General features: G+C 53.6%; 9 protein-coding genes across 21 annotated transcripts; 5 read left to right on the top strand and 4 right to left on the bottom strand.

The window, feature by feature from the left end:
• Positions 1-354: 354 nt before the first annotated feature.
• Positions 355-21,914, top strand: TEX264 (testis expressed 264, ER-phagy receptor). 3 transcript variants are annotated; one of them, XM_072347679.1, is made up of 6 exons: positions 355-486; positions 1,105-1,175; positions 2,086-2,376; positions 5,245-5,466; positions 17,238-17,406; positions 21,196-21,914. In XM_072347679.1, exons 3-6 carry the CDS (start codon positions 2,098-2,100, stop codon positions 21,507-21,509), a joined length of 984 nt encoding a protein of 327 aa, XP_072203780.1. In that variant the 5' UTR covers positions 355-486; positions 1,105-1,175; positions 2,086-2,097; the 3' UTR covers positions 21,510-21,914. The 3 variants fall into 3 exon arrangements, with proteins under 3 accessions (XP_072203780.1, XP_072203781.1, XP_072203782.1); XM_072347680.1 differs by lacking the exon at positions 355-486 and adding an exon at positions 509-575; XM_072347681.1 differs by lacking the exon at positions 355-486 and adding an exon at positions 710-757.
• Positions 21,915-23,276: 1,362 nt separating this feature from the next.
• On the top strand, positions 23,277-31,772 carry GRM2 (glutamate metabotropic receptor 2). The gene is made up of 6 exons (XM_072347459.1): positions 23,277-23,396; positions 25,571-26,186; positions 28,078-28,915; positions 29,429-30,492; positions 30,664-30,838; positions 31,050-31,772. Exons 2-6 carry the CDS (start codon positions 25,686-25,688, stop codon positions 31,121-31,123), a joined length of 2,652 nt encoding a protein of 883 aa, XP_072203560.1. The 5' UTR covers positions 23,277-23,396; positions 25,571-25,685; the 3' UTR covers positions 31,124-31,772.
• Positions 26,485-27,005, bottom strand: IQCF6 (IQ motif containing F6). The gene has a single exon (XM_072347460.1). It carries the CDS (start codon positions 26,967-26,969, stop codon positions 26,583-26,585), a length of 387 nt encoding a protein of 128 aa, XP_072203561.1. The 5' UTR covers positions 26,970-27,005; the 3' UTR covers positions 26,485-26,582.
• A 923-nt stretch (positions 31,773-32,695) lies between the features above and the next one.
• On the bottom strand, positions 32,696-33,435 carry LOC140257565 (maestro heat-like repeat-containing protein family member 6). Of its 3 annotated transcripts, XM_072346911.1 has the most exons (4): positions 33,357-33,435; positions 33,079-33,180; positions 32,901-33,006; positions 32,696-32,820 (listed from the first exon to the last, which is right to left on the bottom strand). In XM_072346911.1, exons 1-4 carry the CDS (start codon positions 33,429-33,431, stop codon positions 32,762-32,764), a joined length of 342 nt encoding a protein of 113 aa, XP_072203012.1. In that variant the 5' UTR covers positions 33,432-33,435; the 3' UTR covers positions 32,696-32,761. The 3 variants fall into 3 exon arrangements, with proteins under 3 accessions (XP_072203012.1, XP_072203011.1, XP_072203010.1); XM_072346910.1 differs by having other exon boundaries at positions 32,789-33,006; XM_072346909.1 differs by having other exon boundaries at positions 32,789-33,180.
• A 20,378-nt stretch (positions 33,436-53,813) lies between these two features.
• Positions 53,814-60,551, top strand: ALAS1 (5'-aminolevulinate synthase 1). The gene is made up of 10 exons (XM_072347139.1): positions 53,814-54,104; positions 54,585-54,794; positions 55,582-55,737; positions 55,826-56,048; positions 56,550-56,734; positions 57,329-57,508; positions 57,661-57,825; positions 58,820-59,088; positions 59,559-59,721; positions 60,154-60,551. The coding sequence occupies exons 1-10, from the start codon at positions 53,906-53,908 to the stop codon at positions 60,312-60,314; spliced, it is 1,911 nt and encodes a 636-aa protein (XP_072203240.1). The 5' UTR covers positions 53,814-53,905; the 3' UTR covers positions 60,315-60,551.
• Positions 60,552-62,187: 1,636 nt separating this feature from the next.
• On the bottom strand, positions 62,188-80,243 carry TWF2 (twinfilin actin binding protein 2). The gene is made up of 9 exons (XM_072347087.1): positions 80,121-80,243; positions 73,989-74,066; positions 71,822-72,000; positions 70,901-70,996; positions 70,409-70,513; positions 65,459-65,584; positions 65,222-65,372; positions 64,750-64,871; positions 62,188-64,143 (listed from the first exon to the last, which is right to left on the bottom strand). Exons 1-9 carry the CDS (start codon positions 80,143-80,145, stop codon positions 63,976-63,978), a joined length of 1,050 nt encoding a protein of 349 aa, XP_072203188.1. The 5' UTR covers positions 80,146-80,243; the 3' UTR covers positions 62,188-63,975.
• Positions 80,244-80,247: 4 nt separating this feature from the next.
• On the top strand, positions 80,248-86,090 carry PPM1M (protein phosphatase, Mg2+/Mn2+ dependent 1M). The gene is made up of 10 exons (XM_072347086.1): positions 80,248-80,522; positions 81,210-81,333; positions 81,499-81,753; positions 82,356-82,468; positions 82,669-82,753; positions 83,020-83,138; positions 83,583-83,646; positions 84,161-84,268; positions 84,703-84,851; positions 85,130-86,090. Exons 1-10 carry the CDS (start codon positions 80,308-80,310, stop codon positions 85,275-85,277), a joined length of 1,380 nt encoding a protein of 459 aa, XP_072203187.1. The 5' UTR covers positions 80,248-80,307; the 3' UTR covers positions 85,278-86,090.
• A 631-nt stretch (positions 86,091-86,721) lies between these two features.
• On the bottom strand, positions 86,722-102,447 carry WDR82 (WD repeat domain 82). The gene is made up of 9 exons (XM_072346964.1): positions 101,992-102,447; positions 97,809-97,906; positions 94,780-94,846; positions 94,533-94,632; positions 92,588-92,704; positions 91,730-91,885; positions 91,452-91,521; positions 90,629-90,771; positions 86,722-90,139 (listed from the first exon to the last, which is right to left on the bottom strand). The coding sequence occupies exons 1-9, from the start codon at positions 102,150-102,152 to the stop codon at positions 90,110-90,112; spliced, it is 942 nt and encodes a 313-aa protein (XP_072203065.1). The 5' UTR covers positions 102,153-102,447; the 3' UTR covers positions 86,722-90,109.
• GLYCTK (glycerate kinase) lies at positions 102,228-116,815 on the top strand. 9 transcript variants are annotated; one of them, XR_011905062.1, is made up of 9 exons: positions 102,560-102,998; positions 103,455-103,620; positions 105,349-105,401; positions 109,281-109,470; positions 110,447-110,833; positions 111,056-111,207; positions 112,884-113,059; positions 113,373-115,259; positions 116,152-116,815. XR_011905062.1 is itself a non-coding variant. In XM_072346959.1 (8 exons), exons 5-8 carry the CDS (start codon positions 110,547-110,549, stop codon positions 114,273-114,275), a joined length of 1,518 nt encoding a protein of 505 aa, XP_072203060.1. In that variant the 5' UTR covers positions 102,228-102,340; positions 103,455-103,620; positions 105,349-105,401; positions 109,281-109,470; positions 110,447-110,546; the 3' UTR covers positions 114,276-116,815. The 9 variants fall into 9 exon arrangements, 8 of the variants coding, with proteins under 8 accessions (XP_072203060.1, XP_072203056.1, XP_072203057.1 ...); XM_072346959.1 differs by lacking the exon at positions 102,560-102,998 and adding an exon at positions 102,228-102,340 and having other exon boundaries at positions 113,373-116,815; XM_072346955.1 differs by having other exon boundaries at positions 102,522-102,998; positions 113,373-116,815.
• The last annotated feature ends 10,003 nt before the right edge of the window (positions 116,816-126,818 follow it).

The following is a 126,818-nucleotide window of genomic DNA, read 5'->3' on the forward strand; positions in this document are numbered from 1 at the left end:
GCAAGGGTTTGTCATGTTATCTTCTGTTCCACAGGAGAAAAGAAGTAACATAGAGACAAGAATACTGCAGCACATGACTGTGACCGTCTCTTCCGCCTCCTTCCCAGTGCAGGGCTGTACACTCCGAATTCAGATACGCATCACTGTGGGTATTATGGCTGATAAACATCAGAACTAGCAGTTTCCCTGGTTCTTCCTGTAGTTGGTTTTTCTCTCCCGTTGTATCACAGTCGGCATCACTCGGGCTGAGACTCGCTCTGCCGCCCGCCCTCCAGGGGGCGCTGTTGCACGCGGGGCGCTCCAGCTTCCCCCAATCAGAGCGACCCCCGCCCCTTTCCGGAAGCCCCGCCCCCTGCCGGAAGCCCCGCCCCATGGCGCGCTCCCGAGGCGCTCCGTGCCGGATTGGGGCGGGGGCGGAGCCACGTGGGGCGGGCCGGGGCGGGGCCGGGGCTCGGAGCGGTGCGGCGGGGTCTTCGCCCGGCCCAGGTGGGTGCCGGCTGCCCGCGGGGCTGGCCGTGCTTTACCGGGGCTCCTCGGCCCGGCCTTGCTGTCTGTTGTCGCTGCGGCGCTCTCCGGTGCGCGGCGGGGCCGGGCCGGGCCGGGCCGAGCTGACGGCGCGGAGGTGGCCCCATTCCGGCCCTTCCGAGACGGCGGGCGGCGGCTCGGGGCTGCACAGCGGGCGGCGGAGGCCCGGCGGGGCGGGAGGCCTCACAGCCCGGGTCCCGTTACGGCCCGGAACAGCCCCGGCCTCACCGGGGTCAGAGCCCGGCAGGGCACGGCGGGGGAGACGCGGTGAATCCCACGCGTGCGCGGAGCGGGGCGGCCCCGGGCCGAGGAAATCACGCGTGGATCCGGCGCTCGGCGCTGCCCCGAGGCGGTGGCCGCTGGGGAACCGCACCCGCAGCTCCACCGCGTCCGTGCCTGGAGAGCGGCCTCGCTGTCACGCGTGGGTCCCCGTGCGGGGCCGCAGGAAGAGAGGCTCGGAGGGCACCCATCCTGCTCACGCGTGGGGCAGCGCCGAGCCTCGGTTGGACACGGCTGGGTTTTGCTTTTGCTCCGCTGTGCTGGGCAGGAAGCAGTGACATGTATTTTTTCCTGTTGCAGAGGTGTGGGGCCCGAGGCTGTGCAGGGGAAAGATCATGTGCAGCTCGTAGCCGAGCGTGGCTGGCTGGCAGGTGAGTGGGGCTGCTGAGCCCCTCTACCAGGATGTGGTTCCTCTTCAGCTGCGCAAACAGTGGTGGAGGTGGAAAGGTCCTCTTGGACAAAGCGTGTTTGTCACAGCGAGCTTGAGGCAGGTTGTTTGTTTGCAGTGTGGGATTCAAGCATTGCTCCAGCCTGGAATCCCGAAGGGCTGTGGCAAGCATCCCTCGTCGTCAGTGCTGTGGTTTGAGGGAGGGCATGGCACAAACAGCTCTGTTGTGCTGGGGTTGGCTGTGCTCCCCAGGGCTGTTGTGCTGGGGAGAAGGTGAGCCGTGTCCCGGCTGCTGCACTGCATGGGGAGGAGGGCTGTGGGGCAGAACAGGAAGGCCTGGGTTGTAGGAACTTGGAGATGAATAAAAGCCAACTGGACTGAAGGGCAGCAATGCACTGCAGCGCAGTGTGGTAGGGATGCTCTTCCAGCTGGGCCTCCTGCTCTGATCCCAATGCATGGGGATCAGCCCCATAACAGCTCCATCCTTGCTCAGCTCTGCAAATCCTGTGCTGCAGCCCAAGGCCTTTCTAACCTTTATTTGGTTATGGAGCCATAATCTCCAGCCCAGCACTGTGTAGATGATCTCTTTGCAATGATGCAGCCTTGCTGTTTGTTGATTCCCCCTGGGAACAAGCTGTAGGCAGGCTGTTTTGTATGCCCCTGGTACTAGAGATGGTTCCTGGTGCTGGGGATGGTTCCTGGTGCTGAGGACAGTGCCTTTCTGTCCCCACCCCCACAACCACTTAATTGCTGGGCGGCACCACAACAACATAATTGGTGTCTGGTGACCAGGCTGGAACAGGGGAGCTTGGCTCAGGGTTTATATACTGAGCGCTTTGTGCAAGCGCTGCCTTAGTTCTCTCCTTCTCTTTTCTCTCTGCTCTCTGCGTCAGCACGCAGGACTGATGTGGCACCACCCATCCATCATGTCCGACTGGATGCTCCTCGGGCTGATCGCCGTGCTGGTCGTGCTGCTGCTGCTCACCGTCTTTGCCTTTGCTGTCTACTCAGGACTCTTCACAGAGGTGGTGGTCAGCGCCGGCTCGCCGCCCGTCGGCAGCATCACATTGGCCTACAAGTTCCGGGTGGGCCCTTATGGAGAGTCAGGGCAGCTCTTCACTGATGGCTGCAGCATCTCCTCCAAGCTCTGCTCCATTGGTGTTTACTATGACAACCCGCACACGGTAAGGCTGGAACAGGGCAGCCCCCTGATGGTGCCAGGCAGCACCTGTGGCTTGTCCTGCTTTGGTGAGCACTGGGGCTCGTGAGGTCTCTTGACCTGCAAAGGGTGATCTGTGTGCCAAGGCACCTGAAAGCTGAGGGTTGCTTGGATAATCCTTGTGGGGATGTGTCGGGTGAGCAAAGCTTGCTGTCACTGGCATCTTCTATCGGACAGACCTTACTCTGCTCTGGTTACAGAGCAGAACCTGGTGCCTGTCATCCCACGGCAAGGCATTCCCCAGCTCCGTGCCTCATAAAATCAGAGAGTCATAGAATCGTTATGGTTGGAAAAGACCTTTAAAGATCACCAAGTCCAACCATGAACCTGTTACCACCCTGCCCAATAAACCATGTCGCTACACGTGACACATTGCTGTATTGTTTCAGCACCTCCAGGGATGATCTCAAAGTGAGTGGTCTCTTTGGTTTGCTGGATCCATATCCATACTCCTCCTCTTGTTTCTCTTGCTCTCCCTGAGCTTCCTTGTAGTTGTTTTGTCCCCTGAGTCTTCTCACTGAACCCTCAGCGGGTGCGTGCTGAGGTCTCTTGGCTGATGAAACAGCGCTGTAACTGCAAAGCAAAGCAAGTTGGAACTTGCTGTAGGATGAAAGGCCTCCGGGTGGGCTTCTGCTGGAAGGGTGCAGGGCTGCGCTGGGTGCTGTGCTGGGTGCTGCCCTGCAGGCTGTGCCTGCCTGTGCATCAGAAGTGTCAGCAGTGACTGCAGAGGGATGGGTGGCAGAGAAGAAGCAGGCTGGGATGGTGGGAGGTGCCATCTCAATGTTGTATGGACTTGAGCTTTGATGGTTCTGCATGCATCTGCCAGGGCAGCTTGGGGGGTGCGTTGCAGGCTCAGGGAGAGCCTCCTGTATTCCAGGCTGTGCCTGTTACCTCCTCCTGCCCCTGGGCACCACTGACGGAGCCTGGCACTGTCCTTTCTTCCCCTTCCCTGTGGGACTTTTGGACACAGATGAGACCTTGGGCCTCCCCTTCTCCATGCTGAGCAGTCCCAGCTCCCTCAGCTTCACCTCCCAGGAGAGATGCTCTGGTGCCTTCACCCCCTTGGTGGCTCTTCCCTGGGCTCCTCTGCACTTTCCATGTTTCCCTGGCACTGGGGAGCTCAGAACTGGGCCCAGTGCTCCCAGTGTGGCTCCCAGTGTGGCAGTCTGCTGGTCCTGGTGCTGTGGCAGGAATGGGAAGGTGACTGCTGGGCCCCTGCTGGGTGTCTGCAGCTCTGGCCACCCTGCTCGTGGAGGAGGAGGGAAGGCAGGGCTGCAAGAGCAGTGGAGCAGCAGGAAAAACACTGCTGGTATCTTTGAGTGCTGCAGAACCCCTGCCAGCAGTGCTTTAAGCGTCTTAATGGACAGGATTAATATTAATACTCTCTTTTTCTTTTTTTCTTTTTTTTTCCTTTTTAATTCAATATTTAGCAACCCAAAGGGCTTCTCCCACCTCTGGCAGGGACAAAAATAGCTGCTCAGCAGGGGCTGGATGTGGCTGGCAGGCTGCTGCTCAGCTCCAGCCCAGCGCTTCTGCCCAAGTTCAGTTTGGGGCATGCACTGGCATCCCTTGCAAGCTGGTGCTCTGCACCCAGCCCTGCCCCAGCGCTTGGTGGATGAGGCCAAAATGCTCCCTGGTTCATTCCCACCCTTAATAGTGCCAGTGAGGCTGGGGGGACATAGTCACTGCTCTGTGCATAAGGAAGCTGTTCCTTTCACATCTTCCTGGGTGTGTCTCTAACAAGGTGCCCTGTTGTCTCTGCATTGTGATGGGGATGTGGCCCAGGAGGAGGTTCACTTCCTGGCTTTGTGTGCACTGAAGATGCTGTACGTGGCACTGGGCTGGCTATAGCACTTCCAGTGAGCAGAGACACTCACCTTCCTGGTTCCTTGGGTCTCTGCCCAGTGTCTGCTTTGCCTTTCGTTGCTCTGACCCCATAGCTGGGGCTGCTGGGTGTCTGCTGAACCTTTCTTCTTGCCATTGATCTGTTCTTGTGCGAGGATTTGGGAAGGCTGGGTCCTTCCTGCACCCACAACAGGGATCCTGTGATGCACTGGAGACCAAGAGCAGATTGTATCGCTATATTACAGATGCCACTCGTCCATTGTCTGATGCAGCAAACCAGGAGCTGTTGCTCTGTGGAGGAGAATCTCCTTGTTCCAGCCTTTCCCTGAGTGCTGCACAGAGCTCATCTGCAGCTCCTTCTTGCAGCACATGAGGGCAAGAGTGAGCCATCTTGCCTGCAGATGGATGCTGCTGCTTCTGACTCTCTGCTCTTGTTTTTCCTCTTATCCTCTGTGCTCATTTCCTCTCTGGGATGTCCCATCGCTCATGCAGTGCTGGAGGATGCTTGAGGGGCAGGGGAGGCATGAGAGCCCTGTGATGCTGGTTGCTGCAGGGTGTCTGTCTGTCCATCTCACTGCTGCTATCAGACATCCTGGCGGGGCCTGTGGAGTTGTGCTGCCTTGTTCAGGGTGAGTTTGGAGGCTGTTAAGCTGTGAGCCTGAGTGCTGGGACTTTTATGAAACATAAAAGGAACCTCGATCTGGGTTGTGCTTTGCCATGGAGGTGACAGCAGCTCTTTGCCTCAGTTTCCCCCCTCCTTAAAGCAGGCCGTTGTGATGGAGGCCATGAGATGTGTTTTCTGCATGGCTGCCAAGTGTCGAGCAGCCAGCGTGTGCCTGCACTGCACTCTTGTCCTGGAGAGCACGGCTGGTTTGAGGCTGGGTCAGGCACTGTGAGGAGCAGGTACCAGCTTCATGTGGGTTGATCTCCTGAGTCTTGGATGAAGTTCAGCTGCCCTCCTGACGCCGTCCCTCTGTCCCCACACCAGGTGTCTCCTGAGAAGTGCCGCTTTGCCATCGGCCGAATCCTGAGCGAGGGGGATGCAAAGCCATCAGAAGAGCAGATCAGGAGGTTCCAGAAGTACGGCTTCAAGATCTTCACCTTCCCCACACCCAGCCACGTGGTCATGGCGAGCTTCCCGTTCACCACACCGCTGTCCATCCATCTCGCAGTCAACCGTGTGCACCCAGCCCTGGACATCTACATCAAGGTAAGCAGCAGTGGTGCAAGGATTGCGCTCCCTGTCTTTGTCCTCCTCCAGAGCAGCCATGGCAGGCGTGTTCCTGAGCAGCTCATGGGACGTGGTACCTGCAGGTTGGGGCTTTGTAGAAGGTCCTGGTTGCTGGGCAGAGGAAGGAAGGGGAACATCTTCCCTCCATGGGGAGGATGCTGGGGTGGAGATGGTGCTCAGCCTGCGGCTTATCTGCCTGTCGAGTTCCGTCGCTTTCGTTTGTTCGTGTTGAAGCTCCCTATTTATAAACTTGCTTTTCCTGGCGAAACTCCCAGCCCTGCGGGAGAACCGTGTGAATCTCCCAGCCTGCGCCACGCCGTGGGACCGCTGCATGGGTGCCAGCCCTTGGCTGTGGTCCTGGGGATGGTGTCTGCTCAGGGATGCCCAAACCCCAGCTGCCACCGCTTGTGCCGTGCCCTGTGATGTGTGTACTCTTTCCTGTCCCCCTCTTCATGCTCTGTCCTTTCTGTCCTCTCCTGGAGATCTCCTGGCTGCTTCAGTGTGGGGGTGTAGAGAGCGCTGCCAGCCCTGTGAGGGACGTGTGGTTGGGGTGGGGATGTGTGGGGAGGGGGCAGCAGGCTGGTGACGTGGGGAGGGGGCAGCCCGTTGCTTTGGGGACAGGTGCTGGTGAACGCATCTGCGCCTGGAATTGAGACTGGAAAGGGATCCATGGGTGGTGCTGGGAGCACCCTGCAGCTTCTAAGGAGAGCAGCCACTTCTGAAATAAAAATAATCAGCTGAAATCCCACGCTGCATGCTGAGCAGTGTTCAGAAAGGAGGGGACACGTCTCGATCCCTGCCATCTGGACCAGACCAAGCGCTCTGGCCTCAGGCACACCTCCAACGTGAGCACCACCGCCACTGTGCTGGGTTCATGGGGAAGAGAGCATTGCTCAGCCTCAGTGAGTCACGGGGTGCAATGGGAGGAGCCCCAAGCCTGGCTTGGGATGCTGGTACCATTCTGTGCTGCCTGCCCAGGACCCGTAAGTAATTGTGCTCCCAGCTGCAGGTGGTGTTGGCTCTGGCTGGGGAAAGGGAAGGAAAGAGGGGGAAACTTTCATGGAAACAAGCGACCTGTGCCCAATTTGTGTTGGGAATGGGGGTTGCCGTGGAGACAGCATCTCCAAATAGCATCCTTCATCCCACCCCCGGAGCCCAGCTCCCTTGAGCAACCCCAGACGGCAGTGAGACAGCTCTGCTTTATTTATTTATTTCACACTGCGCCCACTTCAAGCAGCATGGCTGTTATTAATGAGAGCTGGGGTCAGGAGTGAGGGGCAGGATCCTCTGCTCCTGGCAGCATCTGGGGGATGCAGAGGGGCAGCGACAGAGCAGAGTGGGCAAGGGAACTGGTTCATGTTTTGTCATGAGAAGGGGAAGTAGAGAGAAGAGGTGTGGGAGGGAGGGGGGGGAAAGGGCTCTGGGGTTGCTGAGGAATGGAGAAGTGATTTAGGGAGGTGCACTGGGGAAGGTGCCAGGGCTGGGGGAGCAGGATGGTGGGAGCAGCCCTTGAGTATCAGGTGGGTGAGCCCTTCCCTGACTGTGGGACAGGGCGCTGTGCTGCAGGGCACTCCTCACCTTGGCATCAGCCCTGACTTCTCTGCCTACAAGACAGTAAAATCTGAAGGAGACATCTCTCTTCATTAGAGACTGAAGGCAGTTGGGCTGGCACAATGCGGGACACGGGGTGGCTGAAGAGTCCCAGGGCCGGGACTTTGTGCCTAGGGTAGGTGACAGCTGGGGTCGGTCCTGCTGGGGTCTGAGCCCACTCCTGGCTCTGTGCTTGGCCCTGAGTGTGGTGACGGCTGCTCTTTGGTGCCCTCAGCCACTCTGAGATGGTGATGGAGAGCCCCCACAGAGCCCATCCCTGGGGTGACCATCCTTAGCAGCTCAGGGAGCTGGTTATTAAACGGCGGCCTCCTGCCATTTCAAGCAGTGTTTATTCTGGCTCAGGTTTAATTAGCTCTCTGCAGAGGGCTGCATGCACCGCTTTGGCAAGCCCTGCGCAGTGGGCAGCCTGGCATTGCCTGTCCCCAGGGCTCCGTGGGCAGCCAGACAGGCACTAATTGCAGCCCCAGGTGCCTGCTGGAGACAGCAGCCCTGTTTCCCTGGGATTTTGGATAGGAGGATTGGGCTGGTAGAGGTGTGTACTCTAACCAAGGCTGGTGTGCAGGTGGAGCAGGGAAGGAGGAGAGGTGCTTTCACTGTCCCTGTGGCTCCTGAGTACCAGCAGCGTGCAGCAAGCTAGCAAACACTCTGCAGTACCACAGAGCTCCTGCTCCATCCTCAGGGCACCCCAGGGTGCTCCCAAGTCCATGTACCAGGTGTTGCTCTTGCTGCTAGGAAGGCTGCACTCATGCCTTGTTTCTGCTGCTAGCCAGGGAACCTCATTATTCCTTTACCCACTGGCTTGAAGAGCCTGTAGGCTGAGCTCTGTTCCCCTTGTCGGCTGAGATAGTTTAGGATGCAGTCATCTCTTCTCTTTGATAATCAAATGTACAGAGCTTGTAAAACCTCACTGACGTACCTTCCAGTCTTTTCTGGGTGCCTGTTTTTGGCCCATTTTGAGCTCAGGAACCCCTCTGAAGTGCCACCTGCAGGAGAGGAAACTTGATTTCAGCCATGGTCTCATTGCTGTGGGGTGCTGATGGCTCTCAGGGCGCATCCTCCCTCGTGTGACCGGCTCTGTCTGCAGAGGGAACCCACAGCTGGGTCTCAGTGCCAGCACCTTACATGGGTGTGTGTGCGTCTCTTACTTCTCCCTTTGTTTCCTTTACCCCTGTTGCTACAGCTTTTGGCTTTGTTCAGCTTTGCCAAGGTCAAACTTCTGCTTGTTATTATAAATGACTGTCTTCGGAGCTGTGTTCCCATCCCAGACTGTCTGCATTCTAAAGGCAGAACCGCAGAGCATCCTTTCTACGGGGCTGTGCAAGAGGAGCTGGGGTCAGAGGGCTGGCAGCTGCACGGAGCGCTCAATTATTGTGACATTTTCCTGCTTAAATTCCTTCTCCCAGCTGATTTTGTTTGTTTATTTCAGGCTCTGCAAATGAAGCCCTGTAAAATACCAACTTGTTTTGTGCAAGCGCCGGGGGCTGCAGGCTGTGTGGGTTGGCTGCTGCCGGTCATACTGCAGCTGGGAACCAGTGCATGTCCCCTTGTCCCCTCCTGCTTGTCCTGCAGGGATGAGCAGTGCCTGGGGTGCCAGAAGTGACCCCAGTCCTGAGCCTTGGCAGTTTTCTTCCCAGCGCTTCCCATGAAGCCACGTGTGCTGGGAGGCAGCCCCAGGGATGCAGGGGATGGTTGGATGGTTCTAGTAAAGTGGTCCCCGTGCATCAAATCAAAATGGGAAGAAAGTCCTGGGGAGTCACAGAAGATTCAGCATGTCCAGTACATCTTGATGGTAGAGATGAGACCAGTACTGACACTGACAGGCTGTGGGCCTGGGGCTTGGCAGGGACATGGGGCAGGGGTCTGTACAATGGGGGAGGTGTTTTGAAGGTGTGCTTGGCCCTATGAGAATGTAGGATGGAAGTTTTTCTCCCCTCCACCTCCCCTCCAACAGTGACACTGTGACAGCGTGCTGGTGCTGTGTGCCCAGCACTGCTGGACCCCGGTTGAGTGCAGGTGGCACAGCATAGTCCCAGCCCTCCTGTGCCCCATGTCCTGCCCTATGATCTCCATGTCAGTGTGGGTGCATCCATCCCCCACTGATAGCTGGTTGCAGTGAGGCTTGGAGATAGCTGGCACCCCCCAGCTGTGTGTCACATCACATCACTTCACACGTTCCCAGCAATTTCTATTTATTGCATGTTTTTTAGCAATTGTTCTGTGAGCACGAGTGCCCCAAGCCCTCAGTACCGAAGGAGGCCCAAGCTGCAGCATGCATGAGGCCAAGGTGAAAGGGCTTTTTTGGGGGAATAGTTCACCGTGCCACATCCTTAACCCTCTGTATCCTCCCCTGACATCCAAGGGCTCTATGCTGCCATGCAAGCAGCCCCCCACACCACGATGCCCACTCCACAGGAGCTAAAGGCGCTGCTTCTCCTGCAAGTAGAGAGCTTGGAGGGCTTGTGTGGTGCCGTGGGCACCTCCTGACCCGTGTTGGGGTCAGTGCTGTGCAGCGAGCTTCTGCCTCTAACCTGATTCTGCAGAGCAGCGCGCTCCTCCTGTGTGGCTAATGGAACATATGGGGAGCTGGGGCTCTGCGTCACGTCTCCTGCCATTCACAGCAGGCTTCCCAACTTTCCCACTTCTCTGGGGGAAATTTGGCAGCCCCGGGCCACTGCTCATCTGCTGTCACTTTGCTGAGCGTCCTGGCGGGCGGATGGCTGACCCACGGCCGAGTGCTGAGCACTCTTAGCATCGGAGTTTGTTCAGGCACCTCCACCTCACTCGCCCTTCACTTGCTTTGCTTCTGCTGCATGGGGGCAGGTGTAAAACTGCAGCTCTGAGGCATCGCTGCTTTGAGCAGGAAAGAGGTTTTCTGGCCAGCTTTGCGCTCCAGTAGTTGCAGAGGCTCCCTGCCTCCGCGCTTTGTCTGTCTCATGTGTGAAATCACCTTTTTTTCCCCCACTTCTCGTTGACTCAGTGTGAGCATCGGCCACAGAGCTCCCAAGGTGCAGCTGCAGCCATGTCTCAGCTGGGGCAGCAGCTTGTGTGGGATGCGGGCTGCCAGTGGACAAGGCTGCCCTGCCCTTATCCTGTGCTGTGGAACCACCATTGCCTCCTCCTGGGGCTGGGGGCAGCTGGACCCTGCACTGGGGTGCTCTCATGGGGCCTTCGTGGTGTGAAATGCCCTGTCCCAAGCTGGGAGGTGTCTGGCTGCTCCTTGCTGTGACCATGGGACATCCTGGCAGTGTGAGGGACGTATGGGGTGTGCACAGCTGCAGCACCCAGGAGCAGCTGAGCCAGCTCATCCCCAGCTCCAGCCCTGGAGAGGCTGCGACCTGGGAGATGGAGCTTTGTGGCTGGTCTGTCACCCCCTAGAAGGGAGCAGAGCGGAAGCTGCTGTGCTTTCCTAGCTGCTGCTTTGCAAACTTTCCAACTTTGCAGCCTTGTGAAGACGTAGCTTTGTGAAACTGTCACAGAGATGGATCCGCTCGGGCACAAAGATCCGCTCCCCCATCGCCTTTGCAGTGAGGATTAATGATCATGGAGAAAGGCAGGGATATTTCACGTGGCTGTCCAAGGGAGAGAGCACTGAAATGCTCGCCTTGGGCAAGGAGGGAGAGTAAAATACTACAGTGCTTTTCTGTCAGATCTCTTTATCGACTCAATCTGTACGTGCGCTCTCCCCAGAATGTATTTATAGAGCATCCCGGAGGATGCAGTCAGCTCCTCATCAGGCATTTGAGGTGGCTCCAGCTCTCTCAGGCAGTGACACCATCCACAACCTTTGGGCCTTCCCTCCTCACCAGCCCGTCAATTAATCCACGGCTCTGTCCCTCCACAATTATTTTAGCAGAGGCCTAATGAGTTTCTCCCGGGCTGCTCCTCTCCATACCCCTCTGAGCCTTTGCCAGCCGTGCTGGCCTCGTGAAACAGCAAAATGAACCTGAACAAATGGGAAGCTGCTGCTTAGAAATCCTGCTTCTTCTCAACCAACGCCGGCTGCCCCACTTTCCATTGCTGTGAAGCTCCTGCTTTGAAACCCGCAGAGCAGCGAGATAATAGACTTGAAAGTAATGGCATTTTGATGTCCAGAAAAGGTACAGTTGCACTGTGACTAACTTGCGATTTTTCAGTTCTGGTTAGATATAAAATGTTGGGGGAAAGAAGGCATTGCATCGTGCTTTCCTGTTGCACTGAGATGCAGGTCTTGTGGCCGCAGGCATGGCCGGGGGCTGGCTGCATGGGGCCAAACCCAGTCCTGCTGTCACGACTGCTGCAGGCTTTGGGGTGCACTGGGCAGCCCCCAGCACCAGGACTCCTTTGGTCCTCTTGCTGTCCAAGCACACAGCAGCTCATTGCAGCCTCTGCTCCAGCCAGAGATCAGAGGAACCTGTTAGCCCCAGTGTGCAAGCCATCACCTTAGGAACAGTGACAAGGCAGAAGGAGGCTTCTGCAGTTACATGGAGCAGACCCTAGGTACAGCTTTGGGGATGGGAAAGACCATGTGTGGGGCTGCTATGGGTTCACTCCCATAGTGGGCACTGACGTTTTCTCCCTGTCCAGGCACTCTTGGCTGGGATTTATGTCTGGCAGGAGCTGACAGCAGCTCCTTCACATGCTGAAAGGTGGATATCCATCATCTGCTGAGGCCAGCTGCTCTGCTGTTCATTCCGTGTGGATTCACAGTTTGGGGTGAGATCTGATAACCAGGCTGTGAGTTGGCAGGAGTTTATCAAGAGGTCAGTGTGGGAGACAGGTTTGCTCTGGTATCTCTCTGCTGACTGGCTCAGAAGATGGGCCTGTGTGGCTACAGGACCTGCCCACTTTGTCCCCGTGCTCATGGGGGTGCTGGGCAAGTGCAGGAGGGGAGCAGGCTCTTGGAAGGGCAAAGTCTGGCTGGGCTCCATCCTTTTTCCTAATCTCTCTGTTTTCCTCTGATTGATCTGCACAGTCAAAGCTGCGATTCTGGGCTGGCAGAAGAGAAGCTTCCAGACATCAAGGGCTACCAAAGCAGCTGCCATCCTCCTTCCCTGCTGCCTGTGGCTGCTGGAAAGCTGGGCTTTGGGGCTTCAGGGTGTGTAAGCCTGCTCCCTCCTGCCTGCCTGCCCACATGCCCCGGTACCACAGTGCTTGGTGGTGCTCACCCCTTCCAGACCACGCTATGGCCCTGGTGAGACATGGCTGAGGAGGAGGAGGAGGCATCCACACACCACCCCTCCAGCCCCCTGCAGCAGGCAGTGTGGTGGGAGGGCTGTCAGCATGCCCAGCTGCCAAAATAGCGCTGTATCTATGGTTATTTATTTCATTATTATATCTGGGCATGGAAGAGACAAGGGACTGGGGTCACTGTCCCTGCTGAGTTTTGCTCCCTGGGTTCTGCACCCACCTTGGGCTGTGCAAAGCCAGCCTTACTCACTGGCACGACTCTCACTGCCCAGTGCTGTGTGTTGGCTGCCCTTGGCTCCACTCCTCTCTACCTCTGCCTGAGTTTCCTGGCCCTGTCTCTGTGCCTTTTCCTGTTGGCTGGCAGTGCTGCCTGCCTTGAGGATGCCCTGGGGCAGGTTGTGAATGTGGCCAGTGACTGGGGCTCTGCTAGCTGAGCTCATCTGCTCGTTGCACTGGAGCTTGCTGGGATCACCAGCTCTCTCCTGTTGGCCTCCAGATTGTCAGCTTTTTGGGACGAGGTATAAGCTCTTGGACGGGTCTCCTGGAGCCCTGCAGGGAAATGTCTCTCTTGTTTGCTTATTCAGGCTGATAAAAATGCAGAAAGGACCCGTTCCTGGGGCTTTGGCTTGCTTTAAAACACCAGTTCTAAAACAGGAGGCATCTGTTGCCGGGGTGAGCATCCTGCCACCTCGAGCTGTGGGTGAGCCCTGTCAGCCACGTCCAGCTCAAGCACGGAGCAGGAGCTCGGGCAGCCTTCTGCTGCTGCTGGCTGCACCTGCCTGGCAGCAGGAAGAGCCTCCTGCCTCAGGGATGAGCTTCACACCGATGGGTCTGCAGACATGCTGTGCTGGGGATGGGCTGGTGGACATCAGCATCATCGTACCTTGGGGTCTCGCTGGGAGCTCGTGCTCCCAAAGCATTGCTGGGCTTTAGTTTTAAGCTAAAAGGGTTTTGTGAGGGACGTGAGAGGACTGAAAATGGCAGAACTGGAGCGTTGTTTGTAATGTAGAAGGGCAAACACTCAAATGTCAGATCTGGTTGGTAGCAGTATCCACCTGGGCTAGGAGCTCTCAGCTGTGAGTTGGCCATGAAAGGTCTTTTGCCACAAGAAACAAGGATCTGCTGGGCATCCCGTGGCTGATGTGTTGCTGTAGGTTTATCTCAGCCTAATGGAGAATGCTTGGTTCAGAATGGCTTCTTTTCATCGTGTAATGCCCCATGTAGGGTGGGAGTCTCCAGCAATGAATCCTTCCCCAACCAGGTGCCGGAAGGCTTTGCCTTGACACGAGGCAGAGAAATTGCCACAGCTGCTGCTCCTGGCAGCCTTGCCAAGGCAACAGAGCAAAGCAATTTAGCACCGCTCCAGTCATCCGTGATGGCAGAGATCATCGCGTCGACCTCTTCTTCGGCTTTGTGATTAATGCTGAAAAAGCAACCTCTGAGGGCTGAAAGGCGAGCGCTGCTCCCTGGAGAGCCGCGCTGCCGAGTGGAGGCAGCACCTCCAGCTGTGGTCCTGGCCTCCTGTGGGCTCCTCTGAGCCTCGGGGCTGTGTGCTCCTGCAGCAATGAAGGTAATGGGGATGGGAGCAGAAATGCAGAGCTCGTTCCTTGAGTGAGAAGTGGTTATGTGGCTTTATGCAGATTCCTTGTCATATAATGAAAACCTGGTGTTTGAGCTTTCCAGTGGTTACACCTGAAGTCCCCTTCAGAAAGCTGCTATGTGGAAGTGATGGGGAGAAGGACAGATAGGAAGGGTTGTGGTCCAGGCACCTGGGCTGGAGCGCAGTGTGAAGCACAAAGCTGAGTTCCAGGAAGCCATAGAGAAATGGCTCCCATTGCTGGGACAAGGCAGAGTGGGGTGGCAATGAGTTTTAGGGAGCTGGGGAAGAAAACTTATTTCAAATGCAATGCTTGCTTTGTTTCTGAAGCTCTCTGCTCCAGGACTAGTTGCTACCAATACCCATGATGCTGGGAGGACTCCCTCACTTTGAATTATGTGCTCTGTCTTCTCTTCCTTCTGTGAGTAAAGGCCCCATGGTGGAGGGCATGATTTATGTCCCTAGCAACACAGGGATGTGTGCACCAGCTCTTTCTTGGTCTCTTCTCTGCAGGTGGAGGTACTGCTGGCCATGCTGTAGGTGCTGTGTGAGTATTGGGAAGAGGCTCTGAGTGTGTCCGTGCAGCAAGGCTGGAGGAAGGCAGGGTTGGGATTTCTGTGTCCATCCTGGAGAGGAACATCCATGGTTCCATGCTACTCCCAGCAGCTCCCAGTCCCCCTTGGGGGGCTGTTTCCTGCATCTCAAGAGCTGTGAACCCCCCAATCCACGTAGGATTGGTCCCATGGCTCAGCCACACCGATACCAGCCTCTTCCCAGCTCCTCGGCCCCCAGAGGCACCAGGAGGGTGAGGTGTAAATTGCATGGCGGGCTGCCTCTGCAGAGGTGAAAATGAAAAACTTTCCCCCTGCTCGAGCCAGGCGTTTCGCAGCTCCCACAGCCCTCGTTTTTCTTGGTCACAGTATCTTCTTCTGTTTGTGCAATGCCTTGCAGCTCCAAGGGCTTTGAAGGGGAGAGGAAAGCAAAGACAGAGCCCACTCTTGTCCCACTGAGGAGTGCTGCCCTGCAGTGCCAAAAGCGGTGCAGGTCTGGTGGCAGAGTGTGCTCCTGGTGTGAGCTAAGGCAGGATGACACACAGAGCGTGGGGCGTGCAAGGAGAGGAGGAGGATGTGGCACACAGCACCATCCCTGCGGGGCTGGCTGGTGGCTCACTTTCAGCTTGCTGAGCTCCAGCTCTAATTTTAGTGCCTGATTTTGGGGCCCTTCAGTTCCGTGCAGTTGGGGCTCTTTCTGTCTGGGTTTGTACTGTAGGTACAGAGATGGGACAGCAGGTTGGCTCCGTGTGGAACAGAAGGTTGGTGTGCCTGGAGTAGGTGTATGTGTCAGCATCAAACCCATGGACTCTGGAAGCGTTGGTCTTTGCTGTATGTGTGGCTTGTACGGATCATATGCAGTAAGTCACAGAATCACAGCATGGTTGGGTTGGAAGGGATCTCCCAGTGCCACTCCTGCCATGGGCTGCCTGCCCCTCAGCTCAGCCTGCCCAGGGCCCCTCCATGGTCTGGGGCACCCCCAGGTCTGAGCAGCACTGCCAGCACCTCAGTGTCCTCTGAGCAAAGAATTTCTTTGTAAATCTGATGCCTTCCAACCAAAGGTGAAGCGTCAGATCCCCGTGAAGGGCAGAAAGGAGCTGTGAGTAGTGCAGGAAGGGTGAGCTCACAGTCAGTGCCACACGACCTTGGGAAGAGGCGAGTCCCCGCTCTGCCCCACTTACTGTGCTCCTGCTGCCCTGCCAGAAGCCTGCCCGCTGCCTCCCACTGGTGGCACCTTGCCGAGCTCCTCCACCCATGCAAGCCTGCATTTCATCTGCCTTGAGGGCTCTGTGTCCACCTTGCTGCTCCATCTGTTGGCCTCACACCAGCCAGGGGGCTTCCTTCTCAGCCACAAAGTCCTCTATTGCACGTTGAGCTCCTCTGTTGTTTTGCCATCAGTTCACTTCCCACTCACGCCTTTGCCACTGGACTCAGGGTGCCCCCTGCTTTTTTGGGACCTTTGTTTTCAGGATGGCCACACACATTGGCTGCTTGTTCAGGGACCTCAGCAGCAGCAGTGGGGGCTGGCACCGCTGCTCTGGATTGCAACTTGATTTGCAAAGGCATAAATTAGGCAGTTTGGAAAGGGGTGAGCTCATCCCACCTGCTCAGAGCAGCAGGGGTGGTGTGCCCTGCCCCAGATCCCTTTGGAGCTGGCTGGGCATCCCAGTGTCCATCCCACGAGATACAGCATCCTGCAGCCCACGTGCCAGCTCTGCCATCCCTCTGAGGCACAGCACCAGTATCCCCAGTGCCTGTTTCACTTCCACCCAGCATGGGCAGAGATCTCCCTCCAGCTGCATTAGGAGAAACTGGGCGAACTGGGAAGAAATCAAGTATTGAGCATCCTTGGTGTCCTGGAGGCCTGCGTGCAACCCTGGGGCTTCAGGCTGCTTGTCCAATGGACTCAGTGGAGTTCTCTTTGCTCTGAGATCCTTTGTGCCGTCCCCGACTGCGTTAAGTGGTGGGGGGGGCAGCTGGATGCATCCAAGAAACCTGTGAATCTTGGAAATCTCCATCCCGGGTATGTGTCGGAGTTACCGAAAATAGCAAAACGAGCTGAAGTTGGGCTTGTGGTTGGTGGAGCAAGGGGCAGAGTGGTGGGGAGGATGCTTGCCTGGCTTGTTGCTTAAAAAGCAGGAGTGAGATGAGCCGCCCCTGCTCTGTTGCTAAAAACAGCCCGGTTTGCTTTTATTTAACACGGTGCTGATCTGCGTGTGTTGGAGTTTCACCTGCCTGCGAGTGGGAGCTCCGGGCTGTGAGCACCGGGATGCCGTCCCGTGCTGCTGGTGCCAGAGCTCCTGAAATAAGGAAAGGTCCTCAGGGACCCGAGAAGGGGAAAAGCAGAGAAAAAGAGCAAGCACTGCAGGGTGCTCGCCCTGCTCACGCAGCAGGAAGCAGCCTGTGCTGTGCCAGGTGGAGCGGGGCAGGCGTGGGGAGGAGTGGGGGAAGAGGCGGAGGGGAGGCTGTCTGAAATGCCACGGCTTCATCTCCAACCCCCTGCCCTTGTGCTTCTGAAAGGAGCTGCTGGAGCTGTTGCTCCTGGATTATATTAATTAGCAGAGAAGCGTTACGCCTGCCGTGGGTCCTTGCTGAGAGGCAGGCATGGGGACGTGGCAAGCAGCTGCAGGTGGCCCCAAAACCCCCAAAAATGGCTTTCCTCTGGGGACTGCACCCTGCTGTGCTGGGGGGCTGCCATAGGAGCACCTTGGATGGGGCCGTGGGGTGGTGGGCACTGGGGCTCCTGCCCGAGGTGCCAGATGGGTCCAAACCAAGTGGGGTGGTGTGGAATGCATGGAAGCTGATAACCTGCTGCTCTCTTCCAGGAGAGGAAGCTGTGTGCCCACCCCAGGATTGAGATCTACAAGGAGGACCGCATCTATTTTGTGTGCCCCCTCGCCCGCCAAGGGGACTTCTACGTGCCTGAGATGAAGGAGCTGGAGAGGAAGAGCAGGGCAGCAGCCGAGGCTGAAGATGCCCAGACAGACATCACAGGTAGCACGGCTGGTGCATGGGCTCCTCTGTTCCTCCGTGTGTCACCAGCCCTGCTGGGGTGGGCTCCTGGTGTCCTGGCTGTTCTGTGCAGGAGGTGAGAGGGCCTGTGCTGTGTCTGGATTCCTGCCCAGGGCTCAGCTCACCTCATCCCAATGTGGCACAGCTTGACCCCATCCTGGGGGCACGCTGTGGCCTGAGCAGCACACGGTCCTGTTGGTGGCAGGGGATAAAGCTGCTCTTGGTGCAACTGCAGCACCACCGGCCTGTGGCTGTGAAAGCAGAGCTGGGTGCCGACGCGTTTGCTTGCAGCTGGGCTTGTTTTTCTCCTTGTCACATACATCTTTCTTGATCTCATCTTCATCTGTTACATGTTGGGATTGTGAAGAACTTAAATACCAGGTTTCTCGAGCTGGTGGTGGAGTTGCCCGAGAGCATCTGCTCGCAAGGATCTGTTGGAGCCTGGGTGTATTTATACAGGAAGGGACCACAATCGCTGTGGGCGCGGAACAGCAGTGCTATAGTAACCCAAAGTGCTGGCTGCCGTGCCAGCCCACGTGCTCACATGGCTGTAGGATGCAGTGTGATGGAGGCTGTGGGCTGTGGGCTGCAGGCAGGGCTCCGGCCACGGCCCCTCCGGGCACCCACGCGTGCTTAACAGGCATGAAAGAAACATGAGAGCGTGCGGCGGCTGGAGAACGCCTCGCCGCCTCGTTCCTGGTCTGGTAATCTTTTTACACATCTTTGGTTTTGGATCGTTTTAATTCTTAATTGCGTTGGTCGTAAAAGCAAGCCTGGGAATTGCTTTCCGAGAGCTCTGTCCATTTAGCACCGGAATGAAGAGCCTAATTGGAGCGGCTTCCCAGCGCCTGCAGTCGTGGTGTTTTCAGGGCGCTCTTCCTTGTGCTGTGTCTGTGCCACGGCCCCAAACGTGCCCCACCACCCACCTGTGCCAGTGCCAGCCTGGTAACACAGCAGGGTCACACTGCATGTGTGATCATACATGTGATGATACAGACAGGCTTCAGGATATTGGCCTGAAGAAACTGCTCACTGATAGGAGACACAGGGGAAACCCCACGAGTTTGGGGTTCATCCTGCAAGGTGCTGGCTGCCTCTGGCTTTGAGCAAGGCAACGGCTGGTTGTGCTGCTGGGTCTGAGCTGGAGCATTCCGACCTTGCACACATGGAGCTGATGCTGGCTGCTGCTCTGAGCACGGCTGCACTCAGCACGTGTGCAATGAGTGGTGCGGCTGCCTCTGCCTCAGCTCTGTCCCTCCTGGGCCATCACTGAGGTCGTGGCAACGACTGATGGCTCTCCAGGGTCCAGTGTCAATCATGATTAGTTATTTTCTACTTAATTGTTTTCAAAGGCTTTAGTGCCAGGGTTGTGCACTCCAGCATTGCCCCACCGTAGCGCATGGAGGAAGAGCAAGCAGAAGCGGCCCTCCTGACATGGACACTGATGGTTTGGGTGCATGTGGCCCTGCCCAGAGACTCGAGGCTGCTTCCCAAAGGGCTGAGCCAGCTCTGCATCCTCCCTCCAGCTATAGAAGGGGAAGCTGCAGGAGGGAAGCACCAGCTGTGAGTGTGGATGCTCCTGGAAGCAAGGGCTGCCAGCAGCAGTGATGCCCACGGGAGAAGAGCCAGGGCTGTGCTCACCCCAGGGCTCCACCCAAGGATGCCCACCTTCCCCAGGAGCGACGGCTCCTTCCCTCACCCCGCACACTGAGGCCAGCCCTGTCCTGTGCAGAGGAGGACACGGCTGCCGCATCGGGCAGATGTGCCAGCTGGGGCTGCTCAAACATGATCTGAAGTGACAGAACAGGGAAAAAGTGCCTGGCTGAAGGGATGTGTGGCTATTTATTGTCACCCTCGGAGCGGGGCAGGGACGAGGCAGCTGGGGGTGAGGACAGCCATCTTCTCAGAGCAGAGTGCCAGCAGCCGTAGGTTGCCTTCACCCATCTGCAGCATCCCGAGCCGGTGCTTGTCTTCTCTTGTATGTTGCAGTGCATGGGTACAAGACAGCTTGGAGCCAGAACAGCCCCCTTGGTGCAGAACAGATGCAGGGAAGGGCCTGGCAGGATCGTTACCCTCAGCTCTCCGAGGAACCTGTGGTGGGGACAACTGATGCAGCTTCAGCCCTGACACCGCGCTCTGTGCCTTGCGATGGGCTGTGTCTGAGCTGCCTCAGGGCACTGGCACCATGCTGGGCCCTTGACCAAATCTGACTGTTTTTTGAGGTAGAGACCTGGAGAAGCCTTGCCTGACACCCAGAGCTCTCAGGCTTCACACAGAGGGAGAGAGGAGTCACTGCTGTGCCATGTCCTGGACAATGGGTGCCCAGCCATAGGCTCAGCAGGGATGCATTGGGCTGTGCATCCCAACCGTTCCCTTCACATCCCATCTCCAACCCCAAAAGCCTGCAGTGGTCCTCACAAAGTGCCCTCCCTTTGGCTGACCCCAGTGAGCCCCAGCTATGGTGACATCCCCAGCTGCTCCTCCCGGCCTGCTGTGCAGTGGGACCTAGCACTGCTGAGCCTGCCTGTGCCATGGATGGGACTCATCCCACTGGCCCCAGGGCCCTGCTGCCCTTCAGTCCCTTCCTGGAGGCTCTCCTCTGACCTGTGAGCATCTCCCCGGGACCTGCTGAACACCTCTTGGAATGTAGATTCAACATGGAAATGCATTTTCCATGTTGAGATGCTCCCTATCTATCAGCACTGGCTGTGCTCCTTCTGCCTTCCACATGGTGTCACCATGCTGGGCTGGGGCACGGACACTAGGGATGCTGCAGGGTGGGCTGGGCAGCACTCACATCATCCCTATTGCTCCCTGCTCTGGTCCAGACACCCTGGCCATTTGGGGTGGTTGGAGATGTGTCTTGCATCAATGCCATGAGCAGAATCAGGCAGCCGGGGTGCTCAACACCCAGATCCCCTGCACCTTTGGTTGGGCTATTGCTATCCCTGCTGTGCTCTATTCCTAAGTGGAGAGATGGGAGGATGAAGATGGAGATGGGAGGAAGGAGGTGGCGAAGGCAGCGCCAGCCATCAGGGGTCAGAGCGCAGCTGCTGCAGGGAGGTCGGCTGATGTTTGATGCTGTTGTCATCATTAACGACATGAATCTGTGATGTCATAATTAAAAATTATTAATGTTTTACAGGAGGGCTTTGTCTCCCAGCTGGTTGCTCCGGCAACAGCATTCAGCTGCCGGTCTCAATCTGACACTCTTGTCTCGTTGTCGACTCCCTAATTGCGTTGTCGACTGAGCTAATGAGATTATGACACAGGGAGGGGCGGTGGGCTTGGCCTGGAGGGGCTCACAGTCCCTGGGCACCCTCCTCCTGCTCATGGCCACCCTATGTTACTCCATGGCAGCACCTGTGCCAATGACTGCAGGCAGATCAAGGATCACCTTCATTTCTCCGTCCCCACGGGCACAAGGGGCAGCTTGGGGTCACCACAAGGAGCCAGAGGACAGGGAGCTGGGGCAAGAAGGAGGGACACACACACACTGCAGTGCCCGTGGCAGGAAGCAGGGAGGGATGCGGTCATCTCCACCCAGCCCCGTCTGCCTGCACGCTGTCAGCCTCTGGGAAGCTGGGGGGTCAAGCCCTGGTGCATGGCACAAGCGAGGTCACCAGCATCCCACTGCTTGCCTGGTCAGTTCACAAGGGTTACAGGTGGTCCCTAAATGATGCTTTGCTCTGCTCTCCAGGCTCTGGGGGCTTCAGAGGCACGCTGATTTGGCACCCAGCCTCACGCCCTCCCTTTCTCTCTCCATCCCAGGGGCTGACACCATGAGTGAGGCCAGCTCCATCAGCATCGAGGCCACGACTGACAGCAGAGACACCTCGGTGGCCACCTCAGTCCTGCTGCCCTTCCCCACCAGCCGTGGCCGGGAGGAGGCCGACAACCGCAGCGAGCACAGCTACAGCGAGTCTGGAGCCAGCGGCTCCTCCTTCGAAGAGCTGGACCTGGAAGCTGCTGCTGAAGGGGAGGGCAGCCCGGGGTTGCTGCTCACCTCGGGCTACACAGAATCCCAGGAGCTCACAGAGAAGTGGACCAAGGAACCCATCGCTGCTGAGCGAGGAGAAGAGTAGAGCCAGACCTGGGCCCCGGCCTCGTGCATCTCTCCTGTCTCCTTTGGCACCACGACATTCCAGGCACTGATCCCTCCTGGGGCCACTGCCCTCGCAGGAAGGGGGTGTGGATGGGGCTGCTGGGTGCAGGCTGGGGTGACATACCTGCACCCCCTGGCTGCATTTGCAGGGGGCAGCGTGGTTCCCCCTTTCTCTGCTGGTGCCCCTCTCACCCACAGCATCTCTCTGCCAACATGGACGTGTGTTCTCTAGCACCAAAGAGCCATGAGTAGGGTTGGTTCGGTTGGTTCGTTTTGTTCCCCTCTTCTCTTTCCCTTTGCTGAAAATGAAAACATCCGGTGTCAAACTGTCCTGGACCTGCCTCAAGCGCTTCCAGGGTCTGTAATAAAGTGGATGCTTTTCCTCTGTGCTGCCTGCTGCCTTTCCTGATCGCCAACCTGCTGTCCTTGCTGGGCAGGGGGCTGCCCCCAGCTATCCTATACCGCAGCAGCCCTGCTCATCACACACAGTCCCCATCCCAGCAGTCGTGGGGACTATTCCCTGCTGCTACCAGCTGTACCCCAAGCTCCACTGCAGGGAGGAAGGACTGATGCTCTGCCTCTCCTCCTGATCCCATTGCCACCTCACCCTTTAACATTCAGTGCTGGAGCACTTTGCCCAGCAGAGCACAGCCCCTTCCCTGCCCCAATGTCTCCAGTACCCCTGGCAGTCCAAGGTTGCTGGTCCAGCATCAAGGGGCAGAGGGCCTGGCTGTCCCTTGTGGGGAGATTTACCCTCTCTGGCTCGGAAAGGTCTCGGTTAGTCCTCACCCAGTGATTGACAGGAGATTATTTATAAATATTTTGTGCTCTGAGTGATAAAATATTAAACTCCTCCAGCCCACATGGTAAAATATCGCTCTTCCTGGTGTTTATCTTTATTGCTGCTTATTACAAAACAGCCAAGCCCCCTGAAATATTCATGCTGAGTCTCTGTGGGGATTGGAGGCAGACGGCAGCTCCTAACCCTGCTTGTCCCCTTAACCCCATGGAAAACGGGGGGTGGGGGATCTTCGCTCTTGTCCCCCTGCTGCCAGCAATGCTGAAGCAGCAGCAGCCTGGATGCTTCCTGGTGGGATTTGGTTGCTGCTGGGTGCCAGGACTGTGTGAGCCTCATGTGCTGGGCTGGAACCTCGGGTTTTGGCCGTGCTGGTCCCACTTTGCTCTCCCCCAAGCAAAGGCACTGCCAGAGTGCTGCCCCATCCAGTGCTGGGAGCAGCAGAGTCCTGGTGCTGCAGGAGAGCCGAGGGGGAGCTTTGTTGTGGATGTCCTGGGTTATGTCCCCAGTTCAGAACTGCTGGGAGTTGGGGCCAGTCAAACTGCCGGCTCAACACTGCGGGGGGGAGGGCCGGGGTGCAGCAAAGTGGGGTGCTGGGCAGCCGAAGGGCTGCGGGAAGAATTGGGGTAAACGGTGGAGTCCGTCAAGGTCTCGAAACCCAACTACAGCCCGAGCTGCCCCCTTGCAGGTTCTGCGCTACGAGCTGGAGGGGGGGGGCACCCGGGGAACATCACCCAGGGTTTGGCGCTTGGGTGCCGGCCGTGAGCAGCGGGGCTGCAGCCGAGGTGGGACCCCCGTGCTCGGCGGGGGCTGCTCGGGGCGCGGGGGCCGAGCTGCGCCCCAGGAGTCTCTCGGTACCTCCGCGGTGCCGCCCGTTCTGCCCGTGTCCCGACCGCTGCCCAGCGGGGTGCCGCTGCCCGGGGCCGGGCCGGGGCGGGGGCCGGGGGCGGAGCGGCTCCGCCGGGCTGGGGCTGGCGGAGTGTCAGAGGCGGCGGCGGCGGGAGGCGGGCGGCAGCAGCAGCTCCGAAACGGCAGCGGTACCGGCTCTCTGCGCAGCCCCGCCGGGCCCAGGTAAGAGCTGCGGATCTCGTGGCCTCGGGCCGCCCGAGCGGCGGTGCCCGGAGAGTGGGGGGCGGCCGCTCCGGGAGCCGTCGGGGCCGCGGCACCGCGGTCAGCGCCCGCAGCCGGTGCCGGGAGTCGCGGCGCGGAGGGAGGTGAACGGAGGCGGGGGGGGCCGGCACGGTGCCGGGGGCCGCGGGTTACCCGGGAGCTTCGCCGCGATCCCCGGAGAAGGCGCCGTGGCCACCAGCCCGTCCAGTTGCGGCTCCGGGTGCGCGGCGCCGGGGCGCAGAGGTGACAGCGCGGCAGGTGCCGGGCCAGACACAGCCTGCCCTTCGCTCGCTGCTCCGGGGACTGCCGGCCACTGGGGTGCTTTGGGCCGGCTGGGTGCACGGGTGACCCCGCATCCTCCCTGAGCGCACAGGTGCTGCCGCGGGGCAGGGGCACCTTGATGCTCTGCCAGCTGCTCTTTGCATCCTCCCCTCTTGCTCCCTCGGGCTGGACGGGAGAAGCCCGGTGGCTGGAATGTACGGGTCGACCCAAAGTGAGGAGGTTTTGGAGGCGCTTCCAGGTGTCACCCTGCTCCTGGCGTTGTGCACACGCGTGTGTGGCCATATGGCATGTGTGCCCTTCAACGTGCAACTCTTGTACACATGTGTGGATTTGTGCAGGACATGGACCCATTATCAGCATGCTGCAGGTGTGAGCACAAACAGTACCTCTGCACAGGAGTGCCTGCAGAGTGCATGGTGTTGGTGTGCAAGCCCCTGCGCAGTGATTGCCCATGCACCTTGCACGGGTGCATGCTTGCATGCACAGTGTCAAGCCCAGCGCAGGTCCTGGCTGCAAAGCTGCAGGGTCTGCAGCTGGATGTGTGTCCCCTCCTGAAATCAAGGCAGCAACCAGAGCCCTCCTTGCATGTGCAGGTGTCAGGGTGCTCCAGGGGTCACGGGACCAACTGGGTGATGTAAACATCCCTGATTGCTGATGCTTTTGGGTAGAGGGAGGTTGCAAGCTGGCAGAGCCTTCCCAAAGCACTGTGGCCACTGGGGCAGCTGAGGCTCTGCCTAGTCAAGGGCTTCACACTCCCAGATGTTCTCCAGATGTTCCCGGGGGCCGGTCTCTCCCCAGCACCATATCAGCCCAGTGAGCAGCTGCAGGGATGGCCGCAGACATCTCTGCTTCCCTGATGGAGCTGATGATTTTGGAAGCGTCCTTTGGGAGAGCTGAAGGTGCCCTTCCTCAGATGGGTCTCACCTGGAGCCCCCTGTGAGCTGCCGCCACCTGGGGCTGGGGCTGTCAGGCTGCGGGGGTCTCCTTCTTTCACAGCCCCTGAAGCCCTGGCCCTGTGGGATTCCAGCAGCTGACTTTAAACGGGAAACAAATCTCTCTCATGGTGTGGGAAAAGACAACTCATCTCTGAGGGGACCTCATTTACTGCCAAAAAAAGGCCTGTCTGTTGCAAAAGCCTTTGATTCCCCAGCTCCTCCGTGGTTTGTGCAGAGGGAGCCAGCAAACCTGGCTCTCACTTCTACTGAAATCTCTGAATTTAGTGTACGAGGAAGGAAGGGGCGGTGGTGAGAGAACAGCCTCTAGAGCACTGCGGGATGGAGCTGGCACCCAGTGGGGGTGGGACTTGGGGGCTGGATGGGGTGGGAGCACAGCTGTGCCCCTTGCATTGGGACGGAGCAGCTGGCCCTGGCCGAGCAGGTGGCACTGGGGTCGGGGGGCTCTGATCTGGTATCGAGTCTGCCTTAGTCCCTGCTCTGGCTGATGCTCCAGCCCCTGGGTGACATCCCTGGCTCCTTTCCCAATGCTTTACAGGCCAGAAAAGCTATCCCCCACTAGGCTGCACTGCCTGGAACCGCTGCAGCACTGCCTGCCTGCCTCTCTGCACGTGCCAGCTCATCCCGGGGAGCTGGGCAGCCAGGGTAGCCCTGCGTGTCTGCCCGCATCTGTGTCACTTGCTACATCCTGCAGGTCCTGGGTTGCTGCTGGAGCTGTCACGTCTGCTCAGCTCTCTATGGGTATCTTTCCTGGGGGAGACGTGGGCTAGTGGGGACACAAAACACCTGCATGCTGCCCATGCTCAGCAACCCTGAGCATCTCCTCACAGCTCCCAGGTGGGCAGCCCCAGCTCATCCCATGACCTGCCGACCCAGTGCCTCTTCCCTTTGCTTTTCCAGGTGCCGAGGGCTCCATCAGGGCAGCACGACTCCCTGCCACAACCACGCTGCTCCATCCCCACACCCGATGCCGGGGCCCTGGCTGCCCTCACCTTAACGGGCAGCACTGGGTGACATGGGGCGTGTGGGTCCCCAGCTGGCACCAGCACACCCCATGGCTGTCCCCATTGCTGCCTGGCTCTGGCTGATGCACCTGGCCTCCTGCTTGGCTGCCGGGTATGTCTCCACCCACGGCAAGAAAGAGATCAGCACTGAGGGGGACCTGGTCATCGGGGGGCTCTTCCCTGTCCATGAGAAAGGAGTGGGGAGTGAAGACTGTGGCAAAATCAATGAGCACCGGGGCATCCAGCGCCTCGAGGCCATGCTCTTTGCATTGGATGAGATCAACAAGGACCCAAGCATCCTGCCGGGGGTGAGGCTGGGTGCCCACATCCTGGACACCTGCTCCAAGGACACCTATGCTCTCGAGCAGTCACTCGACTTTGTCCGTGCATCGCTGACCAGAGTGGATGGCTCTGAGCACATCTGCCCCGACGGCTCCTACGCTGTCCATGATGACGTGCCCACGGCCATCACCGGTGTCATCGGGGGCTCCTACAGCGATGTTTCCATCCAGGTACCCCTTGCAAGATAAGAGCCTGGGCTATGGGCAGAAGTGGCAGAGGGCATATGCTGGCTGTAGAGCTGCCAAACCTCAGCCCTCACCGGGTGGGGACACCCTGGAGCTGGGGAGGATGGAGCCCATCCCTTTCCTTGGCCCCACTTCTGTGCTGGGCTGCATGTCAGGGAGCTCAGCATCTGCTAAGGAAATCAACCATTCAAAGCTGCTTGGGGTTGGGTGGGTGCATGCCGCCCCGATGCCATGGGATGCTGCTCCATCCCCAGCAGCAGTAGGGGGGTGTCAGCCCCTCAGATGGACCCATTTGTTTACTGCAGTGCTCCCGGCCTCACTGGCCACAAACACAGGGGTCAGCATCCACGGGAGCAGCCATCCCTCCATGTGGATGGCGCTTTATTCACTCTGGGCTCCACAGTCACCTGGAACTCCCAGGACAATATCAATGTGCAGATCCACATCCTCGGTGCAGCATCCAGCCTGGCGCTGCATGTAATTCCTCCAGCAGCTCTGGATGGTGCGGGCGGCCTCCTGGCAGCGTTTGTACTCCGTCCGCATCACCCACGCCCGGGTCTGAGCCTGCAGCAGGACGATGGCTCGCTCCATCCTGATGTACTCTGCCAGCACCCACAGGCGCTGCTGCTCCTTCCGCTGGCTGTCCACCCGTCGCCACCAACCCTGGATGCGCCGCGCGCTGCTGGCCGCCACCAGCAGTGCCCTCCGCACCAGCTGCCCTCGCCACCACGCCTGGATGGCCACGGCCGCGGCCGTGTTGGGGTCCATCTGCAGGGACAGAACACGGGCAGCCTCAGTGGCAGCACCATGGGTTGGGATGGGATTTGGGGATCAGCTGTTCCCAGGGAGTGCGGGCCAGCTCACCTGTGTCTCCATGGGTTCCAGGTTGGGTGCAGAATGCCCACGGGGGGGGCAGCGACACCTCCTGATGTCAGAATGGCCTTGAAAACCCCACACGGGACAGGAGAACCATGGTCCCGGGCTGCCTGATGCAATGGAGTCACCAGGTGGTGACAGCCCCACATCCTTTGATGTCCCCGCAGCATCACTGCCCTGTGGGACTTTTGTGCCATTAGGGCGATTTGCCACTAATAGCATTTGTCCACGTTAATTAAGCTGCATCTCCTGCATGGGAAGCAGAGCTGCATGCGGGCTGCGAGAGCCAAGAGCCGTGGCTTCTAACAGTCTCATTAGCGGGGCTCTCTCTCTTTTGAAGATAACGAGGGGAAGGAATGGCCACGGCAGTCAATTGCAGTGTCAGGCCCACGGGGCTCAGTGGGACTGTGCCCAATGTGCCCCCCCAGCCCTGCGGGCACCAGCTTTGTGCTCGTGGATGAGCATCGCTCCGTTCGCCTGCGGTGCAGTTTCAGTGTTTGCCACGAATCCATTTACTCCCACTCTGAATCTCAGAGGGGAGACTATAAAACCTTAATAAAAATAATAATGGAAAAAAATAAATAAATAAAAAGGAAATGAGTGGAGGCTGCAAGGAGCAGGAACACACAAGGACTGCAGGGTGAGAAACCTCTGTAAGTAAATGACCCCAAGGCCCTTTGCTGGGTACCAAGGGCTGGAAGTGCCACAGCCTTTGGTGGTCATGGACACACAGAGATGTTCCTTCCACCTCTTCTATGCTGTCCTTGGTAGGATACCCAGGGAATAGCATTACACCCCAGCTCTGGGACAACCACAATTCCCTGTGTTCCAACACAGGACTGAAGGCTTGGATGACCTGTGTCCATCTGACCTCTGGGCACTGGGGTCCCCCAGCCTCCAGGTTGGGGTTGCCACTGTGTCTAAGAGTGGGTGCTCCCAGGGGACGCCCCTTGTGGGGCCACATCCCCACTGGTCATGCTCACCTCTCCCCTCCATGCAGGTCGCCAACCTGCTGCGGCTCTTCCAGATCCCGCAGATCAGCTACGCCTCCACCAGCGCCAAACTCAGCGACAAGTCCCGCTACGACTACTTTGCCCGCACCGTCCCACCCGACTTCTACCAAGCCAAAGCCATGTCGGAGATCCTCCGCTTTTTCAACTGGACCTACGTCTCCACGGTGGCCTCAGAGGGCGACTACGGCGAGACGGGCATCGAGGCCTTTGAGCAAGAAGCCCGCATGCGCAACATCTGCATCGCCACCTCGGAGAAGGTGGGACGCTCCATGAACAAGAAGACCTACGATGGCGTGGTGCGGGCGCTGCTGCAGAAGCCCAACGCCAGGGTGGTCGTGCTCTTCACCCGCAGTGAGGATGCCCGGGAGCTGCTGGCAGCTGCCCACAGAGCCAATGTCTCCTTTGTATGGGTGGCCAGCGATGGGTGGGGGGCCCTGGAGAGCGTGGTGGCGGGGAGCGAGGCGGTGGCGGAGGGAGCCATCACCATTGAGCTGGCAGCGTACCCCATCCAGGAGTTTGCCTCATACTTCCTCAACCTCCACCCCTACAACAACAGCCGAAATCCCTGGTTTCGGGAGTTTTGGGAGCAAAAGTTCAAGTGCAGCCTCCACACGCAGGACTGCAGCCGGTACTCCCTAAAGACGGGCAAGTTTGAGCCAGAGTCCAAGATCACCTTTGTGGTCAATGCGGTCTATGCCATGGCTCACTCGCTTCACAACATGCACCGGGCTCTGTGCCCCAACACCACCAAGCTCTGCGACTCCATGAAGCCTGTCAATGGCAAGAGGTTCTACAAGGATTTCATGCTCAATGTTAATTTTAATGGTGAGTCCAGAGGTGGAGATGGGGCTTGGCTGCACAACTGAATGGGTGGAGGGGCAGGGAGGAGCAAGGAAGTCACACTCTCACTCTCCTCCTTGAGGTCTCAGTCTCTCCTCAGAGACCTCAGCCATTGCTCTGTGATTGATTTAGTCACCTCTCAGGGACTAAGCTGGAGGGACAGCCTCGATCAGGACCCCACAGCTCTGAGGTCAGTCAGAACCATCATCCCCTCTGGGCTGAACCCTGTGTACCACTCAGAGCCATTGAGGTTTGGGGGGCAGCGACACTGCATGGCTATGCAGACCCCTCTGCATGGTGAGAGCACTCTGCACCACTGCTTTCACAATCCCAAAGAATAATGCTGCATTCTGGGCATGGAGGCAAGGGGACAGGTTGGAAATAGTCTCTTGGCTGTGTTTCCCCCCTGCATCCCTGTGGGAGTGAACATGCTCCCACCCAATGGCCACGTGGGCCAGCCGTCCCCACAGCGACCATCTCCCTTTCTCCTCCTTCCAGCTCCATTCAGGCCAGCAGACACTGAGAGCGTTGTTCGATTTGACCGTTACGGTGACGGGATTGGGCGCTACAACATCTTCAACTACCACCGCACGGATGGGCGGTACCGGTACCAGAAGGTGGGCTACTGGGCCGAGGGGCTCATCCTCAACACCAGCCTCATCCCCTGGGCAGAGACATCCATCCCAGTGTCCCAATGTAGTGATCCGTGTAAGAAGAACGAGATCAAGAGCATGCAGCCAGGAGACATCTGCTGCTGGATCTGCATCCCCTGCCAGCCCTACGAGTACCTGCTGGATGAGTTCACCTGCATGGACTGTGGTTTGGGTTACTGGCCCAATGAGACCCTGAATGGCTGCTATGAGTTGCCCCAGGAGTACATCCGTTGGAAAGACGTCTGGGCCATCGGTCCCGTCACTATCTCTTGTTTGGGATTTATCTCCACTCTCTTTGTTTTCGGTGTCTTCATGAAGAACAACGACACTCCCATTGTGAAGGCCTCCGGACGGGAGCTGTGTTACATTCTCTTGACTGGCGTCCTCATGTGCTACAGCATGACCTTCATCTTCATTGCGAAGCCTTCCACTGAGGTGTGCACGCTCCGGCGCCTGGGGCTGGGCACGTCCTTTGCTGTCTGCTATTCAGCCCTCTTGACCAAGACGAATCGCATTGCCAGGATCTTCAGTGGGGTGAAGGAGGGGGTCCAGCGCCCTCGCTTCATAAGCCCCATGTCACAGGTGGTCATCTGCATGGCCCTCATCTCCTGCCAGCTGGTCATCGTCATCATCTGGCTGCTGGTGGAGACCCCCGGCACAGGCAAGGAGACTGAGCCTGACAAGAGGTACATCGTCACCCTCAAGTGCAACAACCGTGACTCCAACATGCTCATTTCGCTCACCTACAACGTCCTCTTGATTGTCCTGTGCACGGTCTACGCCTTCAAGACACGGAAATGCCCCGAAAACTTCAATGAGGCCAAGTTCATTGGGTTCACCATGTACACGACCTGCATCATCTGGCTGGCCTTCCTGCCCATCTTTTACGTGACCTCCAGCGACTACCGAGTAAGAGCCTGAGTTCTGGGGACTCCCATGGGGCCCAACTGGAGCAGCCCACATAATTGGGGCAGCACAGGGCTGGGAGGGTCTGGGAAAGGGCTGATGAGGGCCCCATCCACGCTCTTGCCTGGGCCTGTGATGCTACTGCACCTGTGACGCTCACCCCTCTGCCTCCAGGTACAGACCACCACCATGTGCATCTCAGTGAGCCTCAGCGGCACGGTGGTCCTTGGCTGCCTCTTCACCCCCAAGCTCCACATCATACTCTTCCAGCCGCAGAAGAACGTGGCCAGCCACCGTGTGGGCACAGCACGCTTCAGCATGGTGGCCGCCAGCTCCAGCCAGTCCCATGGTGAGTGCAGCTGAGCTGGGAAGGGGCAGGGAGACAGCTGGGAGGGGGAACCTGCTTTGCATGTAGGGGTGCTGCAGCACCCAAGGGATTGGCTGCCCCATCCCAAGCCCACCCCAGAGCTGCTCCTGGGGGTCCGTCACTTCACTGGGATACCCCGGGTGGGTGCTGCTGCTGGATCCATCCTCTCATCATTGGTGCCTTTCCCCACCAGGTTCGGCCTCACAGTACGTGCCCACAGTGTGCAACGGCCGCGAGGCAGTGGACTCCACAACGTCATCCTTGTGAAGGTTGGGGGGAAGCCATACCCCAGGGAGCAGCAGCCCCAGAGCAGGGGCTGGAGGAGCAGGAAAGCAGCCCCCAGCCCAGCCCCAGCATCACAGCACTCATCCCTCGTGCCCATCAGCAGTGTGCAGCCCCATCCCCTGCTCCCTTGCACTGAGCTGCACTGCCCATCACGCTTCACTTGCCCTGACCATGCCCCACCATACCCCTCCTCCACGCAGAGCCCCACTGACAGCACGCTGCCCTCACCCACCCCGCTTTCTCTTCAGTGTCACAACCCCCTCAGATGAGCCAAGCACACCAGCCTCCCCAGCACACCTGGACCCCCACACCTGCACCTGTGGCACTTTTCCTCTTCATTTGAACTCCTGGGTTTGCAGGATCCCAGCCACTTCCCTGTCCCTGAGGAGCTCTCCATGCTCCCATCCCATGGTGGCAGAGGGGCAGGAGCCCCAACACATGCCCGCTCCATGCCTTGGGGCACTGCAGACCCCAGCAGCACCTGGCAAGGGGCTCAGAGGGCTGTTGAGTAATGGGGCCCCAGGGGGACGAGCCCTTCCTAAGAGTAGATTTTTTTTTCTGTGCCCGAGATTTATTTATTTATTATTTTCTTTTCTTTTGTAATTTATGTAAATAAAGTGGGTTTTTGTTGTTTGGGGTTTCTTTTTTTCCCCCCCCTTTTTCTTTTCTCAGCCTTTCTCCAGGGCTGGCTGAGCTTTGGGAAGGGCTCAGTGTATGCCCAGGACAGAGATGGGGGCCTGGCTGCACTTCTGTGTGCTTCCCCAGCCTTGTGCTGCCACTGTACCTGATACCATGCCCTGCTCCTTGATGAGCTGGATGCAGCTGGTAGGGACCTGTAAGAGCAGACAACGAGTAGTAGCTGTGAGCACACTGGGGTCCTGTGTAGGACACAGAGCCCCAGGCACAAAGGGTGCACCAGTGGCCCCCTGGGAACTTACAACCTCCTGGGAAGGGATTTACCTCCCACCTGCTTTCCTGCATTGGAGGTTTGTAACAACATGGGGGTAGGGCCAAGCAGCACTGGTGACAGCAAGTGGCTCTGCGTGGCAGCAGTCCTGTCCCCATAGGACACTTGTGGCTTGAGGAGATGGTGATGCAGAGAAAGTAACCCCAGGGAGCCTCTCCTGCCTCAAATAGTGCAAATGAGCCATGCATTAAACCCAGAGTGATGCACCCTGCCCTGCTCGGCATGGTCAATCAATCACAGCAAGGTTGGGCTGGAAGTGACCTCCCACCCCCACCCCTGCCATGGGCTGGCTGCCCCCCAGCTCAGGCTGCCCCCCAGCTCAGGCTGTCCAGGGTCCCTCCATGGCCTGGAACACCTCCAGGGATGGCACCTACAGCTCTGGGCAGCACTACCAGCACCTCACTGCCCACTGGGTGAAGAATTTCCCTATAGCATTTCACCTACATCTCCCCTCTTTCAGCTTCAAATCGTTACCCTTTGTCCCATCACACTATCAGACCTTGTAAAAAGTCTCTCACCCCGACATTCCAAGGGGCAGAACTCTCCTTCTCAGCTCCGGGCATGAGCCGCAGGGTCCCCCCACTCCACCGAAGCGCAGCCGTGCGCGGTGCTCCGCGGAGCCGCCGGAGGGCGCCGGGCTCCGTTCCGCCTGGTCAGTGCCTCCCGAACCGCCACCGCCGGGACCGCGCTGTCTCATGCTTCCCAATGAGCTCTGCGGTCATACGTTCAGTGACACCGGCTGCTCCCTGTGTGCAGCATGGAGTGCTGGGGACAGGGGAACCTCAGCCTCACCGATGAACTTTCCGGCCTCCCGCCGCAGTGGCTCCTGCGGGCTCTGTAGGTAGGGCAGGCTCTGGCCCAGGTAGTCCTGTGCTGCACTCTTCCTCCTCTCCACCAGCTGCAGAGAAACGGGCATGGGGTGAGCGCAGGGTGGTCCCGACCCGGTCCTGGGCTGTGGGAACGTGCGTACCATGCACTCGCCGATCTGCCAGAACTGCGCCGCCTCTGCCAGCTGCTCCAGCCGCCTCCAGCGCAGGAACCGGGCGGCACCGAGGAAGGCTTTCTGGGAGGCCTGCAAAGAGCCGAGGTGGCGGCGCAGCCCGAGCAGCAGCAGAGCCCGCGTTCCTCGGAGCCCCTCCGCAGGGAGGATGCAGCTGCAGGGGCTGCCGCTGCCGTGGGCTGCAGTCCCGTGTTTGGAGGGCACCGCGGGGGCGGCATCGCCCTCCCCCAAGGGAACGCGATTCCCACCTCGGCCACGCTCTGTTCCTCATCGTGCAGGTGCAGGTACAGCGGGACCAGGCTCCTGTACGCCTCCTTCCTCATCTTCCTCTTTTCTCTGCCCTCCACGAAGCTCAGCGTGTCGAGGAAGAGCTGGATGGAGAGCTGACGCACCGTGCCGGACTCCTGCGGAGGAGGAAGGAAGGATGGAAATGTCAGCTCCGAGGCTACGGCGAGCAGGGCCGGCACCACCAGCTGGGGTGGCCGCCACATCCCGAGCGGGCTGGGCTCCCTGCTCCCCTTACGTCCTCGAAGAGCGCCGGGAGGTGGCTGGCCAGCTCCAGAGCCGCGAGGCTGAGCTTCCCCCTCTCCAGGAGCCGCAGCAGGGTGCTGAGCACCGGCAGGGCCGTGGCGCGGGCGCCGCTGTCTGCGTCCTGCAGCCGCTCCGCGATGCACGGCAGAAGGCCGAGCATCTTCCTCGCCTGCGGGAAAAACGCCCCTTCCTTGTGGCACGACGGAGACCGTCGCAGAGGCAGAACCGCTCCAGCAGCGGCCTCCCTGCCGGCTCCTCACCGTGGCGCGGCGCGGTGCTGGCAGGCAGGGCGGCCCCGCACAGCCCGAGGGCGGCGGGCAGCGAGGGGATGGGCGGAGAGCTGCTCCTGCTCACCGTGTGCTGCCTCGTGCTGAGCTGCAGGATGCCCCCGAGCACCAGCTGCTGCGTGCCCACGCTCTGGCCCTGCAGACCGGTGCCGAAGAGGCTCACGACGCGGTGCAGCTCTTCGCTGAGGTCCACGCGCTCCAGCATCTGCAACACGCGCGGCTCTTAGTGCCGGATCCGACCTCCAGCCTGGAGCAAGGACTGCAGGGCACGGCCAAGCCTGCCTCGAGGGAGGCAGCAGGGCTGGTGTGGAGGTCCCGCAGCCCCACATTCTGCAGCTGTTGCTCACCTCAACGAGGAAGACCATGGCCACCATCTCCCAGGAGCAGAACTTGGTGCTGAGCAGCTCAACCAGCTGGTGGAAGATGGGGTCACGCAGAGCAGCAGGCAGTTCCCTCATCACCCTGCAGGGATAAGGAGGCACCTTCAGCTCCGAGCCGGGCGGGCACAGCTCTCCTGGCCGTGCTCTGACTCCACAATGCCCCGGGGGCCACAGGCTCTGGTGCTGTGGCGGCACTTTGGCTGAGAACCGGGGACCCCCCATGACAGCACAAGGAAGGGCTCCCACCTGGCCACCACCTGCACACCCTGGAGGTGGGTCACAGTGCTGAGAAGCGCGTCCCAGCCGCCCTGCTCCTGGATGGCCTCCATCTGCTTCTGGAGGCCCACGCTGCAGAGCAGCACCTTCAAGGACTGCACCGCAGACCTGCAGGTGGAGAAGGGTGTGAGTCACATCGGGAGCCCCAGCACCGGGTCCCTGGGTGCAGCAGGGGATGGGGATGTGGCACCTGATGGGAGTGAGCTGGTGCTGCTGGTGCTCCCAGAAGATTTCCACCTCCTGCAGTGTCAGCTCCGTGGTGAAGGACACTTGCAGGAGGAGGGCCAGGAAGAGCTGGGGGAAAATGGCCTTGGCCTCCTTCAGGACAAGAGGCAGCTGGAGTATCTCAGGTAGGATCCTTGCTGCCTGCAGAAAGCACCCAGACACCATCCTTGCACTGTCCCCCAGGTTTCCAGCCCACCTCGAGAGGTGTGGGGATGGGAGGACAAATGAGGAAGGAGACCCCCAGAGCACCAGGCAGGTCTAGGGGTGCGTCCCAGTGCCCCACAGCACGGATGGACAAGGAAGAGGAGCAGGGACTTGGGCTGAGCTGGTTGAGTGAGGAACTCACGGCCAGGGCGAGGACACATGGTCTGTCCCCAGTGGATGCAGACATGTGCTGCAGAGAATGGTTTGTGAGCACTTGGAGCAGCTCCCGCAGCACCTTCTCCACAGCTGGGGGCTTGGAGAGCATTTCCCTCCACATGGTGATGGTGACACTGTGGGTCCCCAGGGCTGTCAGCATGGCTGCCCCTGCCTGACTGACAGAGGAGCCCTGAGGGCTGTGAGCCCCGTACCTGGTGCAGGTGGGGGAGCAGCCCAGCAGGCTGCTGACCATCTCCCTCGGGTGTTTGCTGGCCAGCACAAGCAGGGCCCTGCCCAGGCTTTGGAGAGCTGGCTGGGCTCTGATGGAAGGCAGGCTGCTGTAGATCACCCTCACGATCTTCCGCACCTGGAGGGCGACGGAGGGATGGGCCCTGCTGCCATCCCTGCTGCTGCCTGCCGGCCAAGCGCAGTGCCAGGGATGGAGCAGAGCCCCGAGGGCTGGAGCTGTGGCAGCAGCAGGTTCCCACCTGCCCTGGAGGGAAGTGAGTCTCTGCTGCCAGCACATCCACCATGTGGGCAGCCAGCTGGGTGCTGTGGAGGCTCAGCGCTGTCATGCTCTCTATGGCCGTGAGGAAGATGTTCACCCTTTCTGGGTACTGAAGGTATTTCAGAAACATCTGTGGGAGGAAAGAGAAGAGGGACGACTCTTTCTGAGTCTGCTGCTCAGCCACGTTGGTGCCTCAGGAGAGCTGGGCTGGGTGATGCCTGGGGTACAGAGCGTGAGGGCCCCAAAGGCACCAGGGCTGCTCAAGGACAGCGCCTGCACTCTTCCTGATGCCACAAGCCTGAGCTCTCCTGTGGGCTCAGGGTTTGCTCTTCTTACCCTGAAGATTTTGCTGGCATTGTTCTCTTGGGAAACCTGTTCATAGAACAGCACTTGCCAGCGCTCCCGGAGCTGTGGCTTCTTGGGATCCTTCTGCCACAGCCACATTCCTGGAGAGGAGCGCACACAATGTCAGTGAGGCACCTGGGGGTCTGGAGGGACCCGGCCTGACACAACTCCTCTCACTTTGGGAGGCGATGAAAATGAAAAGCTGATGGACAGCCTTCGTTGCCTCATTTCTGGTCCTCTCATCTGTGGAGGTGCAGCACAGGATGAGGTGTCCAACCAGCTTCCCCAGCACAGGGAAGCGCTGGTTCTCTGTGCACTGATGCCGGAGCACCACAGCTCCCGTGAAGCAGGAGCACACCTGGGGACAGAGGCAGCAGAAGCACACGGCTGAGCAGAGCAGCAGGGCCCAGCCCAGGCTCTGTGCAAGCCTCGAGACAGGTGGGCTCTGGCTGGGGAGACAGGATGGGGTGCTGGAGCTGAGTGCACCAGGGCTCCCTACCTTGGGTAAGGAGCAGGTGTTGCTGAAGGTGAGCAGCCTGGCAATGCACGCCATGGCCCTCTCCTCCACAGCCGCCAGCTGGCACGTGGTGAAGGGCAGCAGGAGCTGTGGAGAGAAAAGTTGCTGCTGTGCCCACAGCGCGGGGCACTCGTCCTTCCCCTCTCTCCCCATCTGCAGTGGGGTGGGTGGTTGCGTCCCTGTCCTGCTGCTGCCTCGTCACCTTCCCGCTGCTCCCCACCCATCCCTCTAACCCCACAAGGGCTAGTTTTGGGCCAGCACCCCCTGCCCGCAGCTGGCCCTGGGGGGACCTCGTGTGGGTCCCTCCTTCGTGGCCTCGAACCATCTCCACAAGCCCCAGCATTTCCACAGCCAGACCTCCAAGATGTTCTGCAGCTCCATGAGGACAGAGGGGCCGGCGCTGCCCACCAGCACCTGCAGCAGGTGGTGCAGGGCTTCCATGGTCTGCAAGGAGGACAGGGGTCAGGGCGGCCTTCCCTGCTGCGTCCTGCTGGCAGCAGAGGGGCATCCCGGGTGCTGGTGCCCAGGAAGCGTCCCCAGGGCTCAGCTGATGCGCACCTCCACATAGAGTGCAGCATCCAGGTCCGTGTCGTCCTCGTAGCGAGGGAGGTGGAGGATGCTGCCGAGGCAGGCACGCAGGAGACCGTTCTTCTGCTCCTCTGGAAGCAGCCATGCTCTGCTGCGAGGGGAGAGAGGGCAGAGCTGTGATGCTCCGCTCAGCACCCTGTGCCCACTCAGGGCCCGTGCTGTGGCAGTACCTCATGGCAGCGATGGCATTCATGGCCTGCTGCCGCAGCTCCGTGTCCAGGCGCTCAGCGGGCTCCTCCTGCAGCAGCGCCTGTGGGCACAGTGGGATGGGATGGGATGGGATGGGATGGGATGGGGTGGGGTGGGATGGGATGGATGGGGTGGGATGGGATGGATGGGATGGGATGGGATGGATGGGATGGATGGGGTGGGATGGTGCAGTGTGCCCCACTTGGTGTGCAGCACCCGCGCACCCCATCCCAGCACCCATCCTGGGGCTCCTCGGTGACCCCGCAGTGGGAAGGGCTGTGCCCACCGCCCGGCCCTGCCGTGCTCCCCTTACCTCAATGCACTGCGCCACCTCCAGTGGGCAGACACACAGCCGGTAATGTGCACCATGGTCCTCCAGGGAGGCTTTGCAGACAGCACAGATGGAGGCCAGAAAGCTCAGCTTCTGTGCCTGAGCCTGAGACAGGAGGGGAGTCACAGGGGTTGGCAGCAGGGGACCCCGGCACCTTCTGGGCACGGCCAGGCAGGGGCAGCCAGGGAAGCACAGAGTGCCGCTACCTGGGGTCTGTGTGCACAGCAGGCATGGATGCAGCTCAGGGGATCCTCCTGCTGTGGTGACAAGTCTGAGGCAGATGGACCCTCAGCTGAGCCTGAGGGCACCTGCATCTCACACACTTCATCAGTCTGCCGCTGGGGCCTGGAGGTCTGTGATACCATAAGCTTCTCTGGCCAGGCCTCCTGGGGGCAGCTGGGGGATCTCTGTTCCATCCTGCTGCAAGGAGACAGGGACAGATGTGGCTCCTGCCCTGTGGCAGGGCAGAGATATCACTGAGTGCCACCATCACCTCAGTCCCCCTCGCCCTCCACTCAGCACCTCCCCTTTTACCATTCGACGGCCCCAGAGCCCATTGGGTCCTGCTGTGGACCTGCACACATTGCTGCCTGCACTGTGCAGTCCCGGTCCTGATTGCCCCCACTCCCACCACCATCCCCTGACCTGGGGCAGCTGCAGCAGCCAGGGCTGCACAGACAAGAGTCCCTGAGTGTTGCCCTGCCCTTCCTCCTCACACACCACCACCCACAACGGCACAGTCAGAGCTCCTGGCACTGCAATACAAACCAGCTCCATTCTGTCTGTTGCATCTGTTGGGCCATAGCCCCACTTCTGAGCCCCGTCAGCGCTGACCCAGCTGCTTCCGACATGGAGAACGCCTTTACGTGGCAGGTTGCCTGGACTTTGTGCTTTTAGTTCTCACTGTGCAGTTCTCAGATAGCGATAAACTCTATTATAATCTTCCCTAAGCCTGTGGTAGTGACTGTTGAGAGACCTCTCCATCCTTATCTCAGCCCTTCTTTCGTCAATAAGAGCCTGAGTTGGCAATTTTGCTATCCCTTCAACCAGAACTAAGAGGTCTACCAGGAAACAGCACCCAAGAATGACATAGGAGGGAACCACAGGGTTTTGCTCTTCAAAGTGTTAATCCTTCTGCTCCGTGTGTTCCAAGCCATGATCACTGTGCTTAGGCAATCCCTCCAGCCTGGAGAGTCCTGTTCTGCTCTTCTGAGGGCAACGCTGCACAGACTGGGCTGTGTGCCTGTTGGTGGCAACAGTACAACCCTGTGGCCCTCCTGCACACCAGGAAAAGCTGTGTGTGGTACTTCGGGGTGGCTTCAAATGCTATGGGCTGGTGAACGGGCTCTTGCCAGGTTTGAAAATCACCCGATGCAGACACCAACCCTGGGCCTCCAGCCTTACCTGACCGGAGATTTCTTCCTCTTCTCCATTACCTTCATCTCCTGGGACTGCAGGACTTTGATCTCAGAAATGAACAGCTAGGAAAGGGCAATCTAAGGGGCTCTTTTCCCAGGGGAAGACGGGCTCTTGGATCCCAGGCTGAGGCTGTGGGTTGTAGAGAAGGGGGGTTGTGGAGTCAAATGAGGCTTTGGACTCTAAAAACGAGGCTTTGCACACACACAGAAAAGAGATTGTTGGCCCCAAAATAACGCTTTGTGTCCCAAAAATGAGACCCTCGGATGGACGAAATGAGCATTTATGCCACAAAAAAAAAGTATCGCACTCTAAAAATGAGGGTCTGGACCCTCAAATCTGGGAGTTTGGACCCCCAAAGGAAGCTGCTTTGGATCGTAACGAGGCGGCGTTGTCCCGTTCCGTGGCTGAGCAGTCACAAGGTGGCGACTCCGATCCACGTCTTCATTCTCGGCTCCCCCGGTGCCTCCCCCGAGCTCTCAGCCCTCCCTCCCCTTCTATTTTCCGCTCCTGGGTCGGGTTGTTCTTGCATGGAATTCCAGCTAACCTTTGATTTCAGGCCCAGTTCGGAAAGCGCTGAACTTCTCGCTCGAGTGGGTCTCGGTTTAGCAACTAACTGGAACATTTACCTCCATTGTCGCAGAACCCACTTCTCAAACGTCCTATTAATATTTAAAGCACTGAACGCATCGGTGTGCGCAGCGTTAAGACTGTGCCAGCTGGGGGACAGACTGTGCACAGCCACAGGGAGACCATGTTTTCCTGTGAAGGCTGAGGGTCTGAGACAGGAGGTGAGAGGGAGCATTTGTTGCCTGTAGAGGAGACACCAAGAGAAGTAGGGTTGGCTGGGGGCAATGCACACAGTCTAACATGGAGCCAGCAATTGCACCTGGGTTTCCAGGGCACTAACAGCACTCTCAGAGCAAGATCGTGCCATCTCCCCAATCACAGCGTGGGTTTTCTGCAGCTGTTTGATGTTCCGTCCCAACACAGGGAGGAAGGAGGCTTTGAGCAACTGACCCTCCAGTGGTTTGGAGCATATGAACTCAACCAGCTGGATGGGATGGCTGCCCTGTTCCAGCCCCTTCCCACCCAGAGAGAGCAGCCAAAGCAGACAGCTACAAGCAGACAGACATCACAGATACAGATCAGTATAGCCGAGATTGCTGTACATGCTTCCCTCATTGCTGCTATAGAAGGAGGAAGCTCAAGCTAGCTTTCACACCATGGAGAAGACTGAGGTGGGAAGCTCAGCCGATGGGAACAGTGGTCCCAGTTTCTTCCATGGGAAGATGTTGCTTTACATCAGCTGAAGACATAAAGCTGCCACATCAGTGATTTCCCCTGCTCCTAATGACTTCATCCTCGCAGCTGTGCCAAACCCATTCCTTTAGATCTCAGTGTGTTTTTTTTCCCCACCTGCCTTTGTGATGGCAGTGCTTCTTGAGAGAGTAAATGACAGAGGGACAAAACCTTTTCTGCAAGCAAATCTTTTCACTGTCCCACCTGCAAATTTGTTCAAGCAAGCTGGGAGAGATTTGAGCAGTGTAGGGAAGAGGGGGAAGGGAGCAGCCCCTCTTGTTATCAGAACTGATCTTAACTGCTGGGTAACAACTAGGCAATGAAGCAAAAGCCACCGGAGTTTAAAGAGGAAGCTGAGCCAAAGGTCACCAGGCTGTCCTAGAAGTTTGTTATCAGAACCTTGAAAACAGGGAGGAAGGTCACACGAGTTGACTGTAGCAATAACCTGAAGAGGCTGGTGGGGCTGAGGGAGGCTGTCATGAAGCTGCAGGAGGTGATGAGGGTTCAGAGACTTACTGATGATGGGATATAGCCCACCCTGGAGTGCCAGAGGAATGCACTGTCACTCCTTACCCAAAGATACGCAGCACTTCAGTCATCTGAGAGAGCTGGAGGGAATGGGAGGTCAGAATGTCTGTCTGCAGAACTGGCCTAAAGGAGCAGGAAGGTCCAGGAGTGAGAAATCCAGGAGAGCTGGACCTGGCCTGAACACCACCAACAGCTTTCTGGAAGCTGTGAAGTTGTCCTCATTGCTGTATCTTAAGCCACTGGAAGGCACTCAAAGCTGCTCCATGAATGTAGTGCAAAACCATCTTTAAAATACCTCCCAATCCAGGCACAGGCACCTCTTTAGCCCTGAGGTTTCCCCTCTTACAGCACAAAGACCTCCGTTCCCCACATTACAGGCTAGCCCCAAAGTCCTTGATTCCAGGGGCACTGCTTTATTTCAATACAGGTTCTGGCTAAGCAAGCAGACACCGCTGATCTCCCTGACTGGGTGCGTGCAGCTGCCTCCAGTCCTGAACTTTCTCTGCTGTTTCCCACTGGGGTGAGCAGAGTTCACACTCGGCTGAACTCATGACTGCGCAAACTCCGGGGGCATGAAGATCAGGACCAGGCAAAGGTGAGCGGAGTGCACAAGAATGAGGCAGAGACCTTTGGGACAAAGAGTTCCCCACCCGTGGGGCTGTCACTGCATGGACCTCGATGCCAGGACAGGGCTGGAATATGCTCCAACGTCTCCCTGCTGGAGAGCAGACACATTCCTTTGCCTCTGCCTCTCCTCTCAGTGCCAGCTCTGCAACGTGCCTGCTAAATAAAGTTAGCCCTATCAAGACCAGGCACATTCCTGCCTGTCACTGTACCTCAACCCACTGTATGTGGCTCCAGACCTGTTTTATCAATTCCCAGAGCTGCAGGAGGCAGCTGGAAGCCATGAGCTGCTGCAGGAAGGGATGGCACATCAGGCAGCTCAGAAATAGGAAGAGCGGGATGGTCAGACTTCAATCCAATGAAGCAGACAAAGCCCAGAACCCCCTCCGGGAAGATGAGCAATGCAAACAATGGATGCTTACATCTAAAGAAGAGATTTTTTCCGAGTCACAGCAAAGGAATGTGTTTTAGGCAGCTGGCTTTTGGCCTCCTGTTTTGTTTATTCCTCCAAAGACAAAAACACAAGTGATGCCGTATCAAAGTGCAGCAGGAAGCAGCCTGCTAAAGCAATAGACGGAAATCTACTCAGCCACTTAGCATAGCCTGGGGATTTTTCCATATGGAAAGTACCTGCTGGGCTTTGGGATGCTCCACACAGCCCATGGAGCACTCAGGGGTTGCTGGTTTCTTTGATAACCTCAGTACAGGAGTAATGGACCCCCAGTGATGTGAGCCTGTACCATGGCTGTGCTCACACTGACACAGCCCAAGAGCCACGAGGCTGCTGCTTGATTTTCAGGCTTGGAGTCACTTTGCCTATAAGGGAAATGAGGAAATGATCCAGTGAGGGGTTTCCATGTGAGGGACTTCCCGTGCCAACCCATACAAGGATTGCACTGCCCGCCCAGGGTAGGGCTGCTTCAAGCTGGGTGCTTTGCTCACAGGACAACTCTGTGGAGTGTGGGCAGGGGTGGAGTGCTGTTATAATTAGAGCTGAGGTGCCAGGCCATTTGTTTCCAGCTCCTGTTGATTTTATGACGTGTCTTTCTGTGCATTGCATTCAGCTGAAGAGAACCAGTGTCTGATTTTGGAGCGTAGGAGAACTTCATACAAAGAGCACCCAGGGCTTTGCTGTGCAGGAACAGCACTCATCACCCACAAAGGATCAGAACCAGAAGGCAAAGGGAGAGGACCCCATATGTACCCCCCAACCACCCCAGAGAGATTAAGTCAACTGCTTGAACAATTATGCTCTGAGGCAATTAGTTTGGTCAAATCACTCCAAGGGTATCTTCCTAATGAGTAACCAGTTATTAGAAATTGCAGATGTACAGTAAGGGGCTGGAGCAGGGAAGGTTACACAACTTTATCGTCAGCTGTCCTGACCTTCAAGGGAAGAACCTACAGCAGCACTGCGTCGTTGCCATAAATACTTACTCCATGACAAAGGGCGTCAGAAATGCGAGCTATTGACTGCAGGCTTCACCGGGAGGAAACCTTATGCCTTTCAACCAGGGAGCTGTAAAGACCAGCCAGTTTTATGGTGGTGTGATAGGCTGTCTGAGATGTTAGAGGGCAGCCAATGCAGCTGACACAGGGCACACAACACCAGCTTATATGAAAGAAGTAGGGTGTTTTTTGTTCTGAATGGTACAGAACTGTCTGCCTCACTGCTGGGTTCTGGAGGCAACCCAATGGCTGGGCAGCCCATGGGGAGTGGATCCAGCTATGTGCTGGGCTGTGCCAGGGGCTGTGTGGGCACAGTGCCCGCCTGCAGATACCTCTTAGCTGCATGGACCTTTGGTCTGAGCCACAAGCAGCACACAGTGAGCTCAGAATCGTGGTGTAACACTGCACTTCTTACCAAGTATGTGAGTTTTCTTGTTGCAAAGTGAGACCTCCTCACCTGGTGCAGTTTTACATCCTTGCGCCCCAAAGCTCTTCCTTCTCTTCCCCCATTGAATACAGACAATCTACTCTGGGCTGCCCTGCTCCTTGTTTGTGCAGCATTTCAACACCCTGTGCAAACAAACAGTCCAACCTTGGGTGAAACAGACATCTCAGATAAATCCAACGCGTGGGATGAGTCATGCTGGTGTCGCAATCAGTGATATCATGGGTAAAAATGACCCAAAGACGAGGAGTTTGAGAACCTTCCATCACTGCTTGTTTGCTGTAATTGCAAACAAAGCCTCCTGATGGTTCTGCGCTGGCCCAGCAAGCTGCGGCCACCTTCTCTGCTACCTGTATCCTTAGCTCAGGGTTGCACTGAGCATCTGCCCCACCTCTGAGGCAGACCTTGTCTTATAAAGATAGGTCCTCACCTTCAGATGACATAATTCCTGGTGCTGGGCACACTACAAGCTCTAACACTTGTAGATGTGGTTGCTCAGGGTGGCATGGAACCAAGCATAGACATGGGGCAGAGCCACAGCTGTGGCTGTAGCAATAGGTGAGGTGGATGCACTGAGATATCCCACTGGTTTCCTTAGGAGTGGGTAATCAGTTCCAGGGACTGCAATTGCTCTGCCTCTGCTCTGCAAACACAGCCTGTAGTTCATACATCACTACCTGTATTCCTATGGTTTGCATGCATGTTGTAAATAAACACGTGCTGACTCTCAGCTGATAAGCTTGGAGAAACACAGGGCAGGGTTATATAATGCAGGCACAGCCATCACTTGTGCACCGGTGCAGCCACAGCACAGCCCTGTGTCATTCTGAAGCACAGCTTGAAGCAGCTGGAATGGGAGGCCAATAGGCAATCACATCACAGTCCAGCAAAAAATCCATTCACAAGCATTTAGAATCGAAACACCAGATCTGGAAAGGCTTCAAATCAGAAAATTCTTGCTTGTAGCTCATTTCAGTTCCCAGAGATGCAGACGAGTCTCCACACCCACAACATGAGCACTTCAGAGGCAGGAGTGAAGCTCTTCAGTCCAGATCTGGAGTCTGATTCCTCCCATGAACACTCGCCAGCCACAAATGCCCAGCACAACACACCCTGTCACAGGCAGAGCCAGCCCCTCATCCCTGCAACCCATCTCCCTGCAGGACCGCCTGGCACCACTGGAGAAGCAAGCTGTGTGTGAATGGATGGCTGATTCATGCTGGGACACTGGGCTATTTTCTCGTCCCCACACACGGTGTCACCCAGCACAAGAGGGCTGTGAAAGCTTCTTTACATCCTCAAGACTCTCCTGCTCTGGTCTGTTCCTTTACAAGGGAGGCGGGCTGATAGACTGTATGATGCTCTTAATTAAGGTTGGAATAAAACCCTAAGATGATCCAGTCCAATCATTCTCCTACCAACGGTATTGACCACTAAGCTGTGCCCCTAAGGAACACATCTCCATGTTCCCTGAACACCTCCAGGGATGGTGGGCCACCCTAAAGGAGCTTTTCAGACAGGCACCCATTATCCCCCAGCTTGAGCTTTGGGTTTCTGGGACATGCTCAGTACTGGATGTGGGGTCCTGGCATTGCCACCACATGCAGATAGAACAAGAAGCTTCCTCCTACCAGCCAACAGCACACCACATCCTGATGTACACATCAGAGGTCAGGGTTGGGATGTTAGAGAACAAAGAGCCACGGAAACCAGCATGGAGCAACCACCCAGGCAAGGAGCAGCACAGCAGCAGACCAAACCCTCCTGGCACACATGAGCCACAAAGGGCACTGAACAATGTGAAACTAGGAGCCACCTGAGGGCATGTCTGAGCACCTGACTGCTATAAAGCAAGGCTTCTAGTCCCTGCTGAACTGTATTCCTCCAGCACAGGCCAGTGATAATAACTGATTGATTTTCAGGTTCTAACAGGAGAAGTACAAAAGGCAAGCTGGCTTGCTTTATTGCAGCCCCTACTGAATGGTGCTGCGGGCTAAAAACAACCTGTCTGTCCCCTTGTGCGGATTTGTCCTTAGATTTCCTCCTTACATCCACTTCATTCTTGGAGTTAATTATTCCCCTAGCTGTGCCAGGCAGATTAATGAGCATTTATTTCTAACCATCCCTGAAGAAAGCAGCACCACCAAGCACCAAGCCTGCAAACACAGCCTGCAGCAGGTCCTCTGTGCGGGCATGGTCCCACAATGAGCTGCTGTGGGCACACTGGGCTGAGCTCACTGAGAAGGCAGTGGCTAAGGAGAGATGTGATTCTGAAGGCTTTGTCTGGTTCTCATTAAGCTGTGATGAAGGCTCGGTGGGGAAGGCAGCCTGTTTGCTTTACTTGGAGGTGTGTGAGCAGCTCACAGCCACAGTGGTTCAGCATCATCTGAGGCCACAGCAACTGTTAAACAGCTGCCCATGGTTTGGGTGAGAACCTGAATTCAACAACATCACAACTTACCTGGAGATGAGCTAACCAAAGCTGAGCAATAAGCAACGTGCTCATGCAACAGAGCTGCACGGAGCCCCAGACTGTGCCAAGTGCTGCCAGCTAGAAACCCAAGGGACACCCAGCCTTGTCTCTCACCCAGACCAACACCAGGTGCTTCCCAAGTAGGTGCAAGAGCCCCAGCCTGCCTGCTGGGATTTAAGAACCAGGGTTAAGGCACCCTGTCTTATGAAATACATGGCCTCGCCAGCTTCTGGTGACAATGAGACAGACATAAGTAAGCTCAGCTTTGCGGTGGTTCAACTGGTTTGTTTCACAGCCCAGCCATCCTTTTGTTAAGTGGAAACAAGTCCCAGAGAGGCTGGAGATGCTGGGAACAGGAGGTTCTTCCCAGCTGCCATACACTGCATTCCTGGGCAGCTCTTCGTAGCCACCGATTGTGCTAGAAGCATGGCCGTGCCCTGTGACGCAGTGCATTTGAAGCCTGCTTTGACATAAAGCCAAAGAAGAGTTAAAAACAAGGCAGCCTCGATAAGGTCTGCTCGATTCACCCCCGCTGCTGTATTGAATGTTGTCAGAGAATTGCTCCGTGCAGGGAACGGTTCAGAAGAGTCTCGATGGGGAAAGCCTTGTGACGAGGGAGGCTCATCTGCTTCCCTTCAGAGCAGCTGCACCCCTGCCAAGGACAGATGCACTCGGCACATTTGTGGGGATGGCTCAGACACAGTAAATGAGCAACTCATTCAATAACCACACATTTGTGAGACAGTTTCTAATCAAACCCTTCCTCCAAGCTAAGATAACAGCGGCCCTCCGTGTTCTCGGCATGGCTACGTGACAGCACCAACCCTCTGCCATCCACATGGTGCACGGATGGACCAAGCTGACGTGACAGCCCCAGGGTGCTCTGCCCATCCCCTGTCTGACTGCAAAGGTCTTGCATGAGTAAGACTTCTCTGCTGTGTGGGAAGCAGACTGAACTACAGTGCCCACGCTTCCCCAAGCAAGAAGCAGCCAGGGCATAAGGCATCTCCAGGTCTGCTGATACTTAGGGGATTTGGGAAAGAAGAGAGGATAGGGAGGTATTAGGGGTTATTGCAACAGAGGCAAGTATGAGTGAAGCTGGACTTGACTCCTCCAAGCCCCACAGCAGTCTGTCCTGGCTGTAGGTGACAGCTTGCACCAAGGGCCTCCTCTCCTCTCTGTGGGTATCACAGTGTCAGTTCTGCTGTGTGCAAAGCAGAGCAGCCCCAGACTAACAGTGCTTTGGTTTGGGTCCCATACCCTGAGGCTTCTTCTTGTTCCACATCCCCTTTTCACACTGGTGGGACCACCCCATCTCCCAGCACAGACTGCTCCCTAGCTCAGGACTCTACCATGCAGGCACACAGCTGGCAGGACAGACCTAATTACTGAAACCAAGCTCATTAAAGGACATAAAGCCCAGCCCATTAGTAGACTTGAGACCTGCTGTATGCTTCCACGCACCATTCTCCCATCCCAGGGTACACCAGACCCTGTGCAGTCTGCCCACTCTCAGGGCAGCACACATCCCTCCTCCATCATCCTGGGCAGAGCAGTGGAGAGGAGAAAGGCCAGGCTGCCTGCCTCAATTCTCCATGCTTTTCCAGAAAGACCTTCTAGGCGGAGGAGCTCTGCTACAGTTCTCCTATGCCTGAAACTGTTTTCTTCCTTTCAGCTGGTGATGACCTATATAATAAGCAGGTCACTGGAACATGAGAGGTTTCTTTTTCTCTGAGGCAGAGAAGAAAAGCCAAGCAATTCCCCCACTGTGCTTGCTTCCGAGGACAAAGCAAAGTGCTGCTTCCCAGGGGTCTCATTCAGCCTGACAGACAGCTTTTCCCATCTGAAAACAGTGGGAGCTGCTGGGATCCCACCCGGGGAGACCATCAGACCTTGCATGGAACATCAGGCTGGTTGAGGACCAGCTCCACGGGGGGAGGATGAGGAGAGCCTCGGGGAGCACGAGCCCTCTTCACATGAGCACCAGATGTGCCATGAGCAGCCCTATGCACATGGCTGGGAGTCCACGCTGTGTGAGATTCAATCTGCTGCACACTACGAGCTCTCATCTATCTGAAGGGAGGGAAGGGGAGAGAAAGAGAATGTGGAGAAGACAAGACTCCACCATGGAGCAACCCATGCCCGGCTGAAGGAAGAGACTTGTTTTAGCAAACCACTGAAAATCTGGCAGGTAACAAGAGGGTTTGCAGAGCCAGACTTTCTCAGTCTTTAGGTGGTTCTGATCCTTTACTCCTAAAGGCTTGTTGCGATGATGCACAGGCTAGAAATGAGAAGGAATTGAGTAGCCCTGAGAGATGGAAAACCTTGGGGGAGCCCTTCAGCATCAGCATGGTTTAGGATCTGGTAGCACAGAACTGGATGGTTCCAAGCCATTTTTCACACACACCCCCACCCCATCTTGCAGTTGATCTCTGCCCACCCTCAGCCCCCTGCTCCCAAATGAAAACAACACTATGAAAGATGGAGGCCAGCAGCTCTAATCCCCATAGCTGGTGCACCATGGGCAAGAAGCTTGTAGTTACCTACCCAAGGGTAAGGTGAGGGTCTGATAGGGAAACTGATGTAATGGGAGCCCAGCTGGGGCTCAGCACAGAGCTGTCAGGGTGCACAGAGCCAGTAAGCAGAGCAGAGCAGGGGAATAAGCTCTGTCAAGCAGGCTGGCAGCTCCAGAAGCTCCGGTAACAATAGCAGCAGCTCGGTAAGTAGGTCACAGTTATGATCCTTAATTAATCCTGAATAGACCCCCATCTGCCATGGGGAAGATGACAGATAAGGCAGCTCATTAAGCCAACGAGATGGCAGAGGGAATGCCACAGCCCAGCCTAACCCTTAGAGATACCAGGACAAATCCTGTTTGGTGGCAGTGGCTGCTCTGCCCAGCCTGCTCCTGGCCAGCAGGTGCTTCAGGCTGTCCTTGTCCCCTTTGTGGAAGCCACCACACAAACCACACCAGTGTTAGCCCATAACAAGGAAGAATCTGGAGCAAAACCAGCCCAGGGGCAGGCAGAGCTGGGCTCCAACAGAGGAGCTGTACTGAGTCCTGAAGCCCAGCCACCTGTGTGATGCTTTCCTGAGCCCAGCCCCCTCACCCACACCTCCTGGTGCTGCAGGCTGCCAACATCAGCAGGGACAGCAAATCGAGCAGGGCTTCAGAGGACTCATGCAGAGCAGGAACATTAGAAATAGTGCTCTCAAATGAGGGGTGTGTGACTAACAAGCCCCAAGCTGGCAATGGTGCTAGATGGGGGCAGCTTAGTATCAAAGCCACAGCTGCAGAAGCCCTTATTAAGGTGTCACTTGTGCTTGCTGCCACCCCCAAAGGCATTGTGTTCAGTGCTGTGCACAACTAACAGTGTGCCAGAGCTCAGATGTAGCTGCATGTTATTCAACACGAGCAAGGAGCAAGCAGAAAGGCTGCCAGATAGACATAAGATGGTATTTCTACCAGCTCTGAACACCTTCTGGACACCAACACAAGATAGCCATAGGGATCCAGAGGGTTGGCTCCACTTTGCGTGTTAGAGGTGGATCTTGTTTCATGGCTGATGCCCGGGCTGCTTGGCAATCACCTTTCCACTTGCTGAAGAATGGAATGAAATGGGATGGGTTTCTGTTGGAATAAACCTATGAAGACATTTGCATTTGGTTAGTGCTGCTGTTGTCTGGAGATCTGGTTACCTGTCACCCCAAATCTCCTCCCCATGTAGAGGCATCACCCATCCCCACCATATTCTCTCACGGCTTGGTCCTTTCTCCCTGTTTGAGCCGGGATAGAAGCTTAAACTGATGGGTCAGCCTTTATCATTGCTGAGTGGGGTGTCTCAGGAGGGATCTCCTGAACTACCATTGATTTAAATACACAGATACATGAACAAGCACATCACAAAATTTTACACTAGGAACAGGATGCAACATTTAAGTTCAGCTTTGAAGCACAGACTTGCCAAGATCAGAAGTCTTTAAAAGTCACACCACATCACAACCACGCTCTTGCTCTACTAGGAGCTTGTGGGATGGCAGCATGAATCCTTGGGCAAAGTGCTGCAAGTCTGAAGAGAATGGATTTTCTTATGGATACAAAAGCTCCCTGGGATAAACAGGGTTCTACATAAAACCACAGCACAAATGTTGATTAAACGATCCATCGCTAAGCCAGCAGCACACAGAACTCCCCAGCCTCCCTTGGTTTTCCCCTACAATCATTTCAATATGGGAAATTGGACTTTGTTTTGATTTTTGCCATTTTGTAGCTGGCTCCTTTTAACTTTTCTGTTGCACAACGTTTGCACTTCCATCTCTTTCGAGGACGTTTCCTAGAATCAGCTTTTATCTTCCTTCGCCCAGGGCTGGAGCAATGGATTGTTACAAGAGAAACCTCATGCATCTCACCCCAAGAAGTGGAGCAGTTCCTGAAAGAAGACATTCAAGACTCCAACCATCACCACCACCAAGACAGCACCCAACAAGGTTTGGTTTGCTCGGCACACCAAGTCAGAGACTTCAAAAGCTCACTCCTCCAAGCCCTCTACCACAACACATCCCAGCTGGAATGGAGTTTAAACCTTCCAGAAACCATCGGGTCAAATAACCTACATTCAGAAAAGGTTGGCTGGGTCACAGTACCCCATGAAACCTCCCATCCCCAGTTCTCCTAGCTGGTGCTCGCTGGTACAGCTCCTAGTCTGGACACTGCCACCTGGGAGCCTTGGAAGCAGAGCCCAGAGCTTTGCGTGACTAAGCTTGTTTGTAAGATAGTGCAAACAGAGCGTTGGCCAGCTTTTTTATGAGCTCGGTACAAAGGCAAATGAGGAGTGGAAGCCTCGTGCACTCTGATAACCAGAATATATTGCAGAGTTTCTCTGGATTGCAGCTCCCAATTTGGAGATATGATAATTTCCTTCCTTCTTACTTCAGTGCTGGCTCCTTCTCCCCTATTGCTGACATTCTTCTCATTTTAATACCCTATCAATGTGCTGCACCAATTCAAGGTGACAGCCTTTTTAAACCACATCATTTCCATGTGCCCAAAAGATGCCCTGGGCTGTCATAGATGGCAGAGAGGTGATACGCATGGGATGGGAAGCACAGAACACGGTGTGTCCTTGATTTCCTGCAACCTTCTGTTTGAAGCCTCCACACTGACACTGCTTTAAAGGAGACAGCTCCAAAGCTCCATCAAGGCATTTCCATTAGTGTGTATCCATTTCTTGTTTTCAAGGACCTTTCCAGTTCCATCTCTGCTCTGACATCCACCTTCATGCCAGTGCCCACAGGTGCAAGCAGTGACCATAACTCACTGGTGCTGCACGGTGTAGCAAAGATGCTCCACTATGCAAGCATGACTTGAGCACCTCTCATCAGATACAGAAGTTACACACACCTTGCTCTCCTCTACCAACTGTCCTTCCAACAAGGACCCGGGTTACAGAGAGTTGGAGAAGGCTGTGACTTCAGAGCAAAGCCTTTTCCCTGCCCTCTCCCCTCTGTCCTTCCTTCCTGGCCCCTAACACAAGGAGCGCTCAGGCGCTTGGAGAGAAGTGAGATTTCCTCTTCTGTCATGTGAGAAACACATGGAGTGCACTGGATCCAAATGGGGAAAATCTGCTAAAGAAATTCAGCACGGGAGGAATTTTTGCTATGCAGCCACTCTTGCAACCCTCGAATTTTGCCTTAAAAGGTAAAGCAAGTTCTCTAAGAATTGCTGTTCTCAGCACTGGAGGTGGAATTCCCAGATCTGAGCCTGGAATTTGAGTCTGGATTTAATCCAGATGTCAAGATCACATCCACTCCCTTAGAAAATTCAGATCTCAATATAGAGCGTGGCTTGTGCATGGGGATGGGGGTTGTTTTTCTGGCTTGCCCTCTCGTGATCCTGACTGGGTGGGAACAAAGGAGGAATGTGCTCAGCTCTGGGTGGGGAAGTGGGGAAAAGGGATTAAACGCTGCTAATACAGTGTACAGTTGTACACTTTGGATCAGACAGGCTGGGTACAGAGAGGCTTCGGCTCATGCTTTTCTCACAAAGTATCTAAATGATCCCTAAAAAGCATAGAATCCATTAAGATTCTAAGAAAGGAGCTGTCTGCTGACAGAGGTGGGACTGAGCAAAGGAGATGTGCTCTGCATCAAATGCTGCTCTGGGGAGTTCAGGGAGATTCTTGCTCAACAAATGAGAGATAGGAGGGAAGTACCGAAGCTGACTTCCACCCGAGCCTGTTTGGTAAACCAGCAGCGTGAAAGGGAACATCTTCCACAGCAGCTCCTCAAGGACAGCTGCATAAATCAGTCTCCCATCTCCACCCACCCCCCAGGGCAGGCTAAGGATGAGCTCTCTGTTCTCCATTCAGCCCAAAGGTGCTGGTCCAAACTCCTCTTTCTGGAGCAAGGCAAAGGGAGGTTGTGTGGTAATCCAAGCGAGCTTCTCCTTAGCCCCGTAGGGTGATAGTAACACAATGCCACAATTAAATACCACGTAATTAATCCCTTGAAACCCTAAGAAGTTTTAGTTAATGGCAGCTTTATTAGCATTCGCTTCACTTTCAACACATAAGGTCTGGCAATAAGGTCAGTGCTGAAAAGAAACCCTATCCCTTTTCTGCTGCATTTACCCCCATTTTGTTGGTCCTGGAGCTCAATCCAATCTCTGTGCACTGACAAGGACACATTCCTTCAGCAGCTCTCCAAGACAGGGGTCAAGTTAATGTCATTCCATTGCCGTTTAGCTCTGCGCAACTCCTGTCTTGTACAAGGTTAAAGAAATACGCCAAAACCAAGCTCTAAAGAAGGGTTATAATCACATCTGATTAATAGCACAGATTGCAAGGGAGCCTGACAGCAAAGCTGAGAGCTCTGCTTTGCTGGGAGACCTCTGTGCCATAGCCAAGGCTGCTGCCTCAGCTTCCAACCTTGAATCAAGTTCGAGTAGAACACAGCTGCTCTCCAGGCTTCAAACTCTTGAATACAAAACCAAGAGCTTCTGAGTTCTGGCAGCAGAGCAGACTGACACACTTCATCCCTCAACCTTGCAACACGCTGAGGTGCTGCCATTAAGATAAGAAGGATAAAGCAGCATAATCAGATTGCTGTGGGATTGAACCTGCTGCGGCAGGTGTCCGTGGGGATGAGCTCAGTGTAACACAAACCCCCGGGGGCTGGGGAAGGCACAGACAGCAGACAGCCCAGCTCTGCCTTCTGCCAAGGTTTTGCAATATGGGGAAGAAACGCATCATTGCCCTTCTCCTCCCACGCCTCAGCAGTCGGCGTATCCCCTACAGCAACAGCGCTGGGATGGCCACATCTACACTGAGCTCCTTCTCTCGTTACCACCTGTAAGCATTCCTTGATCAAAAACACCAAAGTTAAGGCTCACTTCAAACTGGGGGGCTCCTCATAGAATCACAGCATGGCCTGGCTTGCAAAGGCCCACAATGCTCATCCAGTTCCAACCCCCTGCTGTGTGCAGGGTCACCAGCCCAGGCTGCCCAGAGCCACATCCAGCCTGGCCTTGAATGCCTGCAGGGATGGGGCATCCACAGCCTCCTTGGGCAACCTGTTCCAGTGTGTCACCACCCTCTGGGTGAAAACTCATCTCCAAACCCAGCAGTGCTGCAGCTGTAGAGTGAGGGGAGAAGCCGTGAGGTTTGTGCTGGCTGGAGGCAAAGCGTGATGGCCGGGATCCTTCATCCACCGGGCAGAGCGGTGTTACTGCATCCCTACGCCCCCCCATGGTCCCCTAATAGCCCCCCTCTGAGACACTGGGGGTCCTCACGACCACTGGGACCAATCACAGCTCGGAGCGCAGCACAAGCCCCGCCCACTCTCATTACGCCCCTCCTCTTGTGGGCGGGGCATACGTGATCCGCAGTGCGCCTGCGCGTGGCTGTAGCGCTATATAAGGGCGGCGGCGGAGCGTTGGGGCGCTGTTCGCTTTCCGCCTGCCGCGAGCTGACAGCTGCCTGACGTCACTTCCGGCCGGCGGTAGCTGCAGCAGCAAGGAGGAAGGATGGAGGCGGTGGTGCGGCGCTGCCCGTTCCTGGCCCGCGTCTCGCAGGCCTTCCTGCAGAAAGCCGGCCCTTCATTGCTCATCTACGCCCAACACTGCCCCAAAATGATGGAGGCGGCGCCGCCGGCCGCCGCACGAGGCCTCGCCACCTCCGCCGTCCGCGGGCAGCAGGCGGAGGAGACCCCTGCGGCCCAGCCGGGTGAGTTACGGCCTGCTGTGCTGTGAGGGCTGCGGGAGGAGCAGCCGGCTTGTGGATGAGTGCTGCTTCATGCTTTGAAGCTCGGCGGTCATTGAGCGCAGGTGACTCTGCTGTGGGGGCAGCTGGGCCGGTGCCGAAGCCTGAGGCTGTTATGGGCTGATGTGGGGCAGCCCCATAACCCACCCTAAAGAAGCCTCTCGTGGTACCGAGGGCTTGGGGTGAAGCAGCTGCTGATGGCTGAGAACAGTGAGTGTTCAGAGCAGAGATCTCCCTCTTAGGGGTAAGTGAGGGATTTCGACCTCAGAAGGGTTCGGTGCAGTATCTAACATCCCAAGTCAGTCCCTCCTTGGGTATTATTGGGATTTCTTGTATCTGTGAGTACCCAGTTTAGTAACTCAGAATGACTTGTGCTATGTAAGTTCCTAGCAGCTATTAAAATGATAGAACTGAAGTGCTTTCCTTTCTCTCTGCCCTCCTCAGAGGCCAAAAATGCCAAAGAAGTGGCCCAGCAGAACACAGACGGGTCACAGCCTCCTGCTGGCCACCCACCTGCTGCTGCTGCTGGTCAGAGTTCTGCCACAAAATGCCCATTCCTGGCAGCTCAGATGAATCACAAGAGCAGCAACGTCTTCTGCAAAGCCAGCTTGGAACTGCAGGAGGATGTGAAGGAAATGCAGGTGGACAGGAAAGGTATGTATGGTGTGCACTGATGCATTGCTTCCTTCTGAGAGCCTTTGGTACTTGATTTTCTTCTACCCCATGCTAAGTGTAGCAGTCATTGAATACCTTGTGTAGGTAAGGCTATGGCAAATTGCAACAGAAAGGAGTTGTAGAATGCAGGTAGTAATGGTGTGCCTACAGTATTGTGCAATCATTGCCCTGGGTGATCATCATTCAGAAGTCCTGTATGTTGTAGTTTGATACCCTGGTTCTAAGTGTGTGAATTGGTTATATTTTTTACCTGAAGCAGGCTGCTGGGACAAGAGAGCTTTACCAGAGTGCTGTTATAGACAAAGGTGGTAGGTACATAGAATGAAGAAACAGGGCTGGGATACTGTATTGCAAATCTAAGCTGAAAAACAAGTGAGCAGCAGCTCCTTCTTCTGTAGAGCTGAAGGGTGTTGGCTGACTTGCAATCCTAGTGCAGAAATGCTGTCCTTCAAGGAAGAAACTTTTCACCAGTGTCAATAAAACCTTGCCATGCACCTCAAAAAGGAAGCCTGTTTTCTCCTTTTTGATATGAACCGAATGTGTTGTAAGGCAATACATGTAGTGGTGTGGTTGTGTTGTATGGGACAAAAAGGAAAATCTTTCTCATCCAAATTACTAGCCAGTGCATTGGCTGAGTTTGGCAGGGGTAGATTTAGGTGCATGCTTTCTAAAGAATGAGGAGTTAAAAGTTTACCTCTCTGAATTCAACTCAAACACCTCTATTTCAAACTGATTAGCTCGCTGTAATTCATTATGATATCTGTAGGTAAAGAATTTGCCAAGATACCAACTAATTCCATGGTGAGGAACACTGAGGCTGAAGGAGAAGAGCAGAGTGGCTTGCTCAAGAAGTTTAAGGATATTATGCTGAAGCAAAGGCCTGAAAGTGTGTCTCATCTGCTTCAAGACAACTTGCCAAAATGTAAGTATCTGGCAATACCCTCTCAGGTCTGCTCCCTTGTGATTACCTTTTTTTCCCCCCATGTGCTGAAGACTTTGTTTCATTTCAGCTGTATCCACCTTCCAGTACGATCAGTTCTTTGAGAAAAAGATAGATGAAAAGAAGAAAGATCACACCTACCGAGTGTTCAAAACAGTCAACCGAAAGGCACAGATCTTCCCCATGGCAGATGATTACTCTGACTCCCTGATCACCAAGAAGGAGGTGTCTGTCTGGTGCAGCAATGATTACCTGGGCATGAGTCGTCACCCTCGTGTGTGCGGAGCAGTTATGTGAGTAGGGCTGCATTCTTAAGAGATGCATACAGCTTAGGGGTGCTTTGCAGGAGCTTCTCTTTGCAGACTTCTGAAGAATTGATTACATTACGCTACATAAGCTGCTTCTGATGGTATTCTTGGTATAATTAAGCTTATGCTCTACTCTTCAGCTAGTGTAGGTAACTTCATATTTGGTGTCAGGGCTGCAGAATTTACTTGTCAGTCTCTGACATGTTCCTTGCCTTTCATTTCCTCTGAAACCCCAACTACTACCAGTTAGACTGGATGGTGTGTTGCAACAATTCCCAGTAACTGACTCCTTAGTTCAGTGAACCGCTGAGTTGTGCAGGTTGTTCAAAGACCTTTAAAGCTAACAGCAGCTTTTTGCAGTCGTTTCCTTTGTAAGGATTGAATCCTTTGATTTAAGGGTCACTGCTGAAGGTACTTCAGTACGTATTCATCTGTGTAACAGATGAATGTTAGTATCACTAATGTATCTTTTTGGGCCCTTTGTAGGGATACACTGAAACAACATGGTGCTGGAGCAGGAGGCACAAGAAACATTTCAGGAACGAGCAAATTTCATGTTGACTTGGAAAAAGAACTGGCTGATCTTCATGGAAAGGATGCGGCCTTGTTGTTCTCATCTTGCTTTGTAGCCAATGATTCCACCCTCTTCACTCTTGCTAAAATGCTGCCAGGTGAGAATAAGCTCTATCTTGTGTTTGCTGCCAAGCACAGCCATGCAGCTGAGAGAATGCTTTCCAGGTGTCTGCTCATAGTGGAGGCTCATTGTACCCAGCCAGAGTGATGCTCTGTCAAGTGCTGCATTCAAATTATGTTCAGCTCCTGCAAATCATGGTACTGAGCCTGAGGCCCAGGAGCTATTTACTGCAGAATGAATTGGAGGAAAAAACACAGGATTTTCTGATCCCTCACTTAAACGCCACTTGAGAATTAGGCAGGAGGAGTTCAGTGTCCTCCTACTTGTGGGTGTGAATTTCTCTAGCCCTTCAGTGTGGTTCGGGAGGGGTTTCCTTTAACTTCAGAAGTCCTTGCATAAAGTAGTAAGAACTTAAAAAATACAGGAGGTTCTTCTTAATCTCAGGTGTTTAAACTAATATGAACCTAATATAGACCTTACATTTTTTGCTTCATGACCTGCACTTCTGATTGAAGGCATTAATTTCTGGAACTTGCTCCCCTTGCTCTTTGAGTGCATATGGAATATCAGATGCTGCTGGGCATTAGCTGATGCTTTCTGTACTTGATGTGTGACTGGGTTGTTCCCTCAGGTTGTGAGATCTACTCCGATTCTGGAAACCATGCCTCCATGATCCAGGGCATTCGAAACAGCAGGGTGCCAAAACACATCTTTCGCCATAACGATGTCAACCATCTTCGAGAGCTGTTGAAGAAGTCCGATCCGTCTACCCCTAAAATTGTTGCATTTGAAACTGTGCACTCTATGGATGGTAAGGTGACATAGGCTCCTCTCTATTTTCCAGCTTAGCCAGTACTGAGATCTGTATTTCGGGTCTGAAAGCTATGAGTGTTTGAAGTGTAATGTTTGTCCAAGTGGAGTGCAGGGGGATCCTCAACTGCTTTTTGCTTCTTTGGTCTGTAGGTGCTGTCTGCCCCCTGGAAGAGCTGTGTGACGTGGCCCACGAGCATGGGGCAATCACTTTTGTGGATGAAGTGCACGCTGTGGGGCTGTATGGAGCTCGAGGTGGTGGGATAGGGGACCGCGATGGAATCATGCACAAGATGGACATCATCTCTGGAACGCTGGGTATGCATGCTTTCCCAGAAGCTTACATATTCTAAGGCAGCAAAGCTTCTGAGCAGCCAAATTAAGTGGGTTAAGTCAAAATCTGTCTATTCAAATGAACTTGCTAAGGATTTATGGAGGGGAGTTTAGTATTTTTCAGAAAGCCCGAAGGATTTAAGTATGTCCCCATTTGGAAAGCATTTGTTAAGCTTCTTACTTTGTCTTAAATCTTTTAGGTTAGCATTCTTGTTTTAAATGAGCTAGTAAAAAAGAAAGAATCCCGAGTCAATTCAGGTGAGAACTCTAGCAGGGTAGCGCTCTGTATGTAGTTCTTTATGTGAAATGGAGTGTTCCTAATCCAGAAACCTGAGATGAGGGGGGGTTACGTAAAAAGGCTTGGCAAGAGCTGAAGCAACTGCTATTATCTGAGGAGAATGCAGGCTTGGCAGTGAGTTTACTGCTGCAAATGGGAAAGTTGTTTAAACAGCACCTAAAACATAAATAGAACTTAGTAGGGAAGTTAGTGGCTCCAGCTCTTACAGCTTCATGGGTGCTTTTGTTTTCATTAGGATGTAACCCTCAGCGCTCAGGTTTTGTGTGTGACTCTGCTTGAGCACCAGAGCATCCCCCTATTTGGGAAGTAAGCATTGATCACGCAGAGTAACCACCATGCATGCTCCTAAGGAGTGCGGGCTATTTCCAGCATCTCTGCAACAGGTTTAAAGTAATCTGCTGAGAGACTTAGTGTTGATCTTCTCGGGTCATTACCACACTCTGTGCTTCTGAGGTCTTCCCCATATCAGAAGCTGGGTGTTGTGATCCAGAACTATCCTTGCTGTGTAGTAGGTGTTATAAGGATTGGTTTAGAGACAAAGCTGCGACATGTGCAAAGTGCAGGTGAGATGAGATGGAGGGCCTGAGATGGTTGCCTGCCATGCACTCCCAACCATTCCAAAGGGTGGAAGGAAGAAGCTTGGGTTGCTTACGCTTGTAATTTCTGAATTGTTTTTTTTAGGCAAGGCCTTTGGATGTGTGGGAGGATACATCTCCAGTACAAGTGCTCTGATAGACACTGTCCGTTCGTATGCTGCTGGCTTCATTTTCACAACATCCCTGCCACCAATGCTCCTGGCTGGTGCCCTTGAATCTGTCCGAACTCTGAAAAGTGCTGAGGGACAAATCTTGAGGCGCCAACATCAACGCAACGTGAAGCTTATGAGACAGATGCTGATGGATGCAGGGCTTCCTGTAGTGCACTGCCCAAGTCACATCATTCCAATAAGGGTGAGTGCTTAAGATCTCTGATAGGGGGCCTTGGTGCCTGTGGTTATGGTCAGATTGTTTCCCAGTATTAATAAATACTCATTAAGTACAAGCTCTGTCCTGCTTACACGCTGTGAGTCTGGTTTACCTTTTCATGTCTGAAGAATAAAGGCTGTGAGTTGACTTCAGCCCACTATAAATATTGTAAAGTAAGGTGGTAGTGTATGAAACTCTCGGTCTGTAAGTACAGATAAGACATAGATGCTAGGAACAAGCCAGTAGAAAGAACTCGGGTACAAACAATAACCTGCTGAGGTTGCAGAGGGCTCTAGAGTGGAGGCTCTCAGTTCCTATGTCTGATGGGTATCCTATTTAGTGGGTGGAAGGGAGGCTTGTCATGCTTGACTCCTGTGGCTGATGGAATTAGGCTGACAACTTGTGCTATTTTGCGTGTTCTTGTTGATACTGAAACTTAAACTTTGGAACTTCAGGTTGCAGATGCTGCTAAAAATACAGAGATCTGTGACAAGCTGATGAGCCGGCACAGCATCTATGTCCAAGCCATCAACTACCCCACAGTTCCTCGTGGAGAAGAGCTGCTACGTATTGCTCCTACACCTCACCACACCCCTCAGATGATGAGTTATTTTCTTGGTGAGTAGATTCATGCTGATGAAAAGACCGGGCTGCTTATGCAATCTTAAAGATAAGACTAGGAAATGATTAAATTTTAAGTGGTATCAGCTGGATAGTGCTTGCTGCAGCTTTCATGTCCTCCACTTGTGTGACTAACATGAGCACGAGCAGTGAAATCTAACAGGCTGACCTAGAATACTGTGCTCTCCCAGTGCATTCCTACATCCAGCCAGTTCAGTCCCAGTCACTCCTGCTGGGGCTGCTTGTATGTTGTCCAAACAACCACAACCTTAACAAGAGAAGAATAACCGCAACCCTGTTGTATCATTCTGGAGGTGATTTATGTCCTAAACAGTCCTTTCCTGGCATAAGTGTTCTGTCAGTTCTCTTTGGTTGAAGTAATCCGATGTTCTGTGATGTGATCTTGGTGCGTTTCCTTGTTCATAACAGAAAAGCTGCTGGCTACATGGAAGGATGTTGGGCTGGAGCTGAAACCACACTCATCAGCTGAATGCAACTTCTGCAGAAGACCTCTCCACTTTGAAGTGATGAGTGAAAGGGAAAGATCCTACTTCAGTGGCATGAGCAAACTAGTATCTGTCAGTGCATGAAAGTAACGGCGTTAATCTTATTCTTATCTAGTTCTCATATCCAATCAGTAGCATTTTTAAATTACTTAATAAGCATTTTAATCATAGTTAAAGCACTACGCTCTGAGAATAAATTTCTGGAGCCTCTGCCCAGTTGTGTTTTTGCTTCTTTCCTATTTAGCCTCCAGAAGATGAAGTGTCGGGGTTAGAAGGGCATCCCATTGAATAAAAGGTGCTGTACATCAACTGTCAGCTGGACTCTTTTCAGTGAGTTTCCTACTTCTTTATGAGGTGTAGTTTTATTATGGAAAGAGAAGACTGAGTAATACTGGGAGTTCCTCATCAGTCTGGCTTTGTTCTTCCTTCATGCTTGTGCTCTGTGGACATCTAGTGTCCTGCTTATCCCTGTCTGGGTAGGAGATGGGAGGTTGCTCATGGCTGGCGGAGTCCCACTAAGGCTGCATTCCTGAGTCCCTGAGCTCACCTTCAGTGGAAAAACTGCTTGTCAGTGACTGGTCTTTAATCATTCAGCTCTTGGGCAGGTCTGACACTGCTGCTTTTGCAACCTTTGAGGAAAATTTGCATGGCAGATTGGTTAACAGGCCTGTTGGAAGCTGTCATGCATCGTGGAGTCAGGGGGAAGTAATTCTTTGGGAGTATGTATGCATTGAGAAGGCAATACTAGCATGAAGGCCTGGGCAAAGCGCTGCATTGCTTCCTTCATGCACAGGCATGTCCTGTAACTGCTGTAGGCTTGTTTCCACAAGTCTCTTGCACAGCTCCTCTCTCAGCATGTAGGAAGCCAGTGCACCACTGCTGCTGGGGTTGCAGGCTGTGAGGTTGCCATGAGGGTTCATTCTAATATTGCAAACAGCCACAAACTGGAGCAAAGTCATCATCTCTGCCCACTGCTTATGGGGGCACACAAGCATTGCTTTGCTGCTCCAAAAAGCTTCCCTTTCCCTTGCTGTGGCACTTACCTGATCTTAGGAATTTTATAGTGCTTCTGCAAGGAAAAACATGATGCCTCATTCTGGTGGCCTTGCATTACAACAAGCAGCTTTGTGGCTAAGGCTGTGAGAACGTGCAGCTCCACTGCAAGCTCTTTTCTCATCAGCAGTGAGGTTGTAACTGGAGCTGCTGATGGGAAAATCTTACCAGGTCATCCATCAGCCTCTCCTAGAAGAGCACCCCAAGCAGAGTGATGTGTTTGCAATGCCAGGAGCACAGTGAGCCTCTGTGTGTGATGGTCAGTGCCTCTGCACTTGTTCACAGCTGATGTGGTGCATTCCTTTAGCTTGCACAGGTAAGCAAGGGCAGAAGAAGGCAGGGCCGGAGTGCAGTGAGAGGTGGACAAGGGCAACCATCACAGCTGCAAAGAGTGACAAAGGCAATGGCACGTGGAAATGAGGCATTTCTCTCCATTGAAAAAGGACAAAGAATGAAAAACCAAACACAGATTGTTTCCCAGCAAACAAAGCTGGAATGGTGGGTTGTGTAACTACCGGTGGTTGTGTAAGCAAGAGTTTGGTTTCTGGAAAATAATAGAGGAAGTAATTGGTAAAAGATGTTTAAAGCTGAGGCCAAATGGGTTGTAGCACTGATGGAGTGACAGAGCGTGAGGTGTGAAAGCATTGCTAAGATCCGCCTGTTGACCAATACAGGCAACAGAGCTCGTGCAGCTGAGTGTTGCATAGCCCTAATTGCGTATCCCTCATTTCTCAACCCGTTATTTACTCTACTCCTGGAAGTGCAAAGTGCAGTAAAACATCCTGAATGCAAAGAAAAGCACATCTTGGCAATGGGTGCAGATGCAGAGCTGGGAGGGTGGCCCATGGATACCCCCATAAATACCCAAATGCTGGGACCACAGAAGACCCCAGAGAGCAGCAGACTGCTTTAAAAATACTTTATTCTTTAGAAAATACAGCATTCAGTACAGTGTGCTCCGCTCCCCCCCAGGCTTCACACCCCCCTCCCTGGGGCACCCCAACATGGTCAAGGCAACATCGGCACATTCACCTGGTGAGCTGGGAAGGGCACGGGAGCAGCCCTGGTGTTACCATTGCCCGGGGGTGTGGGGGAAGCTGGCCTCGCTGGTAGCCAGCAGCAAGGTGCTCTCCTCCCCAAAGCCTCTAAGAGAAGCCAATTCCCACTCGTCCCCTGGGAACAGCCCTTGGTGGTCAGCGATATCCTCTATGCTGTGAGCACAATGGAGCCCCAGCTGGCCTTCCCTGGGGGGCAGCCTTCCTTGTGTCACCATGCAGGTGGTAGCCAGGTGGCCTTCCAGGGGCTCAGGGCTTTATCCCATTTCCCACCCCCTTTTCCTTGCAAAGGGCAATGTCCAGCCACCCCCCTCCTCTCTCACCTGGGTGCCAGCCTGGACCAGAGGTTCATCTCACAGATGACAACACTAAGAATTAATGGAGCAGTCAGGCCAGCCCCAACCCCTGCCTTGCAATCACACTACAAACACTGAGGCACCCCTATGCTGATAAAAGCACAGAGATGGGGATGAAGCTTATAGGGGAGGATGAAATACAATGACAGACAGCACAGGGGACAGGGTTCTGAAATGGGTTCTGGCTCCTGTCTCTAACCCAGCCATAGGGCTGAAAGGCTGTAACAGCTCCCTCCAAGGGAAAAGGCAGACCCTGGTGGGTCAGAAACGGGATCCAAATAATGCCAACAGGCACAGTAACCTTTCTCCAAAGTCAGGTGGAGCTCAGACCTTGCCCTGTGCCAAGACTGGACCGAAGCAGAGCTGGGTGCTTCCCTTCCTCCTCCCATGTCCATGAGAAACTGACTTCAAAGTCCACTGAGCTGCATCCCTGTGCCCCAGTGGCCCTGAGGACCAGGCTCAGACCCAAGGGGCTTCACAGCCAGCCCAGCCCAGAGGCACAGGGACCTAGAGCTGGGTGGGAGCAGCATGGAGTGGCTGCATGGGAAGCCACCAGCAGCATCGGGAACTGGACAGCTGCTGCTTGCATGTCCAGGGCCCCGGCCATGAGGATGCTCTGTATGACAGCTGGGAGTGAGAAGGGAAGGGGAAAGCATCCGTACTCCCCTAAAGGCAAATCCAAATAGAACAAGGGGCCATCTCTCACCAGGGACAAATGCTCCTGCCAGGTGCTGGGGCCGCAGCAGCAAAGTCCCCCCCTGCAGGGCTGGGGCTGGGCTGCAGCCTGGAAAGGCTCGGGCAGCCATAGGACTTGCACAGTGGGGCTCTGCTGAGCAAAGGCTGTAGGAAGAGGGAGGAGGAAAAGAAGCATTTAATGTTATCTGCTATTAAACCAACACCAGGTGCCAGCTCCTTCCTTTGCATAGAGCAGCTCGTAGGTGAATGAGTCCTTCCCTCAGCACAGGTAAACCAAGAGAAAGCTGCAGCTGGGACCGGAGCAGGCTGGGGACACGGTCCTACTGCTCCCATGCTTCCCCAGTTGCCCCCAGGCTCACACAAGGACATGGAGAAAGAAACACAAACGCCCACAGCCTGTCCCCATCCCACCGCTCTGCGTCAGGAGAAACAGCCCGTCCTGATGCTCAAAAAGGAATGAAAAAGGGAAAAGAAGGGGAAGGGAAGATCCCCAGGTCAGCAGAAAGGCCTGGAACGAAGGGTTGGAAGCTGGGAAACGTCAGGGGGATGCTGTCCATTCACCACCCGTCCCTGCCTCCTCTGGATCTAACTGTCCTCGCCGTTCTCTCCTGGCCCTTTGATCAGCCTCTTCTGTCCCCGTTTGCCCACGGGCCCCTTGGGCTTGGCAAAGGCCTGTTTGAAGGCGTGCTGCTTGGGGTGCACCTCGTCATACAGGAACTCTGCCGTCAGCTCAGCGCCGTCATCGATCTCAATCTGCACATGGAAACAGGGGGTGTTACGAGCAGAAAGCTCAGCTCCAGCTTCCACTGAAGTCTAAGAGAGGTGCAGCCAGACTCCACACCTTCCTATCACGCAGCTGAATTGCTTTCACCTGTGCTCCCAGGGCTGAACCGCATCCTTTCCCCAGGTGCTCAATCAGTGGTTCAGGCCAAGACTCAACAGTTCTCATACAGGGTGTCAGCAGCTCTCAGAGAATCGGCTGAGTTGAGGAGGCCTTCATGACCAAGTCCATCCACCAACCTGAGCTACAGAGCGCCATCACCAAGCCCTGTCCCTTACTGTCACATCCATACACCTCATAAATCCCTCCAGGGCTGGGGCAGCCCATCCCAATGCCTGGCTGTCCTCTCATCCCAAAACGCTGCTCCCTCAGTTCTGCCCTGAGGCCATTGGTGGGTTTGGACCAAGGACCCAAAGTGCAGAAGCAAAGGGGTCTCCATATGCCCACCACGTGAAGTGCTGTTGTCACACGACTCAAAAGATTCAGGTCATTTCACACCCAAAGCTCTCAATCAGAGGAACCCATTCTCTCCCACACTCCAGTCAGAACCACGTCACCTCCAGGAGGCAGGGACTCACCTTCTTTGCTATCTCCAGACAGAACTCCTGCTCCACGGTGTCGAGCAACCGGCTCTTGCAGCTGGAGTAGAGCATGCGCTCCTTGATGCTGCATTTATACCCGGGCATGGAGTAGATGAACACTGTGAGAGAGGAACGAGGCTCAGTGCTGCCCAGTTACACGGATGGAGAGCAGCCAGATCCTGGCTTTTGGGGGCTTTTCCAGGCTGAAGAGCCCTGACAAGCTCAGGCGCAGAGGCCATGCCCTCCCACTGCCATACTCTGCACCTCAGCAGCCCCTTGCATAAATCCTCCCCAGTGCTCAGACACTGATTTATGCATTCCCCACATTCTCTGGGCCCCAAAGGCGTCCTGACACCCCTTGCACGGAGCATAGCAAGGAGAATCCCACACCATTGCTAAGGGCACACACCCACTCCCCCCACACCATTGCTAAGGGCAGAGCCGGGGGCTCTGAGCAGCCTCTGCTCACCAACAGACTCCAGGTAGTCTCCCTCATGTGAGTGCTTGTACAGGAAGAAGTGGTAGCGAGCAGAGTCCTGTGGGATCCTCTTGGGCAGGTCAGCGATCTCTGTGGGGCTCGTGTGCACCAGGTCGATGGTCTCCCGCTCCAGATCCAGCTTCTGGTTGACAAAAAGGGACAAAAGAGAGCAAAGTGCCACAGAAAGGGATGCTTGGAGGGGCAGGGGGAGCCCTGCCGGGGACTCACCAGCTGGATGTAGTTGATTTTCTTCTGCTTCAGTGCCTGGATAGCTTGCTGCGCGTCCAGCTGCAGGGGGAAGGCCAAGCCCTGCAGGGTCTGGTGCTTGCTCTCCACGCTGATCTCTGTCTTCACCTGCAAACAGGAATAGCACTGAGTGTCAGGGTGGTCATGGGCCAGGTGCCATCTCCAGCTGCCCCAGGGTGAAGGTGCATCCTCATGCTCGCCTTTGTCAGGGCACAGAGCAGCAGCTGGGGGCATCCGTGCCCTCCTGGGGTCAGGAGCCCTGCTCAGCCCTAACCCAGGAACTTGTGGGTTTGATGTGTGAATGCACGAGTGCTGGCAAAGCTCTCAGGCAGAGGCAACGCTTGGGACACAGCTCACTGGGAACACAGCATTCACATTTAGGATGTGACCAACCTCAGGGCTGTGGTGCTTTCCAGTGTACAGGAATCACCCAGCAGAATCTGTCCCTGCTCGTGCATCCCCCAGACCCCCGGCTCTGTTCTCCTCCCCTGCATAACTGCTGCCAGCAAAGAACATCTCAGCCAACCTCAGCACCACTAAGGCTTCTTATGGGGCTGCAGTGGCACCAGCTGCTCAGAGCTGTGTGCTCATCCCTGGAGGTGCCCCAAGACCATGGAGGAGCCCCAGGCAGCCTGAGCTGGGGGGCAGCCAGCCCATGGCAGGGATGAGGGCTGAGAGGTCCCTTCCAACCCAACCGTGCTATCTACAATTCTCAGCACAAGGCTGTTTGCAGAGAACTCCTAGCTGGGGACAGGGCAGAGCGCTGCAACCAACACTGCTGCCTCTTCACCTCATCCTCCCTCACTGCAATGTACAGAGAGCCTTGAAATCCCAGCATCCAGCTGCACAGGTCCCAGGCCACCTGCAGGTACCCGCTGCCCACACTGGAGCAAAGATTCAGAAACCCACAGCTCGGACAAGCCCCATTTTCACACCACACCCTCCAAAGCAGAGGCTGCGGCCCCACTTTGCACGGCGGAGCAAACAAATCCCTTCTCCACGAGACCAAAGTCAGCGCAAAGAGGAAGAAAGATGGACAGGCTGCATCACACCAGGCACCTCCACCCCAAACAGGGCTGTGCTGTGAGCCTGCAGGAGGGAAAGGAGAGCAGGACGCGCAGCGGCACGGCATACCTGCTCGGGGCTGGGGTACTCTACCAGCGATGGGCAGCAGCAACAGCCCCCCACCATCTGCCATAGAATACAGGGAGACCGAGTCACGCCGATGGCAGAGGAGCTGCCCCTGAGCCCACCCACCTGCCCCAGGCACACAGCAGCGCCAACCCGCACACTGCACACCAAGTGCTGGTTTCGTTTGGGATCAGTTTAGGAGGTTTTGGTGCAAAGATGAGAAAAGCCCTTTAACCCCCCCCCCCTTCTTTTTTTTTTTTTCCCTCCTATGGAGACAACAGAGGAAAATCACACACATGAGCAGCCCACCCATCGTCTACTTGAAGTAGAAAAAACCCCAGGAGTGACCTAAGCCCCATCTCAAGTCCAACACAGACTTCAGACACCAGGTCCCTGGAGGGTGCTGTAGGGAGCCCAGCATGGGATGAGCTCAGCTCCCCTGGGCACAGCAGGAGGCAAAGGGAGCAGAGCATGCAGAACACAGCCAGGGGAGCAGCCTACCAGCTCTGTGCTCGAGTCTTGTGAGCAGGCATCCTGTGGGTGGGGGAGAGGAGACACCGTCAACGGCACCCACACAGGGATGGGATGGGTGTAGGAACAAGGAGGGGGGTGGTACCAGCATGCTGGGAGGGTGCAGGCCTACCATGTCTCTGTTGGAGGCCAGGGAAAGCAGGTCCTGGGTGCAGGCATGGAGAGTGACAAAATGACATGGGAAATGTCAGTGCTGGGGAGGGACAGCCCTGGGACCAGCTGCTGGGACAGCCCAGGAGCTCCAGGGGCATTACCAGCCCTGCCCTGTCTCCTCCTGGCTGCCCAAACCACGTTGGGATGGAGGAGTTACAGCAACAGGGCTGGGGGTAATTCCCCCAGAAAGAGGAAGCCCCTCATAGAGGGATCAACCTAAAGGCTTGGGGGAAAAGTGCCCAAGCTTCCTTCAAAGCTCACAGTATAGGAAGATGAGGAGCTCTGCATTCCCACAGCCAAAGACAGGGCAAGGATACACAGATGCTGAGGGCACTCAGGTTTGCCTTCCTTTCCTCCCCTGCGGAGGTGTGGGATTTACCACTGCCAACACCAGAGCTCCATGTTTCTCCCCTGTAAATGCGCTGAGAACTAAATGATGCTGGGGAGATGGGCAAAGGGCTTCAATGCTGGATGAAGTGGGATGAAGTCAGAAAGCTCCCCAGACCAGAGCTCATCCCAGCACTGCTACCTCTGCCACATACCCTCCCCATGGCATTTCCTACTCCTTTTTAAACCCACTGGGCTCACTTCCAGGCTCTGCACAGGGATTTCCCATTTGGGGATGGATGTTACAACAGCTCAATCTCCATTTAAAAACCCATTTTCTTTTTAAGCCTATAGGTCACCTCCAGCCTCCAGCCCAGCAATGATGGGCATTTTCTGCCTTCAGCTTTGGAAAGCTCCCTCCCTCACTCTCACCCCAGCCACCACGAGGATGGCTCAGCACATCCCCTCTTTCCACGCAGTCCTCCTGCTGCAGGAGCAGCCCACATCTTGCAGCAGAAAGCTCACGGGGCGCCTTGCTTTAAAAAGGGCAATTCTGGAGGGGGACAACCTCGACGTGCAGAGGTGCAGCATGGCTCAACTCTTCCCTGTCCCATTGCAGAAGGCTGGGCTCACTGCCACACAGCTGCCACATCCACCCTCCTGCTTTGCTGCTGCCTTTTGCCTCCCACCGGTGCCTGCTGCCAGCTTAGGAACACCAGCACTTCCACAATGAGAAATGCCATACTCACAAGGGTTAAGGACCGCGCTAAGAGATGCACCACCAGCAGCAATCCCAGGCAAGGGGCAACAGCATGCACTGCAAGGCACTTGGTAGCTTTTAAAGAAACAGTGTCCCTTGTGTCACTTCCCAAATCCTGGTGGATTCACAGAGCCCAGGGTCCTGAACTAACAAAGAGACGGCCGAAGAGCGGAGCTGCTGAGGGCTGCAGGGCTGCCCAGTGGGTCGCAGCCACTCCTCAGTGTCTGTTTTGTCACCCCACATGAAGATGCTGCCAATGTTTCAGCTACAAAGGATACGGAGCTCTCTGACCCCAGCTGCGGTGATGGGGACAGAGGGGGAAGTGCCAGCGTTCTGCAGAGCCAACACAAGCCAGCAGCAAAGCACCAGCACCGCAGACACGACTGCTGCAGCCTCCTGCCCTTGTGCTGCAGCACACCTGGTGTTCTGCAAGGAGACAGCTTACTGTCACTCTGCTTCTGCAGCGATGTGCACGTCCTGGCAAGGACAGAGGTACTGCTGTGCAGGCTGCTGAAAGCTGCTCCCATCGCCCCTCTCTGCTTTGCACTGCTCCAGAAACTCGCTATAATGTCAGCGCCAACAGAGACCCTGCAGCAGCCTGAGCATCCACGTGCTTCACACTAAATTCAGAGGCAAAACAGTGATTTTTCTCTCTTTCTTAATGAGAACGTCCACTCGCTGTGGTTCAGGCTTACACAGGGGACAGCGTAGCTTTAAAATGAAACCCAACCAAACCAAACCCGAGCAGCTCACTCACTCGGGAGCCACCTCTTGCAGTCAGGAGGGTGGGAAGCAGCGCACAGCAGATCACTGGGAACACAAGCAGCGCGAGCAACACTTACCTGGGCCACTTCACCCTGCAAGACACAGCCAAGAAAAAGCACTTAATCCTACAACACCAACCAACCAAGGCCTGGGCGGGACCATAAGAGCCCAAAGTTGCTGCAAGGTAAGCAGCGGAGCACAGAGCCTTGTCTCAAGGCACCATTAGCTCTCTCTTCTCCAAGGTGTCATCTTGGGTTCTCCAGCTTCAATCCTGCCTGTTCCCCACCCCAGGTGGGAGCTGGGATGATTATACTAAGTCCTATTAGAAGACCATCCTTCGGTGGCATGCCCCAGATCCACTCATTATATCTGCCCAGCACCACCCAGTGGTTGTCACCACATGCTCTGCAGTGATACTGCAAGACAAGCAATAAACTCCATAGTTCTCCAGGCCTACAGGGAAAGGAAGGTTCAGGCAGTACTGAGAAATGTGGCTCTTGCCCCTTGCTGTGAAAAAAGGCCAGGAGCTGGTTGGTCCCTTCCCAGATTGCAAGGAAAAGCAAAGGAGAGGAAGAGAAGAACAACAACATCAGTGCACTGGGTTGGCACTGACTCCAGACCAGCCCCTGCCCTGTCCTTGCCACTAAATGGACCAGGCTGCTTGGCTTTATGTCTCCCAAGCTCTATATCCATCTCTAAGCCCCACAGACCCATCACAGGAGGAAGAGAGAAGGTTGCTCTTTCCGTGACGTCCCAGTGAAATCCCCCCTCCTTTAAACACAGCTCCTAGGCAGTCCTCTCATCCCATGGGATCCCCTTCACAGCCTCAGGGTTTCCACAGCATCACACAGAGGTTGGCACAAGTTGGCACAGATGAACATGGGAAGGTACGCAGCTGCCACCAAAATATGAGCTGGAATCCTCCCTGTTTTCCCCTCAAGTTCAACCCCATCTCTGGGTTTCACCCTGCTATCTAAAGATTTGACACCGCTGCCTGCCTTGAGGATCAACCTGCCTGCTAATTGCTAATCAGAGCACGCAAAGCAGACATCCAAGCTCACGTCCCAGTGAGGAAAAGGGTCTGCAAATTCCTCTTTACATCATCAATTTGACCATGAGGTCACGTAAAAGCTTGATTCACCTCAGCAGGTTCAGGAACAAGCTAAAAAACACACATACAAAGGGAGCTTTGTAAGAGTGAACCAACTCTGCACCAAAGCCTGAGGCCCAAACCTCCCTGGGGTTGGATGCCATGGGATGCCCACCTCATTGATGCGGATCTGCTGGAGCTCCTGCTCAGCTGCAGTCAGTGGGGCGGGCGCAGAGCAGGATGAAACGTGCTTCTGGTACCCACTTAGGGACACATCCTCCTGCAGACAGGGGGACAGGAAGGGAAATATTAGGGAGTTACCACCACCGAGCAGTCAGGGCAGGGCTATGACTCCAGCCTGGATCTGAGATCCTGAGCTCTGGCCCTCTCCCTGCTGATGTGAATGACCAGCATGGGTCGTGCTCTTGGGCACCTCCATATAAATACCACACTTGATTTGAGCCCTGCCCATCCAGGCCATCCCACCAGCCGTGCAGCCCCTGGTTGAGGAGCAAAGCTTGGGAGCACAACAGCAAGAAGAAAGGAGACCACAGCCTGACTGCAGCCATAAGGCAGGATGGCAGCAAGTGGAGCCTCGGGTAGGTTGCCAGAGCTCAGGTTTTAACTCAAAAGATTGAATAGAACCCCATGTGAACCATGACTGTACCTTAACTGTTCCAAACATCTCATCCTTTATGTGCCCCCCTCCAAACTCTTTCTTCACCGTTGCTCTGGTTGCGGCGTACAACATCTTCAGCCTGACCTGTGTGAGGAGGGACACAGCAGACATGGTCAGGGGAAGAAGCAGGGGACCTGAGAGTGTCACCTCCATCCCATTGGCACCTGATGGTCATCGCCACCTCCTGCCCTGCAGCTCTGCCTTCCCAAAGCTCAGCCTCTGGGTTACAAGATCAGCCTGCCACCCCCCCCCCCCCACCACGTGCAGCTACAACCACAGCTGGTGCTGTCATTTGAGACTCATCCCTGAGAGCCAGCTTGCTCCAGAAACCCTGCAGCACAACAAGGAATAATGTCACCTCCATGTGCTTGCGAACCACGGGATGCTCTGATTACACAAACAAACACGCCATAAAAACAAAAACAAATAGAACTGAGACAGACTCCAGATTCTCTTTGGGAGCAGAAAGCTCTCTGTAGCTACTGACACTACTATTGGCTGTTAAGCACCTGGAAGCAGCCACTTGGTTTTCACCTGGGTCCTGTTCCTAACCTCAGCAGCTCTCGCTCCAGGAGGCTGCTCTGAGCACAGGGTGCCCTTCACCTTTTAGCACTTCTCTTGCACTGTTCTCCTGCAAAACTCTGTTCAGAAAAGAACTTTTGCAAGCAGTCCCCGGCCCACCTTGACTGACACAGAGGACCAAGCCAACCCTTCACCACTGAGGCTCACAGTCCCTGGGTTATCCTGGAGCCAATGTCACAAGCCACAGAAACATCAACATCAGCCTATGAGCCAGCAGGTGTCGTTGCTGGCCTACAATTACACATCCTGGAGCCACTGAAGGAAGATTTTGGAGACCTGCCCAGCTTGTTCCCAAACAAACACAAGTACTGGGACAGCAGAGCTCACCGGGGAGTTATCAGGGGACCAGGAGATGAAGAGCCACTCGTAGCCCTGGGCATTCTGGCTGTCCAGGCGGTACAGCACATAGCATGGCTGCTGCTCGTCCAGCAAGGGCAGCACAAAGGCATCATAGTCCATGTCCCAGCGCCGGGCCAGCTCCTTGTGTGCTCCCAAAACGAGCTGTTCTGGAAAGAGAAGGAAGAAAAGTGAGGGTTATGCAAAGGCAAAGCTCAGCTCCTCTTATCAGACTCCCTGTATCCTCAGAGATGCAAAAACACTTGCTAGAGGGATAAGCAGCCAGGGGTTTGTGCAATGTCCCCCCGCAGCAGGCCGTGCTGCCAGAGAGCCCTGGCTTCTGCAAAGGATTTATGTAGTTCACACACGTGGTGGCATCTCAAGTGTCCAGAGGGTATTTTTTTCCCCTGCTACGCAAACATCAATGGGGCTGGAAGCAGCAAGCTGGGCAGTGTGGGGCCAGGATTTAAATGCTAACATAGGCATGGTCACAAAGAGAAACATCAGAGAGAGGAACAAAGGGTTTGCCACTCTCCAAAGCCTCCTCAGAAGAGCTCTCACAAGGCAGGGACAGCAGGTCCCAGTGAGGTTTTGCACTCCCTGTGGCTCTGACCCTGGAGTGTGGGACACCCCTACGTCCAAAAAGCTGCTTTCACATCATGTTCCTCCATCCAATTTGCAGGGAGGAAAAGAGGCTTCAAAAAGCTGCAGGACTACAAGCAGCTTGCCTAGAGCTGCTCTGTCAGCCCTGCTGCAGATAGACACCATCCCCAGCCTGTGCTTTCAGAGAAGGAGTGCTGCAAATACTTTGTCTCCCATGAAACATCTGCTTGGAGAAAGAAAGGAAAAAGCAGCATAAAAACCTCAGCGTACACTTAAATAACACAAAGCAGGCAGGCAAGAGGACTCGTCTTTTTGGAAAGCCCCAGAATCTAAGAGATCCCAACAGATTTCCCCTGGCCAAACAGCCAGGCAGCCCCAAGGCATTCCCATCTGCTACATGTCCCAGCACCCCACGCACAGGGCAACCAATGCCAGGTAATTTGTTGCAGGTGAAGCAGCACAAGTCAGCCCACAGCGGTGCCCTCAGCAGCCTGCAGCATCCAGGTGTCCCCCAGGCTGAACTGCCTGCACCAGCATCAGCATTCTTCATAGGACCACCTCCAGCATCACCCTTTTTAGCCTTTGTTTGCTCTGCAGCTTGTTCTGCTTCCTCCCACAGACTCTCTGCAGTTCAATTTGATCCCTTTAGGGCAAATTTTCCTTCCTACTTCCTGCAGTTAAACCAGAAACTGCACCATGGCTGGTATTCCCAGAGCCCAGACCATGGAGGTGACAACATGGAGGCAGGGTAGGATCCAAAGCACAAAGCTCTGCCAAGCAAGAGGACATGATTTCCACTGATAGTAACATATCTCCATTGCTGCTATGGAGCAGCATCTAGAGCCAGCAGTCCTCACAGCCACACTGCAGCCTGGGCTTATCTGACTCATCCCTAACAGAAGGACCAGCTTTTCAAAGGCTAAAGATGACCAGAGACTAAAAATGGTTGTTGGAAGCACAGGTTGGCTGCTGAGCTCCAGGGTAGCTGATGCCACTGCAGTCCCAATGGCAGGACTGTGCCACACTGCTTGTTGAGAAGCAAGTCATTCATATGCAAGTGTACTAAGCTGAGCAGATGGAAAATCTACACCTCAGAGGTTCCTGCTGGGATGCTCAATCAGTGCTTTGCTTCGCTTGCTTATTGGATAAAAAAAGGAGGCCAAAAGCACCTTTTGGTGGCCAAACGTAACTGGGCAACGTGCAGCCCCTTGTGCCATAGCAGAGGAAGGAGCAGGACCTGGAACTGGGGGCACTGGAGAGCTGGTCTGAAGTCAGCAGGATGCAAAGTCATTGCGTGTCCCAGAGCGGCCCCAGCAGAGGCTGTGGGGCTGTTGTTGCCAAGAGTTGCTCAGCAGTTCACCTGAATTTTGGGCTCGGTTTCCACATGGACCCACAGCCCTCTGCTCTATGGTGCCAAGAAACCCTGCTTGGATTTTGTATGTCTCCAGCAATGCAAGTCCTCTTCCAGCACATTTGGCCAGCAAAGAGGATAAGAAAGGGAAAGAAAACTGGAGCTGACACAACAGAAATCAAAGCACTTAAAAACAGGGCTTACCTTCCTCGATGATCACCTTGATGAGCCGAACCGAACCATTTCGGGCTTTGGCAAAGAAGTCCCTTAATTCTGTGGTGGCTGAAAGAACCAGAAACATTGCGATCAGATCGAAAGGCCAAAGCAGGTGCTGCTCACTGATGGGCCGCGTGGGATAAACGATTTGGCAGGGTCTTAATTACAAACAGCCCAGAAAAAAAGAGGGAAAAGAACAAGAATCACTGGTGCCAAAACGTTATAATAATAAAAAGTAATATGAAATCCAAACAGCTGGCCTCGTCGAGGGAAGTAAAGTGCTGCGTCTCCCAGAGGCTTCAGAGTTAAATAGCAGCTGGGAGCACATGTGATCCAGATAACTTGATACTTGGCCTGGGTGAACATAATCACCCAAATTTAGATGATGGCTCGGCCGCTGCGGGCAGAGCTCAAGTGACAAGTTTATTAACTTTGCAGCACAGTCAGGTTTGTGTGCAGGGTGGTTGGGAGATGTCAGGGAAGGTGGGGATGCTGCTGAGCCCCAGCGCTGCAGGTCAGTGAGCTCTAAGTGGAGGCACCAGCTTGAAACCGAGCCCTCTGGATGGGAAAGAACAGTGAGCCATCAGCTGTGGCTGCAGGCAGGTACCCACATGGCAGCTCAACAACACAGCCAATGGATGCAGCCATGCAGCCAATGGGGATCTGCAGGGTCAGAGAGCACCAGGGGTGAGAGCAGGTAAGAGTCACCCAGCACAAGGCTGGGTGGGAGGCAGCACATAAGTGCACAGCCTAGAACAGACCCTTCCACGCTGCTGTGTGTGTTCTGCTCCAGCCTTGCCCTGCGTGTGCCCACCTTAAAGAGGAACCCAGGCAGGGTGCTTAATGCAGGGCATCCCGCTTGGAAGATCCCATCCTGAGACTTGAAGGCTTCAGAGAGCTCCAGCACTTATTAGAAATACAGAAACCAGTGCTGTAAAGATAAGCAACCTGCTGCTCCCTGCAGCAGCCCCAAAGTGCAAAACCCACAGAGAGCTGCTGTTTGTGGGGTCACCAACAGTGCGGCTGCACAGACTGGTTCCTTCCTCCCATGTGATAAATCTGAGCTGCATCTGTTTCGCCATCTCAAGAGGTATCCCCAGCAGAGGTCTGAAGTTCTCCCTAACTTGAAGCCTTCTCAATCAGAGCATAGCTTGGGTTGGAAGAGACCTCAAAGCCCCTCAACCTCAAGCCCTGACATGGGCTGGTTGCTCCCCACCACACCAAGCTGCCCAGGGCCCACCAGCCTGATGCACCTTTTGCACAGAGCAAAGGCACTGATGAGAAACAGCCCTCGGGCTCCGAGCCAAAGCCAGGCATTACATGGGAGCGGGACCATCCTCCCCAAACTCAACCCATGGCCCCAGCAGTACGGAGGCACACAGCTCTCCAGCAGCACTCAGCCCGCTCCCACCGAGGCTGCAGGGTATTTTTAGCCCTTCCCCTGCTGACAGGCTGCTTCCTCCCGGCAGCTGCTGCGGTTGCTGAAGATACGAGAGGTTTCTCCCAAGGCGGAAGAGGAGGAGAAAAAGACATGTTTCTACACCTAACATCAGAGCCAAAGGGTCCCGATGAGCGTTACGCTTTGCCATCATGCTGCCCAAACAGGAGGGAGAGGGAATAACAACGTTGGGCTGGGATATTCCGAGCTTAAAGCTGAAATATGTAGGAAAAAAAACACCAGAAGTCAATAAAAAAAACAACCAACAAAACACTGCAATTCCATTTGCCATTCCCTTCCGTCTCCTGCAGTGCAGAGCCAAGGGAGAGGAACATGCTAGCCGTGAAGGCTTTCAGCATGAGCTCAGCAACTGCTTCATTACAGCATGATTACTGCTTAATTGGCATAGCAGACCCGACGAGACAGTCTGCGTGCCTGAAATATTAACAGAGAGCCCCCAGCCTGCTCCAAAGGAAAAGGAGAGGGATGGAGGAGGGAGCAGCACTGAGGCTGGGGTGACAGGGGCAGCAGGGGCGTCCCCAGGATGCAAAACCGGGGCTGAGAGCCCTGCATGTAACAAACCCAGAGCAGCTGTGTGGCAGTGAGAGCTGCAGAGGGTGGGCTTAGAGCTCAGGGGATGGTCTCACTGCTGGCAGGTCCTGGAGGCAGCATGGCACCATGTTATGCTGTGGTTGCTGGAAGAAGGTGACAGCCGAGGCAAAGGGGCACGGCCAGGGGAAGGCAGCTCAGGTGCATTTTGGTGCCCAAGGGTGCTGGATGGAAGGGCTGTGCACAGCACCCACCCCACAGCAGGAGGTCCCCAGACCCAGTGCGGGTCCGGCTTTAATCCACATCTCCACAGATGATCTAGTCACCACATCAGCACGTCCTGCAGGCGGGAGCTACAGGAGAGGCAAGTGCATGCTGGAGCACAAGGAGAGCTCCCCGTTCTCTCAGCAGGTTGGAGGAACAGGCTGGAAAAAAAAGAAATGGGATGAAACTCACTAGGAAGCAGAACAGCACAGAGGCAGAGCGGCATGCATGGCAACCAGCTCTGCAGAGAGGGTCACACCGGGGACAAGCCAATGCTGGTTAATGGCTTTGTGGCATTGCAAAGTCAGTTGTGAAGGCAGGAGCGGGAGCACGGCTTGCAGCAAGGTTATATGGTGCTGACACGGCTTCGGGACTGGTGTCGTGCAAGGAGAAAGGCACAGGCCATGCGAGACTAAGGGAGCTGGGGCTGCATCCAGAGGGGGAGAGCAGCCCTCGCCTGCTGGGTCTTCCCACTCATCCCCAGCCTGCTGACAGCTCCCGGATCAATAATACATGCCCCCTGAAACAGATGCCTCGCTCAGCGTGCCGCGTCCCCTCGGCCTCCCGGCACGAAACCTGAACCCTCAGCCATCAATCTTTCATCCTCTGGCCACTATCCTCAAGCTGAGGCAAGTGCATGCGGCCAATCCCTCCTGCAGCTTGGCTGGCTGCTTTGGGCACTGGGAAGATTGCATTTCTCACCATGGCCTTGTAGGCAGCCTTTTCTCTGGTGAAAAACCTACAGACAGCATGAGAAAATAGAATGAAAGGGGGGAAAAACAAACAACTGGTGCAAGAGAGGACACAGCCAAAGCATCTTCCAGTTCTCCACGGATCATAGCACGGCCTGGGTTGCAAAGGCCCACAGTGCTCATCCAGCTCCAACCCCCTGCTGTGTGCAGGGTCACCAACCAGCAGCCCAGGCTGCCCAGAGCCACATCCTGCCTGGCCTTGAATGCCTGCAGGGATGGGGCATCCACAGCCTCCTTGGGCAACCTGTTCAGTGTGTCACCACCCTCTGGGGGAAAAACTTCCTCCTAAGATCCATCCTCAACATCCCTGTCTCAGCTTAAAGCCATTCCCCTTGTCCTATCACTATCTACCCTTGTAAACAGCCATTCCCCCTCCTGTTTATACACTCCCTTCAAGTATTGGAAGGCCACAATGAGGTCTCCCTGGAGCCTTCTCTTCTCCAAGCTAAACAAGCCCAGTTCCCTCAACCTTTTGATGCTGGGCTCTATTCTGCAGGAGGATTTCATGTCGCTGAATCTCAGCCCACACTGCACATCCTTGTCTGGGTGCCTCCAGCCACTCATCCCATGAGCCATTTGCTTCCATGTGCCTGCTTGGAAGCCATCTCCCCCCTATCCTGACACCTCCCAGTTCCCAACCAGAATCAGTCTCACTCTGGGTATCAGACCAGCAGTGGTCTCATTGCATTTAGAGGCTTTCAGTGCTCACTTTCCAAGGGACTTCCTCTTCTCCACTACTTTAAGAGGCTTTTCTTATTTGCACATCCTCAAAATTACAGCTCGGGTGCAACTTCTGCAAGGGTCAGAGCCTGCCTCTGTGCATTCTGAGTCATGGGGCTGTTTGCTTTGTGTTTTGCATATGCCCAGGGCACGTCTGCTCTTTGCTGTAAAGCAAGGCCAGGAAGCAGAGCACTGATGCCCAGCCCGGAAGAAGCAATCGTTACCCACAGATGGGGATCAGCTCCTCAAAGCCAGCCCTGCAGCAGCTCACTGCACAGACAACAGCAGTAAGGAGGTTTTCATTTCCCTTCCCTTCTCTCAGCAGAACCCCATCACCACCACTCCTCTCTGTTGCCTACAGCCAAGGAATCACTGAATCTCTATGGCTGGCAAAGACCTCTAAGATCACCAAGTCCCACCCTCCCCCCCTACCTGCTCACATCCCTCAGTGCCACATCCCCATGGGTTTGAAACACCTGCATGGATGCTGACCCCCCCGAGTCCCCCCAGGTAGCCGGTGCCAGTGCCCCACTGCTCTATGGGAGAAGTGCTGGATAGGGACATCTTCCTGCTGGAGCTTCCTCTCATCAAAGAGTCAACCTCAGAGCAGAGCCAGCAGCTCCCACGGGGACGGGCAGGGGGCAGCTCAGCAGCCACAACGCCTCTATCCCCCCCACTTCATTCTTGCCCATGCAAACCACTTCCTAGATGGAAAAAAAACAAACCCTCCAAGACATGTTTTCAACCCAACATTCCTGCCATCCACACAAGCACCACCATCACCTCCCTCTCCCTGGGACCCTTCATCTCCTTCCTCAAACTCAGCTCACACAGTGTGATGCTCCTCCCCCCCCCTGCCCGGCTGCTTCCTGCTGCGCGGGGAAAGGAGGTCACCCGACTTTCCAAGGCACTCGCAGCCAACCTTCCCCTCACTGCTTATATCAAATTCTCCCTTCTGAGCTACCTACCACCGTGAGTCAGGCCGGCAGATGAGGCTGGGGTGGGTTACCCACAACACGTGAAGATGGAAGACGTGGAAAATCCCTCCTGCTTAGCAAACAGCTCAGGCACTCCCGGAGGGGGGAGGAAGCAGCAGCAGCGTTGCTGTGCTCATCTTAGAGTGAATCAGCTCGTTGACAGGGGAAGGAATTATGGTGACCACTGTGCCAGCACAGGGGAGAATGAAGGACCCCTTGATGCACCCAGCCAGCAGTTTCCAAGCAGTTTGGGAGGGGGATGAGATTGCCTTGCTGGGGCTGGCATAGGTCAAGAGCAAGAGCGGTGGTGCAATGCCAATGCCTCTCTTCCTGTTTCAAGCACCAGGACACAGCAAACCCAAGCCACAGCAGTGCACCCTGCCTGCACCAAGAGCTCAGAGTGCTGTGCCCGCTGTTTTGGTTCTGGTTTTGTTGTTGTTGCAACTGGAGGAAAGCACAAAGAGGTCCTGAGCTTTAATGTGGCAGCGTAGGGCTTGGAAGCAATGAATGAGAACCCAAGGGCTGACGGCCACCAGCACTGCCAGGCCAAGCAGGAGCAGCATCTGAGCATCAAACCACATCCCAACCGCTGCTCCAGAAGCACCCAAAAGGAAGGATGCTCCTGGCCATCCTGTAGCCAAGGGAACATCACCACAGTGTGCTGCAAAGGAACAGCGGCCATAAATTCACCCTAAATTCCCCATGCTCCCAGAGAGGCATTAGTCACAAGGAAGGCACAGCAAGCTGGCACAGCCCGCCCAGCATAGCCCAGGGCCGGCATCTTTCCCACCTCTGCTCGCATATCAATTCGGTTCCATCAATTATGCAGTGCCTCCGGTCCTGATTAACGCTGCCCACGGAGGTGTCAGGTGGGAGCGGGGTGAAACGCCATGGAGATGCACACCGTACCCCCCCCCAGACCTTGGGGCTGCCTCTGGGGGTCCCCCCACACATCCTTCCCCCTAAGCCGGCCTTCTTCCAACACGGACATTCCAGAGGCAGCACGACCGGCGTTCTTTCTGCTTACAACGCAGCCCTGCGGCGGGAGGCGGCCGGCAGCACGCACAACAACGCTGGGCTCGCACCGCGCCGCTCCCACCCTTCTCCCAGCTGGGATTCTGGGCTCACGGCGGGGCTGTCCCGGTCTGCCCGGTGCCGGATCTCAGGGGAAGGCCCGCAGGCTGCGCAGACCCCACGGCGTAACGGAGCGATAGAAGGCACCTTAGCATCGCCGAGCCGCGTTCGAGCATCGCGCGGAGACAAAGGATGCGCGAACCCCCCGCAGCAGCGCGCTCGGATCGGCCGCGCTCCCCCCGACCCGCTCCGCCAGCAGCACCCGCGGTGCATCGCCCCGCACAGCCGGGAGCCGCAGCAGGGAACGAGCGGCGGGACCCGACGGCTCCGCCCGGCCCACGCTTACCGTGGATGCCGGTCTGGTGCGTCATGGCTCCTCTCCGCTCCGCAGCGTCCCGGGCAGGAAACGGCTCCGCCGCCCGCACCGACGCTTCCGGAGCCGGCACCGGGCGGGGCCGCCACCCGCACCGCCCCCGGGAGGAGCCGGACCCCGAGCCGCGCCCGGCTGGTGCGGGGGGAGCCCGCGGGGTTCCATGTCCGTCGAGTGGTGGCGGCGGCTGCGGCGGGGCGGCCCCGCGGAACGGCCCGGAGGTGCCCAGGAATCGGTACCGCGTTCCCCGCGGGCCGCCCCGCCGCGGTACCGCCGGCCCAAGTTCCTCCGCGGCGGAGAGGAGAGCCCGAGGGGCGGCAGGGCCGTGCGGGGCACCGGGCCGGAGCGGCCGCTGCCGTGGAGTTCGGGTTATGCCGAGTGAGTGCGGCCGTTGGGGGTGCGGGGCTGGGGGATGCGTGGGGTTACGGAGCTGCGGGCGTTGGGCAGGGCTGGACGCGGTGATCCCCTACCCCGGTGCGTTCGTTGCGCCGTGCGAGGCAGCGGTGGGCAGCAAACACTCTGTTCTTCGGTGTAGGGAGCTCCCGTGTCCCCAGGAGATGAGCTGCAGGCAGAGGGGCTTCTCGGGGTGAGCAGCACCGGAGAGCTGAGAGCTGGTGGAGCTCAGTAATAGCAAAGGGAAAAACACAGCCCTGTAAATCTCTGCGTTTGCCTCGGTTATGGGAACAGGGATGTTGTGGTGGGAACACTTTGTGACCTGGGGGCTGTGGGATTGCAACGTGCAGGAGGTGAGCTGTGCAAGGAGAGAAGGGCCCAGCGTTAAGGCCAGAAGGAGCCCCGTCACCAGCCTGGCACAGCTGCCTTGGCTGCCAGCAGGGGCTGATGGAGGCAGGGGTGTCCCATCACAGCTTTCCCCATAACTCACTGTATCCCAGGTGAAGCTTTTTCCCACTGCCATAAAGGACGTGATGTTTAGATTCCCAGCCAAGAGATCCTTGACTTTGAGAAGGGAGCGAGTGAGCATGGAGCTGGAAGGAAGGCCAGGGGCTCAATCCCATGTTGGCCAGGCAGTGCTTCACCCCTCAGCTGGAGTGTTTGCACCTGCAGGGTTATCAATGCTGAGAAGTCAGAGTTCAATGAGGACCAGGCGGCGTGCTGCCAGATCTCCGTGCGCAGGAGGGAGCCAGGCCTGGAGGAAGACCAGGAGTGGCTGATCCTGTGCTCCACGCAGGTACGGCCCCACTCGGAGTTCCCCCAGGTGCCTCCAAGGGGTTGCTCCATCAGCTGGGCTGGAAGAGCCGGGCAGAACACGTTCAGCACGTCCTGAGTGTGAGCTGCCGTCTGCATGGCTCCTCTCTGCCTCTTTTGGCTGCTTGATCTCTCTTCTCCCTTGCAGTTTTTGACTGCTTACTATTGGGCACTCTTCGATGGCCACGGTGGCCCAGAAGCTGCCATCATTGCCTCCAACTACCTGCACTACTGCATCAAGCAGAAGCTGGAGGAGGTCGTGGGGGCCATCACGGAGGCTCATCCCCCCATGCACTTGAGCGGGCGCTGCGTTTGTGACAGTGACCCCCAGTTTGTGGAGGAGAAGCACATCCAGGCAGAAGATGTGGTGGTGGGAGCCCTAGAGAACGCCTTCCAGGAATGCGTGAGTTCTCTGTGGTGGCTGAGGCTGGGCCTTCTCTCTGCCTGGGAGGCAAGGGCTCCCTTACTCTGAGCTCTCTCACTAGGAAGTGGTCAGGCACTGATTGCCCAGCTGCTTGGCTTTGCCACATGGGCATGGGATGCTGTGCATCGGGCTTGGCTGTGGCTGCCAAATGAGTTCTGCAGCTCCTGGAGCAGGCAGGAATATCAGAGCACACCCTTAAGGCGAGCTGACATCACGTTGGGTTGGTCAGCTGCCTGAGGTCTGCCTCGCAGCCACGGCACAGCAGCAGTGCTGACACTGAGCAAAGCTGCAGCATCTCTGCTCCCAGGGAATGCATTCCTTCAGGGCTAGACCACAGCTGTTGTTAGACTCATAGACCGTACAGAAGTTTGAGGTCTCTGCTATCAGCCTGTCCTCAGCACTCAGTCCAGCAGCGATAGCTTTGTTGGCTGCGCTGAAGCAAAGCTGACTTTCACCTTGCTGATTTCCTGCTGACCGTCTTCAATTAGTTTTAGCTCTGGATTTCTGCTAGGAGCCAGGAAGCAGCTGCAGAAGGCAGCCACCTGGTTCACATCGCTCTTCAAACTTGTTTCAACCCCCAGGATGAAGTCATTGGCCAGGAGATGGAAGCCACCAACCAGACAGGAGGCTGCACTGCTCTGGCTACCCTTTATTTCCAGGGAAAGCTGTATGTGGCAAACGCTGGGGACAGCAGGTGAGTGCAAGGAAAGGGAGAGGTTGCTTGGGAATGAGAGCTGAAACATCAGCAGGGGTTTCATAGAATCATTAAGACTGGCCACTGCTCCTCCAGCAGGGAGTTCTGCTGTTGTTCAACCAGGAGGTCAGCAGAGATGGAGCAGCCGTGATGGGGATGGGGCGGGATGCAGCTCAGCTCTTTGCCTTTTCTTCTCATAGGGCCATTCTTGTTCTGAAGGACACCATTGTGCCCATGAGCTCCGAGTTCACACCTGAGACAGAGAGGCAGCGACTCCAGCACTTGGTGAGTGACTCCTCTCTCACATCAGATCATCACCGTGGGTCAGGGAGGGCTCACGGCAGGAGCCAAGCTGCGAGCAGGATTCAACTGATGGCACTTAGCGCTGGAGATGCTTGCACCCAGCTTGGCCCTTGGGATGTGTTTTCCCAGTGTTGTTCCCATTTTGCAGCTGGGGGGATGAGTCCCAGCATGTGAGCAGAGCGTGGTCTTGGTGCTCAGCCCTGCAGAAGCGAAGCCTGTCCATCCTGTGCCTTTCTTCCCTCCTCCAGGCTTTTCTCTTCCCCAAACTCCTGGATGGAGAGTTCACGCGCTTCGAGTTTCCACGGAGGCTGAAGGGAGATGATGTGGGCCAGAAAGTCCTGTACAGGGATTACTTCATGGAGGGCTGGTGGGTCCTTTGTGTATGTGGGGGCAGGGATGTGGCACAGGGCAGCTTTACCTGCTAGTGGTGACAGGATGCCCAAGGGCTGCCTGAATGCAAAGCTGTTATCATGGTAAAGGATGCTGTGAGCTGCAGCCCAGCAGTAGTTCTGCTCTGCCTGAAGAACAAGACCTTTGCAGGGAGGTTGGGAACAGCAGTGGGAGATGGTGCTGGGCTCTGCAGGCTGAGGCAGGGATCCTCAGTACAACTGGAAGGAAATGAGGGGGAAACATGCGGGCATTCAGCAAGGGGTTATTCTTAATGCATCTGCTTCAGCAAGTCACCTTGAGCCTTTCTCAGTCAGCTCCCTGTGCATGGGGACACCGTGAGCCTCGAATCACAGTTGAAATGCTCGGACTGAGTTGTACCATCAAGTCAGACACCAAATCAATACTGAATGCTCTGTTCTAGGGGATACAAGCTGGTGGAGAAAGCCGACCTCAAGTACCCTCTTGTCCATGGTCACGGGAAGCAGGTAGCTTGATGCTTTATGCCCTGGGAGGGCAGAGCAGGCTGCTGGGGGAGGCCCAGAGCACCCCAGCCACTCACTGTGGCACTGACTGCACACACCCAGTGTATGCCCACAGGGCTGGAGCAGGAAGAGCCCTGCCACTAGCAGTGCCACAGCCCACACACCACCCTTTTGCAAAGACAAAAGGGCCATTTATTTCAAGTCAGTTTGATTTTCTTCCTTGTAATCTCACACCAAAAGCAGATAGATACCCCCATGGGCTTCCTGAGGTCTGCAGGACATGCTGCTCACTACAGAACCCACCATGGGCCTTCAGCATGAGCCTCTACTGGTGTCCTCTGCACCCCTGCCTCACCCATATGCTGGCTGTCCATGTCCGTGCTCCTATCAGTCCATCACTTATAATCACTCCTCCATCTCTCACGCCTCCTGGGGTGGTTCGTGGTGGATGAGGCTCTGAATGGACAAGCCAAGGCATTCTTACATTTGTTCTCACATTTGTTCTTTTTGGGACCAGGCTCGTTTGCTGGGGACTCTGTCTGTCTCTCGAGGTTTAGGGGATCATCAACTCAAAGTCATCGACACCAACATTGAAGTCAAACCTTTCCTCTCCTGCATTCCAAAGGTTAGTCGGAGCATGTGGAACTGCAGGGGGGGTGGTGGAATTCAGCTGCTCCCATTATCCAGTGACCAAGCAGGTCTCAGCCATGCCCTTTTTCCATCCCATTCTCTCTGTATGCTGCCCAGGTAGCAGCAAGGGGTCATAAAGGTTCCAAGCCATCCCTCAGGGAGCAGTCACCCCTGCATCCCCTCCTTTGCACTGCAGCAAGTGCTTTTTCTGCTGGCATTCTGACAACGGGGTGCACTCACTGTTGGCTGCCACCTACTTGGAGGAGTCTGCAGCCTGTGATTACCCTCACACGGAGAAGCACAGAATCACAGTGTTGCTTAATGCTTCTCAAAGCCAAGTGCAATACAGGAAACATGACGGGCCTTGGTAAATAGCTGGAGCTTTCACATGTGGAAAACCCCCCTCTGAGTCACTCCTGTGTTTTCCAGGTGAACGTATTTGACTTTGCTCTGCATGACATTAAGGAAGATGATGTCCTCATCATGGCAACTGATGGCCTTTGGGATGTTTTGTGCAATGAAGAGGTGGCCCACATGGCCAAGAGCTTCCTTGCAGAAAACAGGACCAATCCCCACAGGTAAGGTCAGCCTTGCCCTTGTTTCCCTTCCCAAAGATCCTGTCTGGACCAAATGAATGCTGAGACCCCTTGGCTTCCAGGTCAGCTCCAGCATTACCGAGCTCTCTTTCTGGGGACTCTGGAAGGACTGACTCCTAGTCTTTCTGCATCCTAAAGAAGCAGTGATAATACTAATGCCTTAAGAAATGTATTCTGGCTCTGCAGAGCCCTGTCTCACTGTTGTTCTCAAGGGGCAGCATTGAGTTAAAACCCAAACTCATTTTCTTCCCTCCCCTCAGATTTTCAGAACTGGCCAAGAGTTTGGTGTGCAGAGCAAGGGGAAAGAAGAGAGGCCACCAGTGGATGCTGGATGAGAGCCAGGAGGCATCCTACGATGACATTTCTGTGTTCGTCATCCCACTACACAACAGGGTTGAGGACTGTTAGCGTGACAGGCAGCATCTCGGTGCCCCCCTGCTGCGGGGCTTTTGGGCATCGGCACAGGACTGAGGGATTTCTGCCACGCACGCACCCTCCTCCAGCAACACCACCTGATGTGGAACCTGAGTACACAGAGCCAGCACTTATGCAAGAGGATCAACAGTGTGCAAAGAGAACTGTAGCAACCAGTCGTTCTTATTGCATTTACTTTGCTGTGCCAATGGGAAAGTGCAGAAGCGGCCATAGGAGCCAGCGATCACTGCTGGTGAAGATTTAAGGACAGTGAGCCTCAAATCCACATCTCTAAGTGATCCTTCTTCCTTTTTAATATCAAAGAATGGAGATGAAGTGAGGTCTATCTGATCTTGAGAACTGGCTTTTAGTCAGCCTCAAACTGAACATATAAGCTACAGATGTCCCTCGTATCCATTTGCTCCATCAGCTGAAAACCTGGGAACTGCTGCTAGGACAGCATTATGGACATTGGTGAGCAAATAAGGCAGCTGATTTCCTAGAAGAGCTCCAAGTAGAACAGAACCGGTTGTTCCCATTTAGCTGGAGCGCTGATGCACAAGCGGTACACTCATTGCAACAGAGGACGTGCCAAGATGATCTGAGCCTTTAAAGCAGATCTTCAAGGTTCCGAGCTGTTCATTAGACAGGTAAATTCAGGTCTGGACAAGCTTCCCATTTCCTTCCTTTTGTGCTCATTGTTCCTCACACAAGTTTGCCCCATGACGCAGTGAAACCCCGCTGTCTTTTGTGAACTGCTCAGGTTTTGTAAGGATGAGAGTCCTAATAAAGTTAATTGTCATGGCATCTTCCAGTTTTGTTCCTGTCGGGTTTTATACAGATCTGAAATGAAGAAAAAAGCAGATGGCCTTCGCAAATCACAGGGCAGTTATTGCTGCAGAATGTATTTACTGTTGCCCCAAAGCTGTTTGTTGCTCGAAGCAGCAGTACCCAGAGAGCTCCGTGCCAGGTTATTTCTTCAGTGCAAGGCCTGGAGCCAGGAAGGAGGCAGCTTTCTCAGCAGCTTTCTCAGCAGCTTTCTCAGCTATCTGCTCGTGCTTTAAGCGATTGCATTTTTGCATAGCAAAAATACTTCTCTCCAGCTTCACTTCTCCCTCATCCTTGGCTTTAACCTGAAAATAACACACATGGGATGTTACCCACGTTGTCAGCCCCCATCCCCCTGCAGCACATAGACTATAATGATCCAAGTCTCCTATTACACCAGCTCAACAAGCTGGTTCCCTGCTGAGAAAGAGCTCTGCTTGCATCCGGATCAGTTGCCTGTGAACACTCCTCTTCGTAGGGCACTCTGCCTAACAGGACTGCTTCCCTATCCCCCAAACCAAGGAGACTTAAATACATTTTCCCATCCCCCTCTAGGAAACCAGCAAGTCGTATCACACCAGACAAAGGTAGAGCTTACAGCACTCGGCGATCTGTCTACAAAATATTTATTGTTAACAGCCACAATATTGAGATCTCCACATTCATGTATTTACACCCATCTGCAGGTACCACCTAGGAGTAAAAAGTCACAAAACCAGCTCATAACCAAAGAGACCAGCTTTTTCTCAACAGGATCCTAGCCTGGACCCAAAAACAAGGTGGAGACTCTTAAAGTGCAAATACAGGCAGAAGCAACACTGGAGGGAGATACGCTGCCGCTTCCACATTTGTTCACTTAAGTGCTTCCATGTTCCCCAGACCAGGAGCTGGGACATGAACCCAGCATGTGGGAGCCTCATAAAGTCTACACCACAGTCCATACAGGTGAGCTCAGCCAACAGCGTTATTGAGGAGCGGGCCATCATGTCTTGCTTTCCCTTCACCTTTATTTCATCCCAAAGAACAAAGGGCCGATCTAAAAGATCTCCAGTGTGGTCAGTGGGGTGCAGAATGCTGTTTCCTACATGGGACTTTATGTAAGTTTGACCACTGTTAGGTCAGAGAGTGCTGTTTTCTAATGAGGTACATTTCCCACTGGGGCACTCAGTCTTGTAACTTTAAAAGATATAGAAGCTGGAAGCTAAGACCTTTCTTCACCTGATCTTCCAGGAGCACAGGATACCAACATTTCTCAACACTACTGAGCACATTTCCTTCTTTTAAAGGCAAACAGAAAGCATCCGCTGCTATACCAACCCATAAAGATGGCTTTGCTACCGTGCAGGTAGTAGCTGGCCCTAGGAAAGCATTCCAGTTTGAACTGAGCCTTAGTGCTGTGTTGGGCACAAACCTTGTGAATTCATCTCACCCCACAGTTCCACTGATAACTCTCAATGGACGTGTCCTTCTAGACTGCTACTTTGGTCCTCTTTTTCTTCTTTTAAAAAGCGTTTCATGCTGCAATGCACAAAGTCCTACAACACTGCAAGCAGAAGAGAACTGAATAACCGTTTTTAGATAAGCACAGGAGCCACGTCAACAAAGAACATTTTCAGAACAACAGACTTCCAAATGCCTCCCTATTAAAAATAACAGGAAAAACAACCCCGGGTGGGTATCCATTTGCTAAGGCAACAGACTTTAAAACCATTTGCTACCGAATGTAAAAGCAGACTGTTAAAACGCGCTACAGACCCCAAGGAGCTGTATGTTACAAACCACTGCAGAAGGCTGCTTACAGAAACACTGAGAAAGGTAAAATAGCACCGAGCAGCCTGAAATACAACAACACCGAGCTTAAGAGGTGGTGGTGAAAACCCAGTCGGAGCGTGAGGTCTGAGATATCCACCTCCCTTCCTCCTGGGCGTTTATAGGTGCTGGTGGGACAGTACTCACTGGGAAGAAGGATGCTGGTGTAGTAGTATGAATGTCTCAACTGCAGCTCTAACAGCAGAAAGGTTTGGTGAAATCAGAAGCGTTGGTCTGCTGCTCCCTTCGCTCCTCCACTGGAGGACAGGCACACTCACATCCAGTGGATTGACACGATAAATGGCTCAAAACACACGTGGTAACGTTAGCAGAGACAAGCCACTGAGCCTAAGCAGAAAGCAACCACAACAGCATCAAACATCGAGCTTCTCAGACTGCCTCACGCACAGCAGTTGTCCTGATGACTGTCAGAGGCAAAAGCTGCAGCTCAGCAGGCAGTGCTGCTTTAAAGGAACCAGCAGTGAAGAAACGCCTGTTCCAAATCCCAAGTTCTTTGCGCAGCTCATTTCCATTTGACAAAGGCTGTAAGAAAATAAAGGTGAGGAAAAGCAAAATGGAAGAAGCTGTTCTACTTGTGGAGGAGACGGGCTCTGAGTTACATATAGGGCTCCACAGCTGAGAAGAACCCTGCTGTAATACTCTGCTAGACAAACGACAAAAGGTAAAATGCTCGAGCAACTGTTTTCCAGTAAGGACTGATACTGGAGTGCACAGAGAAAATGCCCATAGGTGTTTTCCACCTTGCCAGCATTTTACATTCAGAAGGGAAGAACAGACTTTCAAGGCCATGGCCCAGCATGTAACACCAAGCACATTTAGAAAGGTAAGAATACAATCAAGGCCACATTTACTCTGAGCCCATCATGGCCTACTATTGGATGTATCTAATCAACACATTATGACAGGAGAAAGAACCTGGAACCAAGCTAGAAGACTGTATAAATTGCCAGCAAGCCCCAATGGAGTAGGAGAGCATGTCCCTCCCATCTCTATGGGGGTGGTCCTTGGAGCAGGGCTACAGCAGAACAAAGCCAGCAAGAGCGTGTTAAGCTTTACTTTCAGTGCAAGCATCGCTCTTTTTGGGTTGCTGCTGCTGCAAACCTGTACACCCAATAACAACTGTACGATGAAATCACAAACCAACTGTGCATGTTGTTGCATCAACCAAGCGATACAGGTCTAACCCCAGGCTGGGGAGCACTTAACAGAGCTTATTTACAAACCAGGAGGGGAAAACTGCACTGCTGAAAGTGAACAGCTTTGACATCCCACAACACTGTCCCACATCACATTCTTTAATATCTAAAAGTAAAAAAATACGGCCCATTCCCACTGCCCCCCAAAAATATTTACAAAATCAGCAAGACGATACATAAGGAAGATACAGAGGCAGACTGTGCTTTCAGTCCCAGTTTGGTTTCCCCATCTTCCTGCTGACAGACTCCTTTATTGCTTGGGACACAGACCAGACTTCAACACTGTGTGCACCCTTTGGGATGCTGGCAGAGCAAAAAGCAGGGAGGCTTCCTAAAACTCTGGCAGTGTCAAAGATGTGCATGGTTTGTTGCACACTAAATTGCCAAAAAGGATGATAGGATGCGTGATGTGAATGTACAGTCACCCACTCTTTCAGCACGTGTTCAACTGCAGGAGACTCCAGCATCTGCTCTTTGAGTTGAAAGCTGTCAGTGTTCACATTTGGCACAGTAGTAATTTCCATCCGTGGACTGCAGTGAAATAGAGATCCCAGATGTGAAAAACATGCACTTGTGGGAAGGAACTGCACGTTCCACCTTGGAACATCAATTTGCATTATGCACTTAAAGAACGAGAATACAAAATTACAGCTTAAAAACTGCCACAAGCATTCTGTGAATAAAGCAGACTCCCCAGCTTTCATAATACTGTGCCAGTTCCAACGTCAGCTGAAGCCTGCTGGGCATGGTCTGCAAGGTAAGGAGGTGTTGTATGTCACTTCTGAACATGCTAGAAGGTCAAGTGAAGGAGTCCTTGGAGAGGGATGCAGCCAATAAGGTAAGACATATGGAAACATATACAGGAATGGGATCAGAGTCTAGAAGATGTAGGCAATTCCAATACTATCCTTGCAAGAATACGCTGCTGTTAGCTGTACGGAAAGTCATCTGACAGTAGCTGCAATGTAGGAATTAGTCATCAATCGTCGGCAACCAGAAGGCCTACAAGAGAAGAAAGAACATCTGTTACTGAGCAGAATGCAAATATCCTACAGCACAAGTCAGGAGCTGCTCATGGCTCCTTTCCGTAAGCAGACAGGCAGAAGCTAGAGGAGAGGCAATAACACCCTCCCAGGAGTTTAAACCCTTTCTTATCCTCCTGTGGTTTGCACTGCACATTCTCCAGAGCAAGCCAGCCTTATGCAGAATGAAAATACCAGCTGTGTGCAGCAGCCAAAGAAATTCACACTTCTGCTTGCACATTCATTCACTGCCCCACCTTCATGCATACGTTCAAATGTTTTCCTGCCAGTACTCTGTGTGCTGCCTCATGCAACTACCTGACTGGTGAGGTGTGATAGAAGTTTGATAGATGCCTGCATCACAGAAAGCCCAAGGACATGCCCACTGGCACCACAGAGCCTTCTCAGATTCCTTTCCAAAAGGGTGAGTGCATCACAGAACTAGGAGGAAGTTCAGCCATTTTCTTACCATATTTGAACACGCGCTAGCAAAAGTCATGAACTTGGGGTTGAACTGCAGACAGGTTATAGGGCCTGTGTGTTTCCCATCCAGTACTGCCACTTTCATCCCGCTCTCCCCGTTCCAAACATGAATCTTGCCATCCTCTGATCCTGCAGGCAGGAGTGAAAAACAAAACACAGAACATACACAGGGGAGGCCAACAGGAAAAGTCAAGTTCAGTCTGTCTGTGAACCGAAGGAACAAGCACACCTCCTCTTCTCAGCTTAACTTTTAAGTTTTCAAAAGTATCACTACAGCATTTACAAAGTATGGCTATGGATCACACATTTGCATCCAAACAGATGGTTTGTGTCTTTGCACCATGGAGACCCAACGCAGTGCAACATTGTTCTGCCAAAGAGATGAACAACTACCATCACCCATCTGAAGAGGAGAGCTGAAACCAACCAAGCGAGGAGCAAAGACCACTGCCAGCTTGCACTCATATATGTGAGGCCAAAAGCTGAATGTGGACAGTGATTCCTGCACAAGTGCTCATTTCAGGCACAGAACTAGGTAAGTGTGTCATTAGGTATGCAAACTAATCAAAGGCTTCCCAGTGAAGGTCTCAGTGACCTATGCCAAATACCAGAAGCTTCACTGGAGACATCAACTTCCCACACTGCAACAAACAGGACAGGTTTTTCATTTTAAAATGGCATTTTGCAAACATTGTTATTTGCGAGGTGAACTCTGAAGCTGGAGGCTGAACATAACTCAACTTCCCAACACTAATTGGAGTCCTAAAAAACATAAAGCACTGCAATTTCTTGTAAGGAGAGTATCTTACCTATCATGATGAACTGAGAGTCTGGTGTGAACGATGCCTCCAGCGTGACAGCCTTACTATTGTTATATCCCTATGGCACAAAAGAGAAGATGTAGCAGTGCACTCAGCAATCTCACAAAGGATAGAGCCCCCTCTATGACACCACAGAGCTCCGTGCAGAGTGGCAGGAAGGATATTGGGTTTTGTGATACCCCAAGCCAGCATATCTTCAAAGTTCCCTCCAACCCAAGCCATTTTATGACTTTAATGCCAAGCAGGTAACAAGGCACCATGCTCACCCCAAATGTGTGCAGGACAGCTCCTTTAAAGGCATCAATCAATCGAATGAATCCTCCATTAGTTGATATAAGGATGAGTTTGCCATCATTACTGAACTTCAGGCCTGTCCACTCACATGTACGGTCATACTGCATCTTAAACGTAGCAAATGGCCCCTTCAAAGGAAAAGGAGAAGCATGATGCATTGCTGATAACACAACTCTGCTTTTAACCTTTGCTAAGAAAAGGTTTGAGATTTGTAAGAGAAAATCTTTAGGCCTGAAATATCAGACAAGGGAGAATGGCGCTGTTTAAACATGTTGTTGCATGTTTAAATTTCAATGAAACACGAATCTAGTTTCCAAAGCTGAATGAGCCACAAATAGGGGATTTCAGTATCTCATTTCCCTTACTCTACTACATCTAACAGTGGAAATAAATTTAAAGGAATGCTGGAGCTTGAATTTTCAAGGAAAGCTGCTAAATGAAGTTTTAGAAAGCCTGAGCCAGTGTTGCTGGCATCTGAATGTTATGATTTTCTTTGAAATTTCCACCCTTTCTGAAGATCTTGGCTCTGCTTTTCCCAGTGTTCTTCCAGATTAAGCAGCAAGGAAAACAACAACAGAACCCCTGAACATGAAATTGGAACAGGTTAAAGTTAGTGGAAATCAACTCCCACAAATGTTCGAGGGTGGACTTCGGGAACTGTTGACAGCACATACTGTCCATCAGACACACAGCATGCAAAACCTCCACGGGTGCCAAGCAGAGGTACTCCAGAGAGCAAGCTGGAGCAAACAAACCCAGCCTCTGAGCACTGAGTTTGTGTTACTTCTTGCATGCTAAAAAGTCTAAGAAACAAAGTAAAGGTGACTCACCTTGTCAAAAGAGCGGAGATCATAAAGCTTCACCATTTCAGAATTGACTCCAGCAGCAAAAATCAATCCTTCTGGGTCAAAAGAACACACTGGTTTCCCCTGGAGATGCATTAAGCCCTAAAAACAGAGGAAGTCCACAATATTTTGATGAGGTGATGCTCAGATTTCTTCCACCACCACCCTAAGAGCCCACTGTAAGCAGGTCAGAAACATACAGGCTGAATTGCTGTTATGAATATTGACATTTTATCACATTTCTATGTCAGCCTCTCAAAAATAACTTGTCTACTTCAGATCATCATACAGAGCTTCCAGTTTGCTGCAATGATAAAGTTTACACTGGAACACACTGAGATCTCATTACAGCTGTCATTTACTCAGAAAGTAAGGAGAGGAGAGAGGATGTTGTAACTCTATTAGCACTCACAAGAGGCAGCAAAACAGTGTTGCTGGAATTGACAGCCATTTGCTACCAATTATGGCTGTGAAGAGGGGGGAAAATAAGCTATTTTTGAAGCAGACAGAAACAGCTCTGGTAAACACCACTGCAGAACTTTCCATTCCAACTTAATGAAAACTCAAACCTTCCAGATGTCATCAGAGCATCTTTATGGCTTAGTGTGATTTTTTCCTCAACTGACACTAGAAAAGACTTGAGAGAATCTGATGAAAGTGAACAAGATGTATGATTTCTGTATACTGACTGGCAAGTCAATGCATCAGCCAAATGCTTTTATGCAATTGTTCATTAATAAGAACACATCTTTGATTAAATCAGCAATACAGTTGAGCTTCTACATTCAGGATTATACTGTCCCTCAGTAGCCTTTATTATTATTTTCCTAGTTTAGGTCACCTTTTCCCTGAAGACTAAGCAGCAAGTTAGCCGATAATCATACTCGATCAGGACATCCTCAGTTCCATAATGTTTCAGCTGCTACGGCTGCCATCTCATGGGCAAAGTGAAAATTACAAGCAACAGCTCCTTAACCTGTTTCTTAGCATTTGCTGCCTGCAGCTTCTTCCAGTTACAGCTCCTGGTATTATTATTCTTAAAGCTCAAAACGTTGGTGTCACAGCACTGTAACTGAAATTACAACCTTAGAATTCACTGCAACTTCGAGATGAAGCTTCCTTCTAGGGCAGAGAGTTCTATTTAGTGAAAATGTAACCTTTCATTTCCTATTCCATTTTCACCTGTATCACCTGAAATCAGAAGGCAGCTCTCTTACATGCAGCCCCATTGAGATGAGATCACACTGCCAGGGATGAAACAGCTCAGGTGGAGATTTACTCTCAGTCTTACCAGTTTGGGTACCTTGTTTCACTCTATCCAAGCTTATTTTCACTAAAAGCAAAAGAAAACAACCCCAAAACACAGAAAACTACTCTTTCAAAACAAGTAAATAAAAATGATAGGACTTTGCTTTTAGGAAGCTGCATCTGCTTACAACCAGGTCTGATGAACAATAAAGATGATGGAAGAAGTAAACAGACCTTATGGTTACTGTGTTACTTTACATCATCCATTTTTTCATCCAATTTCATTGCATCAAGGCATCAAATTTAAACACAAATAGAATATGAACACTCAAAATGCATCTCCCAGCACCCCTTCTGTGAAGAGACACTATCTAAAAGAACACTTTCTGCATGGGGTAGCAGCCTGATGTTTTATCAGTTGTGGTATATCTTGCTCTTCCCAGTGCTTCTCCAGTACAGAGACATAAGTGGAAGCAAGTGGTGTTACACAATGTGACATGCTTAATTGAAATCATTAAGAGACTTGTTGAGACTTCTTGATCAAGACTCCTTCAGAACTCCAAGCAGGTGTTAATACTAATCCAGCAACGGTACTTTTCTTTTATAGCAAGCAAACATCCATTTCGTGTCCTTCTAACAGAAAATGGAACACATGAATACAGGCATTAATTTGATATCTTACCTGGCAATTTGGAGAGCGAAGATCCCAGAGTCTGATAGTTTTATCAAGGGATCCAGAAATAAAAGTATCATCCACTGGAGACATTGAAAGGGCAACCACTCTGCAACACAGAAGATAATATGCATCAAAGACAGTTTTACACAGCTAAATAATAATAATAATAGGACTGAATGGAGTGTAACACAACTCAAGTTCACCACAAACACCATCTCAGTCTCTCCCGAAATGCCCTTAATGCACATCTTACCTTTTGGTGTGCCCAGGAAAATACCGAATGTATTTGTTGTCATGCAGAGAGAGGTATCGGATTGTATCTGAAACCATAAACAAACCATCAGCTTTATTACACCATGAACTCAACGTTATCTAAGAGCTGCCACACACTCAACTTGTTCCCCACAGCGACAACAATCTTGCTGCAGTGATTAAGCCTGGTCAACTGAGTTCAAGTCAGACCTGAAACTGAATCAAGCTAAAAACAGACATATAACAACTTTGCTTCCACTGCAGAAGAGGAAGTCAAGCAACAGAAGTGCAGTCTGAAGTAGTATTTTAAAGGGAAAAACGTCATGCAGTTTATACACATTAATTTCAAAGATGCACAAATTAAAGCAGCAGAAGGTTGCACTCTCACAAAACCAGAACTTCCCAAAGCTGATGCTACTGCTTTAATTTTTGCTTTACAGTAGGAATATTGCTGTCCTACCTACACAGCCATCCGTCAAGCAAGTCTCCACCTGAACGGAAAGCTCAGGAAATGTGTGAATTTACCCAGAGAGGAGATAAAACGTGAACTTCAAGGCCACGACAAGCCCATTAAAAACAAATCAAATGAGAGCAGCACTAAAGCATTTATCAATTTGTAATTTTATTGAGTGAAGGCCAGAAGTGCCCAGAATTTTGGAAGGTGCTGTTGAGGCTTTCACCCAAGATTAAAATCAATCTTCGTAAGAGGAAGCAATTTGCTGATTTATTAGAGCACAGAAGCAATTTCTTTTTTAACCTTTATATGCAGATGTATTTCAGCAATGAAACATGAGAAGCAAAAGCTAGACCTCTGACATCTGAAAGCAGCTTTTCAAATGGGAGGACTAACAAAATAGCACCATCCAAATTACTTTTAACACTCGCTAAAGTGTACCAGTTTAAGCTATTGCTACATGAATAAGATTGGCTTGATGCATCTGCTCCATACAATGCTGTGCGACTCCATACTGCTGTAATAATGGGGACTGCTGAAGCTCCAAGAAACCAAAAGAAAACTCAGAAGAACAAGAGTCAAAGGGATGCAGTACACAGGGAGCATTTTAACTATCAAGAGCTACAGCATTTGGGGCTTTTAGAAAGGATTATTATGCAACATTTGAGCTCTGTGGGAAAAACAATTGAGTTACCATTTCTGTCTGAGATCAGAGTTCTGAACCACCCTCTGGTATTTGGCAGTAAAATTAAGGCTGATTTGACCAAGCAGGAAACATAATGCTGGTGACACACCGCTCTGAATGGATTTAAATGATCTCAGGTGACTGTCTAAAATGAAGATCCCTAAAACCAGCGTCAAATCCCATACTGACTGGGACTGCTGATAAGGCACACCTCTGGTTTTTCCTGTGAGAACGGTCATTACCTGATATCCCAAGTGTTCTTGGAGAATTCATCCTTCTTTGCAAATAATCCTGTGATCCTTGTTGGCAGAGCTCTGTCCCAGGCAAGGCAGTGGCCTGTACAGTTATCTCCTGTACCGGGTGGTATCATAGACCCTCAAACTGTACAAACTACTACCTCAGCCTGGAATCAGGCAAGAGGAACTACATCCCAAGGTCTTGAGGAAATCTTCAGAAATAAACAGATTGGTGGCAAGTCCAGCACTGGGGAGTGAGAGATAGCACTCCATACGTTCCTGGGTTGTTGCATGAAGGGTTACCACACACCTAGCCCAGGAGCACACACATTAGCTGCTACAGAGTATGTGGACTCCTACAGCACTGTTGGTCTGACTAAACCTCACGGATTAGTCATTATAGCAGCATTTAAGATGTTAAATTATTAATTATAAACTAAACAGCCAAGCCAGAGCTTCTACAGAGCAAATTCCACAAAGGACAAGTACCTTGGTTGTGAAACAGACTGAAAAGGCAAGTGCTTCCAGTCCCACTCACAATCCTTTAACATCACCAAAACCTATTCCATCACAAACTTCCTTATTTCTACACATTCAGGCCTGGCTTGCTCTAATTTAACTTGACTTCCTGACTCTTTTAGCTTCCACCTGCTCCAGATTCATATTCTCTTAAATCTATTGACAACCTAACACACGCGAAACATCAGCATGTCCACCTTTAAGCTCTGCATCTGCAACGGAAAAAGCAAAACTACTATCTCAGAAATCAATGAGTTTACAAACGCAATGTCAGAACCAATTTAAGCAGAGCTGTGCTAAGAGACACAGTCAATGAAGAACTCCTGTCAGACACTACCAACAAAACTGACACAAACTGCTCAGAACCAATGGACTGTAGCTTTTCCAGCCTTGGGAAGCAGTGCCCTACAGAAGGATTAGCCATCTATTCCATATTCTATATCCTAAACTGGACTTTCAAATTAAATTCAAATCCTTTCATTGATCGTTGTGAAGGTCTAAAAAGCCCCTCAATGTCATCGATTTGAAGAATGTGGCTATTGCAGATAGTGACTCTGGGAGAAACAGCATGGAAACCGATTTTCTACATATGCCTACAGCACAGAAAAAAAGGCAGTGGGGCTAATGAACAGGAACAAAGCTTATCTCAGAAGAGCTCTGCAACCTCCTCCAGGTGTGGCTGGTGGTTTGCCAAGTCACCTAAGCTCTCTGTCATCTCTGCTGCAGAAGAACATTCCCTTCCTTTGCAGCTGACTTGCCAGTGTATTAGGCATTTAGCCCACTTTCTGCTGCATTCTCCTTCTTCCTCATTTCATAAGAAGAACACAAGGCACAGAGGCTAACTGATTACAGTGGTATCAAACAACAAAATGAACAGTGAGTTTTTATTCTTCTTGAACTCCCCAGGGTCAAGAAGTGAAAGTTCATCTCACTAACAGCACCTACACACACCTCACAACAGCACGCTTGAGAGAATTTCACTGAGCTGTGCATTAGAGTTGAACATCAAATCCCCCATGGCAGCACACTCACCACCTAAAAGCTGCTGCAAATTTTTGCCAGCCCTGCTTTTTACCCAGGCACATCACTTCAAATGCACGTAGATCAAAAACTCTGACCTACAGCAGATCACTTACCATCTATCTTGTTGGAGCTGTACACGACTGTGTTGGCTGCATGTGTGTATCTGATGAGGTCTACTCCATACTTCTTACTGTACAGCGTTCTCTTTGGTCTGTTAGAAGGAAGCAGAAATAATTGCCCTCAATGCCACAAAGCTCTAAGTGAAACTGAGCCCATTAGCAGTGCCTCTTTTAATTACCATATTATGAGATTGTTTTCAAGCAGTCAGATGTTTTTATGGAATGAAAGAAAAGCATTTGTATTTCATTTTCAAACAAGTACCTTAGTACTATCTCCTAGACCATCCCTAAGGTTGAGTTCCCTGCAATGCCAACAGAATTCATGTATTAGTCTCCTTCCAACATTCATTTTCCCCACAGTGTCTATGTGAAGAGCTGGGGTAGCTAGATTAAGAAGCCTTTAATGTCAAGCAGCACTGCCTCATAAGTACCTTGCCAAAAGCCATTTCTAATCCATTTGCCACATGTTTTAGATTCTATCTTTTTGTCCTATGCTATCTCAAAACCTCAGAGACCTCATTCAGAATGTCTTCCTGGTATTAAGACAAATGCATATCAGTGCTATGAGGAAGCAATGGTAACACAGGGACTCTCAAACTGCTGGAGAACTATACTCAAATCCTATATTAGTTAAAGCATGAAACTCAAGTACAACATTATGTGACAATATTGGAGACATTCTAGAGAGCAAAGACGCACAGAACTGGTTGTTAAGGGTCTGGTAAGCAAGCAGTATTCTGCACTAGTTGAATTGCAAAGGAACTGTAGAAACAGCAGTGTTAAGTGCATCTTTCTGCAGCAGCAGAAGTGAAAAGCGGCATGAGGTCTCTCCTTCCTCTTTCTTCTTCAGCTGAAGCAGCACAGATGTTTCTGAGCTGGGCAATGGACCTGGATGGGTACTGATATCAACATAAGAAATTACACACTCTCTTTAGGGAGTTACTTCTAACTCAGTCCCACAAAATACTTTATTATTACAAATGGAAGGCAACAGCACACAAACAGAAACAAAACAACAGGAGCACTTTAAACCAATGCTGCTGCCAAAGAGCAGTTCACCAGACTACACCCTCAGACAAGGTATGTCTAAAACACTCAACTGCTTCCTTGTGTTGTTCAGCTCCAAAGCGACACACCCAAACAAGAGCAGGAGCTGGAGATGTTTCCTATCAGAACAAAAACAGACATTGATCTTAAAGATCAACTCTTGAAGAGCAGAAGCCATATGACTTTACTTCAAGTGAGCTTGCCGGAGAGAAGCTTCCATTAACTGAAAGTCAATACAGCACAAATAATTCAAAGCCCGCCCCCACTTCTACCACTTGCACCAAATCCCAACAGATTCTTCCTCAGTTCCTTCCAGTCAATTTTTACATCACTTCCAAGATTTTCACAGATGCAAAGGAGCTACAAACTGAAAATGGTACACACATATAACACACTTTCAAGTACAGAATTTAAATCTGGATAACTAAACTCTGTAACCTTATGCCTGATATGCTCCCCTATTATTTGTAGCCACCTCAGCTATGCTGTTGAGCACCTACAAGCAGCCTGGGTGAGAAGCGACCTTCCATACTGTAGTAAAGAATACCTACACATACCAATGCATGCTCTGAATGTCAATAATACCATGACTACATGTAGATATGTTGTAAGAAAAGTGAATACGTAAGCCAATACAAGCAGCAGCCGGTCCCTTCATGCACTAGATTGCCAATCTAGCCAGCCCACCTGCAAATCAAAGCAAAGCGCAAAGCAACAGTCTAATCTGCTATAGAGAAGAAACAGAACAGACAAGGCTGGTACTACTACAGATCCTGTTGGTAAAACCATCACCCAGAACCAGGGTCACCAAACGTTTGGTGAACACCATGGCTAAGCAAGAATCCAGCTCCATCACCTCTTGATTTGTATAAATAAAACACAACTGCTTCATACTAAGACACAAGCAGAACCCCTGCTAAGCCATCTTTGCATCACACCAGGGCTGTGGATGCACAGCCACAAGCCTCCAGCTGAAGTCCCACAGACTGCCAAACTGCCCTTATACCTACAACCTGACGTTCACTTCCATGGCAGTGGTTACACAGTTCCTACATTGGTGTGGCTTATTTGAAGCAGCAAAGCAAACTAGGTGAGTGCATGCCTAGAGAATAACTAAACACAGATCCTGAAACATGGGTTACCTTGGTGTAACCAGCCTGCCCCATAGAGTTGCAGCAGAAAGCCATCAATTTCCTACACTTACCGTAGTTAAAGCAAACCTCACTGTAAAGCACACATCAGTATCAGCCAGAAATGGTGATGGAAGGGCCAAATGTCTCCCAACCCATCAAACGATTCTCTACAGGATTGAAAGGGTAAGAGCAATCAATAAAGTCTACATGAACATCACTCATCCCTTCTGCTGCTGCATATAACCAGGATCATGAATGTAATCCAGAGCAGACACCATCCATGTAATGTAACCTGCTCTTATAAAAATGAACACAAATTCACTTCAAGCAGAAGTCTGCAGTATCAGACTGGGAAGAGCAACAAGTCTCACCTGAAATGTAAGCTAGCTAAACAGAAGCCTAACATATATGATAAGTAGTCTAGAAAATTAAGAGAATATGCTGGATGTAGTCTTCCAAATACACTGAGAATGATGCCTTAGTCTGCCTGAAAAAGCAACGGGGCTACACGGACACACTGGACTGCAGAACAATTTTTCTCTCCCCTCATTATTACCCTGTCGTTTTCATTCTCCATCCTACAACAGATACACCGATTTTCCTTTCACTTTCTGTACGTATGTGATGCTTAAAACCATTCCAAATCAGTATCAAAGCCACACTAATTACTCTTTCAGAGCTTTCATTTCTCTAGACATCATAACTGTTCCACTTTAATAGACTGATGACATCGCTGTGGAGCACCCATTTGTCCCAACTCTTATAGTACAAATTTGCTCACTTGCCAAAAAATAAACTATCACAGTTATCAGCTGTCTTATCTGCATGTTTTTAATCCTCTCAACAACAGCACTGTTTGCCAACAGCTGCAGAGGTTTTATCCCTAAAACAGAAGGAGTGCTGCACGATCAATGAAATAAAATGGATCATGCTGTTCAGGAAACCAACACATCTTAGTTTTAGTCTATCAGTGTAATGTAGTATCAGTAAATAAACACCTTGATTGATGAAATATATGTCGTATAATCATAGACTCACCAAAGATGGAAAGACCTACAAGATCATCCAGCCCAACCATCCACCCATCACCAATAGTTCTCACTAAACCACGTCCCTCAATGTTTCTTGAATACCTCCAGGGTTGGTGACTTCACCACCTCCCTGGGCAGCCCATTCCAATGCCCGACCACTCTTTTGTGAAAGCAGTATTTCTTAAGATCCTCCCCTGCAGCAACTTGAGTCCTTTCCCTCTAGTCCCATCACCAGTCACACAAAAGAAGAGGACGACCCCCAGCTCACTACAACCTCCCTTCATGTAGTTATAGAGTGATAAGGTCTCTCCCCCTGAGCCTCCTCTTCTGCAGACTGAACAATCCCAGCTCCCTCAGCCACTCCTCATAAGACTTGTGCACCAGACCCCTCATCAGACTAGTTGCTCTTCTCTGAACATGCTCCAGGACCTCCGTGTCTTTCTTGCAGTGAGAGGCCCAAAACTAAACACAGTACTCGAGGTGCAGCCTTATCAGTGCTGACTACAGAGGAACAATTTGTTCCCTATTTCTGCTAGCAACGCTATTTCTGATACAAGCCACGATGCCATTGGCCCTTCTTGGCCATCTGGACACACTGCTAGCTCATAAAGACATGCAAATCACATATATTCCAAGCAAAAATATACAGATTAAAATAGGAACACGGTGTCACTACGGTTGGAAAAGCCCTCTGAGATCATCGAGTTCCACCATCCACCCACTCCCATCTGACCTCGTCCCTCAGTACCACATCCCCACGGTTCTGGAACACCTCCATGGAGAGTGACTCCCACAAGCTCTCCGGGCAGCTATGCCAGTAACCGACCGCTCTTAAAGAGAACGTTTTCCCATTACCCTACAGGAGAAAAACACAGAACGCTGCACACCGCCCTCACTCACAACACAACTAAACCCCACTCGGGAACCGCCCCGCGCTGCTCCCACCCCCAGGCCTGAGCCACTCACTTGCCCTCCTGGCAGTCATACAACACGATGGAGTCGTCGTCGCTGCTGGAGATAACGGTCTCGCCGTTGGGGCTGAAGTCGAAGCAGTTGATCTTGTCCGAGTTCTCGCGGAACACTTTGGCCACGCGGAAGCTCCGCAGGACGTTGTCCGTCAGCTTCATGCCGCCGAGCCGGGCCGCTCTCAGGGGCGGCCGCGCTGAAGGCGGGCGGGCGGGGCCGCCGAGCGGGCCGGGAAAGGCAAAGCAGGCCCAGAGGAGGGAAAGGAGGCAAGATAATATAAAGCGGGGCCTGGCGGCTCAGCGAGGCTCAGCGGAGGACAGGAAGAGGCGACGAGCTACGCGTGGGCAGGGTAAGGCGGGGAGCGGCAGGGCTGGGCCCGCTCAGGCCGCGGCGCGGCGGCTCCTCCTCATTGTGTCCGCCATCTTGGGGCGCCGCTATGCGAGGGGAGGGGCGGCGCGCGGGGCATGCTGGGGCGGTGCGCGCCCAAAGCCCCATGGGAGTGGGGAGAGCGCGGGGCGGTCCGGCCGCCATTTTGAGGGAGGCAGTGGGAGGGAGAGGTGGTGGATGTTGTGTTTGGTGGTTTCAAGCTGAGCGGTTTTCTTTCTCTGTGGGGTTGCTGACGTTATGGTCTCAGGTCTCTAAGAATGTGATGCGAAGCTCGTAGCGGGTGGGGAGAAGCAGTGCTGAGTCAACGAGGAAACGGGTTGGGGTTGGAGGGTGGCCTGTGGGGCTGGAGCGCGTCCCTCAGGTGGTGTTGGGAGGGTTGGCCCTGCTTTATATCGGTGCTGCCCTTGTTCTCGTTGCTGCTGTAGGTCCGCCTCGTTTAAGAGGCTCAGTGACGGGATTCCTGCTCTTAAACGCCGTTTGTGGTCATATTGTTACACTTAGTGCCTTTAATTGCATCAAGCAGCCTTCGAGCAGTACTGCACCAATACAAGGGCTATGGCACTGTGGGCTCACAGCACTGACAACACTTAACCTCCAAGAAAGACACCTTGGCTCTTCAGGTAGGTGTTGTGGTGCAGACACCTCTGGGCTGTTTTTTTACCCATCACAAACATTGCTACCAAGTTCTCTATTTGTATTACTATACATCTCAAACCTTGAGGTGAAAATCTCCCACCGCTGTGATGATTTCCAGCACCATTTTAGAAGAAAAACGGAAATCTTTTGTTGTTTCGCTCTCCAAAAAACTTAAAAGCAACGAAGAAAGCGTCAATCAAAAAGCAAAAGGCAAAGTTGCTTGTGTGGATGTTAATTGTGTTTTCCCTTCAGAAAGTTTGCTTCAGAATAATATCGCCCTCTTGCGGCCATGCTGCGATAAGCCTGGGAACTTGGCAGAGGTCTGTTTGCACGTCATTACGTGTCATTATTTAACCTGCGTGTGGCTTTTAGTCAGTTAAACAAAAGCCTTTTTTGAGATGTTTATTTTACTGCTTGTTTACAACTGCTCGTCCTTGCAGGTTTTGGCACCTATCCTGATTCACCTCGACCTGCTGCGGTGTCGGAATGATTCACCAAGTTTTGTTCTGAGGTGGATGCAGGACTTTAAAGCCGGCGCCTCAGGAGTCTCCACAGAATGCACTTTCATTGCTTCGGAGTGTCTCAGGTTCAGCCACTCCATTACAGGTCAGTTCAAAACCTACCATCGATTTTCACATAATGAAAGGCTTTAGAGAAGTTCAGAACAGCATGCAACTTCCACAGCGTAAATTGCATCAAAGCCTGGATTATCTCATCTGGGCCCAGAAGATGACTCACTGGTACCATCATAAGACAATTTACTTCAGAACACCTACAATACTTAGCCAGATTTTAGAGCTGTATAACACCGTGGGTTGTTGATTTGATCATGGAAATGGTACCCCTGCAAAATTAGTTAATAGAAAAAAAAAGGTTTAATTGCTGCTTGAGTAATGTTGATCAAATGCAGTCATTCTACATATGTGTTTCTATATTAGGCCCCACAGTAACTTGCGCAATACAAACAGGCCCCTGCTTGCATTAGCTTAGATGGGTGGATGTGGATTTCCAAGAAATGTTTCTGGAAAGAACACTACTGAGGTGAATAAATTTTCCCTGGGCTCTGCTGGGAGGGATGATTCAGTGGGTGACAGCTGTGTCTGAAGGCTTGCGTAGAGGACCTGAATCCTACAGCTTAGCATTGCTTTGTGTGGGCTTTTGAAGCTAAATGTGATGCTCTGGAATCCCTGCTTTTGCAATATGTGACCTCAGAAGTGTTGGTGGGAAAGGACCTCTGGAGTTATCTCCTAGCATGCAGCCCATAGCATCTCTCCCTCCCTTATACAGTGCTGTGCTATTCTCCCTATAAAGAACTTCTTGCTCATGTCTGATACGAACATCCCCAGTTGCAAACTGTGGCCATTTCTTTCTGCCACTACTGAGATCTCATATCTGTTGTCTTCACAACCTACCTTCAATTAGTTGTAGCTGTGATCAGGTTGATTATAAGTTGGTTGTACCAGTTGGTTCTCAGACTGCTCTGGTGCATGTAGATCTTGTCTACTAAATAATCAGTGTCCCCAGGTGACTAAGGAAGCTGTGGGGTGAAATAAAGCCCAACTGAAACCCAGGACTTCCTTGTTCATTACCAGCTGTCATCTGGACACAGAGCCACTGATGTCTGTGCTCTGAGCCCAGTGGTCGAGGCGTTTTGCAGCCAGCGTAACAGTACATTTACTCAGCCAGAACTTCTTCAGCTTGCTAATGAGAGCGATGTCACTGAAGTCAAGGTAGATCACGTCTGCTGCTTTCTGCTTTCCCCATTGCCTATCATCTCAGCCTAGAGGGCAGGCATAATTGTCATCCTGTGACTGATTAATATTCCTTGCTTTTTGTCTTCGTGTTATTTTCAACTAAGAAGCTCATATTTTTTTTGCTCTTAGTTCCAAAGATCATGCCCTTGTATTTTGCAGGACTGAATTTCAAGTCCTTTCTATTATTTGAGTCCTCAAGGCTGGCAACTTTTCATCTTCTCTAGAATACTATGATCCTTCCTCATATTCTAAATGACTCTTCACTTTGATTGTGAGTTGACTCAGAATAGGGAGTTTGAGAAATTACAACATGAAAGGAAGTAGACTTGGCATGGACTTGGCTTCAGGGTAGTACTGTTCTGCATTTAGCTACAGAAGGATTCTTAGTGAAAAATTTTTCTGCCCTACAATCCCCAGTGCAAGGGAAAATCATTTCCAAAAGGTATATAGGCAGTGAAGGGAGTGTGACCTAGAAAAACTAGTAAGATGCATATGTCAAACACAGTTAATTTTTTTTACTAATGATACTGATCTATGTATATAAAATGCTGAACAGAACACTTATCTTCTCTGTGTTCAGCCTTAGGCTACGTTCCTCATCAAAGGCAGAGGGACCCTGTTGACATTTTCCTGGTGAGTAAATCAGTCATGAGAGCAACATATTTCTCTTCTAAGAAACATTTGGAAAGCCCTCTATTAGAAATTAGGACTACTGGGTTTTCCAGAGCTCAGCAAATCCTTGAAACAAAGGTGCTCAGACTCATTTTTTGCTTTTCCCCCTCCCTGTCTAGCAAACTTTGTGTGCAGCTCTCTGGTCTCCTCGTACATCTTCTGCCCACCACATTCCTCTTTCCCAGTGGGTGCAGCAGGAGCACTGTGTTGAGCCAGGGCAGAAGGACCCCTCTGTTCCTGCACACCCACTTGTGTACCTGGCTTTTGTTAGCAGAGCAGTGACCAGCTGGTCCATCCTAGCTGCAGATATTTTCTCTTTTACAAAATGTGACTAAGGCAGTGTGGTAATTGTATGCAAATCCATGCGCAGATTAAAAAATTAATCAAATCCTGAAATTTTCATTTAAAGAGATTAGTCTTGAAAAATCCCCCATCTAATCCTCCCCAAGTAGTCACTTGGAACAAAACTTTACTGCTTTGTTTTCTTCCTGGGCTCAATGCATCTCCTTGAAAATATTCTTGTGATGCTTTTGGGACCATCTGGAACATCAAGTTTGAGTCTGAGCAGGGCTCAGCAGGCAGATTAAATTTGATCTATCAAATGATAGAAGAGATGTGTCAGTAAGTGGGAACACGGGAGTTGAAGGCAGTAAAATCTCCGCTGTGCTGTACTTCATAGGTAAACTCCCACGTGAAAAATGGAAGCCGTAAGCCTCGGTGAGCCTAATGGTAATTTACCTACCAAGAGGCCAGGAGAATGCTGTGTAGCAAGTGAAAGGAGTAGCAAGAGACACTTAAAACTTGCTGTATCTGGTAGTTTACTGCTGAAACAAAGATGTGATCTGTCTTATGCAGCATGAACTCAGAACTATTCTCTAAAGGGTTTGATCCCTCAGGGATTCTGAAGTCCTGTATGCTCTGTATGCCCTGTATGCCATGGGCCAGCCACCAAGCACTGCCACATGAGAGCATAACATAGAAGTCCTGATGTAGAAATAAACTGCCTTAGAACCCCAAAGATCTCAATTCAATTTGGCATCCCCGAGCATCTTCAGGCCTTGAAGCACAGCCTGAAACACTGGGGCTGTGTGATTGAATCAACCTGCAGCAAGCCCAGTTGCCTCAGCTCTAAGGAAACCACAAGCCTGTGATGCAAACCCTCAAACAAACCTCTAACCGTAGCACCCAGAATAACTCTGATCACTGGTGGGAGACTGGGCCCTGGAAGGGAATATTTTTCCACCTTTCAAATACCTGCCATGGAGCAAGGCATTGGCTCATTTTTCTCGCTGCATAGGCGCAGACAGCTCATTTGTGCACTCTTTCCCTCCCCAGTGTGACTCCAAGCTTCTGGCTCAGACTGTTCCCCCCTGTGTCTATGCTTTTGGTCTCTTGCCACCATCCCAATTTCCCTGGCAGCTTGCCACATGTCTGCCCTGGTGCTGGATTGTTTCTGCCTCCTTCTGACATTGGCTCCTTGCCTGCAGAATTGCTTTAATTGAAAAGTTAATGAAAGGTAGTGCAAATGAGTGTTTTGCCTATGTTTTATCACAGTCCAGCTCCTCTCCCTCCCTTTTTCCCAGAGAAGGTGAAAATGAAGCACCGGGGTTTTGCTGCTGCAGTGAGAGTTAGTGAAAATTTCTACCGACTTAGGAGGAGCCCTGTGAAGAAAGAAATTATAATGGTAATGCATGCAAACAAGTATGTAGATGGTGAACGTTATTCACCAATGAAAGCTGAGGAGGTTTTCATTTAAAGGGGATTAATCTAAGCCCCTTTCTTTGTAACAGGCAGTTCTCAGCATCATTTTCCTCCTAAGATTAATATGAACTCCTGGAAAACTTTCTAAAAGAATATTCCCCAACTCCCAGTTGTCCCAAGCAGGGACAAAGGGAAGGTGAAAAACCTCACGCCTGTAGCATGTGACCTTGGATTCTCAGAGAAGAGGGCTTGTTCATCCCTGTGTCATTTCCCTGAGAAACTGGGAAATGAAGATCAGCATGTGAAGCAACGGGAGTCACTTCATAAGCCCCTTCTTCCACCCTGAATTCCTCCCAGACAGCAGGGAGGAGAATGCAGAGGTGCAAGGATGGTATTTTCCCATGTGCAAGATGTAGCAGCTTGCTGGAAGTTACATCATTTCTATACCTTCCATCTATGGAGGTAGCCTGAGGGCTGCTGTTTGGGTTGTTTTTCCTTCCTGTGCTGCCCCTCCCTCACTGCAGGCTGTTCAGTTTTCTTGACCTTGTTTTTAGAGCCCTCATGAAATGAGTATAGTTTTGTGTGTGTGTTTTTGAATATCTACAGCTAATTTCTTAGCACTGATTTATAGCTGCTCCTTGTTGACATTTAGTACCCAGTGCTTGAGATGTATAAATAAAATACATTAAAATGGATTTGTGACATCATTAGCAGCACGCCCATTCCAAGGGGAGCCTCCAGTGAGCCTGTGTGTCTAATCAGAGCTGACAGGGAGCAGAGTTACACATGGAGACCTCCAAAGCTGATGGGTCTGTGCCAAATGCAGCTCTCTGTTGTGTTGGTGTACCGATGAGTAGCCTCTGGATGCAGGGAGATCTGCACTGGGTTTGTTCTGCATGTATACCTGTGCACTGAGGTCATTGTAAGGGCTTTTGTGCAGACAGCATATCTTAAGGTCTTCTGAAGCAAAGGAGAGATGCACACGTGCTGACTTGAACAGACTTGGGATCGGGTCTTGGTGGTTAAATTACAGTCTGAGTTTAGAGTGCAGAAAACAGATTACATGGCTGCTATTGTAGTGAACTGCTTTCAAGACTAGAGCAAGTATTAGCAGTATGTACACAAGTGCTAGATGAGTTAAGCTGGCATGTATTTTTTCAGCTCCACCAGGAGAGGGTTGCTTTTAAATGACTCGTGCCTGCTGTGTCACGTCTGGAGCTGGAGCTGAGTGGAGCCGCTGGGAGGCCACATGTGACAGACTCTGCAGTTGCAGGTCTGATTTTGTTCTATTCCCCTGGGCTTCAGGGTCAGCCACGCACAGAACCATCAAGGCAGAGCCTATTAAAAGCTCTGGGGCTTCATTTTCTTAAACTTGCCATCTTAGTTTCAGCTGGGACAGGATTGTTTACTTCAGAGTCTCTGGTATGATGTTTTGGTTCTAGGTGAAAAACAATGTTGGTTACATACCAATGTTTGTTGTTATTGCTAAGCAGTGTTGTGCAGAGCTGAGGTCATTCCATTTTCTCACTGAAGAGCTGGGAGGGGACAGAAATAGGGCAGCTGACTTAAACTGGCCAAAGAGATATTCCTTACCATACGTGGGGAAGGAGAGTTTTCAAGGGGGTGGGAGTTCATCTGGCTCTTCCTCTCACTGGAGGGGCGAGCTGGGCATTGGTCAGTGAGTGGTGAGCAATTGCTTGTTATTTGTATATGCAGTCTCAGTTCCTAAGAGGTGTATGTCTCACTTCACTGCTATTGGCACAGTTACTCAGGTCCTTGTTGTAGGAAGGCCGAGGCTCTGTGGTTTTTAAACTGCTTACAGCCTCAGCTGCCATGAGATTTTGGAACTTGTTATTGAAGTGGTCAGGAACACTTTCTCATCTCTTCTCAGGGTTGAAAAGACAGTTCTAAAGGGAGTTTAAACAGTTAACTTATCTGCCATGGGTTTTGCCTTCAAAACTTGTTTCTCATAGGCACTGAATCTTTTTTTTATCCAGCAAACCTGTGATCTGCCATTTGATTTTGTTTCCAAGTCCTTTTTTTCAATGATTTCCAGTGTATGCCCAAGTTTTGTTGCCTGAGAAGGTGCTTGTATGGAGGTTTTCACAGAGCCTTTCAGTTTGTCTCATGTCTTTGCAGGAAACTAAGGCAGATTTAGATGCAGAGGAGCTGTTGGAAGGCTCATTGGCTTAATGATTAACACCTTGCAATGCTGTGGGTGTGTTAGGACAAAGAGACCTCTGGACTTGTGTGTTCTCTCAGAAGAGGGGGCAGAAGCTGGCCTTGCACTGAATCGCATCCATTCAGTAGAGGGAGAATTAACTGGCAGGTAATTTGAATGTTTCTACAATTAAGAATATTGCCAGCCTCAGCCTCCTGGCACCCTACCTTAATTGCCTGCACCATAATTGCCATGAGCTGGAGAGATGCAGATCACAGGGGTCCTTGGTTTTGAGAAACCAGCAATGAACTGAGTGCCAGCTAATGGAGGGAAAGAGTGCTGGGAGGGCATCAACAATGTGCGCTGGCAGGGGCTGCCTCTGCACTGTCTGGATGAGTGTCTGCCCTTGAGCAGCTGAGGTTCTGTTGTGCATGCTCATATCTGTTGCGTTTAATTCTAATAGTAGACAGTAGCTCAGATGTGCTTTCACAGACCCAGCTGGGAACTTTGTCTGGATCTGAAGTCCTGTTTGGGCTCTAAATATTATTTTAATGGATAACGAAAGAACTGAAAAATTAATTGAGAAATTTCGATGGGGCATCCTCATTCCTTGTCTTTCTACAGCCACAAGCAGCAAGGGAGCAGGCAGCTAACAAGGCTGTTGCTTTTCCAAAGTCTGTGTTTGATGCTGCAGGGGACCATGGGGCACTGCATGACCAGAGAATGAGCACAGCATTTGGCTGGTGAGTGGAAGAGAGTTCATGGAGCGAAAAGCTGTTCCACCTGGCCACCCTGCTCTCTCTAGGACAGAGAGCAGCTTGCATGGTTTGGAAGGGTGTCAAACGCTGAGCAAATTGAAATGATGGCTTGCCAGTGGCAAATGTACAGTGATGGAAAAGGTGGCTGGCAGGACTCAACTTCCCTATGGGAAGTGATGGGATTGCAGGGGATCCAAAAGCTGACAGGTAGTTTGAATGTGACACTGCGCTTCCCTCGCTACTGCCTGGGGAGCAGTGGGGAAAATGCAGCTGGCATGGCTCCTTACTGAGGAGAAAACAGGAGCTAACTTTCCATGGTGCATAACTTGGCCTCCTTGTGTCATCTCTGTCTCTTTGCTAATGAAATCAGTCTCTTTCACTTGTAGGTTGGGGATCTTGGTTGCTTGAGGACCCACCAGTGTTGGCAACGTGTGTGCAAGCCCAACCCACAAAGCAGAGTGGCTCAGCCTGGCCACCCTAGGCAGCATGTCCCTCCGTGAGCACGTGCTGTCCCTCTTCCGCAGTGCAGTGGGCACCGTCAGGCCGGCTCCAATGCTGAAGAGGACACTGAAGCTCCAAGAAGAGGGGTGCCCCCAGCTGCTGGTGAATGGCCGTGCCTTCCCGTTGAAGAGGGACCTGTACTTGGTGGGGTTTGGCAAAGCTGTGTTGGGAATGGCAGCAGCGGCTGAAGAGATCCTGGGAGACCACCTCGTTCGGGGGATCATCAGCGTGCCACTGGGCATCCAGGAAAGCCTGCAGCGAGCAGGAATGCAGTAAGGGAGCCCACATGTGCACAGTTTGGGTGGGAGTAAACTGCCAGATTTGTCCTCAGTGGGATGTTTCTGTGAACACCCTCAGTCTTTTCCAGCTGCTGTTGCTCTGGTGCCTACCATGTCCATTTTCTTGTGCACCAGGTAGGATTCTCTGTTAGGTGACAGCCTGACTGCCTGCACAGGTGCTCATGTCAGCGATGATTGCCTTCCCTTCCCCTGCAGGGAGATGCTGCTGAAGCCACACAGTAGAATCCAGGTCATCGAAGGTGCCAAGAACAACCTCCCTGACCCAGAGGCTCTTAGGGGAGCAAGTGCTATTCGGGAGCTGGCTGAGGGCCTGACAGCAGATGACCTGCTCCTCGTACTCATCTCAGGTGGGTACACTAGGGAATAGGCTGTGCTGAGTGCCCCTGCTGCTGCAGCCCTTCCCCTTCCAGCAGGTGAAGGCGCAGGGCTGCCCCAAGTTCTGGGGAGTTCCTGAGCTGTGCAGGCGGGGATAGTGGTACACAGGCTGGGATGGTGGTACACAGGCTGTCAGCTGCTCTCACCCTTTGGCAAAGGTGGCACTTTTTTTCCATCCCTTCCCTAAATCTGGGGATGCAGACTTGGGAGAAGTAGTTCTTGGTTGACTCACAAGCTCTGAACTTGTGTAATTTGGGACTGACCATAGGAGCTTTGCTCTTTCCCTTTACTTTTACTGTGGCCACTGGAAACGAGGCCCCAGCCTCTGATACGGGGAGCTGCACACCTTGAGGGGTCAGCCCTGACCACATCCAGGCAAATACCCCCAGGCCCTGAGCGCTGGGTCAGGATGTGCCCAGGCCTGTATAGGAAGAGGATATTGTGCATCAAAGGGATGCAGTAGCATTGCCACAGCTCAAGCTTGGCTGAGTGATTCAGGACAAAAGCAAACAGGGGCTTGGAGCAGCTCTGCTGAAACAGCTTGGTCTCTGCTTGGTAATTGTCATTGTTTCCATTGTGGTTGCTGGAGCGTGATGTGGTGCAGAGAGCACAGAGCTGTTAGGCAGTCACCCAAGTGGCTGACATCTAGCTGTTCTCACTAGGGATTCCCCTGGGTGTCCTCCTGTCCTTTGGCTACTGGTATCTCCAAGAGACTCCTCAGCCCACGAGGACCTGCCTGTGGCTGTGGTGCACGTACAGTCCCACACAGCAGCCAGTCTCCAACTGCTGCTGCCTCTCAGCTAGAATCCTGGCTATTGACTGAAACCTAGGCATTTGCATTTGTTTTCCTTGCTCATCATGTTTTATTGATGCTGATTTGTCCCAAACCTCTGAGCAGATTTTGCCTTTTGACGGTAGCTTTCAGCTGTACTTTTGTGCATGTTTACTCTCTACTCACATTTTTCTCCTTTCCATTCTGTTTTTTTTCTACCCATTCCACTTTACCATTCTGATCCTTTTCCTTACCTTGTTTTGTACGTTTCCGATGCCCACTTGTGTCACTTGCCCTGATAGGATTTCCACTGATAAAACCATCACCCTGGGTGTGCTTTGTCCTATGTTATTCTGTCCCCTTTTTTTTCCCTCCCAGACCTAGATGTGTGCAGTTTAGGGGGGTTGTTTTCTGTCTTAGTGCAGCCATAGCTTTTTTTTTTTCTCTGTGCTCTGTGTTGAATAAGTGGAACCAGCAAAGCCTACAGCATCTCCATCTACATTATGCTTCATGCTCTGTGAGTCCTGAAGTGTGTAGTCCTGCTCATCCATACAGGGAGCCTTGGAAAAGGAGTGTGAGAACACTCTAGTAACCTGATGTCATGAGAATAGGAATTTCTGGCCCTTCTCTGTGGTACCCTGTTCCAGTGAGGTTTATGCTGCCTGTGTGAAGTGTAGCTGACTGCAGACAGTGCCAGGCTGCTGTGATTAAAGCCCATTGGCAAAGACTTCATTTGCTACTTCCCTGACTAGCTCTGCTTTCCCTCTGTGGGATGCTGAGGGAAGGGGAAAGGCTGCTCAGCTATTGGACAGCCCAACTTTATTCCTGTCCTATAATGTGCACATTAATGTCCTTACCATCTCTTCTGCATCCTAGGGGGTGGATCAGCCCTACTGCCCGCTCCCATCCCTCCCATTCTCCTGGAGGAGAAGGAGAAGCTCACAAAGATGCTGGCTTCCCGAGGAGCTGCCATACAGGAGCTGAACACTGTGCGGAAAATTCTGTCATTGCTGAAGGGTGGAGGGCTGGCCCGCCTCGCATATCCTGCACAGGTAACCAGAGGAAACCTCTGCTTACACAGAGGTCTGCCTCCTGAATGGTGGTTTAAGCAACTGACCAAAGTTGTTTTGGGTTTGTGACTTGACTGAGGGCCCAAACTCTCAGGGAGTAGGGTGGAGGAGGGGAATTCAGACCTGGTCATCCAGTTGCACCACTCAGCAGACCCCAGCCCTCACCCAGCAGGAGTTTCTATCGTGCTGGTTCATTGCTCTGCTCACTCCTACTGTGTGTTCAGAACCTCAGCTCACCCAGAGGCTGTTCTCTTGTTGGTGTGTCAGCTGAACCCACGCTTGGTGCTCTTGGCAGGTGGTGAGCCTCATCCTTTCTGATGTGATTGGTGATCCTCTGGACATCATAGCGAGTGGGCCCACTGCTGCCAGCTCCCACAGCGTCCAAGACTGCCTTCAGATCCTGGCCAAATACAACCTGCTACACAGCCTGCCCAGCTCAGTGGAAGCAGTCCTCTCCAGCTCTCCCACCAAGCCCACTGCTGCAAAAGACTACTCCCACGTTTGCAACGTCATCATTGGGTCCAACACACTGGCTTTGGCTGAGGCCAAGCGCCAAGCAGAGGGCCTGGGCTATGCGACCCTGATTCTCAGTGCAGCAGTCTGCGGGGACGTTGGCCGTGTTGCTGTGCTGTACTGCCAGCTAATCTGTCTGCTCTGCCTGCACTTGGCCAGCCTTGGGGAAGGGCCTCAGGGCTCTGAGGTGAGGGGGAATATCCTGCAGCTGGCGGCAGAGTTAGACATCCCGGGCTTGAACATGGCTGAGTTTCTGCAGGCCCTGCAAGGATTGGAGCCCCAGAAACCGGTCTGCATCCTGGCTGGAGGAGAAACTACGGTTCAGCTTCAAGGAACTGGGAAGGGAGGGAGAAACCAAGAGCTGGCTCTGCGAGTTGGGCTGGGGCTGCACAGAGCACAGGGTGTTGAGGCCAGCAGCCTGGGCAGGTGTGATGTCATATTCCTGAGTGGGGGAACGGATGGGCAGGATGGACCCACAGAGGCAGCAGGGGCTTTCTGCAGCCCAGAACTGGTGGCTGAGGCGCTGCAGGAAGGCCTTGATGCAGAGACCTTTCTCAGCAACAATGACTCCTATGCCTTCTTCAGCCACTTCCAGCGTGGGCGTCACCTCCTGGTGACTGGCTTGACAGGCACCAACGTCATGGACATCCAGGTTATTTTAATTAGAGCCACGGACAGATCATGAGAGCTCCCTCTGCAGATATTCAGATGCATTTAATTAGGAGCAGGGGTAAATAAGACCATAAACATTGCAGATGAAACTACTTAAATTAGGGCTAGCTGTCAAGGGTGCTAATATCTTTGACAGAAAGAGTCTACTAATTAGGCACAAGCAAATCCACAGTAAAATCATCGGGAACAGTGAAGTTCTTGTAATTGGGATCAGAGGAAGGTAAGCAGTCACACTGTGGATGTGATTGTTGCATTTAGCACTTCTGCAGAGAGCCACCACTGCTGTGACAGCTTCAGCGGTGGGCAGAAGGCATGGAGAAAGCTAGGCCGTGGCACAGCTGCTGGAGAGAGCTCCTAGTGTGGTGTGGGAACCCCATCTGATCCCAGGAGAGCCTCTGTGCCAGCAGTCTGTGTGTTAGAAGCTTTCATGGTGTTGTTTTCCAACTGGCCGGAAAACAGTCGTGCATCCAGCCTGAGCCACTGACCTTTCTTCTGTGCCGAGGCAGAAGTCGCTGTCACTCTGATTAACTCTGCTAATTCTGCGGAACAAAAGGCAAGGAAGTCTTCATGCTTAGCTCTCCTGACCCATGCTGCTGAGCTGATCAAAGGGCAAAGCTGCCAGAGCCTTGCTTTGACAGGGAGCTGCTCCCCCACCCCTCTGAGAACTCTGCGGTGCTGCCGGTTTTGCTGCTGACTGCCATACGATACATGGGAGAGCAGAGATGAGTTGGGTTTCCCAGGTTGTGGGGCTGAATTTAACTGGGCTCTGGCTACCTATTCAAAGGACTTCATCTCAGCAGCCGGTATGACCCAACACATTCAACTCCTTTGAAAAATCTGCCTATTTGTCACAGAGCCTAAGTGGGAGCTCAGCTCCTTTGAAAATCCAGCCCTAATTTAATAGGACACGCTTGACTCAGACTCTTCCCAGACAGACTAGCCTGCTCCGTGTAGCTGATCTAATCTCGTGGCACAAATACTCCGTCCTGCCAGCACGGTGAGTAGTGGTGTCACTGTGCAGCCTTGAGCTCCACTCAGAGGAGGATTGGAGGGTGGATTTCAGAGGAGGCTGTGCACCTCCTGCTTTGTTATTTAAGCTGCTATCTGACAAGTTGGGGTGTTGGCAGGACTGCTGAAGCAGCCAGCCCCTCCCTCTTGGTGTCAGTACCAGCCTGAGCTGGTGCCCACAGCCTGAGCTCATCGCAGGGGGCTTTCAGAACCCAGCTCTTGGGGGTAATCACATCCCTGCATCTCCTTTGTGCTTCAGGACTGAAGGTCTTGAGCATGCCTGAGCTTGCTTACACTGGCAAGCAGCTTGGAGATCTGCTTGAAGAGAGCTGCTAAGTGTCACAAAGCCTGTTGGGGGGCAGTGGCACAGGAGAAGGCACTTTGTGTTGGGTGTTTTCTCTGAGGGTCATCAATGGGCTTCAGAGCGTTTGGCTTTCACTGTGTGTCTGAGCTGCCAGTGCTGCAGGCATACGAGCCAAAATGTATGGTCTGGGGCCAGGTGGACTGGCTGAACCTGGCCCCATAGTGCTGCAAATGCTTTGTGTCTTAATCCAGAGTGACTCCAGCTCCAGCCATTCCCTTCCTGGGAAATCATAGAGCCACAGCATGATTGGGATGGAAGGGACCTCACAGCCCCCACCCCTGCCCGTGGGCTGGCTGCACCCCAATTTGGGCTGCCCAGGGCCCCTCCATGGCCTGGGGCACCTCCAGGGATGGCACCCCCAGCTCTGGGCAGCACTGCCAGCACCTCACCGCCCTCTAAAACATAAAAATAAAACTGTCCAGAGCAGTTTCCTTTTTTTCCCCAACAAATGAACAGTTTTCTTCGGAGGAACTGATTTGTTCCAAAATAACTTCACTTTCGTCATCTTTCTCAACAGGAGGTTTTGGAAACAGGAGATCCGGGGGAATTGGCAGAGACAAATGGGTGTTGCGTTTGCCTTGTCTTTCTTCATCCTTGTCTTTCTTCCTCCTCTTCTTTGCTGTCTGTTCTGTCGGGTGGGCAAAGAGACTGGCCAGGCATGATGCTCTCCTCCCCCTCAGCACCGCGCATGCAGGCAGAGCTCCCTGCTCAGCCATCCCGATGCATGCTGCACCTCTGGGAGAGGTGTCCTCATCCCCAGGCAGGGGGCTATGGGAAAGCCAAGCTGGGCATGCTGGGGGTGGGCAGGCTCTGCAAAGTGGGCTGCTCACAGCCAAGCACTGCTTGTGGCCGGGGTAGTATCAGTGCTGTGAACAGTGCTATAAACGGTGTGAGCTTTTGGCAGTAAATTAAAAACCTTGGCTGCTGCCCTTGGCTCTGCTCTTGCCTCTTAGGAGACATTAATATCACAGCTCCCCAGCTTTCCCATTATCACTTCATTAAGGATCCAATAATGATAAATGTGGATGGTTTTATTCTGCGCTGAGCCTGATTAATGGCTAATATTTCACTAGGTGTTAATGGGGCCCTTCTTTTATGAAGTGATCGGAAGGGGTCTGCCTTTCATCTGAGTAATTTCCACTATTTTCCTTAACGTGACAGATTTAATGCAAACCTTTACAGAGCAGCGACAGCCTCCTGAGAAACTTTGAGCAGTGCCACGTTTGGGGCGGCCCTCATTGCTGCGGATGTTCCATGGCTCCTCTTCCTCCTCCTGCATGCTTGGTGACACAGGGAAGCTGCTGCAGGATGGAGCAGGGCTGCTGGTGGATGCCTTCCTGCAGCACACGGGTTGCTCCCCGCTGTTGGACCCCAGTGCCTTGCACGGCTTCAATCCCTATATGAAGCAGGATGTCAATCACATAGGAATAAAAAGCCATACAGGACAGTGAGGATCTCTGTGCTTGGCCAGGATGGACTCAGGGAGCCCTGTAGCTCCTTCGGGGGTCCATGGGGAAGCTGAGAAGCCCTGTGTGAAGCAAGAGAGGTGTATTTCAGTACAGCATGACCACTTGCTCTGTGTTAACAGTGCCCAGCCTGAGTCAAGCATCGCAGTCTTATCCTGGAGCATCCCAACACTGCATCTGCTTGTACCACTCACACTGTTGCAGCCCCAAACACCCCCTTGCTGCAAACACAGTGGGGAGGAGAAGGGGCTCACCCGGCAGCCATCCCCCTGCACTGGAGCATCCCTGTGCATCCCCTCGCTGTTTGACTGGGGAGAAGAGGAGTGAGCGGATCCAGGGAGCTGTCAGCGCCCCGCGCTGTTGTCAGAGTGCAAATCCCCTGGCAGCCCATTAGGAGCAGCTCCAGGCTGCCTGCAGGAGCTCTTGACAGGAGGCCAGACACCAGCGTGAACAAACACGGCTCCTCCGCTACCAAGGTGGACGTGGGTGGAATGAAGCCAGGGATCGCTTCCCCCGGGTCGCTGCTGTTTGATGGATGCTTATGGAGTGCAGGACCAGAGTGAGACCCAGGGCACGGCAGTGCTGGGAACCCACCCAAGAGACACACAGCAAAGGGTCTGTGCCTCTGTCCCACATTGCAGCATCACCTCGGGTAGCCACAGAGGTGCTGTGCCACCCCAGGGTGCCATCAGCCCTCGGGGAACACCACCACAGCCACACGCCGCCAATCCAATCCACTGTGAGGCAGCAGCGGGAGGCTCTGATCCTCCAATCCACCCCCAGGAACCCTCCTCCATCTCAGGGTGTGGGGGAGCAGCTCTGTGGGGTCTCTGGTTACTTCTCCAATGTGTGGGACAGCAGGCCAAGGGGTCATATGGAAAGCTGTGTCCATGGATCACTGCACCCGGGCTGGGCAGGAACACCAACAGTGCCATGTTTGGGAGTAATTACTCTCCACGAGCGTGTGAATCATTAGCTATAATTGCCCTAATAAATAAAAGCACGATAACTTCAGTCTCTGGCCTCATCCGTGAGCTGCTGGTGGAGTGAGCTCAAACCAGGAGCAGAGGGAAAGGCAGAAAGAGCTGAGCTTCAAAACCACAGCTTCGCCCCACGTTGACCCATAGGCTCCATCCTGAGTGTGATGCTCAAGGGGTTCAGCACCAGCTCTGCATGGAGGAGTTTCCTGGCTGCAAAGCAGAGCGCAAAAGGCCTGTTTGGGGGTGGCACTGAGGTTACCCACACGCTCCTCCCCTGGGGAATGCTGGAGTGAAGAAAGAAAGGCGCCCTGCTCTGCGCTGACATATGGGAGCGAAGCAGAAAGCGGCTTCTCCACTTCAAATGTCATCACAGACTCAAAAAAAAAGCAGCTTTTCCCAGAGTGACATTTTAAGGGGAAATGTTGACTTCAAACCAGAAAGAAACCCCTCAAACCACACAAGGAATCGCTTTAAGCGGCGCTGAGCCTTCTTGCATGGAAATCAATGTGAAGCAAAGAAAGGAACACAACCCCCCAAAAAACTATTATCTTGAGTAAATATGGGCCCTGGGTGGACTGAGTTTCCTATGGGACAAAACCAGCTTCCCTCTGCCCAGCTCTGAGGAAGCAACTCTGTCCTGGGTTCAACCTGAATGGTCATGCTGCAACAAGTCATGCCATGCCATACCATAGTGTGCCATGCTGTGCTATGCTATCCTATGCTGTATCATGCTATCCCATGCCGTACCATACTGTGTCGTGCTGTCCCATGCCATGCCATATTGGGCTATGCCATTCCATGCTGTTCCATGCCATGCCATGTCACTCTGTGCCATGCCATCCTATGCTGTCCCATGCCATGCAATGCTGTCCCGTGCCATCCCATGCTGTCCCATGCCATCCCAAGCCATGCTGTGCCATGCTATCCCATGCCACCCCCCTCAGTGCTCCCAGTGGGGCAGGTTGGCCAGCAGCAATCCGTGCTCCAGCTCTCCCAGCGCCGCGGTTATCGCCTCCTGCCTTGTGTTTTTTTAATAACCTGCAATATGAGCAGGCTGCCCTGGGGAGCACCGGGATTATTGTCAAATATCACTTCCCATTCGCTGGCCTTTGAGGGGCTGCATCCACGTGGCACTGCTGGCAGCACAGAGAGGGACGCAAATGGGAGGGCTGGGGCTGGCCAGCACCGCAGGCACCACAGACCCTCCTAAGGAGAGCCGGGCAGTGAGGGCTGCGGAATCTTAATTAGCTTTGCAAAATTAATGAATTGGCAGCCAAACAAACAAACCAGAGATGGAGGCTCTGGTCACCACTCCTGGTCCCTGGGCATTGAGCTGCCAGCATGAGGGATCTCGGTGTCACAGGGTGAGGATGTGGGGACCTCGCCTGATGGGATGGGACTGTGCAGACATATGGGGTCAGCAGTGAGGGGAAGTACAGCACTGGCATCCCAGTGGCCCTATGACTTGCCATGTGCTACAGGTGCCTGGCACACCAGGATCTGCCTTAAAACCACCCCAGCCCTCCTCGCTGCTTTCCCCTCCCATAAGGACTCCTGGAGAGGCAGCAACGGCCACGCGACGTGCACAACCATCAGAAGTTGATTAAGCCCAAATTAATTGCATTAAGGTCAGCCAATGTACTCTGTGAAGGAAGAAAGCCAATAATTAAAGTCTGTATGGGGCACACTGCTGCCACCAGCTCTGCGGGCAACGGGACAGCACCGGGCTCAGCAGGGCATGGCCGGTGCCACTTGCTGTCCCACGGGGCCGGGGACATAACCATGTGCCACCCATGAAGCTCTCAGCACCACAAAGACAAGGCACCACACGCACGGCTGGGCAGATGGGTGATGCCAGCTCCCAGCAAGAGATACAGGTGACAGCCACCCGCTGCATCCCACCTTGCTGGGGGGCTGAGAGCAAGCAAAGTGAGCTGGGACAGTGCTAGGACATGGGGACAGCCCCTGCATGTCGGTGCTGGCGGCAGTGGGTACCTCCACGTCTGTTCCATCTCTTCCTGCAGTGATCTCAGTGATGGCATTTCCATGGTCCCAGTTATAAAAATGAAGGCCAAGGTAACACGCTGCCTGGCCCTCTTTGTCTCAGGGATACCGAACCGCACGCCCCAAAGCTGTGAGCGCAGCACACCATCCTCACCACGACGTGTTTGCAAACCACCCCCAGCCCCGAGTGCTGCTGGAGACACGCGGGAGTCACTGTGTGCAACGCTGCAGCCGAGCCTTGAGTCAACCCGAAGCTCAAAGCAGGGGGGACAACAAACAGCAGCCCCATTCCCTTGCCTTCCCTCCTTCCCACTGCCCACTGGCGGCTGCCACGTCCCCATGTGTCCCACTCGCACTGCGACACCGAGCTCCCACCCGTCCCCACCTCCTCACTCTCCAGGTGCTGCCACTGGAGCCACTGTGCCCCACTGCCACCTGGGCCAGACAACAGGGCCAGAGGTGGCAGCATGGCCGTGTGGGGTGGCCAGATGCTGGATGCTGCAGCACAGTAGGGATTGCTGCAGCTGCTGCACCGTGTGAGCCCTGCTGTGGTGGGCAGCCCTGCTGTGGTGCTGCAGCCCCCAGGCCCCATGGAGCACGGTTTGGTGTGCTCTGCCCTACATTTCTGAGGGGCCCCCCGTGGGAGCTCCATAAGGAATGTCTTGGGATGAGGCAGCGGCGATTTACAGTGGCACCAAAGCATGTGTGCCCCCCTGGTCCCCACGTCACCTCTATATGGAGAGGGAAACTCATGGGAGGCACCACACAATGGAAGCATGGAACCGCAGTGACCCCGAGCTCCTCCGGCACAGCTCAGTGTCCTCACTCACGTCTCCTGGTGCGGTGACCACGCCGTGCCCGCTGTCACCCCGTCCCGGGGACCCCCCCCCATCCCGCTGCCATTCACAGCGTCCCATTGAAATCCCAGCGCCGGGCCGGAGGTAGCGGCACAACCATCGCTGCTGATAAACACGGCGATGGATTCCGGCAGGCGACACCTGAGATGGTGACACGAAACCGAGCACCTCCCCGAGGGCCACAAAGCAGCCTCTGTACGGGGACGCGGGCGGCACCAGCCCGGATCCGTGCCTTCACCTGGTACGAATCCTGCTCAAAGCTTTGGGAAACGGGATCCCCTCCTGGGGACGCGACGCCCTATCAGAGCCGCATGGAATGGGGAAAAAAAGCAAAGCCGGACCAATCCCCCCCCGCCTCCCCCCCATCCCGGCCATGCAGACAAAGGCAGAGCTGGGCGCATGGAAAGCGCGGCTCGCTCCGACCCCGCCGGACCGCGGCAATGGGGCTGGCTCCGCATGCAGCCCCGCAGCTCTCGGGGTCATTCGGGTAGCAGCGCGTTGCCCGCAGGGACGCTGCTGTCACAGGGAGGTGGTGTGCGTTTATCGGGGTGAGAGAGCGTCCCCAGTGCTGGGGGATCAGGGCTGCTGTCGGCTCCGGCTTTGGCGGGCAGCATCGCTCCCCAGAGGCTCTGCCAGGGCCAACTTTACAAGGGAAGCTTTTTCATGTCAGGATTTTCTTTCTTTTTTCTTCTTTTCTTTCTTTCTTCCCCCCCCCTCCCCCCCAGCAGAAACAAAGCCGAGGGCTCCAGCAGTGAGAGCAGGGGTGGGAAAACAGACCGGGGGGGTGAAGGGGGTGGGGGGGGGGAGGTGGGAAGAAAATACCAACAACCCACAGATCCTGCAACAAGAGGGATGGGTGAGAAAGAAACCGGGGGCTGCAGAGGTAGACGTGGGGCTGGGAGGGAAGGAGAGGTGAAGAGGCAGCTCCGCTGTGTCACGTATGTCACAGCCCTGGAGCTGCCGCTGTGGCCTCGGGAGGCTCAGGGGGGTCCTGGGCCCCGCAGAGAGGGGGAAGGGGAGCGGGGCGAGGGGTGTGGAGGCCGCATCCCAAAGGCGCAACCCTCTCGGGTGGGTTCCCCCCCCCCACATCACCATGTCAAGCGAGTGTCCCTACGGCGACCCGCCCGGACTCTGCCCGGAGCTCTGAGCCTACCGGGCCACCCGGGACGTCCCTCCTCATCAGCGCTACCCGACATGTCCCCAGGAGATCGCTCATCGCTCAGCTCCCCGCCCCGCAGCTCTCCCCGCGCCGTGCGCCTCCAAGTCCGGGGGGCAGCAGCAGCAGCGCCCCGCAGAGCTGCGCTTGCTGGGAGAGGAGAGACGATGCTCCCGGGTGGGGGGAACCGAACCCCGGAGATCTCCGGCTCCGCGCCCCGGCCCTGCATCACCGAGCGGAGCCGAAACGAACCCGAACGGCGCCGTGCCCCGCCGCCCGCTGCCGGCCCTACCTGCACCGCGCCGCCGCCGGTCCCGTCTGCAGCCGCCGCCGCCGCCGAAGCGCGGAGCCGCGGGGGGCGGGAGGACGAGCGCCCCCTCCCCGCCCCCGGCCCCGCCGCCCGCCCCCGGCCCGGCCCCACGGCCCCGCGGGTGGCGGTGGGCGGCGGAGCGCGCGGGGCCCCGGAGCGGCAGCCACGAGGTTGAAGGGGGCGGGGGGGGGGAAGATGCGCTGACGGAGCTGCTAACGAATAGATGGGTCGGGGGCTGAGACAGAGACCCCCCTTGGGATAAGCAGGAGGCACCTTCATGCCAGGACGGGGCTTCCAGGCATACCATAATGCCAGGACGCGTGTATCAGGAACAGGTTGCCCAAGGAGGCTGTGGATGCCCCATCCCTGCAGGCATTCAAGGCCAGGCTGGATGTGGCTCTGGGCAGCCTGGGCTGCTGGTTGGTGACCCTGCACACAGCAGGGGGTTGGAACTGGATGAGCACTGTGGGCCTTTGCAACCCAGACCATTCTAGGATTCTATGATCAGCCACACCGTATGGACAGGTGTACCCCACACCCATGCAGGGCCGTGGCTGTGCTGCTCTGCTCTCATTACAAAGGGCTCTGCCGTGCCACGGGAGGGATTTGGGGTTGGTGCAGCAACAAAGGCACTGAGATGTGGCCAGGTAAGAGGCTTTGGGGTTTAGCCGTCCATTCCCGCAGCACGGGTGCTTTTTTCCTCCTCTTTTCCAAGGGGAATTATTCTTTGTAATCCCGGTTGCTGGAGGCTGAGCGCTGGAGCAGAAATAAGCAGGTAACGGGGTGAGCCCCAGCGGCGGCCCCAAAGGAACGGCTCTTTTTGAGAATCACTCTTCTTGGGAATCGCTCCTTTGGGAGGCGGTGCCAGCAGGGCGCTACCTGGGGCTCAGTGAGAGCCCAACCGACAGATGGAGGCACTGAGCCTTATGGGGACGCTCAGTGCACCCAGGGGATGGCCGTGTCCCTTTGCCCCATGGCAGGAGATGGGGTTTGTCCTTGCTCTCATCCTCGTGCTGCTGTTTGCTCCATATTTAATCGCCAGCTCTCCCAGCGAGGCCCTGCTCTCCGTCACGTCCCCCTTCCAGCCCATTTCCAAGCAGAAGGAAAACAAAATGGGACTCATCATTCATCCCTTCATTAAGCCCTCACTCACCACCGTGTCCTAAGAGCAAACGGGACCACGCCATCCAATGGGCCAGCTCTGCTCATGGGTGGGAAGGCAACGGTGGCTCCTAGGGCTCATCCCACATGGGGATGGGGATGTTCTGTGCCACAGCCCTCCGTGACGCCCCGGTGGGAGGGAACGGCCCCAGAAGTGCATCCCATCGTGGCAGGGCAGCCCTGTGCCTGCCCGTATGGTCCAGCTGTGCTGAGAAATAGGTTGGCTTAAAAAATGCATCACTTTGAAGTTATGTAAATGCAGCAGCAAGCGGAACGCGCTGGCAAAAAAGGTTCCCTTTTTTTTTTCACCCCCTCCTTTCCCCCCTCCCCTCCTTCCCTTCCTTGCTGGCTTCCTCCAGTTAAAATTGGGTTGCAAATCATTAATAAAGGAACAGTTGTACTGAATAAGCTCCCGTACTTAAATCAGGACAGAGAGGCGTAATTAACCCGGCTCCGAGCTGATGCGACGGGAAAGGAAAATGCGCCTCTGTTTTGGGCCCGGCGCTCTCCCGGCCCCCTGGGAACAGCATCGAGCTCCTTATTTAAAAATGAAGCTCGCAGCCTGGGTTCATGGATATATATAAAAGCTGTCACGGTGATATTTTATTCATACCCCTCTCCCCTTCCCTCTGCTTGGAAAATCCAGCAGGCGGCGGGGAGGGAGGGAGGCAAGAAGCCCCTTTTAAAACTGAATTACACATGCGAGTCACATTGGTCGGAGGCACAGGGTGAGCAGGGGGCGGGCGGGAGGCTGCGCTCACCTGTTGTGCCCTGCCTGCAGCCAGGGGTGGCTCCGACATCCCCATCCTCCCCATTGGGAGCTGCTGGGATAGCAGGGATGGGGAGAAAGGTGAAAACCCGCAGGGAACCCGCTCTCCTTCTGCATCCCGTAAGACCTCTGCAGCACCCCGATGTGCCCCATGGTGCCCCCCATTGCCCCGCAGTGCTGGGGATCGAGCAGCTGCAGTAAAACAATATTAACAATAAATCACTGTTTGTTTCCTTTTGCAGACGATTGTTCTCCCCGCGCTCCTTAGTGATTATTAAAGGGCTGTTTTGCTGTCGGTGAAAGCCTGCAATTACGCGCTCTCGCTGCTGCTGCCTGTCAGCGCCGCTCCCCCCAGCGCCTTGCCCACGATCTCAGTGTGGGGCTGCTGCTCACAGCCAGCTGACCTCACCCCCCTGCACCTTAAGGAGATGACATCTACTCGGGATGCTGTGCCTCCCTAGCTGTAAATCCCCATGGGGGACGACCCCAAGCGAGGCAGTGTCCCTAAGGAATTTGGGACCTCCAGGCTTGCTTTCCCCACAGACATACCCCAGCCTGGAGTGTTTTGCCAGGCCCCCATCCCTCTCTGCCACCCATCCGACTTAGCTAACTTGAACCAAATCTGCCCTTCCCCTGCCATCCTCCTCCCCGTGGCACTGGAATTAAATGTAGGCTGTAATTTGGTGTTTGAGAAGCGAAAGGGATGGTGGCCCTAAGGGAAGAGCTAACAGCTCTGCTGTTTGTGTTAAAGAACTGTCTGCCAGCCTCCGACCACCACCAGCACACTGCCAGGAGTGCTGCTCCCCCACTCCGCAGCTCCATCTCTGCACCGTGCTCTGCTTCTCATGCTGGGAGCAGGGCTGGGAACAGGGAGCAACCCCAGGGTGCCCAAATCCTGCACAGGGCAGTGCAGCTGAGCAGGAGTGTCCCTGCTGCACCCTGTGTGTTGCACCTTGCGTGGTGCGTGCGCCCCAGCAGGGCTGTCCTTGTTGCACATTGCGCCTTGCAGCCCAGCAGGGATGTCCCCATTGCACGCTGCACACAGGTGATGCAGTGCTCAAGCCCCGTGTGTGACACTGTCCCCTCTGCCAGGCCTGGGGACAGCGCCAAGAGCCACAAAGATTGATGGCAAAACGTGAAGCAAAGGCAGAGCCAGGACGGGCTGCCCCCTGTGTGGGTGCCCCAGCACACTGCAGCCCCACACACGGGTGCTGCTCCCAATGGGAAGCTCCATCCCAGCAGCTCCTCATCCCCCTTTGAATCAAACTTTCCTTTGGTCAAACAAAGCGTTTCCCTCAGCCTACAACGACAACAAACCCCCTCCACCTGCAGCGTTTCAAACCGAATCCACGCCGTTTGGAAAAGGGAGCTTTGGAACAACCATTCCCCTGCCCGTGTCGGGGCCGTGTGCTCCAACACAGCAAGGTTTGCCAACCCGGTGCGGATCCGCCCGGCTTCGCGCTCCTCCCAACCCTTTGTACCGCTCGCCTCCATCCTCCCCTTTGTTTAGCATTTTAATTATTTTAATTACCTTGTTTGCCAGCTTATCGCGGCACTCAAACCCATCTGCGTGCTCGCACGCCGACACCCAGACTTTTATCTGCAGCCCTCCGTCAGCGGGATTTGCATTTCTCTCTCTCTGGTGTTTGGTGGAGGGAAGGAGAAATTAGCATTTGTCCCCTTGGCCAACAATGCCTCGCCTCCAAGGGTCGCTTTATTCTTCCCAGAAGAATGGGGCTAATTTATCTCTTCCCTCCCCCCGATATCCATTTCAAATGAGAGATTAGGAAATAAACACAAAGCCTGAGTGGGATGCGAGGTGGCTTCCCCCAAGGGATGCTGCAGGTTGAGGGCCCAGGCAGTGCCCTGCGGGTCCCCACGCACACGGTGGCTTTGGGAATGGCACTGTGGTACTCGGTGCTTGCCAGCAGGGCGGCTTTGTCACCCTCAGATTGGGACAGGACACCGTCAGGGATGGTGTGACCAATGGGGATGGGGCTGTTGCCTGGTGGCCACCAGGGACATCATGATCCCTGGGGACAGCGTCCCTCTGCTGTCCCCTGACACTGCTCCTCAGTCTGCTCAGTGTGCGTGTGCTCCCCATTAGGGACACAGTGGCCCTGGTGGCTGGGGATGTGCCGTCCTGCTTGGGGCACGGCCTGCTCTGCTGAGCTTTGGGCAGCACGAACGTAAAGAGGAAGAAATGAGAAATAAACCCCTGTTAAAGTGGCTGTAAGATGGGGATGTCATCCAAAGTGATGGCACGAGGGTGACAAGCATTCCTCCCCAGGCACAAAGCAAGGACTGCCACAGGGAGAGTCAGAAACAGCAGCCCCAGATGGGATCAGTCGGCTGCTTCAGTGGGTGTGCTTATTGAGGTGATGGGAAAGCCACTGTGTCCCCTGTCCCCAAGAACTCAGGGATGTGATGGGGAGTCAGAAACCAGCAGCAAGGCAGGTAGGAAGACCAGCATCCCCATGT

Source organism: Excalfactoria chinensis, chromosome 12 (genome assembly GCF_039878825.1).
Source record: "Excalfactoria chinensis isolate bCotChi1 chromosome 12, bCotChi1.hap2, whole genome shotgun sequence".
Lineage (NCBI taxonomy): Eukaryota > Metazoa > Chordata > Aves > Galliformes > Phasianidae > Excalfactoria > Excalfactoria chinensis.

What these genes read in the sequence shown, in the direction of transcription:
- IQCF6 (XM_072347460.1), bottom strand. Translation starts at nt 26,969, where the DNA reads ATGGACCCCAACACGGCCGCGGCCGTGGCCATCCAGGCGTGGTGGCGA.
- TWF2 (XM_072347087.1), bottom strand. Translation starts at nt 80,145, where the DNA reads ATGACGCACCAGACCGGCATCCACG. An exon ending in CAAGGTGATCATCGAGGAAG is followed by an intron (nt 72,001 to 73,988) that starts GTAAGCCCTGTT and finishes TTCTCTTTCCAG; the next exon opens with AACAGCTCGTTTTGGGAGCA. An exon ending in AGACTACCTGGAGTCTGTTG is followed by an intron (nt 64,872 to 65,221) that starts GTGAGCAGAGGC and finishes CCTCTCTCACAG; the next exon opens with TGTTCATCTACTCCATGCCC.
- GLYCTK (XM_072346959.1), top strand. Translation starts at nt 110,547, where the DNA reads ATGTCCCTCCGTGAGCACGTGCTGTCCCTCTTCCGCAGTGCAGTGGGC. An exon ending in CTGCAGCGAGCAGGAATGCA is followed by an intron (nt 110,834 to 111,055) that starts GTAAGGGAGCCC and finishes CTTCCCCTGCAG; the next exon opens with GGAGATGCTGCTGAAGCCAC. An exon ending in GCTCCTCGTACTCATCTCAG is followed by an intron (nt 111,208 to 112,883) that starts GTGGGTACACTA and finishes TCTGCATCCTAG; the next exon opens with GGGGTGGATCAGCCCTACTG.
- ALAS1 (XM_072347139.1), top strand. Translation starts at nt 53,906, where the DNA reads ATGGAGGCGGTGGTGCGGCGCTGCCCGTTCCTGGCCCGCGTCTCGCAG. An exon ending in GACCCCTGCGGCCCAGCCGG is followed by an intron (nt 54,105 to 54,584) that starts GTGAGTTACGGC and finishes TGCCCTCCTCAG; the next exon opens with AGGCCAAAAATGCCAAAGAA. An exon ending in AATGCAGGTGGACAGGAAAG is followed by an intron (nt 54,795 to 55,581) that starts GTATGTATGGTG and finishes TGATATCTGTAG; the next exon opens with GTAAAGAATTTGCCAAGATA.
- WDR82 (XM_072346964.1), bottom strand. Translation starts at nt 102,152, where the DNA reads ATGAAGCTGACGGACAACGTCCTGCGGAGCTTCCGCGTGGCCAAAGTG. An exon ending in CAGCTCCAACAAGATAGATG is followed by an intron (nt 94,847 to 97,808) that starts GTAAGTGATCTG and finishes TTATGGTTTCAG; the next exon opens with ATACAATCCGATACCTCTCT. An exon ending in CTGTCCTGCACACATTTGGG is followed by an intron (nt 91,522 to 91,729) that starts GTGAGCATGGTG and finishes TTTGTGCCATAG; the next exon opens with GGATATAACAATAGTAAGGC.
- GRM2 (XM_072347459.1), top strand. Translation starts at nt 25,686, where the DNA reads ATGGGGCGTGTGGGTCCCCAGCTGGCACCAGCACACCCCATGGCTGTC. An exon ending in ACAGCGATGTTTCCATCCAG is followed by an intron (nt 26,187 to 28,077) that starts GTACCCCTTGCA and finishes CCCTCCATGCAG; the next exon opens with GTCGCCAACCTGCTGCGGCT. An exon ending in GCTCAATGTTAATTTTAATG is followed by an intron (nt 28,916 to 29,428) that starts GTGAGTCCAGAG and finishes TCCTCCTTCCAG; the next exon opens with CTCCATTCAGGCCAGCAGAC.
- LOC140257565 (XM_072346909.1), bottom strand. Translation starts at nt 33,431, where the DNA reads ATGAGGAAGGAGGCGTACAGGAGCCTGGTCCCGCTGTACCTGCACCTG. An exon ending in AGGAACAGAGCGTGGCCGAG is followed by an intron (nt 33,181 to 33,356) that starts GTGGGAATCGCG and finishes GGCTCTTTGCAG; the next exon opens with GCCTCCCAGAAAGCCTTCCT.
- TEX264 (XM_072347679.1), top strand. Translation starts at nt 2,098, where the DNA reads ATGTGGCACCACCCATCCATCATGTCCGACTGGATGCTCCTCGGGCTG. An exon ending in CCCTGGACATCTACATCAAG is followed by an intron (nt 5,467 to 17,237) that starts GTAAGCAGCAGT and finishes GCTCTCTTCCAG; the next exon opens with GAGAGGAAGCTGTGTGCCCA. An exon ending in TGCCCAGACAGACATCACAG is followed by an intron (nt 17,407 to 21,195) that starts GTAGCACGGCTG and finishes TCTCCATCCCAG; the next exon opens with GGGCTGACACCATGAGTGAG.
- PPM1M (XM_072347086.1), top strand. Translation starts at nt 80,308, where the DNA reads ATGTCCGTCGAGTGGTGGCGGCGGCTGCGGCGGGGCGGCCCCGCGGAA. An exon ending in TGGAGTTCGGGTTATGCCGA is followed by an intron (nt 80,523 to 81,209) that starts GTGAGTGCGGCC and finishes TTGCACCTGCAG; the next exon opens with GGTTATCAATGCTGAGAAGT. An exon ending in TGATCCTGTGCTCCACGCAG is followed by an intron (nt 81,334 to 81,498) that starts GTACGGCCCCAC and finishes TCTCCCTTGCAG; the next exon opens with TTTTTGACTGCTTACTATTG.